The sequence below is a fragment of the Oncorhynchus mykiss genome, chromosome 22, assembly GCF_013265735.2.
Source record: "Oncorhynchus mykiss isolate Arlee chromosome 22, USDA_OmykA_1.1, whole genome shotgun sequence".
Taxonomy (NCBI): Eukaryota; Metazoa; Chordata; class Actinopteri; order Salmoniformes; family Salmonidae; genus Oncorhynchus; species Oncorhynchus mykiss.
Genome location: NC_048586.1, coordinates 30,822,813 through 30,944,708, shown reverse-complemented (window position 1 = coordinate 30,944,708; position 121,896 = coordinate 30,822,813). Strand labels below are relative to the sequence as shown.

The window sequence follows — 121,896 nt, the reverse complement described above, 5'->3', positions numbered from 1 at the left end:
TGTGGGGGCTGTGCTTTGGCAAAGTGGGTGGGGTTATAGCCTTCCTGTTTGGCCCTGTCCAGGGGTGTCCTCGGATGGGGCCACAGTGTCTCCTGACCCCTCCTGTCTCAGCCTCCAGTAGTCAGTTTGTTTGGACCTGAGCCCTAGGACCATGCCTCAGGACTACCTGACATGATGACTCCTTGCTGTCCCCAGTCCACCTGGCCGTGCTGCTGCTCCAGTTTCAACTGTTCTGCCTTATTATTATTGGACCATGCTGGTCATTTATGAACATTTGAACATCTTGGCCATGTTCTGTTATAATCTCCACCCGGCACAGCCAGAAGAGGACTGGCCACCCCACATAGCCTGGTTCCTCTCTAGGTTTCTTCCTAGGTTTTGGCCTTTCTAGGGAGTTTTTTCTAGCCACTGTGTTTCAACACCTGCATTGCTTGCTGTTTGGGGTTTTAGGCTGGGTTTCTGTACAGCACTTTGAGATATCAGCTGATGTACAAAGGGCTATATAAATACATTTGATCACTACAGACCCTGGTTCGACTCCAGGCTGTATCACAACCGGCCGTGATTGGGAGTCCCATAGGACGGCGCACAATTGGCTCAGCGTCGTCCGGGTTAGGGTTTGGCCAGGGTAGGCCGTCCTTGTAAATAAGAATTTGTGCTTAACTGACTTGCCTAGTTAAATAAATAATAATAAAAACTCCATGTATGACCAGCATCTATGTGTAGTCTGTCAGAGTAAAATGTGGCATTAAGGAACACACTGGCCACACTAAAATATCCGTATTACTGGTTTAAGATTTATTGTGGTGTTGGTCATATCTTTACAGAGGTTATATACAAATTAGTACGAGTGATAAAAAAAAAAAAAAAGTACATTTGGAGGAAGAAACATTCACTTAAAACAATTGTGAAAAAAAGATAGCGTGTATGTTTTACTTTGCTGTATAAGAATGAACGCATTCCTGATTAGAATTCTTTAGATAATTGTCTTGGTTTTGACTTATTCTTAAAGCTAGATGAAAGAAAAACATGTATCCACACTGTTATCTTATGTTTTACAGTTAAGAAATCATATTTGCAGTATATTAATAGTTACAGCAGACAATTAAAATATAAAACCTAGAAAACTCCTTGGAATAGTCCCTTCTAAAACCAGGTTCAGTGGTACAAAAGTATCAATTTGCCATGCCTTTGAACATTTTCATTTCTGTACTAAAAAATACAATTAGATTCTGTTTCATTAAGTCTATACCATACATGTTCTGCATCAATTCAACCCTTAATCACAGTTTTGGATTATTCAAGTAATCTAAACATTTGACAAGCTAGCAGTCCCGCCCTCGAAAAGATCCTCCCTAAAATAGAACCCTACGGTCTTTTGTTGAAGAATTGCATCCGTGCATAATAATAAAAATATACACGCAACTGTTACCCTTTTTTTTACATGTTTTAAGCAGAGACAAATTGCCCCATTTCACATTACAATTCTCACGCACACAAAACTACCTGAAGTAAAAGAACAAATGGAAACATTTAAAACAGAAAAAACTACAATTACAAATCTCCATCTGTGCTCGCAGTAAAATGAAGCAAGGTTGTATAGAGACGATGCACCACTTTCCCCACGGCCACAACGACATCACTAGGGCTCACAGATCAAGGTCTCCACCACAAACTTGTTCTCAAAGTGACGGATCTTGTGGCAGTTGAGAGCTTCGCGCTTCTGCATACCTGTAATGTGGGGGATAAAAACCCTTATGAGCCGCCACAATATGGTGGATGGTTGTTCATACAGGCTCATACAAGACTTGGGAAAACATCATTTTGGAATGGTATGAATCAGATATGTCGCAATGCCCATGTGGTAGTTTTGTAAGACGTGTGTGTGCGCTTGTGCGAATGCATGCACATTTGTGTGAGAGGTGTGTTAGGTATGTGAGGTCTAACTGTGTGCTTAGAGACCAGTCAGTCAATATCTCATGCAAAAGATGGCTGAATGTAGAAGCCATTTTCTTTTGGGCATGTTAGCATAATTCTTCACTTGTCCAAACAACTATGTAGCGCGTGTGTGCGTGATCTGTGATGTATATGCATGCGTGTTGTATATGTGCGTGTGTGTGTATTTATACGGGTCTGTGTGTACTGACCCAGAATCCTGTCCCTGCGCTCCAGCTTGTACGTGTCTTTGCCCTGGCAGAGGTTGTTAATGAAGTATCCCAGTTGTTCCACATCCTCCAGGCGCTCAGTCACCACCATCTCCTCATGGACCAGGTAGGACTGGGGCAGGTAGGTACCAGCCTGGGGGAGAAAGAGGGGTACAACATTGAATAACATATCCTACCAGTATGAGCTAAAGCTACTGGGTGGTTAATTTCAAAACATTTATTAAAACCACCGAAACGGTCTTATTTCATTGAAAAAAATTGTATAGTGGGTAAAAAAAAATAAAGTTTTCCAATCATTATTGTAACATAATACATAAAGCAGTTCCTGTTACCTTGATGTTGACCAACAGCTCCAGGAAGTCCTTGGGAGGCATGACGATGGAGGTGTTGAGGGGGATGACGTAGCATTTGTTCAGGAACAGGTCCAGGTAGGCAGTCAGTCTCTGTGGAAGGGATCCAACAGAACAAACTCAGTCAGACAACAACCTCATGGAACTCCACTGAATACAGAAAATCCATGATCTGTGGATGGTTATCTCCACAGAAACATCACAGGGGTTAGCAATAAACAGCAGGGTTGAAGTCGATTCAATTTTCTTACCCTTTGGAAGTCGTGGACGATGTCAGCAGGGTCACTGTCGTCGAACTCAGGCACAGGTACGTTGATGAGAGCCACCTCCTGGTCCTCCAGTACGCGGATGTTCTCCTGGATCATCTTGAATCTGGAGGGCATGTCCACCTCCACATCCTCCTCCTCCAGGATCATCATGTCTTCTTCACGGTACTTCACACCGCACACAAAGACCTGGCCCTCCTGGTAGACGGGAGAACACACAGCACTTGTTGGAAAACATTTATATTTATACATTTTACTGCATGGAGCTCTACCCTTCCAGCATCATGTATCTTGTCAATTACACATTTGAACTTTAATGTTGTATTCAAAAACAATAAGTTCTTAAAAGTGTCAATTAGATTAGAATCAAGCCAGCTACAGTGTATTCAGTAAGCCATAGATCACCACTGGGGTCTAAATAATCCAGTCTCACCTCCAGGATGTAGTACCTGTACAGGTAGGCCCCTCCCACCACCACGCCAGACAGCATGAGGGCCAGGCCCAGGCACATGCACCAGCACCAGGCCTTGGACTGCTGACGCACCGGTAGAGCCACCTCTGGATCCTGGAGAAACAGAGAGAAGAGGAAGGATGTGAGAAAGACATTGTTTTGAAATTTGACAAATAATGCATTTTAATTCTTCATTGTCAAGTGCACAGTTCACCAGATGTTCCCAAGTCTTTCAATCCTCATCTTTCTCTTTACTCCTCACCTCATTCACTTGAAACACTTCTCACCATCTCTACACTCCTTTCCCGGCTCTTTCTCTCCAATCACCATGCATTTCTCTAACTTTCCTTGTCCCTCTCACCCCCACTTGCTCCAGGCAGCGTAGGAGGGATGGGCACAGGCAGCCAAACTAGTTATGAGAGTTTTGGCAACACTCCGGTTTCAAAACAACAAAAAGAGGTAGGGCTCAACGTTGATTAAGGGAGCAGCACATTGGGAGATGGGGGGGGGCCTGAGTCCAAACAAAGGCTGTGTTTGAGTAAGGGATGAAGAGGGCTCCAGAATCCACCCGAGGCACAGAACAGGGTGAGTCATCATTATGCAAATCAGAGAAACAAATAAGCACCATGAGAGAGAGAGAGAGAGAGAGCAGAAGGAGAACATAGAAAGAAAAGAGGGTGGGGAGTAGACCATTTATCTTCCTAATAGCTTGACGTCATATGGTTAGTCAATTTGTAATATCACAGCCTGCTTGATCCTTGGACCTTGGAGTAATAAAGATGGTCTTATGATCCTTTTGAATTAATAAATTCAGTCTCAAGTTCATTCCTTTGATTGTTATTAGGGTCAAATATCTACAGGGCTCTACAGTGTAGTGTTGTCATGATACCAGAATTGTGACTTCGATACCAATACCAGGTTAAGTATCACGATACTCAATAGCAAAACAATACAACTACAAAAAAAGTCACAGAATGGCATATAATCCAGACAGAAACTCAGGTACTGCGCTGTTCAATAGTTGGGAATCAAATCACATTTATTTATATAGCCCTTCGTACATTAGCTGATATCTCAAAGTGCTGTACAGAAACCCAGCCTAAAACCCCAAACAGCAAGCAATGCAGGTGTTGAAGCACGTTGGCTAGGAAAAACTATTTTGGCTAGCACGTTGGCTAGGAATGTTTTGAGTTCAATATCACAACATTAGACATTTTTTACATCAACATTTTCCAGACATCCATGTATGCATTGATGAAAAAAAACAACACAATCAATTTGATATTTGTTTTTACCAATCTAACTACAGAACGGTAATCATTTATTCAAATGGTAAATCTATATTGACAAACCGGGTAAATAAAGAACTAGCCTAGGACTATTTACAATACAGTTCAATAGGAATGTGTGCACAGTGAGTTATTGATCATGTCTTTGGCTGATTTTACAGGTCTACAGATGTGAATCAGTTTCCATTCGGGACTTATTTTATTGTACTGATCAACAAAATTTGCATAGAAGTAGCTAATTTGATCAAAGCAATTTAAAAAAAAATGTATTTGTTTAATCATAATACAAAATGATCAACAAAACAGGTATAAACAAGAAAATACTAAAGACATACAACAAAAACACACCCACTCAGCAAAAAAAGAAACGTCCCTTTTTCAGGACACTGTCTTTCAAAGATAATTCATAAAAATCCAAATAACTTCACAGATCTTCATTGTAAAGGGTTTAAACACTGTTTCCCATGCTTGTTCAATGAACCATAAACAATTAATGAACATGCACCTGTGGAACAGACACTAACAGCTAACAGCAATTAAGGTCACAGTTATGAAAACTTAGGACACTAAAAGAGGCCTTTCTATTGACTCTGAAAAACACCAAAAGAAAGATGCCCAGGGTCCCTGCTCATCTGCGTGAACGTGCCTTAGGCATGCTGCAAGGAGGCATGAGAACTGCAGACGTGGCCAGGGCAATACATTTCAATGTCCGTATGTACGGACAGCTGATCGTCCTCGCAGTGGCAGACCACGTGTAACACCTGCACGGGACACGCACACAGGATGGCAACAACAACTGCCCGAGTTACACCAGGAACGCACAATCCTGCCATCAGTACTCAGACTGTCCGCAATAGGCTGCGAGAGACTGGACTGAGGGCTTGTAGGCCTGTTGTAAGGCAGGTCCTCACCAGACATCACCGGCAACAACGTCGCCTATGGGCCCACCGTTGCTGGACCAGACAGGACTGGCAAAACGTACTCTTCACTGACGAGTCACGGTTTTGTCTCACCAGCGGTGAGGGTCAGATTTGCATTTATCGTTGAAGGAATAAGCGTTACACCGAGGCCTGTACTCTGGAGCAGGATCGATGTGGAGGGTCCTTCATGGTCTGGGGCAGTGTGTCACAGCATCATCGGACTGAACTTGTTGTCATTGCAGGCAATCTCAACACTGTGCGTTACAGGGAAGACATCCTCCTCCCTCATGTGGTACCCTTCCTGCAGGCTCATCCTGGCATGACCCTCCAACATGACAATGCCACCAGCCATGCTGTTTGTTCTGTGCGTTATTTCCTGCAAGACAGGAATGTCAGTGTTCTGCCCTGGCCAGCAAAGAGCCCGGATCTCAATCCCATTGAGCACATCTGGGACCTGTTGGATCGGAGGGTGAGGGCTAGGGCCATTCCCCCCAGAAATGTCCGGGAACTTGCAGGTGCCTTGTTGGAAGAGTGGGTAGAATCTCACAGCAAGAACTGGCAAATCTGGTGCAGTCCATGAGGAAGAGATGCTCTGCAGTACTTAATGCAGCTGGTGGCCATACCAGATACTGACTGTTACTTTTGATTTTGACCCCCCCTTTATTCAGAGATATATTTAATAATATATGTTAATCACATGTCTGTGGAACTTGTTCAGTTTGTGTCTCAGTTGTTGAGTCTTATGTTCATACAAATATTTACACGTTAAGTTTGCTGAAAATAAACGTAGTTGACAGTGAGAGAGGACGTTTCTTTTTTTGCTGAGTTCACACCAAAAAGTTGGGGTCACTTAGAAATGTCCTTGTTTTTGAAAGAAAAAATTACATCAATTTGATCAGAAATACAGTGTAAACATTGTTAATTTTGTTAATGACAATGTAGCTGGAAACGGACGATTTTTAAAGGAATATCTACATAGGCCCATTATCAGCAACCATCCCTCCTGTGTTACAATGGCACATTGTGCTGATTTAAAGAAGCAATAAAAAAAGACTAGTTGAGTATCTGGAGCAACATCATGTGTGGGTTCGATTACAGGCTCAAAATGGCCAGAAACAAAGGACTTTCTTATGAAACTGAGAAATGAAGGCTATTCCATGCAAGAAATTGCCAAGAAACTGAAGATCTCATACAACACTGCGTACTACTCCATTCACAGAAGAGCGCAAACTGGCCCTAACCAGAATAGAACGAGTGGGAGGCCACGGTGCACAACTGAGCAAGAGGACAAGTGTTTAGTTTGAGAAACAGACGCCTCATAAGTTCTCAACTGGCAGCTTCATTAAATAGTACCCGCAAAACACCAGTCTCAACGTCAACAGTGAAGAGGCAACTCCGGGATGCTAGCCTTCTAGGCAGAGTTGCAAAGAAAAAGCAATATCTCAGACTGGCCAATGAAAAGAAAAGATTAAGATGGGCAAAAGAACACAGACACTGGACTGAGGAACTTTGCTAAGGCGGCCAGCGTCCCGGAGTTGCCTCTTCACTGTTGACGTTGATAATGTCTTAACAAGATTATTCAATTCAATCAAAAATAGTAATTTTGGTATAGAACTCTGGAATTTTTGTTTGTGTATAAATTATTTGGTAACAAGAATCATTGCAAAAATAACATATCCTTCACGTCAAAAACATTGGTAGTGTTCAAAAAAGGGAAATAAGTATTCTGAGAGGTTTTCCCAAAAATCTAGTGAGTCAGATCACCTTTTTTCGCAGAAAAATGCAGATATCATCAAGTCACAAATTTGGAGAACAAAGAATTACAGAATCTGTAGAATCTTAAAGTGCACTTCCTTAAATTTGTTTGGTATACAATATTCGTAAGGCATCAACCAAGCTTTTTTGCAGACAATGTCAGGTATAAGCATGTTCCAGAAAGATTTTCCTCTAGGCGTAAGTTGGATCCGTGAATGGAACATTTTTCTTATGCATTTATTACAACAAGATTTTTCAAGTAAGCCCATTCCTTCCAAACTGAGTTCTGGATAAGCTCTGTGATCATCACCAAAGCTAAGATGAGTTTTCATTAGTGTAGTTAGACCACTGGGAATGGATTTGATCACAGAAATAAACTCTGAAAGGTATTGGAAACTCATCAATGTTATAAATTGTTCATATGCACGAATATTACCCGCTGTCAAAAACATCAAGAACAAAGTCAATATTCCTCTCATGCCAGCTAGGGTAGAACAAGTACTTATTCCTTACAGTTAAGTCTGAAATATTCCACAATATTGCGTAGGAAACATACTTCCCAGGACATTAAAGCTTGTTGGTGAAACCTAGTCAATTTAGCAGGTAATCATTCAGGAATATAATTACATTTCAGTAAATATTGAAGACCTCCCAACTAAAACACCAAATTGATTCTGTATTGACCAAACATATTTTCAACCAATTGATCTTGAAAGTGATATTCATGTCAACAAAATCAACACTTCCAGACCTCCAGCTCTTATTTGAGAGGACTGACTTTTTTAGTTTCTGACTACATTTTGTTGACCTCTTTACAGATAGAGGAATTTACAAATAAAGATAATGGAGGGGTACACAAAGCGAGACAGTCCCTCTGCCTTGGGCAGAAGCACTCTCCCAAGTATAGAAAGATCCCTTTGTAGCCACTTATTAAATATATTCTTGTTTATTAATTTTAGGAAAGAAATTCATGTTGTCTGACTAAGTGTTTTTTTGACAATTTTTTTCCTAAATATTTAACACAGTCCTTTGCTTATTTGATCAAAGTGTGCGCCGTCTCTAACCAGTAATGATGTCATTCACGAGGCATGTGGGGAGGGGTCCAGCTTTTGACAAAACGTCAGATTTGACTTTTTGTAGCAGGTTAGAACTCACACAGCAGGTCAGGAGAATTAGGTTAAGGGTCAGCATTTTTTAATGCAAAAAATAAATAAAAAGTAGAATTTTTAAACGTTTTATGTTAATTTGACAAAAGCTGGATCCCTTCTGGCCATGACCGGGCCACCCGGAGTCAGATCGCTGAGACAATAGGTCTCTTTCATGTCTGTCCAAAAGATTAAGTAAATTAATAAAGTTTGTGGCAATCAGTATATTTTGCATTATGGTATCAAACAAAGTACCAAGGTTGAATTGATGATAGCCTAAGCTGTAAGCTAGCAACAAACGTTAGCCTACCAGTAACTTTTTGCCTTGTAAAAAGTGTTCTAGCATGTATGGACATTGTTCATTACTGTTCGCAAAACAGTTTCAAAATGACATGTCGCATTATTCAAGTGTGTTACCGTCGGTGCAGCATGAGTGGGGAGCTAACATGATGCAGCCCAGACTCCCAGTGCAGACTAAGTGGAGCAGGCAGAGGGGCGGCAGTGGTTAGAGCGTTGGACTAGTAACCGGAAGGTTGTGAGTTCAAACCCCCGAGCTGACAAGGTACAAATCTGTCGTTCTGCCCCTGAACAGGCAGTTAACCCACTGTTCCCAGGCCATCATTGAAAATAAGAATTTGTTCTTAACTGACTTGCCTGGTTAAATAAAGGTTAAATAAAAAGAGGGCTTTCATGCTATAAGGGGGACATGGGCAACACTTAGTTAATCTGTGAGACACATTTGACAGAAGCAGCAAAAAGTTTTTTTTTCAAAACTTGTATGGAAACGTTTTCATGTTCTAGTATTGAAAAAGTACTGAAGTTTCAGCATACCGTGCAACACTACTGTCGTCTGACCATTTTTCTCTCATATGTGCCTAAATATTTTGCTGTTTGACCTGGAATTTTTATTTTAGGAGCACCAGTTCGCCTTGATTTTTTTTTTAGGATTCTAGCTTTAAATACCAAAAATATTTTCACATGTGCTCCTTGTAAAAAAGGTCAGCGTAGAGCCCTTATCTAAAAAGGGAGGACTGGCACCCACCTAAAGGCACTGCTGGCTATAAAGAACAGCAGAGTGCTCGGATCCACAGCCATAAACGTTGAGCTGATTGAGGTTGACAGAGGGAGTGAGTCAGGTGGACACGCAAACACAGGTGTTTATCAACCAGCGAACATGGGAATACACAGACTTAATGGACTCTGACCAGCAATAAACATGCCATGGCATGTCCCCTCCACCAACTGCTTATCACCTTGTGAAGGGGTTTTCTAGGCATTGGGTTGACTCCTGATCTAGCTGACCAGGGTAATGGCATTGGCAGACAATCATTATCTACCACCAAAGTATTAACCTTCTTCAGTAACACCCTGACGTCCATTTCAACAAGAGGAAGTTCTAGAGTTGGCCTCCGAAGAAACAAGTTTGCTGACTGAGAACATTGCTGAGCTCATCATTACAGTTGTTGTAAAAGATATGACATGAGTCATGTTTCTAGGTCAAAAGGAGCTCATTGAAAGAAAGAGCCGTTTTTCACAACCAAACTTCAGCTGAAAAGCTACAGCGCAATGAGAAGAATCAAGCAACTCGCCACTTCCCAAGAATTAAGTCAGCCTGACCTCAATCAATTTAACAACGTCAACAACTCTGGGAGCAGCATAGTGGGGTTTCTAGGAAGATCAAAAGCTGGCAAGAGACTGGAGAAAGAGATTAACATTCATCCCATTATTCACTTTGTTTTAGTCTCCTTGGCTGCAAGTGATGTAGCCTACAAGAGATAGCAATAAGGGAATATTTCCTTGGGCTTTCTGGGTGCGTTTACACCTAATCTCTTGCCCATGAGATAAATGCCAGAGCTGTTTTGCCTTTCATGAGTGAATGCAGGGAGTTCCCAGGGATAGGCTTCGATTTACGGTAAGAGGAAATGGGGTAATACGCTGAACAGAAATATAAACTCAACATTAAATATTTCACTGAGTTACAATTCATAAGGAATATCAGTCAACTGAAATAAATTCATTAGGGCCTAATCTATGGATTTTACATGACTGGAAATACAGATATACATCTGTTGATCATAGATTATTTTTTAAAGGCAAGTAGGGGAGTAGATAAGAAAACCAGCAAGTATCCATTTGCCTCATGCAGTGTGATATCTCCTTCAGAGTTGATCAGGCTGTTGATTGTAGCCTGTGGAATGTTGTCCCACTCTTCTTCAATAGCTGTGTGAAGTGGCTGGAATGGATATTGAGGAAAACTGGAACAAACTGTTGTACAAGTCAGTCCTGAGCACCCCAAACATGCTCAATTGGTGACTGGGACATTTTCAGCTTCCAAGAGTTGTGTACAGATCATTGCGACATGGGACCATTAATTACCATGCTGAAACGAGGCGATGGCGGCAGATGAATGGCACGACAATGGGCCTCAGTATCTCTTCACGGTAAAATATGTTTGTTGTCCGTAGCGGATGCCTGTTCATACCATAACCCCACCAACGTTGTGAACAGAGTGCCCCATGACATCAACAAACCGCTCCCCCAGACGAACATCACACACATCTGCCCGATACAGTTGCAACCATGATTAATTTGTCAAGAGCCCACTTCTCCAGCGTGCCAGTGGCCAACGAAGGTTAGCGTTTGTCAACTGAAGTCGGTTACGACACCAAACATACTATCTGGTCAAGACCCTGGTGAGGACAATGAGCACGTAGATGAGCTTCTCTTAGACGGTTAAACAGTTTGTGCAGAAATTCTTCCATTGTGCAAACTAGAGGTCAACCGATTAATCAGAATGGCCGATTAATTAGGGCCGATTTCAAGTTTTCATAACAATTGGAAATCGGTATTTTTGGGCGCCGATTTGTCGAGATATATATATATATATATATTTTATACCTTTATTTAACTAGGCAAGTCAGTTAAGAACACATTCTTATTTTCAATGACGGCCTAGGAACGGTGGGTTAACTGCCTCGTTCAGGGGCAGAACAACAGATTTTCACCTTGTCAGCTCGGGGGATCCAATCTTGCAACCTTACAGTTAACTAGTCCAACGCAATATCGACCTGCCTCTCTCGTTGCACTCCACAAGGAGACTGCCTGTTACGCGAATGCAGTAAGCCAAGGTAAGTTGCTAGCTAGAATTAAACTTATCTTATGGTTGATGATATTACTAGATATTATCTAGTGTGTCCTGCATTGCATATAATCTGACTGAGCATACAAGTATCTGACTGAGCGGTGGTAGGCAGAAGCAGGCGCATAAACATTCATTCAAACAGCACTTTCGTGCATTTTGCCAGCAGCTCTTCGTTGTGCGTCAAGCATTGCGCTGTTTATGACTTCAAGCCTATCAACTCCCGAGATGAGGCTGGTGTAACCGAAGTGAAATGGCTAGCTAGTTAGCACGTGCTAACTAAAGAGACGGAAGCTATACTGTTACACTGGCAATACTAAAGTGCCTATAAGAACATCCATTGGTCAAAAAGTTCATGAAATACAAATGGTATAGAGGGAAATAGTCCTATAATTCCTACAATAACTACAACCTAAAACTGCTTACCTGGGAATATTGAAGACTCATGTTAAAAGGAACCACCAGCTTTCATATGTTCTGAGCAAGGAACTGAAACGTTAGCTTTCTTACTTGGCACATATTGCACTTTTACTTTCTTCTCCAACACTTTGTTTTTGCATTATTTACACCAAATTGAACAGGTTTCATTATTTATTTGAGGCTAAATTGATTTTATTGATGTATTATATTAAGTTAAAATAAGTGTTCATTCAGTATTGTTGTTATTGTCATTATTACAAATAAATCATAAAAAAAATAAAAATTGATCGATTAATCGTATCGGCTTTTTTGGTCCTCCAATAAATCGGTATCGGCATGGAAAATCATAATCGGTCGACCTCTAGTGCAAACCCACAGTTTCAGCGGGTGGCTCGTCTCAGACCAAGCCAGATGTGGGAGTCCTGGGCTGGCGTGGTTACACGTGGTCTGCGGTTGGGAGGCTGGTTGGACGTACTGCTAAATTCTCTAAAACGGCATTGGAGGTGGCTTATGGTAGAGACATTAACATTCAATTCTCTTAACAGCTCTGGTGGACATTCCTGCAGTCAGCATGCCAATTGCACGCTCCCTCAAAACTTGACATCTGTCGCATTCGGTTGTGTGACAAAACTGTTCATTAGAGTGTTCTTTGATTGTCCCCACCTGTGTAATGATCACGCAGTTTAATCAGCTTCTTAATATGCCACACCAGTCAGGTGGATGGATTATATTGACAAATTTGTGCACAAAATGAGAGAAATATGATTTGTGTGTATATGGAACATTCCTGGGATATTTTATTTCTTCCAATGACAACAACTGATTCAAATGATGTGGTGGGGCCTACATCTCACACCATCGCACCAAAACACACTCCGGGTGATCACATCTCTAGCTGGGGTAGATCACTGCTTACTTCCTGTACTTCTCAGAGATGGTTTTGTACCAGTCTGGTAGGGTAACTATGTGCCCAAAACCATGAACGTGACCCAACATGCCAACCGATGGGTTTCAGAATTTCTGAAACACCCCAGTGTCTTTGGTGTGGATACACTCGGTTTGGAGTAAGAGGCTTTACCAAAGTTTACTCTCATACCATAACCCACATACTTCCCCTCAGGTTTTTTATCTCATTGAACTCTGACCGCAAGGCTGCTGCGCTCAAATTAACTTGAGTTTTGTTTTCCCGGCCGGCTACAATTCACTTCCTCTTCTGTGTTCGTCTGTTCTGACGATGTTTATTTCCCCATTTCCGTGAGAGAAGGGTTAGAACATACACACATCCAGAGGCTTGAAGCTGGTACGGGATATCCAAGTAGATATTCATCAGGGGGACAGAAAAAAAATACCTAATGGTCTCGATAAAGACCAAGTGTCGATAGTTACAATTGAATTATTTTACACTCCAGCATTTGCTTGAAAATACTTGACGTGCTTTACTGTATGCAGCTTAATCTTTTCCTAATGCTTATACTTTGTTCATGTTTACTCTCCCCACTCTGCTCAGACAGAGATTGGCTTCCGCTCTACTGCTCTGCCAAGCCCCCTCAGGCCACAGGCTCTTCATCTGGGCTGCAGTCACATCAGTCACGCTAGGGTGATGATCAATGCTCTGTCTGTGTCCAAACCACCCATATCAAGGAAACCAATACACACTAACACTTGTGCTTCCTCTCAGATAAATGCCCCGTTCCTTATATGGTACGAGACACCACATGAGCCATGTGTTTGAGCTTCAAAGTATTGCTGGGTCTTCACCCCTTTGGAGGAAGCCACAACAGACAAAGATGTATGCTTTACCTTTGATGAGACATCATGATGGGGGTTTCACATGGTATAGAGGTAACCATATGCTACGTTTTATATGTTTTGGCCTCTCCTTTATCCCTATGGCATTGAGGATAAACTCAGCTGCTCACACGTCCTATTGTAAGAAAACTAAATGGGCTGCATTAGAGAGAGTCCTCCTATCCCTTGGTTGTTTTCGTCGTCTAGCCTCTCCCTCTGTTCCGACCAAGACCCATCAGTCCCTCAGGTGTGTTCCTGCAAGTTTACACTTGCTCCCCAACCTACTGCTGCCACGAATGACGATGATACAGCAGGTGTGGCCAAGTTCAGTATGCAAACTACCTGGCCTAGACTAGGCCTATATCTAATTCAGTGCTACTGACACACTGGTCTTCATGATCAAGCTGTACTGTATTACAGTGGCATTTACATTCTCATAAATGACAGTGACATGAGTATATTTCTATTGTTATAATATGAATTTCTATTGTTATAGTATGCCTCTTTCCCAGCAAGGAGAGAAAATATTTCCCTTTCTACTTTCACATTGACTGAACATCTTCATTTTAAAGTTCATAAATGTAACAATACCCTGAAAAGAGGTAGAGTTTCAGTAGCTTGGAGTGATGTAGTCTATCACTGTGCCCGAAGAAGAGCTACAGTTTCAGTAACTCAAGGATTCTCTGTGTAACCTCATCCTTCATTCTGAAAGAGATAATCAGCGTGGAGGTAGAGGCAACCATGTTGTTTAGTCTGTTGGGCACTGTGCAGACTGTCTGGGGTGGAGGTGAGCTTGTTCTGGGGTTTAGGGCCAGAGGTAGTGAGTTCGGGGGGGGGTAAATGGAGTGACAGAAGCGGTGTTCGAATACCCATACTAAAATACTGTGTACCACATACTAAAATTAAATAATAGTATACTGTAAACGAAAGGTATCCTTTGGTTGAGCGAACTAGCACATCGCCTGTCTACCGGAAGTTGATGTTGTTGCTAAGCAACCTCTTGCTAGCATATCAAATGACTAGCTCGACATTTTACGATTTTGGGTGTGTTTGTAAATTCAATCTGGAGCATTCAACGGCAGTCAAGCACCCAAGCTAATTGGCTAACGTTGGCTAGCTACTTCCTGACACAAATGAGATAACGCCTCACTGTGACCATTTTACTCGTCCTAGCAGAGCTGGTTAGGCTGTTTTCATGTCATCAAGAGCGCTGGTAACTGTGCTGCAACAATTGAATTACACTTTTTTTACAGGCCATATTCTACAGGTGTCGTAAATTCAGCAGTTATTCTGCGCTCTGGCACACTCAGCCGAGAGTGATCTGAAATCTGAGTAAATAGCCAGAATTAACAATGTCCATTGAAATGCACAACAACTATACCACTTAGCTAAGAATGATGTGAATAATCAAGTCAATAAACATTGCGTAGTTAGTTAATATACTGCCTGGCAAGTTTAATGTATTAGTATCCAACTAACGTTAGGTAACTAGCTAACATACAGGTACATACTGCTGTAATGCTATGCGGTTCGTATGGATAGCGCAGCATTTGAAAAGTCATGACATTATTACATTGCTTAACATTTTATTAACATTTGTCATAATTAGTTAAAGCAAAGAATTTGTATCCGTTTCGTCGGACTTCGGCTGCATATTTTCCGCCATTTTCTTATAATCTGAAACGTGAAGCCACGGCCATTTTCTGATGAATTGCATTGTGGGCCCTAAAAGCACAGAAATTGTGTACACTGCTTGTATACTTAGTATTTTGACGAATTTAGTACGACATCCAGGAACTTTTGGCTTAATAACTATATCCATACTATGACCAATAAGCAAACTATATACTAAATTCAAGTCACAAATAGTACAGTTTGTATGAGTATTTCAACACAGCCTGAGTGTCAGTCAGTGAGTGAAGTGAAAGCTGCAATATGTAACTTTTTGGGCAACCTGACCAAATTCACATTGAAAGATCTAACTATTTCTCTCTCATTGAAAGCAAGTCTAAGAAGTGGTAGATCTGTTCTATTCCCATTCTTAAATTTTGTTTTTGCGTCTCTTACTTTCGGTTTTGTACACCAGCTTCAAACAGCTGAAAACACAATATTTTGGTTATTGAAAAGATACTTCACAGCGGTTTAGATGGTACAATGGTTCTGTACAGTATACTAGCTTGTTGTCACAAACTGAAATTAGGAGAACTATTCGAATTTTAACAACCAGGAAATGGCAGAGTGATTTCTACATCGTGTACCTTGAATGGAGTGAATGTAATGAGAGGAGGGACGTTGTACTCTGCTTGCCTTTTCTCGAGGCTGGTTGGTTAATCTCTCCCAGTTTTAGTGGTCGACGCCCTGTGGGAGGCACTAGGCTAAAGCTCCCTGGCTGAGTCCGTCAGAGCGATTAGGGTGTAATCCCCCCAGGGATCCACATGCCTCACACGCTCGTAGAACACAGGCGCATAGAAACACACAGGCGCATAGAAACACACAGGCGCATAGAAACACACAGGCGCATAGAAACACACAGGCGCATAGAAACACACAGGCTCAGCTAGCAACATAAGCAGCATGAGCATGCAGTGCCAGTGTGAGAGTACTGTGTACCAGACTACCCCTCTGCTCTCCCTCCCATCTACTTAAATTTGCACCCCTCTCCCCATCTGACTCTTCTACAAGGCCCCAACTGTCTGCTGATAGATCAAATGGTTGTTTTTGGCCTGGGTTCTAGACCAGACAATTCAGAACCATATCACACTTGATTCTGCTGAGGAGCTATGGCTCCATATGTCCACATGCGAGAAGGACATCTGTGGGGTGCAACAACCCAATTTAAGCCGTTGACGATAAGCCTTCACCATGGTCATAACATCATATTTCCACTCGAATTAACCAAAATCACAATACAATAAATTGACACACACCCACAACAACTAGGTAACACAGTAGGTAGCCTAGTGGTTAGAGCATTGGACTAGTAACCGAAAGGTTGCAAGATTGAATCCCTGAGCTGACAAGGTTCAAATCTGTCGTTCTGCCCCTGACCAAGGCAGTTAACCCACTGTTCCTAGGGGCCGATAAATATAGGTAAAAAAAAAAAAAAAACAACGACCAGTACACAGACAAGCAAGCACATGTAAATAAACATGCACAGGCAACTAAATCATTGTCTCCTCCCATCTCCACCCCAACATGCCCAGAATATCTCCTCAGTAATGCACAGTGAACTCATTGCCAGTAGGTCTTATTTAAGATAGGCTCAAACAGCAAAGTGGTTAGCATGGCTAATGAAGAAAAGAGTTCAGAGCCAAGCCAGCTCTACTGTCCGATATGCCTTTACTCTAAAAGCATCCCATGCATGAGCCAGAACACAAGGCCTAGTCTGTGCACTAGAGGTCGACCGATTAATCGAAATGGCCGATTAATTAGGGCCGATTTCAAGTTTTCATAACAATCGGAAATCGGTATTTTTGGACACCGAATTTTTTGTATATTTTTTTTACACCTTTATTTAACTAGGCAAGTCAGTCAAGAACAGATTCTTATTTTCAATGATGGCCTAGGAAAGGTGGGTTAACTGCCTTGTTCAGGGGCAGAATGACAGATTTTTACCTTGTCAGCTCGGGGATTCAATCTTGCAACCTTACAGTTAACTAGTCCAACGCTCATACCACCTGATTACATTGCACTCCACGAGGAGACTGCCTGTTACACGAATGCAGCAAGAAGCCAAGGTAAGTTGCTAGCTAGCATTAAACTTATCTTATAAAAAACAATCAATCATAATCACTAATTAACTGCACATGGTTGATGATATTACTAGTTCATCTAGCGTGTCCTGCGTTGCATATAATCAATGCGGTGCGTATTCGGAAAAAGGACTGTCGTTGCTCCAACATGTACCTAACCATAAACATCAATGCCTTTCTTAAAATCAATACACAAGTATATATTTTTAAACCTGCATATTTAGTTAATATTGCCTGCTAACATGACTCGTTGCGAAATGTGAAGACTATTTTTTCCTAACAAAGACAGCCAACTTCGCCAAACGGGGGATGATTTACAAAAAGCGCATTTGCGAAAAAAAGCACAATCGTTGCACGACTGTACCTAACCATAAGCATCAATGCATTTCTTAAAATCAATAAAACAGAAGAAGTGTATATTTAAACCTGCATATTTAGCTAAAATAAATCCAGGTTAGCAGGCAAAATTAACCAGGTGAAATTGTGTCACTTCTCTTGCGTTCATTGCACAGTCAGTGTATATGCAACAGTTTGGGCTGCCTAATTTGACAGAATTTTACGTAATTATGACATAACATTGAAGGTTGTGCAATGTAACAGGAATATTTAGACTTAGGGATGCCACCCGTTAGATAAAATACGGAACGGTTCCGTATTTCACTGAAAGAATAAACGTCTTGTTTTCGAGATGATAGTTTCCGGATTCGACCATATTAATGACCTAAGGCTCGTGTTTCTGTGTGTTATTATGTTATAATTAAGTCTATGATTTGATAGAGCAGTCTGACTGAGCGGTGGTAGGCAGCAGCAGGCTCGTAAGCATTCATTCAAACAGCACTTTCCTGCATTTGCCAGCAGCTCTTCAAGCATTGCGCTGTTTATAACTTCAAGCCTACCAACTCCGGAGATTAGGCTGGCAAAACTATAGTACCTATTGGAACATCCAATAGTCAAAGGTATATCAAATACAAATGGTATAGAGAGAAATAGTCCTATAATAACTACAACCTAAAACTTCTTACCTGGGAATATTGAAGACTCATGTTAAAAGGAACCACCAGCTTTCATATGTTCTCATGTTCTGAGCAAGGAACTTAAACGTTAGCTTTCTTACATGGCACATATTGCACTTTTACTTTCTCCAACACTTTGTTTTTGCATTATTTAAAACAAATTGAACATGTTTCATTATTTATTTGAGGCTAAATTGATTTTATTGATGTATTATATTAAGTTAAAATAAGTGTTCATTCAGTATTGTTGTAATTGTCATTATTACAAATATTTATTTATTTATTTATTTAATCATCCGATTAATCGACAGGCATTGATACAGCCCAAAACTTCCATTAACATAGCCTACTGTACATTTGCATGCCCCATCCTTTATTTCCATGCTACAGTTCACATTGATGTACCGACACGCTGCCACAGCAGTCTAATAACAACTAGCTTAGTAGCTGATACAGCATTTCTCCTAGGGTTTTTTAAGCAGCAGTGGAAAGGGTAGCTGTCCCCATAGACTTCCAGACATTGCGCTAACAGTAGTTACAAACTTCCTTCAACTGTATGCAGTTCATTGGACTATGGGTAAGTAGAAAAAGGGCTTAATTGCCAACGTCTTGCACTATCCCTTTAAAAAGCGCATCTCGGCAGAAATAGAAAATATATATTTTTTAAATGCTATCATATTTTTTTGGAGCCATGGCAACAATTTGGGCCACCACTGCTAAGTGAATATAGAGGAAACACTGGCTGACACGTTCAGCTGACAGGAAAAGACTGAGGTGTTAACTCAACATCAGATCGGCTTCTGTGTTCAAACAAGCCGACCAGATAGACATCCCCTTGAAAGTTGCCTAGTAGAGGTCATGCATACACCATGGGGATCTGCCATCAACTCTGTCTCCTTCTAGACCTGCTGATGTGCGCTCGCTGGGCCGCCTGTTTGTTTAGAACGTGGCTAGTACAGGGCCCTATAAAAATCGTTTTGACTTTTTTCACAAATTCTGTTTTCTCCATTTACTTTTTAAAGTTTTCTGTTTACGGTTATTGCTCTACAAATCACATTTAATAGAATATCGAATTTGGTTGTTTTTCTAAGACCACAGCAATGCCAGAAACAGCAGGAGACCACTTTTGAGGTCTGGGAAACATTTTGAATTTTTACTCAACTGGGCACCAATCAGAGACCTTTATTTGGTTAGCGGGGTTTCTGTAGCACTCATGTGATTGCAGTGTTTGCAAAACAAATGGCCACTGAATTTATGCAAATAATCATGAGATCATTCTGCCAGGCTACTTTGTAGTTAATATTTAATTGAAAAGGTTTTTGGGAAAGCCTTTCCATTTACCAGAAGGCGGTTGTTATTACATTAGCATCATCACTAACAGCTACACAAAGTGGTAGACAAATGTGCACACAGACAGGGGCATCATTGATGTATTTTGTTCATGTCATATGATAATCTCAGGAAAATTAAGGAATTTTCTACTAAATTCAATGGAGTTAGTTGATGTCATAAATGTAATAAATTTTTTATATTGTTGAATTCCGTTTCAATGTCTTGATTCCGTGTCCGTCTGCAACTCAGATTTTATAGGGCCCTATAATATTACCATATTCTAGGGTGCCTCTGTGTTGTTAGGGAGTGTCTGTATAATTATGAAGTTGGGCAATATTTACATTATATTAGTGAACTGTTAAGTGGTTGCAGAGGAGCACTCTGGCTTGCTCTTGGCAGAACCCCTAATACACAACAAGGCATGTGCAGCTGCCCTGTCTCCTGCCCGCTGCCAATCACTCTGCGCCCGTTAATCAGGCAGAGTGTGAACAAGAGCCGACCCTCCCACTGTCCATCTCTCACGCCATCTGATGAGCTACTGCCACTGACCTTCACATTCCCTGAGACTGCTTTCCCAGCCAGGGAAGCATCATCTTGCCTACTGGGAAGTGGTTGGTTATTTAGAAACAAAACCACAACTATGGGGCAAAACAGACAGGGTTGGATTAGACCAGGAGTCTCCAACCCTGTTCCTGGAGATCTACCCTCCTGAAGGTTTCCGCTCCCCAGTTGTAACTAACCTGATTCGGCTTATCAACTAGCTAATTATTAGAATCAGGTGTGCTAGACTTGGGTTGGAGTGAAAACCTACAGGATGGTAGCTCTCCAGGAACAGGGTTGGAGAGCCCTGGCTTAGACTGTGAACATGTAAAATATATTTTTGCCATATTCGCATAGACATGACATCATTCAAAACAAGACATGGTATCAATAAGATACAAAGAGCAGAAACAAGCCACCTATGATTCCTCACATGGCAGCTTCTTGTCATTGTTACTAGCTATCTGACCATTCAGAATCATAATGCACACGCCTTCCCGGCCACCGATGCTTGCACATCCTTTTCGTGCCATTGTCAGCCAGCCCATCTACGAAGCCCAAGAAATGTTGGCTATTTGGAATGGAGCCTATGCCTAAATGCCTCAAGGAACAATCCTGAATGAATGTTGATTATTGGGTCCAAGAGAAGGCTACTCTGGTCCTCGCTACTCTGGTCCTTGCTTTGCCACGAAACTCAAAACTTATTGATGTAAACATTTGGCCAGCATGAAAACGCTGACTTACCAAAGAAAACAAGATAACAGTTAACAAATTAATTACCCCAAAAGGTTCAAAGGAGCAAGCATACTGTAATGATAGGTCTTTTTCATCTTGTTACTCAAGTGAATAAAGTCTGAAGATGTTAATATAAACTAATTATAGCATGTGGAACCAATAGGCAAAGCTACAGAAATCCCCCTGCAGAGGTGCATTTGTTAAAGGCCACTTCAAACCAGGGAGGAAGAACATAACTGTGATTATACAGACAGACAGAAGGACTATAAGGTCAGAGGCTAAGAATGTGTGGGAAGGTGAAAATCAAAAGCCTATCTCTGTACAGTTTGTGGTCAAGATAAAGAGGTCCAATTACACATTTCTAGTGGAAAACCACAGAAACTCACTGAGGTTGGTGGAATATCCCACCTATATGAGGAAGTTAGGGTGGTAGGTCAAATAGTAGCTGATGAGGTCATCATCAATTCAGTTAACACCCTTTAATACCTACAGTGGCAAGTGAGTTGACCACTTTCTCTCCAGTTTGAACGTTGTAAACTATTAAATGGATTTTAATATTCATGTTTACAAAGAGACTGATTCCAAGGACATTGAATTTATGAATCTTTTGAGCTCCATGGACTTTATCCAACATGTTACTGGGCCCACCCATAACCGCAGCCATAATCTGGATGTGGTTATTACCAAGGGGCTTTCTACTGACATATCCTCTATTGTTGATGTTGCTTTATCTGATCACCACTGTGTTTTTTTTACTAGCTTGTAGCCCATAGCACAGGGTATTACTGAACACATGATTAAGAAACGCTATCTTACCTCTGAAGGTACTACAGATTTTATTCCAATCTGTTTTTTTTTGTGCCCACCACAGCACAGAGACAGCCTTATCGGTAAATGATCTTAGAGCCAACACAGATGCCAAACAGCTCTCAGTCCTTGTACTCTTGGATTTAGTGGTGCATTTGACACTGTTGACCATGATGTCCTTCTGGACAGACCGGAGAGGAGGGTCGGCCTCTACGGTCAAGATCTAAATTACAAGGCTAATCTGAAAACAAGGCTCCCTAAATTCTATCAGCATATAGATTGCGCGACCCGGGCTGGCAAAACCCTAGATCATTGTTATTCTAACTTCCGCGACGCATATAAGACCCTCCCCCACCCTCCTTTCGTTAAAGCTGACCACGACTCCATTTTGTTGCTCTCAGCCTATAGACAGAAACTAAAACAGGAAGCACCCGAGCTCAGGAATGTTCAACGCTGGTCTGACCAATCGGATTCCACACTTCAAGATTGCTTCGATCACGTGGACTGGGATATGTTCCGCATAGCGTCGAACAACAACATTGATGAAAACGCTGAGCCGGTGAGCGAGTTTATTAGCAAGAGCGTCGGTGAGGTTGTACCCACAGCGTCTATTAAAACATTTGCCAACCAGAAACCGCAGCATTCGCGCAAAACTTAAAGCGTGAACCACTGCCTTTAATCAGGGCATGGTGACCGGAAACATGACCAAATACAAACAGTGTAGCTATTCCCTCTGAAAGGCAATCAAACAAAATAAGCATCAGTATAGAGACAAAGTAGAGTCGCAATTCAACGGCTCAGACACGAGAGGTATGTGGCAGGGTCTCCAGTCAATCACGGAGTACAAAAGAAAAAACAGCCCCATCGCAGACCATGATGTCTTGCTCAGACAAACTAAACAACTTCTTTGCTTGCTTGAGGACAATACAGTGCCACTGACACAGCCCGCTACCAAAACCTGCGGGCTCTCCTTCACTGCAGCCAACATGAGTAAAACATTTAAACGTGTTAACCCTCGCAAGGCCGCAGGCCCAGACGGCATCCCCAGCCGTGTCTTCAAGAGCATGCGCAGACCAGCTGGCTGGTGTGTTTACGGACATATTCAATCAATCCTTATCCCAGTCTGCTGTTCCCACATGCTTCAAGCGGGCCACCATTGTTCCTGTTCCCAAAAAAGCTAAGGTAACTGAGCTAAATGACTACCGCCCCGTAGCACTCACTTCTATCATCATGAAGTGCTTTGAGAGACTAGTCAAGGACCATATCACCTCCACCCTACCTGACACCCTAAACCCACTCCAATTTGCTTACCGCCCCAATAGGTCCACAGATGACGCAATCGCAATCACACTGCACTAACCCATCTGGACAAGAGGAATACCTATGTAAGAATGCTGTTCATTGACTACAGCTCAGCATTTAACACCATAGTACCCTACAAACTCGTCAATAAGCTTAAGACCCTGGGTCTCGACCCCGCTCTGTGCAACTGGGTGCTGGACTTCCTGACGGGCCACCACCAGGTGGTGAGGGTAGGTAACAACATCTCCACCCCGCTGACCCTCAACACTGGGGCCCCACAGGGGTGCGTTCTGAGCCCTCTCCTGTACACCCTGTTCACCCACGACTGCGTGGCCATGCACACCTCCAACTCAATCATAGAGTTTGCAGACGACACTACAGTGGTAGGCTTGATTACCAACAACAAAGAGACGGCCTACAGGGAGGAGGGGAGGGCCCTCGGAGTGTGGTGTCAGGAAAATAACCTCACACTCAACGTCAACAAAACAAAGGAGATGATCGTGGACTTCAGGAAACAGCAGAGGGAGCACCCCCCTATCCACATCGACGGGACAGATGTGGTTAGGGTGGAAAGTTAAGTTCCTCGGCGTACACATTACGGACAAACTGGAATGGTGGACCCACACAGACAGCATGGTGAAGAAGGCGCAGCAGCGCCTCTTCAACCTCAGGAGGCTGAAGAAATTTGGCTTGTCACCAAACACACTCAAACTTTTACAGATGCACTATCGAGAGCATCCTGTCGGGCTGTATCACCGCCTGGTACAGCATCTGCTCCGCCCACAACCGTAAGGCTCTCCAGAGGGTAGTGAGGTCTGCACAACGCATCACCGGGGGCAAACTACCTGCCCTCCAGGACACCTACACCACCCGATGTCACAGGAAGGCCAAAAAGATCATCAAGGACAACAACCACCCGAGCCAATGCCTGTTGACCCTGCTATCATCCAAAAGGCGAGGTGAGTACAGGTGCATCAAAGCTAGGACCGAGAGACTGAAAAACAGCTTCTATCTCAAGGCCATCAGACTGTTAAACAGCCATCACTAACATTGAGTGGCTGCTGCCAACATACTGACTCAACTCTAACCACTTTAAGATGGAAAAATAGATGTAATAAATGCATCACAAGCCACTTTAAACAATGCATCACAAGCCACTTTAAACAATGCCACTTTATATGTTTACATACCCTACATTACTCATCTCGTATGTATATACTGTACTCTATACCATCTACTGCATCTTGCCTATGCCGTTCGGCCATCACTCATTCACATATTCTTATGTACATATTCTTATTCATTCCTTTACACTTGTGTGTATATATAAGGTAGTTGTTGTGAAATTGTTAGGTTAGATTACTTGTTAGATATTACTGCATGGTCGGAACTAGAGAAGCACAAGCATTTCGCTACACTCGCATTAACATCTGCTAACCATGTGTATGAGACATACAAAATTTGATTAGAAAAAGGTTTAGGAGCTATTTAACCGGTCAAGTGTTTGTCACCCCTGGTGAACATAACTCAAGAGAAAATACATATCACATGTGGCGTTCCATGAGGTTCGGTTGATGGGTCCGGAACAGCTCAGTTACACACACACACACACACACACACACACACACACACACACACACTTGAAGTCAGAAGTTTACATACACTTAGTTGAAGTCATTAAAACTCGCTTTTCAACCACTCCACAAATTTCATGTTAACAAAGTATATTTTTGGCAAGTCGGTTAGGACATCTACTTTGTGCATGACACTAGAGGTTGACCGATTAATCGGAATGGCCGATATCAAGTTATCACAATCGGTAAATCGGCATTTTTGGATACCGATTATGGCCGATTACATTGCCCTCCATGAGGAGGCTGCATGGCAGGCTGACTACCTGTTATGTGAGCGCAGCAAGGAGCCAAGGTAAGGTGCTAGGTAGCATTAAACTTATCTTATAAAAAACAATCAATCTTAACATAATCACTAGTTAACTACACATGGTTGATGATATTACTAGTTTATCTAGCTTGTCCTGCGTTGCATATGATCGATGCGGTGCCTGTTCATTTATCATTGAATCACAGCCTACTTCGCCAAATGAGTGATTTAACAAGCGCATTCCTGAAAAAAAGCACTGTCATTCCATCAATGTGTACCTAACCATAAACATCAATGCCTTTCTTAAAATCAATACACAAGTATATATTTTTAAACCTGCATATTTAGTTAATATTGCCTGCAAACGTGAATTTATTTTAACTAGGGAAATTGTGTCACTTCTCTTGCGTTCTGTGCAAGCAGAGTCAGGGTATATGCATCAGTTTGGGCCGCATGGCTCGTTGCGAACTGTGTGAAGACCATTTCTTCCGAACAAAGACAGTCATTAATTTGCCAGAATTGTACATAATGACGACATAACATTGAAGGTTGTGCAATGTAACAGCAATATTTAGACTTAGGGATGTCACCTGTTAGATAAAATACGGAGCGGTTCCGTATTTCACTGAAAGAATAAACGTTTTGTTTTCGAAATGATAGTTTACGGATTTGACCATATTAATGACCTATGGCTTTTGTTTCTGTGTGTAATTATATTATAATTAAGTCTATGATTTGATAGAGCAGTCTGACTGAGCGGTGGTAGGCAGCAGCAGGCTCGTAAGCATTCATTCAAACAGCACTTTCCTGCATTTGCCAGCAGCTCTTCGCTGTGCTTCAAGCATTGCGCTGTTTATAACTTCAAGCCTACCAACTCCGGAGATGAGGCTGGCAAAACTATAGTACCTATTGGAACATCCAATAGTCAAAGGTATTTGAAATACAAATGGTATAGAAAAATAGTCCTATAATAACTACAACCTAAAACTTTTTACCTGGGAATATTGAAGACTCATGTTAAAAGGAACCACCAGCTTTCATATGTTCTGAGCAAGGAACTTAAACGTTGGATTTTTACATGACACATAATTGCACTTTTACTTTCTCCAACACTTTGTTTTTGCATTATTTAAACCAAAATGAACATGTTTCATTATCTATTTGAGGCTAAATTGATTTTATTGATGTATTAATGCTAAGTTAAAATAAGTGTTCATTCAGTAGTTGTAATTGTCATTATTATACATGCGTGTGTGTGTATATACACACACACACAGTGGGGCAAAAAAGTATTTAGTCAGCCACCAATTGTGCAAGTTCTCCCACTTAAAAAGACGAGAGAGGCCTGTACCTATCATCATAGGTACACTTCAACTATGACAGACAAAATGAAAAAAAATAAAAATAGAAAATCACATTGTAGGATTTTTTATTAATTTATTTGCAAATTATGGTGGAAAAAAAGTATTTGGTCAATAACAAAAGTTTCTCAATACTTTGTTATATACCCTTTGTTGGCAATGACAGAGGTCAAACGTTTTTTGTAAGTCTTCACAAGGTTTAAAAAAAAAAATCATAAAATTGGTCGACCTCTACATGGACACAAGTCATTTTTTCAAAAATTGTTTACAGACAGATTATTTCACTGCATCACAATTCCAGTGAGTCAGAAGTATACATACACCAAGTTGAATGCGCCTTTAAAAAGCTTGGAAAATTCAAGAAAATTATGTCATGGCTTTAGAAGCTTCTGATAGGCTAATTGACATCATTTGAGTCAATTGGAGGTGTACCTGTGGATGTATTTCAAGGCCTACCTTCAAACTCAGTGCGTCTTTGCTTGACATCATGGGAAAATCAAAAGAAATCAGCCAAGACCTCCCAAAAAAAATTGTGGACCTCCACAAATATGATTCATCCTTGGGAGCAATTTCCAAACACCTGAAGGTACCGCGTTCATCTGTACAAACAATAGTACACAAGTATAAACACCATGGGACCACGCAGCCTTCATACCTCTCAGGAATAAGACGCGTTCTGTCTCCTAAAGATGAATGTACTTTGGAGCAAAAAGTGCAAATAAATCCCAGAACAACAGCAAAGGACCTTGTGAAGATGCTGGAGGAAACAGGTACAAAAGTATCTATATCCACAGTAAAAACGAGTCCTATATTGACATAACCTGAAATGTGGCTCAGCAAGGAAGAAGCCACTGCTCCAAAACCACCATAAATAAAAGCCAGACTACGGTTTGCAACTGCACATGGGGACAAAGATCGTACTTTTTGGAGAAATGTCCTCTGGCCTGATGAAACAAAAATAGAACTGCTTGGCCATAATGACCATGGTAATGTTTGGAGGAAAAGGGGGAGGCTTGCCAGCCGAAGAACACCATCCCAACTGTGAAGTGTGGGGGCGGCAGCATCATATTGTGGGGGTGCTTTTGCTGCAGGAGGGACTGGTGCACTTCACAAAATAGATGGCATCATGAGGAAGTAAAATTGTGGATATATTGAAGCAACATCAAGACATCAGTCATGAAGTTAAAGCTTGGTCACAAATGGTTCTTCCAAATGGACAATGACCCCAAGCATACTTCCAAAGTTGTGGCAAAATGTCTTAAGGACAACAAAGTCAAGGTATTGGAGTGGCCATCACAAAGCCCTGACCTCAATCCCATATAAAATTTGTGGGCAGAACTGAAAAAGCGTGTGCGAGCAAGGAAACCTACAAACCTGACTCAGTTACACCGGCTCGGTCAGGAGGAATGGGCCAAAATTCACCTAACTTATTTTGGGGAGCTTGTGGAAGGCTACCCGAAACAGTCAAATCAAATCTTATTGGTCACATACACATGGTTAGCAATGTTAATGCGAGTGTAGCGAAATGCTTCTGTTTCTAGTTCCGACCACACAGTAGTATCTAACAAGTAATCTAACAATTTCACAACAACTACCTTATACACACCAGTGTAAAGGAATGCATATGAATATGTACATATAAATATATGGATGAGCGATGGCTGAACGGCATAGCCAAGATGCAGTAGATGGTATAGAGTACAGTATATACAGTATATACATATGAGATGAGAAGTGACATCGGGTGGTGGTGTCATGGAGGGCGGGTAGTTTGCCCCCGGTGATGCGTTGTGCAGGCCTAACTACCCTCTGGAGAGCCTTGCGGTTGTGGGTGGAGCAGTTGCCGTACCAGGCGGTGATACAGCCCGACAGGATGTTCTCGATTGTGCATCTGTAAAAGTTTGTGAGTGGTTTTTGGTGACAAGCCAAATTTCTTCAGCCTCCTGAGGTTGAAGAGGCGCCGTTGCGCCTTCTTCACCACGCTGTCTGTGTGGGTGGACCATTTCAATTTGTCCGTGATGTGTACGCCAAGGAACTTAAAACTTTCCACCTTCTCCACTACTGTCCCGTCAATGTGGATAGGTGGGTGCTCCCTCTGCTGTTTCCTGAAGTCCACGATCATCTCCTTTGTTTTGTTGACATTGAACGTGAGGTTATTTTCCTGACACCACACTCTGTTTGATCCAAGTTAAACAATTTAAAGGCAATCCTACCAAATACTAATTGAGTGTATGTAAACTTCTGACCCACAGGGAATGTGATGAAAGAAATTAAAAGCTTAAATAAATAATTCTCTACTATTATTCTGACATTTTACATTCCTAAAATAAAGTGGTGTTACTAACTGACCTAAGACAGGGCATTTGTACTAGGATTAAATGTCAGGAATTGTGAAAAACTGAGTTTAAATGTATTTAGCTAAGGTGTATGTAAACTTCCGACTTCAACCTTGTGAGATATATATATATATATATAACCCATTGACAGCATTATCAGAAAGCACAGCAAGATACACAACTTTACATTTGTGCCACCAGAGGATTTTAGCTCCACAAATCAATTATTAGACTACATAAGTGATTAAAATACTTTGATGACTCACAACTTCCTCCAGCTAAATCAAGACAAGACCGAGGTACTTATTGTCAGAGCTAAAGCACATAGAGAATCTAGCCGCACATTTAAATTCACAGGCAATAAAGATAAAACATCAGGTAAAAAACCTGATTTAGATTCTGAACTAAATTTTCGTCAACTGCAAAACATACAGAATGCTGCAGCACACGTAATGACCAAGATGGAGAGCACACATTACACCAGTTTTAAGGTCTGCACGGGCTGCCTGTGAGATTTAGAATACATTTTAAGATTCTTCTATTGGTTTTTAAAATCAACCCACAATTGTGCACCAAAATACATGCCAGACATGCTTTAATGGTATCTACCTAGTAGGTCCCTCAGTGATTATGCCCCCAGCCTCTGGAATAGCCTGCCGGAGAACCTGAAGATGCTTTCCTGTAAAGCATATTGTCTGAAATGTGCTGTATAAATAAAGCTTGATTTGACCAATGCATGGTAGTTCCATTATCCATATTGACTGTATGTAACCCTGTATTGTTTTGTGTTGTGATAAATGTAATACAACGCTGGGCTTGTTGGGAGACCAAAGACAAATTTCCTCAAGGGGAAACAGTCTAGGCTGTGAGAATCTTAATGGGTGGAAGGATAGAAGACAGAACTGTGTACTGAAAAATGTTTGAATGGTATGTTTGAATGGTATGAGTCAGCGAGCGGAGACAGATGGAGTTATTTGCAATGCAGACTCGCCTGCCACTTCACATCATCTTCTCAGAGGCAACCTGCCCAATTGGCATGGATTTGATGATAAGTGAGCAGACATCATATGAGTGCTGTCTCACGCTCCTACTCTTCTTATCAGTTGTGAGCATATGCATTGTGTCATGTAGGCAGGCGTCTGTACTGCATATTTCACATACCATATTTATTCATGTATTTCTTGAGATGTTGTTAATGTGCAATAGAAATTTCCCCCCTGGGGACAAAGTTTCTTATTTTAGATTATTTCTAAATACCTGGCATCATACCGTTCTTAGAAATGAATGTTGTGTCTGTCCATTTCTTGGTCCAACCAACACTGACAAACAACAGAATGATGACAATTCAGTGTTGATAACCCTTATCAAAACGCTACTGCTGTTCTTGGAATGAACAGTTGATGGTATATCAATGTAAGCAGCGGGGACTGAACAAGTGCTGGCTTCAAGTGACAAACAAGTTCCAGCTGATCTCTAAAACTCAAAACATTAAATTGACATTCAGCCTGCCATTTGCAAAGAAGGGGAAAGAAAGCAGTAACTGGCAGCCCCTGTAGGCTATAATTTCACGTTAGATAATGGTGGTCAGTGAATTGTTGAGAGCTGATTAAGCAAGTCTCAGACCTAATGTTAAATTTAGACACATTTGGCCAAATATTACTTTCGCTTAGTTCAAATGTATCTAATTTCGGTAATTAGCTAGCTATATATAATGTATTGGCTAATCTCTGATCTGGCTAAAGGAGCTAACTAGGGGATTGACGTCTTAATTTTGCCATCTGTGTCTGTTCAACTGTGACAATGTTTTCTAACGTTAGATAACCAACGTTAACGTACTTATTATTATTTATTTTTTCACCTTTATGTATTTAACCAGGTAGGCCAGTTGAGAACAACTTCTCATTTACAACTGTGACCTGGCCAAGATAAAGCAAAGCAGTGCGACAAAAACACAGTTACACATAAACAAACGTACAGTCAATAACACAATCCTTGATGGCTATTCGCAGTTGTAATTACTCACCTTGTCCTCGGGAATTAGGGTTTCGCTGTCCTTTTTCATGTCTTTCTGCCCGAGGGCCGAATTAAAGGATACCTTCACCATCGTGAAATTTGCACTGGTTGATTTCAAAATTACAGAGCGAGTGTGTTTAGCACGTCGAAGTTGTTTGGAATCTTGCTGCTGTAGCTAGCTCCTACGACCGCGCAGATAAACACACACAGCTCGTGCTGCCCGACTCAACCAAATATTCTCCTCAACTCAACAGCTGAGCGCCGAGGACCTAACTTCCAGAGAATACTGTTTTCTTCTGTATAGATGTGGCTCCGCCTCTTTCTATTTTTGCCTCAGTGACTTCGCCAACAGAATGCATTTTCACTCCTTTCCGACAGACGTCGCTAGCACGCTTTATTTCCACACAACAAAACATCAGCTCTATTTCCTGTTCTGCGCAGTGGCGTGGAAACAATAATGGCGGTGACTGATAAATCTACGAAAGAGCGATTATTATCGGTACTGGACGATTTAGAAGTGTTATCCAGGTACCAATGTATTATTTTCTCACCGGAATAATTGTTTACTGAACAGCCATTCAAATGATCTAGTTTGTAGTTTATTCAACAATGCCTACGTTTCGTGTTCTGAGTGTAATGTTACTGCTAGGCCAGTGGTTCCCAACCAGGGGTACTGGGACCCCTGGGGGTAATTGAGAAGACTCATGAGATCATAGGGTTACTGGTTAAATGCACATGAGGGGGTACATTAGGTGTACTCCAAGGCAGAGCAAAATTCAGTTGGTGGTACAGTAACCGAAAAATGTTGTGAACTACTGTTGTATAGGCTATAACGTCAGCCATGGATTGTGTATATACACTGCTCAAAAAAATAAAGGGATCACTAAAATAACACATCCTAGATCTGAATGTGTTGAATGTGCTGACAACAAAATCACACAAATGATCAATGGAAATCAAATGTATCAACCCATGGAGGTCTGGATTTGGCGCCACACTCAAAATTAAACTGGAAAACCACACTACAGGCTGATCAAACTTTGATGTAATGTCCTTAAAACAAGTCAAAATGAGCCTCAGTAGTGTGTGTGGCCTCCGCGTGCCTGTATGACCTCCCTACAACGCCTGGGCATGCTCCTGATGAGGTGGCGGATGGTCTCCTGAGGGATCTCCTCCCAGACCTGGACGTTGGTGGATGGAGCGAGACATGATGTCCCAGATGTCCTCAAGTGGATTCAGGTTTGGGGAACGGGCGGGCCATTCCATAGCATCAATGCCTTCCTCTTGCAGGAACTGCTGACACACTCCAGCCACATGAGGTCTAGCATTGTCTTGCATTAGGAGGAACCCAGGGCCAACCGCACCAGCATATGGTCTCACAAGGGGTCTGAGGATCTCATCTCGGTACCTAATGGCAGTCAGGCTATCTCTGGCGAGCACATGGAGGGCTGCGCGGCCCTCCAAAGAAATGCTACCCCACACCATGACTGACCCACCGCCAAACCGGTCATGCTGGGGGATGTTGCAGGCAGCAGAACGTTCTCCATGGTGTCTCCAGACTCTGTCACGTCTGTCACATGTGCTCAGTGTGAACCTGCTTTCATCTATGAAGAGCACAGGGCGCCAGTGGTGAATTTGCCAATCTTGGTGTTCTCTGGCAAATGCCAAACGTCCTGCACGGTGTTGGGCTGTAAAGCACAACCCCCACCTGTGGGCATCGGGCCCTCATACCACCCTCATGGAGTCTGTTTCTGACCGTTTGAGCAGACACATGCACATTTGTGGCCTGCTGGAGGTCATTTTGCAGGGCTCTGGCAGTGTTCCTCCTGCTCCTCCTTGCACAAAGGCGGAGGTAGCGGTCCTGCTGCTGGGTTGTTGCCCTCCCACGGCCTCCTCCACGTCTCCTGATGTACTGGCCTGTCTCCTGGTAGCGCCTCCATGCTTTGGACACTACGCTGACAGACACAGCAAACCTTCTTGCCACAGCTCGCATTGATGTGCCATCCTGGATGAGCTGCACTACCTGAGCCACTTGTGTGGGTTGTAGACTCCGTCTCATGCTACCACTAGAGTGAACGCACCACCAGCATTCAAAAGTGACCAAAACATCCGCCAGGAAGCATAGGAACTGAGAAGTGGTCTGTGGTCACCACCTGCAGAACCACTCCTTTATTGGGGGTGTCTTGCTAATTGCCTATAATTTCCACCTGTTGTCTATTCCATTTGCACAACAGCATGTGAAATGTATTGTCAATCAGTGTTGCTTCCTCAGTGGACAGTTTGATTTAACAGAAGTGTGACTTGGCGTTACATTGTGTTGTTTAAGTGTTCCCTTTATTTTTTTGAGCAGTGTATAAAACCCAATGTTACTTGTATTTCAGGGAATTGATAGAGATGCTTGCACTGTCAAGGAGCCAAAAACTCCCCCAAGGAGGCGAGGACACCCAGGTAACAGGCACCTGATTCAACCTAAAACTATATTTCAATGTAGCAACAATATCTGCAATCCAAGCTATTCAAAGAATTATAAGATGTGCACCATAACTGAACATACCACTCAGATTTAGTTTGCATTTTGTGAAATAGGTTTGAGTGCTTTTCTCCACACAACTTTGTGTCAATAGACTACTATCTTACAATGTGCAGTCGGTCAGAAGTCTGAATGCACGTGTTTTGCTGTGGGTAGATCCTGGAGCTGCTGGTGCAGCGAGACAGAGAGTTCCAGGAGCTGATGAGGGTGGCACAGGAGCAGGGCAAGGTGCACCAAGAGATGCAGGTCCTGGAGAAGGAGGTGGAGAAGAGAGACTGCGACATCCAGCAGCTCCAGAAACAGCTGAAGGAGGCTGAACATATACTGGTGAGAATAGTGGCGCTGGAGAATGATAAGAAATCCTAAAGAGTCTATACAATGTGTTTCCTTTATTAAATTGGAACCCAACAGCACATTGTTTATGGCTTTGATTCAACCTAACCTTTTTTGCCCAAACTTCTCTCTTCTAGGCGACTGCTGTATACCAAGCAAAGGAGAAGCTAAAATCTATTGATAAGGCCAGAAAAGGTGAGCCTGATTTTCACAGCATTCGTCTGAGTACCTGGAGAGCTTTCTGATACATAAATACCACCAGAGATTATAGATGTGAAACTAAAATAACTGTTGTCTTTCAGGGAGCATCTCCTCAGAAGAGATCATCAAATATGCCCACAGGATTAGTGCCAGCAATGCAGTGTGTGCCCCTCTCAACTGGGTACCAGGTTTGTCTTCTTTCTGACCTTTTTTTATTTTGTTTTGAAGTCTTAGATCCCCCAGATCCTCCTTCCCTTGCATGTTCCTTCTCTCCAGACTGGAATTTCCTCTCGGTAGTGATAGTGGCTGAGGTTCAAATACTCCCTATCACAGCAGTGACTAGCATTCACAATACTACAGTAATGACTCTTCAATTGACTTGATGACATTCCTTATAACAGGTGATCCACGTAGACCTTACCCGACTGACCTGGAGATGCGCAGTGGAATGTTGGGTCACATGAGCAATCTGCCAACTAATGGCGTGAACGGACACCTCCCTGGAGATGCACTGGCTGCTGGGAGATTGCCGGGTATGCTTTTGTTTTATGTGTGGTTCCTTTCTTCTACAAATTGAGTCAACTGTTTTTTTCTTCTATGGTCTGTGTGTTTGATATGATTCTGTGGACTATACTGTATAATACTAACCCTATCGCACAGCTCAAATACTCTTTCCTTCCTTCCCTCCTCAGATGTGCTTACACCCCAGTACCCCTGGCAATCGTCCGACGTCTCAGTGGGTATGCTCCCCCCGCACCATGGCAACGACTTTGGGCTGGAGCCCCCCGGCCACAACAAAGAGAACGAGGATGACGTGGAAGCTATGTCTACAGACTCATCCAGCAGCAGCAGCGACTCGGACTGACTGGCTGAGTGTGTGTGTCTGTCTGTCCATCCGTCAATCAGCCCGCCCACCTGTGTGTATATATCTGAATCATCAGCTGACTGTGTGTTGGGAATTGGACACTCCCAGTACCTCGTAGAGCCAGCTATCCATCACACTCATAACCTATACGAAAAGCTAGAGTTTGAGCACTCTGACCCTCTCTTTTCCCAGCTTGTTGATGAAACATTTGTACTAAATTATGTCATCCCCAATGTAATACACTATATATACTTTTGAATGTGGACACCCCTTCAAATTAGTGGATTTGGTTATTTCAGCCACACCCTTTGCTGACAGGTGTATACAATCGAGCACACAGCTATGCAATCTCCATTGATGAACTTTGTCAGTAGAAGGGCCTTACTAAAGAGCTTAGTGACGTTCAACGTGGCAACATAGGATGCCACCTTTCCAACAAGTCAATTCGTCAAATTTCTACCCTGCTAGAGCTGCCCCTGTCAACAGTGCTGTTCTCTGGAGTGATGTGTCATGCTGTGCCATCTGGCAGGCCGACGGACGGATCTGGATTTGGCGGATGCCAGGAGAACGCTACCTGCCCGACTGAATAGTGCCAACTGTACAGTTTGGTGGAGGAGGAATAATGGTCTGAGGCTGTTTTTCATGGTTCGGGCTAGGCCCCTTAGTTCCAGTGAAGGGAAATCTTAACTCTACAAGATACAATGACATTCTAGACGATTCTGTGCTTCCAACCTTGTGGCAACAGTTTGAGGAAGGCCCTTTCTTGTTTCAGCATGACAATGCCCCCATGTACAAAGCGAGGTCCATAAAGAAATGGTCTGTCGAGATCGGTGTGGAAGAACTTGACTGATCTGCACAGAGCCCTAATCTCAACCTCATCGAACACATTTGGATACGCTGATTCAGTTCAGGGAAATGTCTGATACTACGTAACTCTGATGGTGATAACAATGGCGTATTCCTTTCATTGTCTATCTGGCTCCCCATCATTTGTTTATTTAGTTTTTTTTAGAGACTGACAATGGGGAATAGTGTTGAAAAGTACATGTACCCTTGAAGGGAATATAAATGTATTTGTTTTGAAAGAATGTGTTGCAGATTTAAACCCAAGTGCTCCTTAACGTCTCTGCTATTGGTTAAAACATCTCTCCAGGAGTAGACTTTTAATTTCTTCTGCTTGCCTAGTCCACACTTGCCGGCCAAGGTTCATCAAGCACACCATATATTCTTTATATAGAAAGTCATTTTTGTTTTGTTTGACTGATGAGTGTTTGCTCCATGTGTAAATAGGTCTGTATATACAGTAGGTTTTTCCAAACCGTATAAATAAATACCACTTTTGAGTAAATACGTTTGTGTTGCTCATATCTTAGAGAATACAATTTGAAAGGCCACCATGACCTCGTTTTAAGTATGCATTATATAATGTCCAGTTGACCGTATGTATTTATAGCCTTGTCTTCAAATTGTGAAGACCATTGAATGTGAGCCAAGCCTATGCATGGGGCGCATGTTTTTTTTTTATGTCACTACGCATGCACCCAATTCGTTAGCTTGAGAAGGGAACATGGCGGCGTCCCTGATTTGCGGCCGATTGTCGGCTAGCCTGAGAAATTCTGGGGCAAGATCGACGCGTAACACTGCATCCAAAGTAAGTTCTACCTTGACAAAAATTTTATGAAATCCCGCTGCCTGTACCTGTGATTATTTTTCTGCTGCACCATCTTCGAAGTCCCCGAGAAATGGGGTGAAATTTGACATTCGCTTATCTCCTTTGAGGTAGCTAGGAAACTGGCTCTTTTGGCTAACTAGCTACATAGCTAGCGAGCTAAACATTAGCAAACGTCGTTGCTTGTTTAGCAATGGAAAGACGAATGTATCAATCAGTACATGTATTTAAACAAGCTTATGGGGGTTCGGGGATTTGTTCGCAATAGCTTTTCGCTCACATACAGTACCAGTTAAGACAGTGACCTCCAACACAGCTGTCATAGACTAGAGACGATAGGACGGGGAGGTGCCAGGAGCGTCATGCCCATCGGGGGTACAGGGGTAAGTGCCCCCTCTGATTTGTCCTGTATAATAGCACTTAACAACTTTTTGCTTATATATATGATTATGACTAGATTGCAGGTAATAGTTGGTTCACGTGTTTGGAAAAAAAAGTTGTTCTAAGTTCTCCAGCCACCAAAGCATCCTCACATACTTTCTGCCTCCTTGGATTTTTGGGGTGCATGATGCCTCTGGGGGGTGAAGAGAGAGTATGCACCATCCAGGCTGTTTGTTCATGCTCACTTGCACTGACCAAGCTGACATTTTTAGAACCGAGTTCCATGTTTGAAAAAAACGAGTTTGATGTTGACATAATGATTGATTTGATGCCCAAATGACGTTTAATGTGTACCTCTTTCATATCTGCAAACTTACAGTATTGCACACATCTACTCCACATTTTTTGTTGTGTGTATGTGCCCTTTTTTGTATTTTTTGTGTGGCTATTCTTATTCAGTGTCCTTTCACAGAGCGCTATGTACTCTCCCTGACATATGAGTAGGTACTGTCATGTTACTGCATCATGTACCCCCCTACAACTTTTTCTCTCCTCTATCCCCCTCTGCCCCCCCTCTCTCCAGGTGCTGGGTGGTTCCTCCGGCCTTCTTGGGGCTCAGCAGCAGCCCTCCCACCTTCAGCAGCAGCAGAGAAACCTCTCCCTGCATGAGTACATGAGCATCGGCCTGCTCAAAGAGGCTGGCGTCTGTGTGCCCGAGGGCAAGGTTGCCAGCTCACCCGATGAAGCCTACTCTGTTGCCAAGGAGATTGGTAAGCCATGCCTTAATAGGATGTGGTCAAATTAATTTGAGTAGGCTAACTTGGGGGTGCGTGCATAGTCCCCTCCTGTACTCCCTATTCACCCACGTCTGCGTGGCCAAACCCGACTCCAACACCATCAAGTTTGCTGACGACACAACGGTGGTAGGCCTGATCACCGACAACGATGAGACAGCCTATAGGGAAGAGGTCAGAGACTGCCAGGACACCATCCTCTTCCTCAACGTGACCAAGACAAAAGAGATGATGTGGACTGCAGGAAAATCGGGTGCAAAAGCACCCATTTACATTGACGGCTGTAGAGTGGGTCGAGAGTTTCATGTTCCTTGATGTCCACATCACCAACAAACTATTATGATCCAAACTAGAGGTCGACCGATTAATCGGAGTGGCCGATTTAATTAGGGCCGATTTCAAATTTTCATAACAATCGGAAAATTGTATTTTTGGGCGCCGATTTTTATTTTTATACCTTTATTTAACTAGGCAAGCCAGTTAAGAACACATTCTTATTTTCAGTGACGGCCTAGGAACGGTGGGTTAACTGCCTTGATCAGGGGCAGAACGACAGATTTTCACCTTGTCAGCTCGGGGATCCAATCTTGCAACCTTACAGTTAACTAGTCCAACGCAATATCGACCTGCCTCTCTTGTTGCACTCCACAAGGAGTAAGCAGTAAGCGAATGCAGTAAGCCAAGGTAAGTTGCTAGCTAGCATTAAACTTATCTTATAAAACACCATCAATCATAATCACTAGTTAACTACACATGGTTGATGATATTACTAGATATTATCTAGCGTGTCCTGCGTTGCATATAATCTGACTGAGCATACAAGTATCTGACTGAGCGGTGGTAGGCAGAAGCAGGCGCGCGTAAACATTCATTCAGACAGCACTTTTGTGCATTTTGCCAGCAGCTCTTCGTTGTGCGTCAAGCATTGCACTGTTTATGACTTCAAGCCTATCAACTCCCGAGATGAGGCTGGTGTAACCGAAGTGAAATGGCTAGCTAGTTAGCGCGCGCTAACTAGAGGAACGGAAGCTATACTGTTACACTGGCAATACTAAAGTGCCTATAAGAATTAGTCAATAGTCAAAGGTTAATGAAATACAAATGGTATAGAGGGAAATAGTCCTATAATTCCTATAATGACTACAACCTAAAACTTCTTACCTGGGAATATTGAAGACTCATGTTAAAAGGAACCACCAGCTTTCATATGTTCTCATGTTCTGAGCAAGGAACTGAAACGTTAGCTTTCTTACATAGCACATATTGCACTTTTACTTTCTTCTCCAACACTTTGTTTTTGCATTATTTAAACCAAATTGAACATGTTTCATTATTTACTTAAATTGATTTTATTGATGTATTATATTAAGTTAAAATAAGTGTTCATTCAGTATTGTTGTTATTTCAAATGTTTTTTAAAAATCGGCATCGGCTTTTTGGTCCTCCAATAATCGGTATCGGCGTTGAAAAATCATTGATCGACCTCTAGTCCAAACACACCAAGACAGTTGTGAAGAGGGCACGACAATGTCTTTTCCCCCCCAGGAGACTGAAAAGATATGGCATGGGTACCCAGATCCTCAAAGTTTTACATCTGCACCATCGAGAGCATCCTGACCGGTTGCATCACTGCTTGGTGTGGCAACTGCTTGGCATCCAAGCGTAAGGTGCATACAGCCCAGTAGATCACTGGACCGCAGTCACCCAGGTCATAGACTGCTCTCTTCTACCGCACGGCAAGTGGTACCGGAGTGCCAACTCTAGGTCCAAAAGGCTCCTTAACAGCTTCTATCCTCAAGTCATAAGACTGCTGAACAATTAATCAAATGGTCACATGGACTATTTGCATTTCTTGTTTTTACACTGCTGCTACTACGGGTTTGTTATCTATGCATAGTCACTTTAACAATACCTACATGTACAAATTCCTTGACTAACCTGTACCCCCGCACATTGACTCGGTACCTGAACCCCCTGTATATAGCATAATTCATTGGATGCCTACTCGTCTGGTCTGTGTTTCTTTCACGCCTGCTATGTTAGGTTATTGTGGGGCAGAAAGAGAGTGAGATGGGATGGAAGAAGGCGCGATAGAAAACAGTTTATTTTCGTGAGATGCGGTATCTCTACCTGAAAATACACAATCTAAGTGATTGGTAGTTGGTATTCAGCAGTCATAAAAGTTTTCCTTATTTACTTTTAAGAATTACTAAAATAGAGATTTTGTCAGACATCATAGGCAGCCGCTCTATAGAGATGAGATGATGACTTGGAATTAAATGATAAAGTCATCAAATAAAACAAATGTAATAGACAACAATTAAAATAATTGTATTTTTTGTAATGTTAATAAGTGATAAGCAGTATTGGGCAGTCAGTACTCAGTACCATCATCTGATTTTATTGTTTTATTCTGTGTTACAGCATTCAACCCACGTCATGCATAGTGCATTTCATGTTTAAAAAAATATATATATATATAATATATAAAAAATCATAATCCAAACCGACCTCAAAGGCACTAATCAGTCAGCACTACTGAGTAAGATATGTTGTCAGAGTGGGCTGTAGGCCTATACTGTAATCTAGGGATTTCTCTGTATCATCGTAGTGCCATAGTAAGAGGTCAGAGAGAACGTCTGGAAGTTTATAATATCTTATAAGAATTCAAAAGGCACAAAGACGGCCCTAAAACGGCACTTAGTAGCTTTAATTACTAACGAAAACCAGCATCTGTTGACTGTACCTGATCCAAAACTTCGATACTTCTCATACTAATAGCCTGTTCTCCATATTATATCTTCTTTGTAAATGGTGAGCCAACATGTTTTCAACATTTATCAAGTTTGAAGTTTTATTAGGCGTATGTACAGGATACGGATGGTATACATTGTCCAACAAATAGTTTATTATTATAATATATATGCACTGCTCCAAAAAATAAAGGGAACACTAAAATAACACATCCTAGATTTGAATGAATTAAATATTCTTATTAAATACTTTTTTCTTTACATAGTTGAATGTGCTGACAACAAAATCACACAAATTATCAATGGAAATTAAATGTATCAACCCATGGAGGTCTGGATTTGGAGTCACACTCAAAATTAAAGTGGAAAACCACACTACAGGCTGATGCAACTTTGATCTAATGTCCTTAAAACAAGTAAAAATGAGGCTCAGTAGTGTGTGTGGCCTCCACGTGCCTGTATGACCTCCCTACAACGCCTGGGCATGCTCCTTATGAGGTGGCGGATGGTCTCCTGATGGATCTCCTCCCAGACCTGGACTAAAGCATGGACTAAAGGATGGAGCGAGACATGATGTGCTCAATTGGATTCAGGTCAGGGGAACGGGCGGGCCAGTCCATTAGCATCAATGCCTTCCTCTTGCAGGAACTGCTGACACACTCCAGCCACATGAGGTCTAGCATTGTCTTGCATTAGGAGGAACCCAGGGCCAACCGCACCAGCATTTGGTCTCACAAGGGGTCTGAGGATCTCATCTCGGTACCTAATGGCAGTCAGGCTACCTCTGGCGAGCACAAAGAAATGCCACCCCACACCATGACTGACCCACCGCCAAACCGCCAAACCGGTCATGCTGGAGGATGTTACAGTTAGCAGAACGTTCTCCACGGCGTCTCCAGACTGTCATGTCTGTCACATGTGCTCAGTGTGAACCTGCTTTCATCTGTGAAGAGCACAGGGCGCCAGTGGCGAATTTGTCAATCTTGGTGTTCTCTGGCAAATGAAAAACGTCCTGCACGGTGTTGGGCTGTAAGCCCAACCCCCACCTATGGACGTCGGGCCCTCATACCACCCTCATGGAGTCTGTTTCTGACCATTTGAGCAGACACATACACATTTGTGGCCTGCTGGAGGTCATTTTGCAGGGCTCTGGCAGTGCTCCTCCTGCTCCTCCTTGCACAAAGGCGGAGGTAGCGGTCCTGCTGCTGGGTTGTTGCCCTCCTACGGCCTCCTCCACGTCTCCTGATGTACTAGCCTGTCTCCTGGTAGCGCCTCCATGCTCTGGACACTACGCTGACAGACACAGCAAACCTTCTTGCCACAGCTCGCATTGATGTGCCATCCTGGATGAGCTGCACTACATGAGCCACTTGTGTGGGTTGTAGACTACGTCTCATGCTACCACTAGAGTGAAAGCACCGCCAGCATTCAAAAGTGACCAAAACATCAGCCAGGAAGCATAGGAACTGAGAAGTGGTCTGTGGTCCACACCTGCAGAACCACTCCTTTATTGGGGGTATCTTGCTAATTGCCTATAATTTCTACCTGTTGTCTATTCCATTTGCACAACAGCATGTGAAATTTATTGTCAATCAGTGTTGCTTCCTAAGTGGACAGTTTGATTTCACAGAAGTGTGATTGACTTGGAGTTACATTGTGTTGTTTAAGTGTTCCCTTTATTTTTTGGAGCAGTGTATATATATCTATTTTTAAATACCTTTTAATTTAACTAGGCAAGTCAGTTAAGAACAAATTCTTATTTACAATGATTGCCTACATTGGCCAAACACGGATAACGCTGGGCCAATTCTGCTCCGCCCTATGGCACTCCCAATCACGGCTGGTTGTGATCCAGCCTGGAAGCAAACCAGAGTGTCTGTAGTGATGTCTCAGGCACTGAGATGCAGTGCCTTAGACTGCTGCACCACTCGGGAGCCCCAAATGCTAACTTGCAAGTTCCTTCTTGACAATGCAACAACAATGAGAAATAATAAAAGTTAAGTATACGAACATAGTCTCATGTTATGTTAAAATACTTACCTGTCCCTTTAGGGGCTTGGGGGGGGTGTACCATTGTTATGGGGCATTCTGGTGTGTGTGACTGCTCATCTGCATTTGCGAATCAGCAAAAGTGATTTGAATCAAATCGGAGTTAACAAATCGAAATCGAATCTATTCAAATCTTTGGAGTCAGCCCTAGTGTACTTTCTTGTTACTTTGAAAATGGCATGTATACACATTCACCCAAATATCTCTGGACTAATCTGAGAGTGCTGCACACAGAACCTGTAGCCTACATCTGACATGGTGTGACCCTTGGCCTTGTTTAGGGTGTTTTTAATAGCCTCTGAGGCGGCAGTAGAGACTACAGTCTAAACATAACACTGAACCCAAGGCTATCAGTTAACACTTCTGCAGCCTGCTGTGCTCAGCTGGACACACAGTAACCTGTTTACACCTATCAGTGCTTCCTTTTCCTCAGGGGCCAGTGTCATGGAATTACTCTACTCTTGGACTAGCCTTTTTGATAAATGGCATTGCTCTGGACTAGGGATATTATTTTAATTTGATTCAAACTAGTGTTTATTATATGTTAATGAAATCAAAATGTCCTCCCAGGCTTTACATAGATGTTTTAGGCATGTCATTTTTATGTAGCCTACTCTGTAACTAACTGTAATGGTGTGTTGTCTAACTTTGTTAATATGTTACTATACTAGATCAATAAAGTTAAATCATCTCTGACCTACTGAATTCCTCTGTGGTAATGAGTAGGGCTAAACATGATGTAGAACAATGTATCCATTCACTGTGTAACTTACTCGATGCTAACACAGTTTTCTGGTTGTGGATACAGATTAACTTGACAATGTCCAGAAGTAGCCTAGTCATTTAGGGCCATGAGTGCATGCCTTTGCTAGAAAGGTTGTGTTAGGCAGTGTATGCACTGACAATGTTTTTTGTAGTTTGTACATCTGCATTATTATCGGTCTGTGTGTGTAATTGGCAGTGGAGTGTTGGGCTTAGTCTGTAACTGCTACGGTCTCTTTCTCCCTCGTGTGTGTGTGTGTGTGTGGGTGGGTGTCTCAGGCACCAAGGATCTAGTGGTGAAGGCTCAAGTGTTGGCTGGAGGCCGAGGCAAAGGCACCTTCGAGGGAGGTCTGAAGGGAGGAGTGAAGATTGTCTACTCGTGAGTGTCCGAGAGAACTCCTCTCAAACTGCACCCATTTCTACTCTGTGTCAATTCTTCTGTCTCTCTTCCCCTCTCCTACAGTCCAGAGGAGGCCCGGGACATCTCCTCTCAGATGATTGGTCGTAAGCTGTACACCAAGCAGACAGGCGAGCAGGGCCGTATCTGTAACCAGGTGTTCATCTGTGAGCGCAGGTACCCCCGCAGGGAGTACTACTTCGCCATCACCATGGAGAGATCCTTCCAGGTGAGGCCATTCCCGCCCCTTCACGCCTCTCAGGTGACAACAGCTGATAAATCACCCTCAGCCATTCTGGGTCAGGCTGTCAGATTTGACATATTGGGCAGCTGTTATTCTTGATTTTGAATGTTGATTGTGTTGGATGGTCCCACTAGATGGCGTAGTGGTAAAGGACATGGCCGTGGACATGTTGTAATACTTGTGCTCCGTGGGACTTGCTTGGCCAGCTGCTGTTATAGCTCTGTTCTCTAAATAGGATAATGAGACACCCGTTGTCATTGAGAATTTGAAGACCAATGGATCAATTCGATCGTTTGTTACATTTATTTATGATAGCCCAGGTACTATTAGGTTAACTATTTAATATCTATATTGACCCTTTTTGCACAACTCTTTTTACTCATCACATATGCTGCTGCTTTTTATTATCTATCCAGTCACTTTAGCCCTACCTTTATGTATCTACCTCAATTACATTGTACCCCTGCAGTACCACTGTAATGGTATATATAGCCAAGTTATTGTTACTCATTGTGTAATTCCTTGTGTTATTATTTTTTTATTTTTCTCTCTACATTGTTGGGAAGGGCCCGTAAGTAAGCATTTCACTGTTAGTCTACACCTGTTGTTTACGAAGCATGTGACAAATACAATTTGATTTGCTGTGAGACCTATGTTCCATTAATTTGCTTTTTTTTAGTTTGATTGCCACTCAATGAATGTGGAAAATGATTGGTACTCATAATCTCTCGGCCCCTCCCTCTGAACAGGGCCCCGTGTTGATTGGCAGCTCTCAGGGGGGCGTGAACATCGAGGATGTGGCAGCGGAGAATCCCGACGCCATTGTGAAGGAGCCAATCGACATCATGGAGGGAATCAAGATGGAACAAGCTGTTTCGGTACAGTTGAGATCGGGTTGTAAAAATACCTCTTGATTTGTCTTTCAGTGTCTTAGATCCCAGGAAACATTACCTATCCTGGTAAATAAACAATACTCCACCTGATTTTAAAACTAGCTATTTTGGTCCATGTTTAAACAAACAACTTGCAGTAACATTTATTTTCAAATTAGGTCTGTTTTGAGTTTCTCTCTAAAGACAAGGGCCTCAGAACCTTATTAGTTAGGCATGTCCCCTAGTTAGGCAGTGTAATATCTTTAAACATCAGGTTTTGACTTTGATATGCTCAGTCAACATTGCATCTCACACACTACATGTGTCTTAGAGTGCCTGCAATGTTACCATGACCTGCCAATGTCTCTCACATTCACTATAAATCTAATTATTTATATAGCCCTTCTATATAGCCCCCCTTATATCAGCTGATATCTCAAAGTGCTGTACAGAAACCCAGCCTAAAACCCCAAACAGCAAGCAAAGCAGGTGTAGATGTACGGTGCCTAGGAAAAACTCCCTAGAAAGGCCGAAACCTAGAGAGGAACCAGGCTATGAGGGGTGGCCAGTCCTCTTCTGGCTGTGCCGGGTGGAGATTATAACAGAACATGGCCAAGATGTTCAAATGTTCATAAATGACCAACATGGTCAAATAATAATAATCACAGTAGTTGTTGTGGGTGCAACAATTCAGCACCTCAGGAGTAAATGTCAGTTGGCTTTTCATAGCCAATCATTGAGAGTATCTCTACCGCTCCTGCTGTTTCTAGAGAGTTGAAAACAGCAGGTCTGGGACAGGTAGCACGACCGGTGAACAGGTCAGGGTTCCATAGCCGCAAGTAGAACAGTTGAAACTGGAGCAGCAGCACGGCCAGGTGGACTGGGAATAGCAAGGAGTCATCACGCCAGGTAGTCCTGAAGAATGGTCCTAGGGCTCAGGTCTCCGAAAGAGAGAATTAGAGAGAGCATACTTAAATTCACACAGGACATCGGATAAGACAGAAGAAATACTCCACATATAAGACTGACCCTAGCCCCCCGACACAAACTACTGCAGCATAAATACTGGAGGCTGGGTCAGGAGACACTGTGGCCCCATCTGATGATACCCCCGGACAGGGCCAAACACCTGCCCCACCCACTTTGCCAAAGCACAGCCCCCACACAACTAGAGGGATATCTTCAACCACCAACTTACCATCCTGAGACAAGGCCGAGTATAGCCCACAAAGATCTCCGCCACGGCACAACCCAAGGGGGGCGCCAACCCAGACTATACCCCTCATTATCATTTGTTCCTGCTCTTCTTCAACTCCTCTCACCTTCAATTGAATTCAAGTGTTTTACAAGCTGGTAATAGATTTCTAAATGTTGCTAAAGTAGAAATAAATGACAAACAATGTAGATTTGAAGAACTGATATTGATACATTTCTTTCTTTTGCTCCCTCGCTCTTTTCTCTGTCTTCTCTGTCTTCGCTCTCTCTCCAGATTGCCACAAAGATGGGCTTCCCTGCTGCTCTGATTGACGACGCAGCTGCTAACATAATCAAGCTCTACAACGTCTTCATGAAGTTTGACGCCTCCATGCTGGAGATCAACCCCATGGTGGAGGACGCCTCTGGCCAGGGTACACATACACTTGCTTTTCGTTCCTAGTGATGTTGTTAGTCACGCCAGTGTGAAGAGCTGGGTGAGAGTGTGTTGCTTGGTTGGAGGCTTCTCCCATTGATCTATGACTCAGTCAATCATTCTCATTAACACACTCCCAGTGAAAAACCCTAGTGTGAATCACTGCACTTTTAACTGATGGGCCAATTAGGCAGCTAAACCCCATGGTACTGAAGGAATGATGGCGTTATTGCACAACCAACTGTCTTCAACATCATAGCCATACATGGTAGAGTATGGTGACTGGGTCAAATAAGAGGCCTTATGTTAGCTTTGAAATGTAAAAGGCATTCCAGTGCTCATATGTACTTCGAATGACCTTGTGGTTATGGGCTGACTTGACCAACCCCAAACATACCAGGAGAGTTGATTGACAGTAGGAATGGCCAGTGCTGACCCTTTGACCCTACTACATTAGCAACATCTGTCAATAACCCAGATCTGTCCTTGACATGTACAGTACAGCCAACCATGGTTACACAGTAAAGCTATGTCACAGAACTATACTCAACAAAAATAAACGCAACATGTAAAGTGTTGATTTCATGAGCGGTAATAAAAGATCCCAGACATTTTTCATACACGTAAAAATATTATTTCTTTCAAAATTTGTGCACACATTTGTTTACAACCCTGTTAGTAAGAATGTATCCTTTGCCAAGATTGTCCATCCACCTGACAGGTGTGGCATATCAAGAAGCTGATTAAACAGCATGATCATTACAATGGCTATCACCGACTAAAAAAAATCTTGGTTGACCAAGAATTTTTTTCACCAATCGATTGGTTGAAATGTTAAACGGTGTATTTTTCCATATATAGACAAATCCTATGTGTTTTAATCAAATCAACTATTTGCACTGAGCTTGTCTGATGCTTTAAGCACACTGTTTTGATTAAGAGACAAATGTCTCGAGGGAGTCCGACCACAATTGATTTGATTGTGCCGGGCCTGGTTCAGACTTGCTGTGTTAAAAAAAAAGCAAGTGACTGTGTGACTAGCACCCGGTGTCTGTCTCTCCTTGCTGCAGTGACCACTACAGAATATCAGCAGTGTATCGCGCTGTCTGTGTTGTTGAAGCTGCAAAATAATTTTAGCTATTTCTGACTGAAAAGTTGTTACTGTAATCCCTAATTTGTTAAGGAAAAACATTTTCCTATTCCCTCAACCATTGCTCTCTTTACGTGAAACATGACCAATAGGGCGTGACCTATAGCATATCATAATCACATCAATAAATAGGTTATAACAAACTCTGAACACCATAACACGTGACAGAAAAATGGATGCAGAGGATGTGACAAATAAACAAAATGGGGTATGTGGTTTCTCAGTGGGTAAAGGGGAAGTCAGATATGTGGAATGAATGTGATCGTTGTAGAAAATACTGTAGATCAGGAAAAAGGAAGTAAGGAGCAAACGATGCGTGCATATTATGTGTGCCAAACAAGTGCTGTTAGATTAGAATATAATTTTTCTGACAGTTTGGAACAATGTAAACTATTAGACACTGGACAGAGGAACTCTGCCTAGAAGGCCAGTATCCAGGAGTCGCCTCTTCACTGTTGAGGCTCGTGTTTTGCGGGTACTATATAATGAAGATGCCAGTTGAGGACTTGTGAGGCGTCTGTTTCTCAGACTAGACACTAATGTGTCTAGTGTCTAGACTGACGAGTTTCAGAAGAAAGTTCTTTCTTTCTGGCCATTTTGAGCCTGTAATCGAATCCACAAATGCTGATGCTCCAGATACTCAACTAGTCTAAACAAGGCCCGTTCGTTTTATTGCTTCTTTAATCAGAACCGTTTTCAGCTGTGCTTACATAATTGCAAAAGGGTTTTCTTATGATCAATTAGCCTTTTAAAATGATACATTTGGATTATCTAACACAACATGCCATTGGAACACAGGAATGATGGTTGCTGATAATGGGCCTATGTAGATATTCCGTAACAAATCAGCTGTTTCCAGCTACAATAATCATTTACAACATTAACAATGTCTACACTGTATTTCTGATAAATTTGATGTTATTTTAATGAATGCAAAATTAGCTTTTCTTTCAAAAACAAGGACATTTCTAAGTGACCCCAAACTTTTGAACAGTACTGTTTATGGGTGATTTTGAAGCCAGACGGGTGTCTAGTACACCATGATTTGCATTTATTTATTTTGCTACTGCGTGACTAAAGAAATGTCAGTCGACAAACAGCCCATCGACCAAACAATTGTCCAGTCTACTAAATGGGGTCAACCCTAATCATTACACAGGTCCACCTTGTGCTGGGGACAATAAAAGGCCACTCTAAAATGTGTTGTTTTGTCACATAGCACAATGCCACAGATGTCTCATGTTTTGAGGGAGCATGTAATTGGCATGCTGACTGCAGGAATGTCCAACAGAGCTGTTGCCAGATCATTTTATGTTAATTTCTCTACCATAAGCCGCTTCCGATGTCGTTTTATAGAATTTGTCAGTTGTGTGGATGAGCAGTTTGCTGATGTCAACGTTGTGAACAGAATGCCCCGTGGTGGTGGGATTATGGTATGGGCAGGCATAAACTACTGACAAACTCAATTGCATTTTTATCGATGGCAATTTGAATGCACAGTGATACCGTGACGAGCTCCTGAGGCTAATTGTCGTGCCATTTATCTGCAGCCATCACCTCCATGTTTCAGCATGATAATGCATGGCCCATGTTGCAAGGATCTGTACACAATTCCTGGAAATGGAAAATGCCCCTGTTCTTCCATGGCCTGAATACTCACCAGACATGTTACCCATCGAGCATGTTTGGTTTGCTCTGGATCGCCGTGTACAGCAGCGTGTTCCAGTTCTCGCCAATATCAAGCCACTTTGCACAGCCATTGAATAGGAGTGGGACTACATTCCACAGGTCACAATCAACAGCCTAATCAACTATCTGCGAAGGAGATGCATGAGGCAAATGGATACTTACTGGTTTTCTGATCCACACCCCTACTTTTCTTTTTAAGGTATCTGTGACAACATTTGTATTCCCAGTCATGTGAAATCCATAGATTGGGGCGTAATGATTTTTTTTTTTTTCAATTGACTGATTTCCTTATATGAACTGTAACTCAGTAAAATCTTTGAAATTGTTGAATGTTGCGTTTTTATATTTTTGTTCAGTATAGATAATCTGTTGCACCTTGGACCAGGCATTGGAAAATGTTCCCTCCAAGTACAAACGGACATCTGCCTCTGGCTTTGTTGTAATGAAGTTACAGGGTCATTAGGTTTTTGTCACCAAATGATGATGTCAGCCATCTTGGGCTCAGCCTCTGTCTCCTGTGTGTCTCTCTGACAGTGATGTGCATGGACGCCAAGATCAACTTTGACTCGAACGCAGCATATCGCCAGAAGAAGGTGTTTGACATGCAGGACTGGACCCAGGAGGATGCCAGGGACCGACAGGCAGCCAAGGCTGACCTCAACTACATTGGCCTGGACGGATCCATCGGGTGTCTGGGTGAGTGCCACAACACACCCAACACTGCTTCACAGCACCACACACCTAGCTTTATAGTAGCAGTAGTGATAAAAATAAAATAAAAATGTATATTCACTCTATATTCTCTGTGTTTGTGTAGTGAACGGGGCTGGTCTTGCCATGGCCACCATGGACATCATCAAGCTGCATGGTGGCACGCCCGCCAACTTCCTGGACGTGGGGGGCGGAGCTACAGCCCACCAGGTGATGGAGGCCTTTAAACTCATCACATCTGACAGGAAGGTAAGGACTGGGAATGGGGGACACTTACCACTGTAACACCTAGCATCTCTGGTTGTCATTGAAGAAGCATTAATCTGCAGTAGGCACTCACTTCTCACTGTGGCACCAATAAGCACAGACATGTCAAGTGTTCCACAGTCCTTCACCCTGACCTCTATTCCCAACTGGAACGGGATAGCTGGGTATCTAGAGCAGTAGTAGCCTGCAGTTGATACTATTGATGTTTTGATAGAGTTAGGGGGTAGGGATTCATTAGGAATTCCTGATGTTTGGACCTTCAGGTAGGTTACGGTTGTATAAAGTAACTTTTCAGTACACACATCCCCTAGTTAGTAGGTGTATCTTTTGACAGACATTAGTCTGGAGTTACCTGAAGATATCAGTAGGATAGCTCACTCGGAGGGTGTGGTTTACTACTGGTGGAACCTATTGGGTGACATTTAACTGTGGGATTTTGAATGGGGGAGGACTTTAGAGGGAGTACAGGGAGGGTTCTAACCTGCTGTGTGACATACAGTTAGTCATTCATTCATTCATTGATGGGTGAGTAGGTTTTTGATAGATGGTTATAAGCTCTCATGGGAGATTTGTGGTCCCATTGCTGTGTTGACACCTGCTTAGTGTGGTCCTAGTGGTGTCTGTGGTTTATTATGGAGCCTCAGTAATGGTGTGGTATTTATACGTGTTAATTTAAACCACTACAGTTTTATAATACACATTACATTTACAGTGTGATCTTGATTTTGTTGAAGTTATATATTTTTTTTTTTTAAGGTTTGGTTATTGTTCCTGTATGAATTTGTGATTGCTTGGTTTTTGGTCTTCTATGGTCAATATCTTCGTTTATGCTTTCATGGTCAACTTCTTTGGTTTGTGGTCCTCAGGTGCAGGCCATCCTTGTGAACATCTTTGGTGGCATCATGAGGTGTGACATCATCGCTCAGGGCATCATCATGGCTGTTACAGACCTGGACCTGAAGATCCCCATTGTGGTGCGGTTACAAGGTGAGACTGACCTCCCTTATACCGTCAAGCACGAGGTAGCCAGCACAATAGCAGCTTGGCATGACCACCCTGTGGCAATTACAGTGAAAACTATTTTAGCTTTGTTATATAGGCTACTACACTGCCATTTTGGCGCACATACTGGGCTGGGAGAGAGGTAGGGGGCGACAGTGGAGCGTGGCATTTTAAAGGTCAACGAGCAAGCAGCCTGTCAGGATTAGGCTCTTCTAGTACTTCCCCACACACACTAGTGATGTGAGGGTAAAAAATTGATACAGTTGCATATCGGGATGTTATTTTTTACGATTTACTATCGCAATATTATTTTTCCTTCATAGCTTGTTCTCTATCTTTTTTTAAATAAGGTACCAATTTGTTTTCAGCATTTATTTCAAATGTGTTTTCTCATGGCTCACTTTCTGCAGCAGACATGGTGAGCAATATGTTTAGAACATCGAATCGCAATACATATAGAATTGTGAGAATTGCAATGCATATTGTATTGGACCTAAGTATCACATAATACCGGCACTATGGGACCCTGTAGCTCCCAGCCTCTCCCTTCTGGACATGTTTGAAACACACAAGGACAAATAGAATGTGCGAAGTTATACAGAACTCAATCACTCATAAACTAAATGTAATTGTACTAAAATTATTTCCTTCACAAACGGTTTAGTAATGTATAATGAACTTTCACAAATTAGACTTCTAATTTATTTAGTCTGCTATTTTAAATGCTTTTGTAATCATGATGCAGGGTTATTATTCCAATTGTCTAGACCTGGTATTCCCAGGGCTACTCGCAATGCCGTCGGGGGTACGCCAAATAAAAAAATGTGATTCACATTTTTAAAAATGTATAATTTTTTTTTTTAACGTTAAAATTTTTTTCTTCACATTTTCAAACAGATAATTTATATTTTCAAACTGGGCTATACATTTGGGTGAGGTTTTTTCTTGCCTGAATAGCCTCGTTTCACTGCCTAAAATGAAACCATCTAGTGTTCAGGGAAACAACAACACAATGTCAAATACAGGTAGTCTAGTCAAATAATTAACATCAATCACATTAACCGTTACTTTCTCGCTGGTATTCCACTAACGGTTTGTCTGTAGCCAAACTTAGCTGCTGCTCATGTTGGTGTCTGTACTGATGGCACAAACGCCATAACAGGGAGACATAGTGGAGTGGTAACGTACGCGCAAGCAATTGCTCCCAACGCCACTTGGGTACACTGCAGCATCCACGGGAGGCTCTTGCTGCCAAGGGAATGCCTGACAGCTTGAAATACGTTTTGGACACTACAGTGAAAATGGTTAGCTTTGTTAAAGCAAGGCCCCTAAACTGTGTATTATTTGTACTATGCAATGATATGGGCAGCGACCATAATGCTTTTACAACATACAGAAGAAGTGCGCTGGTTATGAAGGGGTAAAGTATTGACACGTTTTTTAAAATTGAGAGACAAGTTTAATTTTCACTTGTCTGACCGCTTGCATGATGATGAAGTTTCTCACACAACTGGCCTATCTGGGTGATGATTTTTCTCACCTGAATGATCTGAATCTTGGATTACAGGGACTCTGTGCAACTATATTCAATGTGTAGGACAAAATTGAGTCTATTATTAAGAAGTTGCAGCTGTTCTCTGACTGCATTAACAAGGACAACACACAGGTCTTTCCATCATTGTATGATTTTTTTGTGTGCAACTGAACTCAAGCTTTACGGACAATGTCAAATGTGATATAGCGAAGCACCCGAGTGAGTTGGGTGCACAATTATAAATTACGGATGACACAAATAACTGGATTTGTTATCCCTTTCATGCCCTGCCTCCCTCCAGTCCACTTACTGATATCTGAGCTATATAAAAGAGAACCAAAGAGCTTTCTAAAAGATCAGGATTCCTTCAGCCTCATTCTGTTATGTTTCAGGATCCAGAGTGGATGATGCCAAAGCTTTGATTGCCGCTAGCCCACTGAAGCTCCTGGCCTGTGATGATCTGGACGAGGCCGCTAGAATGGTACACACACCTCTCTACCTCTACCCCTCTAAGCACCCGGTCTGGTTTATGTAGGGTGGTGTGTGTGTGTGGTACAGTAGGTCTATGTGAAGTGTGTGAATGTGAAAAGGAATGTCAGGAACTGTTTGAGGTGTGTGTGAGGGCAGTGTGTAAAAATGTGTGTGAGACGAGGGTCACCAGCAGGGTTGAATGTGTGTGTGTGTGCGCGTGGGGTGTGTGTCAATTGACACCGTCAGGGTATAGTGACAGTTTTTAAACCCAGTTCTTCGCCATCTTGACTGGTTGAAGTGACACTGCCTGAGTTTTATGGCTTTGATTTCTGGCAGAGCTAGCAGCAGTGACATTGAGTCAGAGCAGAGGCCCCCTTTCTCTCATCTCACCCCTCCATCTATCTTTCCCTCTACCACTAGTCTGGCTTTGCTCTCACTGACTCCCACTATCTCTCCTCTCCACTCGCTCTCCTTTGTTTTTGGAGTGTTTTACACCCAAAAGAGACAAGCATCAGTTAGCCAGCACAATGGCAGCTTGGCATGACCACCCTGTGGCAGTTACAGCCCCCCGCAATTAAAACTATTCACTTTTAGTGTTTTTGTCTGTTTTATAATGATATCACTCATATAGTTCCCTTCTGCTGTGCTTCTGTTTAAAGTATTCTCTCTCTGTTTCCTCTTTGCAGGTTGTAAAGCTTTCTGAAATTGTGTCGCTGGCTCAGGAGGCTCATGTGGACATCTCTTTCCAGCTGCCACTCTAAGCCATGTCCCTTGACTCTATGACCCCATCTGAACCCTGACACCCCACCCCTTGAACAACAAGAAGAGCCTCTCATTACTGAGCGAATACTCCAATACAACACAGCCCACCAACTTCTGTTAGTTCTGTTTCTCTCTCTCTCTCTCTCTCTGTGGCAAGGCTCCAAAATACACACACACATACAGGTAACTGCCAAATTAAAGGAAACTAAGTAAATGAGGGATACAAAGTTGCCTGGCAACCCAGACTCTTTGCTCGTGCCAAACGCTATGCCACGCCCACGAACGTTAGTTTCTTCACTGCAAAGAGTCTGGATCTGAGTACCTTCCCGACCCTTCATCAAATGCGAACACATTCAGGGTCGTCTGATTGGTCCAGAAACCGATGATATGAGCCAGAACACACGTGTGTAAAGCTGCAGTTTGAAAATGTCATTGACTTTAGCTAATCTCTACTTTCCTCACTCGGTTTTGTTGTGTGAAGGGGCTTCCTACTGTGGCTTGTCGGTTTGTTTAAGCGCACTTATCAGATTAGACACTGGGGGCGCTCCTCCAGATTAGTCCAGTATTATTCGCTCTGTTGTGTTGCTTTTTCCCCCGTGAGGAGAGAATGGTTTTGGTTACTTCCTCATCAACCCTCTGGCCACCTCTCTCCCTCAGCTCCCACAATGCATAGCACTACTTATAACGCACAAACCCCCAACCTTTCTCTTTCCTGGGAGAAAGTGGTGTTTCTATCTATTTACTGTAACTTGGGCTCTGAAGGTACAGCTAATTCCCCTTTGAAAATAGTTTATAGTCTTAAGTAGGAGGCAACGCAATGGGTATGTCTACAAGAATATGCTATACAATTAGCCATCAATTAAACACTTAGTTTAGAGGTAAAAACAAAGTACACAGTGTACAACAATAAAGAACGTCTTCCTAATTTTGAGTTGCACGCACATACAATCCATGTATCAAGGCTTAAAAATCCTTCTTTAACCTGTCTCCTCCCCTTCATCTACACTGATTGAAGTGGATTTAACAAGTGACATCATTAAGGGATCATAGCTTTCAGCTGGATTCACCTGGTCAGTCTGTCATAGAAAGAGCAGGCATTCTTAATATTTTGTCCTCAGTGTATATGTTACATTTACAACAATGCTCAAGAGACTTTTCACACCACATTCTTGCAATACTTAGTCAATAAACGCACATCTTAGGTTCCATGCTGGTATGGTTGAAAGAGGACTAATTACTGCAGGTGGGGGCATTTAAAGGGGTAACCCCGCCTCTCAGGTGGATGTGATCTGGTTGATTACTTTGACTGAGGTGTGTGACCAATAAGGAGCAGGCTCCCCTCCAGGAGGTAGGGGTTTTGTACACGGTTCATTCTCCTGGATCAGTGGGTTAGAGAGGGTTACTGCTGGATGCAATGTCACAGTCAGTCATAGCCCCCCCCCCCCCCCCCCCCCCCCCCCCCCCCCCTTAAGTCACCTGTCTGCCCCTGTAGGAGTGCCTTATATTGAGTGGTCTGAGAATGGGAGATGGGGTAAGAATTAGGGGGGGGGGTTATAGGGGAGGTGCCCATTGTAATGACAGCTGCTAGGTTGTGACACTGGACTAATACTTGGCAAACACTTCAGCTAAGAAAATAGTTTATGGAATGTAAATCACTCTTAGGAGTACCTCTTATGTCAATCATTTCATCTCCATGCAATTTCAAATGCATAGCTGAATAGTGGATTGTTCTGATTCTGGCGAGAGAAACTGACTCATACCTGGATAAAAGCATCGGAGGACTCCTTTACTCCTGAACTAGTAAGAGTTATTTGTGAGTGTTTAGTGTGTGTGATATCTAAACTACTGCTTATCTGGTTGACTGCATGTTTGTGTATTTGTCTCTTCCATCCCTTCTATCGGAGGGTCTCCTATATAATAGTCTGCCACCATGTCACAGGAACAACCTTTCTCACTCTGTTCAGGTACATATGATGACAAAAATGGGGGTGGGCTGTGTCCACTCAACTGTTAAAAGATTGTACTGTAGTTAAGGAGAAATAGAGAGAAGACTTATCTCCCTCCATTCCTCTGTATCTGTTACTCCCCAGCCCTCAGAACACAGAAACACACTTATTGTGAGTTGTAAGACATTTATTATATCTTGTAAATAACGAGACCGCTGTTCTCTTCTATAAAATATTTATGCTTCTCTTGGGGAGTAAAAAAATGAATAAATGGAGAACACAGACTTTGCTTCTTGTTTTAGTTTTTTGCAGCACTTCTACTTGCAGTGTGAAAGTTGTGTTTTACGTCTCCTTGTGGTTAGTTAGGTTGTGTTTGGCATTAGCCATGTCAACAAAAACAACAGAGGAATTGCGAAAGTGCAAATGTATATAATGACCAGGCTCATGTGACTCCAAATTAGCTTATATACTGTTGATATTAGCATAGTAGTGTTAGAATCTTTCAACATTTTCTACATGCCAGACTCTATGTATTGCAGTTGCATAACATATGTATAAACATTTCAGCCTCTATTCAAATTTCTGTTCTAACCAATAGAATCCAACTTTATTTTCTATCTCTAGAGCCACTGCGTGGATGCATACTGAGTTAAAACTGAATTGTGCACTGACAGAGCAGGGCTTACCTCCTGTTGCAAGCAGCAAGCAGTGTCTCTGGAGACGCACTTCAAGGAGAAATTAGACTTGAAGATTCTTGAAACTAGGGACCACCACATCATACCATAATGTGGAGTTAATAATACTGCCTTAATATTAGAGGTTCGCTTGAGTGGCTCTGCTTCTCTTTCTTTCTTTCAAACATTTTATTTCCCATACAGACAAAACCAACCATTTTAAAATAATAATAAAGCAATTTCCATGTCTTCAAGAATAGAACGAGATTGAATAGGCAAGAAAAAGTCACTGCATTCTACAGTACATATCTTTTTGAAAATTGTTTTTCCATGATAAATAGTGGCAAGAAAAAGAATGTGAACAATCTGGAATTATCTGGATTTCTGCATAAATTTTACATAAAATTTGATCTGATCTTCATCTAAGTCACAACAATAGACAAACACAGTGTGCTTAAACTAGTAACACACAAATTATTGTATTTTTCTTGTCTTTATTGAATACATAATTTAAACATTCACAGTGTAGGTTGGAAAAAAGTATGTGAACCCCAAGGCTAATGACTTCCCCAAAAGCTAATTAGAGTCAGGAGTCAACTAACCTGGAGTCAAATCAATGAGATTGGATATTTTGTTTAGAGTTGCCCTGCCCCATTAAAATGTGAGTTGCTATTCACAAGAAGCATTGCCTGATGTGAACCATGCCTCGGAACGAAAGAGATTTCAGAAGACCTAAGCTTAAGAGTTGTTGCCTTGCTTAAAGCTGGAAAGGGTTTCAAAAGTATCTCAAAGTCAGTCCACAGTAAGACAAATTGTCGATAAATGGAGAAATTTCTGCACTTTTGCTACTCCCTAGGAGTGGCCGTCCTGCATAGATGACTGCAAGAGCACAGCAAGAATGCTCAATGAGGTTAAGAAGAATCCTAGAGTCTCAGCTAAAGACTTACAGAAATCTCTGGAAGATGCTAACATCTCTGTTGACGAGTCTACAATACGTAAAACACTAAACAAGAATGGTGTTCAAGGGAGAACACCATGGAAGAAGCAACTACTGTCCAGAAAAAACGTTGATGCGCCTCTGAAGTTCGCAAAAGAGCACCTGGATGTTCCACAGCACTACTGGCAAAATATTCTGTGTGGAGAAAAAAAGGCACAGCACAACAGATTTTATAACCAATTTATGCAGAAATACAGGTAATTCTAAAGGGTTCACATACTTTTTCTTCCCACTGTACGTATATCCCCGTCCCACCCCTCTCTCTCTTCCCCTTTCCGCCCAAACAAATTATTGTAATGAATGAATTCCAAATGGTACAAAGAGCAAAAGCCAGATGCTTGGTGTGTTATGGGCTGGCAATCACCTACAGTATATTCGCACACTCATCTATGAACCGAAATACAGGGCTCCAGATATGCAAAAACACATCAAGTTTACCAAGCTGGATGAAATAAGTCAGTCTTTCCAGAGGAAACAACCACAACAGGTTTCTGAGCAACCAGGGATGTTTGGGTTCTTCAACCATGATTGAAGAATTGTTCATCTAGATTTTTGCATGACATTTCAGTGCAGGGTTAGCCGAGTATCGATCCAGAGTGCATTGGAGAGGCTGTAACTCAACTGGAGAGCCCAAAATATTTTAGATGTTCCCTTCCACGCCTATTCCAGAAATCTTTAACAATGGGACAGTACCAGATAAGATGTACTGTACATCATTACCTTTGTGTTGCTTACATTTGGGACAATCCCCAGAACATGCAGGGTCATATTTACAGGTGTAGTTTGTAATTTATGTATAACTTTTAACTGTAGCTTGTGAGTTTATAGAACTGAGTAAACATGCTCTTATCTCATTGGAGCCGAAACAATTTGCCTGATACATCTTTAACGCACGCAACAGAGTTGTGATTAAGGCAACAACAAATCAGATTAGCTAAGAGACAGATTTATTATCATGCTTTATATAGTTGTGTCTATTAATGAATAGCTCTTTTCCTGCTCTTTGAGAGCAGTTTGTAAAGAGCTGTCGTTGTCACCACCAATTTCTCCCAGCTGTCCTTGGACGGGTGCTGTTTATGTTCCTGTTCTTAATTAGAAAGTTATATTTCCTGATTTCTTTGTGTGTATGTATACAGTGCCTTGCGAAAGGATTCGGCCCCCTTGAACTTTGCAACCTTTTGCCACATTTCAGGCTTCAAACATAAAGATATAAAACTGTATTTTTTGTGAAGAATCAACAACAAGTGGGACACAATCATGAAGTGGAACGACATTTATTGGATATTTCAAACTTTTTTAACAAATCAAAAACTGAAAAATTGGGCGTGCAAAATTATTCAGCCCCTTTACTTTCAGTGCAGCAAACTCTCTGACTGCACAGCTCCTGACCAGACCAACAAGGTTACCTGGAATGAGAAGTCTAACCTCAAATATGAACAATGAAGGTTAGAGAAGAATGTGTAGTCTTTGGTTGAGGGATGTGTTCAATGCCAAATATCAACCAGCCCAATTTCATTAGTAATTTTGCCTAATAATTTAGCTCTTGGTGACTTATCAAGATCCTTATCAAGAACACAGTTCCCATCTCCTCCAATGATTGTTATTGATTGCCAGCAGCATACCACCCTGCATACCACTGCTGGCTTGCTTCTGAAGCTAAGCAGGGTTGGTCCTGGTCAGTTCCTGGATGGGAGACCAGATGCTAATGTCTCTATTATATTATGACAGACCAGCTAGATCTACTGTCTTTATTATATTACAACAGACCATCTGTATCTACTGTCTCCATTTCACTTTGGCCATTGTTGTGGGCCTGCCCTCCGCTCAACAGACTCAAATAGGCTATTTCATGTGGGGGTGGGTTGGGGCGGCAGACACACGCATCTCACATTTCATTACATTACATTTTTATATATTGCTACTAAAATAAAATAAAATCACATATTTTATATTATTAATTTCAAACAACGGCATTAGCATGAGAAGAACTTGAGAAGAACCAGTCCAAAACGATGTCCTCTCCGTTAAAAAAATATTCCTCCATTTGGGAATCGCTAAATTAATCGTCCTCCAACAATCTCTGTCTCACTTTCCCGATCAATTTCTTCAAAAATTGTGTGTACAGCTGTATATCTAGACTTAGATTTAGCTTTCCCTGACTTAGTCGCCATACTGATTGATATATAAACAGCTGAAGAAGCGCTTTACCAAAACAACGCTGTTCCGGTATGACCCTCTTTACGCCGGAGTTTACTACATGGGTTGGTCTTCCAACACATAAACATTACATATTGCCGTTGACCTCAGCTCATTGGCTATCTACCCAGCTAGATTTCAAGATGATCAGTGGTCATTGGGTTAAAATACAGTCAATCAACGAAACAGCGGTCATATCATTGGCGCACAATGATGTCATTACTTGTTACAAATCGGTTTCTTTCAGTCAATATGTCCCGCAAAATGACCCATCAAGTTTGGTTGTGTTACAAACAAACCAGTTGATTGCAATGAAACCAAACATGACTGGAAAAGTCACGTTTAGTGTGTGTATTTACATCGAATGTGTCGTCGATTGGGATTGCAAACAGAGGAAGATCGTCAAAGGTAAACAATTTATTTTATTGCAGTTTGTGACTTTGTTACGCCTGTGCTGGTTGAAATAGTTGTTTTTTATGGGGCTCTATCCTCAGATAATCGCATTGTATTCTTTCGCAGTAAATCCTTTTTTAAATCTGACAACGCAGTTAGATTAGCAAGATTCTAGGCTTTCGAAACATGTTAGATACTTATATTTTCATGAATGTTTAATATGACTATTTATGTAGGGATCACCGTATGTTGTCAAATTTCATCCCGCTAACAGGTTCGGTGCGCAGAGGTTAATGAGTATAGCCACACCTCTACTTTCAGTTGAATACGAAGAAGAGTACACTTGACCGATCCAATCTTTCTTCAACTTTTCAGGTTTCATGCTTATGCTTCTCTGATCTGAAAGAAAAAAAAAACAAATCAAACAGATGTCCACACTCTTTACTGATTCATTTATATATATATACAGTGCCTTGCGAAAGTATTCGGCCCCCTTGAACTTTGCGACCTTTTGCCACATTTCAGGCTTCAAACATAAAGATAGAAAACTGTATTTTTTGTGAAGAATCAACAACAAGTGGGACACAATCATGAAGTGGAACGACATTTATTGGATATTTCAAACTTTTTTAACAAATCAAAAACTAAAAAATTGGGCGTGCAAAATTATTCAGCCCCCTAACCTGTTAGAGCTCTAGGGGCGCTATTTCATTTTTGGATAAAAAACGTTCCCGTTTTAAGCGCGATATTTTGTCACGAAAAGATGCTCGACTATGCATATTCTTGACAGTTTTGGAAAGAAAACACTCTGAAGTTTCAGAATCTGCAAAGATTTTGTCTGTAAGTGCCCCAGAACTCATTCTACAGGCGAAACCAAGATGATGCATCACCCAGGAATTAGCAGAATTTCTGAAGCTCTGTTTTCCATTCTCTCCTTATATGGCTGTGATTGCGCAACGAATGAGCCTACACTTTCTGTCGTTCGCCCAAGGTCTTAGCAGCATTGTGACGTATTTGTAGGCATATCATTGGAAGATTGACCATAAGAGACTACATTTTCCAAGTGTCCGCCTGGTGTCCTGCGTCGAATTCGGTGCGCAATTGCCAGCTGCTTCTACTTTACCATTTGATTCAGGGGAGAAAGCATGTGTCCAAGAACGATGTATCAATGAAGAGATATGTGAAAAACACCTTGATGATTGATTCTAAACAACGTTTGCCATGTTTTCAGTCGATATTATGGAGTTAATTTGGAAAAAAGTTTGCGTTTTGAGGACTGAATTTATGGATTTTTTTTGGTAGCCAAATGTGATGTATAAAACGGAGCTATTTCTAATACACAAGGAATCTTTTTGGAAAAACTGAGCATCTGCTATCTAACTGAGAGTATCCTCATTGAAAACATCAGAAGTTCTTCAAAGGTAAATGATTTTATTTGAAGGCTTTTATGTTTTTGTTAATGTTGCGTGCTGGATGCTAACGCTAATGCTAACGCTAAATGCTAACGCGAAATGCTAACTCTAGCTAGCTACTTTTACACAAATTATTGTTTTCCTATGGTTGAGAAGCATATTTTGAAAATCTGAGATGACAGTGTTGTTTACAAAAGGCTAAGCTTGAGAGATGGCATATTTATTTCATTTCATTTGCGATTTTCATAAATAGTTAACGTTGTGTTATGCTAATGAGCTTGCTGATAGATTTACACAATCCTGGATACAGGGTTTTTTTCATAGCTAAACGTGACGCAGAAAACGGAGCGATTTGTCCTAAACAAATAATCTTTCAGGAAAAACTGAACATTTGCTATCTGAGAGTCTCCTCATTGAAAACATCTGAAGTTCTTCAAAGGTAAATGATTTTTTTGAATGCTTTTCTGTTTTTTTGTGTAAATGTTGCCAGCTGAATGCTAATGCTAAATGCTACGTTAGCCATCAATACTGTTACACAAATGCTTGTTTTGCAATGGTTGAGAAGCATATTTTGAAAATCTGAGATGACAGTGTTGTTAACAAAAGGCTAAGCTTGAGAGCTAGCATATTTATTTCATTTCATTTGCGATTTTCATGAATAGTTAACGTTGCGTTATGGTAATGAGCTTGAGTCTGTATTCACGAACCCGGATCCGGGATGGGGAGATCAGAAAGGTTAAGTTAATACTTTGTAGCGCCACCTTTTGCTGCGATTACAGCTGTAAGTCGCTTGGGGTATGTCTCTATCAGTTTTGCACATCGAGAGACTGAAATTCTTTCCCATTCCTCCTTGCAAAACAGCTCAAGCTCAGTGAGGTTGGATGGAGAGCATTTGTGAACAGCAGTTTTCAGTTCTTTCCACAGATTCTCGATTGGATTCAGGTCTGGACTTTGACTTGGCCATTCTAACACCTGGATATGTTTATTTTTGAACCATTCCATTGTAGATTTTGCTTTGGATCATTGTCTTGTTGGAAGACAAATCTCCGTCCCAGTCTCAGGTCTTTTGCAGACTCCATCAGGTTTTCTTCCAGAATGGTCCTGTATTTGGCTCCATCCATCTTCTCATCAATTTTAACCATCTTCCCTGTCCCTGCTGAAGAAAAGCAGGCCCAAACCATGATGCTGCCACCACCGTGTTTGACAGTGGGGATGGTGTGTTCAGCTGTGTTGCTTTTACGCCAAACATAACGTTTTGCATTGTTGCCAAAAAGTTCAATTTTGGTTTCATCTGACCAGAGCACCTTCTTCCACATGTTTGGTGTGTCTCCTAGGTGGCTTGTGGCAAACTTTAAATGACACTTTTTATGGATATCTTTAAGAAATGGCTTTCTTCTTGCCACTCTTCCATAAAGGCCAGATTTGTGCAATATACGACTGATTGTTGTCCTATGGACAGAGTCTCCCACCTCAGCTGTAGATCTCTGCAGTTCATCCAGAGTGATCATGGGCCTCTTGGCTGCATCTCTGATCAGTCTTCTCCTTGTATGAGCTGAAAGTTTAGAGGGACGGCCAGGTCTTGGTAGATTTGCAGTGGTCTGATACTCCTTCCATGTCAATATTATCTTAGCTTGCACAGTGCTCCTTGGGATGTTTAAAGCTTGGGAAATATTTTTGTATCCAAATCCGGCTTTAAACTTCTTCACAACAGTATCTCGGACCTGCCTGGTGTGTTCCTTGTTCTTCATGATGCTCTCTGCGCTTTTAACGGGCCTCTGAGACTATCACAGTGCAGGTGCATTTATACGGAGACTTGATTACACACAGGTGGATTGTATTTATCATCATTAGTCATTTAGGTCAACATTGGATCATTCAGAGATCCTCACTGAACTTCTGGAGAGAGTTTGCTGCACTGAAAGTAAAGGGGCTGAATAATTTTGCACGCCCAATTTTTCAGTTTTTGATTTGTTAAAAAAGTTTGAAATATCCAATAAATGTCGTTCCACTTCATGATTGTGTCCCACTTGTTGTTGATTCTTCACAAAAAAATACAGTTTTATATCTTTGTTTGAAGCCTGAAATGTGGCAAAAGGTTGTAAAGTTCAAGGGGGCCGAATACTTTCGCAAGGCACTGTATTTACCCCATTTTTCTCCCCAATTTCTTGGTATCCTATTGTTAGTCGTTACTGTCTTGTCTCATTGCTACGACTCCCACACGGACTCGAAACACAACCCAATCAAGCCGCACTGCTTCTTAACACAGCGTGCATCCAACCCGGAAGCCAGCCGCACCAATGTGTCGGAGAAAACACCGTACACCTAGCGACCTGGTCAGCGTGCACTGCGCACGGCTCGCCACAGGAGTCGCTAGTGCGCGATTAGACAAGGATATCCCTGCCGGCCAAACCCTCCCTAACCCGGACGACACTAGGCCAATTGTGCGCCGCCACATGGACCTCCCGGTTGCGGCCGGCTGCAACAGAGCCTGGGCTCAAACCCAGAGTCTCTGGTGGCACAGCTAGCACTGCGATGCAGTGCTTTAGACCACTGCGCCACCCAGGAGGCCCTGATTCACTTATATTTTCCTTTTGGAGCTCGAATTGATTTGATGTTTTCAGCTGAATCACGGCAACGTTATCCCAAATAACGTTGTGGAGACGGCACTGATTGTACCCGCGTAGAGAGGGGGTGTCTGATTTGATTGATGTGCGTCTGGAACCTACAAAGGGCAGGAGCTAATGGCTGTGGCCCAGTGGGATATCACTGTGTGGGTAGAATCAGTTATACTGTACTGTAATAAGGTCTTGTTGGCCACAAGGTAATGGGGGTTTGATTGCTGGAGAGGGTATTTTGTATCACTTTAAAGGTTGAGGAGGAAGATGAGGGCTTAAAGAGCTGTGTAGGGTTGGTTTGATATTCTTTACTGACTGCTTCAAAAACACACTGTGATCAATTCTAGCAGTTGAGTTGATTACAGTGATCGTTATGAAGACTGGACTCTGCCTGGACCCTGATATATATATATATATATATATATATATATATATATATATATATATATATATATATATATCTGTCCTTTATAAACCTGTTCAAATTCCGAATATTTGAAGAAAGAAGGCAAGAACAAGGCAAGAATTCTGGTGATGTTCCCATATTTTGAAGGTAGGGCATGTCTCTCATGGCTTCGTACATTTGGGATGCCAGTATAAACAGACATGGATGTAAAATAAATGAGTTGTCTAATTTCCATGTGAAGGTGATTGAACACAACGCACATGAATGTAAACAAATGCATTGGGTCCCATTTTATCATGTAAAATGTCTATAGCATACGGGATTGAATTAGATATTGTAAAGCAGTTATAGAACACGACCATATCTTTATTTATATCTATCTGCCTTACCTTATCCAGTTAGCTGACTTCACCCTCCTAACAAACTTTAATACATTGAACTTCCTGTGTCTGGTGGTGTACCAAGACTATGTACACATTTAATGCAGACAAATATCTCCCAGACACGTTTATTAAACTGACTGAACCAGCGACTCAGCAAAGAAAAGCACCATTAGGTTGATAATGAAGGGTATTATCCCTGCTTGTCTGCTGGTGCCTTCAACTAAACTAAATAAACCCAGACACCTTGGAACATTAGGTCCTAAGCTGGTTGTTCTTATCTGAGGGAGTGGAGAAGCAGTGTTACGACTGTCTTTTCTTCCATTAGGATAAACACCTGCCGGCTACGCCATTACCAGTTGGGTTGAGGTAGAGGAGCTCTTTCCCTGTCTCCTGGTGTCCGCGGCTAATCCTAATCATGCTTGGTCACCAGCCTTCTGTTCTGTTCCTTGGCACACCATGCTCTGTAAGGAGGATTATGGAGATGTGCCCTAGTTAGCAGGTTGAGCTCGATGTGAGATGGCATTTAGACTGCTTTCCCAGAGGGCCTTTGGTATGCCAGGGTGCGAAGAGCGGTCAAATCCTTCATGTGGGTTACTCATACCCGTCAGTCAAACCTCATTCAATGTACGCACATGGTGTACTAACTGTGCAGCTCAGTGGCTGGGAGGGAGAGAGGATGTCCCCTGTCTTGTTCTAGTTCTTTGCTCTTCTCCTCTCACACATCACTCTCTTTTTCACTTTCCCATTCAATCTCTCCCTCCTCCATTATCTGTCCCTCTGTGTGTCTGTCTCCCCTCTCCAGTGCTATATGACAGGAGTGTATACATCTCTATGGGTAAACTCAGCTGGAGATGAGTGATTGGGCAGAGCATTTCCTCCTGTTTGCCTATTCATGCATGATAAAGGGCATCAATCTGACCCGTTCTGTCAAGAATGGGTGGGCGGAGGCCTCCCGGGTGGGCAGCAGAGGTGGCTAGTAGGAGTACTGATAGGAGGACGGGCTCATTGTCATGGTTGGAATGACTTGTGATGGTATAGTAAAAGTTAATGCGCAGAAAAGCGTACTGCATAAGGGAAATACCAAAACACCTTGATAGGGGAGGCAGCAGATGATCAATTTGTCCAGATACTCTAGTGGCCGCTCTAAACAATGAAAATACATGTCTTAAAAAATGGAAGGCAGTCGTAGGAGGCAAGATCAGGTGGGACTATTCTAGCAAATGAGAGGGCTATACACATGTGAAAAACAGGCACAACTCCAATATTTTACTTGTCCTACTTACAGTGCCTTCAGAAAGTATTCACACCCCTTGACTTTTTCCAAATGTTGTGTTACAACCTGAGTTAAAATGAATAAAATGTAGATTTTATGTCACTGGCCTATACACAATAAGCACAATGTCCTGTTTTTTTACGCTGAAATGTACTCAACCCCTTTGTTATGGCAAGCCTAAATAAGTTCAGGAGTAAAGGTTTGCTTAACAAGTCACATAATAAGTTGCATGGACTAACTCTGTGTGCAATAATAGTGTTTAACATGATTTTTAAATGACTACCTCATCTCTGTACCCCACACATACAATTATCTGTAAGGTCCCTCAGTTGAGCAGTGAGTGAATTTAAAACACAGATTCAACCACAAGACCAGGGAGGTTTTCCAATGCCTCACAAAGAAGGGCACCTATTGGTAGATGTGTACAAAAAAACAGATATTGAATATCCCTTGGAACATGGTGAAGTTATTAATTACACTTTGGATGGTGTATCAATACACCCAGTAACTACAAAGATACTGGCATCCTTGCTAACTCAGTTGCTGGATAGGTTGGAAACTGCTCAGGGATTTCACCATGAGCCCAGGGGTGACTTAAAAACAGTTACAGAGTGATAGGAGAAAACTGAGGATGGATCAACAATATTGTAGTTACTCCACAATACTAAAGAAGAAAAAAGAAGGAATCCTGTACAGAATAAATGTTTTCCAAAATATGCATCCTGTTAGCAGTAAAGCACTAAACTTAAACTACAATGTCACAAATGTGACAGAGAAATTAACTTTATGTCCTGAATACAAAGCATTTTGTTTGGGACAAATCCAACACAACACACCACTGAGTACCACCCTTCATATTTTCAAGCATGGTGGTGGCTTCATAATGTTATGGGTATGCTTGTCATTGGCAATGACTAGGGAGTTCAGAGCTATGCACATGCAAAAACCTGTTTCAGTGTCACGCCCTGATCTGTTTCACCTGTCCTTGTGCTTGTCTCCACACCCTCCAGGTGTCGCCCATTTTCCCCACTTATCCTCTGGGTATTTATACCGGTGTTTTCTGTCTGTCTGTGCCAGTTTGTCTTGTTTGTCAAGCTTACCAGTGTTTATCCTGTCAGCGCCTGTCTTTTACCAGCCTCTCTTTTTCTTATCCTCCTGGCTTTTGACCCTTGCCTTACCCCTCTGCCTGAGCCTGCCTGCCATCCTGTATCTTTGCTCCTACTCTGGATTATCGACCCTTGCCTGCCTTGACCTGTTGTTTGCCTGCCCGTTGTTACAATAAACATTGTTACTTCAAACAGTCTGCACTTGCGTCTTACCTTGATACCTGATAGTTCAGTCTGCTTTCCAACAGACACTGGGAGACAAATAACCTAAAACGCAAGGCCAGTGGGACAATAACCTAAAACTCAAGGCCAAACATACACTGGAGTTGCTTACCAAGATGACATTGAATGTTCCTGAGTGGCCTAGCTACAGTTTACTTAAAATGGCTTTCAAATTTGTTGTAAGACTTGGAAATCGATGTCCTAGCAATGATCGATAACCAATTTGACAGAGCTTAAAGAATTTCTTAAAGAAAAATGTACAAATATTGTACAATCCAGATGTGCAAAGCTCTTAGAGACTTACCCAGATAGACTCACAGCTGTAAATGCTGTCAAAGGTGATTCTAATATGCACTGCTCAAAAAAAATAAAGGGAACACTAAAATAACACATCCTAGATCTGAATGAATGAAATATTCGTATTAAATACTTTTTTCTTTACATAGTTGAATGTGCTGACAACAAAATCACACAAAAATTATCAATGGAAATCAAATTTATCAACCCATGGAGGTCTGGATTTGGAGTGACACTCAAAATTAAAGTGGAAAACCACACTACAGGCTGATCCAACTTTGATGTAATGTCCTTAAAACAAGTCAAAATGAGGCTCAGTAGTGTGTGTGGCCTCCACGTGCCTGTATGACCTCCCTATAACGCCTGGGCATGCTCCTGATGAGGTGGCGGATGGTCTCCTGAGGGATCTCCTCCCAGACCTGGACTAAAGCATCTGCCAACTCCTGGACAGTCTGTGGTGCAACTGTTGGTGGTTGGAGCGAGACATGATGTCCCAGGAAGGTTGGCTATAAGATCACACAGGTAATAGATCTGTTGTTGTATTACTTGTGAGGCACAACTGAGTGAGGACACATTTTAAATAATTAGCTTTTTATTTGTATTTGACTGATGGTCAGTCTCAAAGGAGGAAAGAGCAGCAGACTGAGGTTCCGCCTCTCAACTTCTCTCCACTCTACCTTTCCTCCACTGACACTGACCAGCTGATGGCAAAACTCGAGTCGCACCGCATTTTCTACCAGATACATGAAATGGTGAAAAAGGGCAACAGTTGAATCGGGCAGTTGAATCGGGTGAGCCTACACCAACAGCCCAAGACGAATTCAAAAATAGGAACACAAGGATTTATTGTTGGGGTTTTTACAGAAATGTTTGGCGATCGACTAGGAATGGTGACCACTGCTCTTAAAAGTCAAATGAAGTTCAATCTTGTGCTTCTCTCTATAGCCTAATATTTCTGCAGCAGTCCCAGGGGGCTGTGTGGCAGTCTCGGAGCTACTATACGCCCACGCAGGCTCGCAGTTTAGAGGGAACATTTGACTCAGTGTATGTGTACTCTGTAAACAATTCTCTTCTCTTGTGAAAATGACTGTTGTTTTTTCTTTTCTATATATCCTTGTCTTTGAACAGGAGGAAGAGAGCCATTCTCTGGAGAAAGTATATGAGATGATGGCTCACTCTGGAAAGAGTTTATGAGATGATTACTCACTCTGGAAAGAGTTTATGAGATGATGACTCACTCTGGAAAGAGTTTATGAGATGATGACTCACTGGAGAGAGTCTATGAGATGATGACTCACTCTGGAAAGAGTTTATGAGATGATGACTCACTGGAGAGAGTCTATGAGATGATGACTCACTCTGGAAAGAGTTTATGAGATGATGACTCACTCTGGAGAGAGTAATTTTTCTCTCCTCCAAAATGAAACAGCAGTAAATGGAGCTTCTTGCTCTCTGGGTTTATAAATAGGGATATGTGAAATTGCCAGTAGATAGAGCCGTCACACTACCACGTCACACACGCATGCACGCACACACTCCACCAGTGGAGGCCCACCCATGGTTCTTCCCCTCTTGTTCCAAGCTAAAACATCAGCATTTTCAAGGACTGGCGGAGGTCATTTTGGAGCACACACACACCAACTTATGATGCCTGGCGAGGCTCTTCCTTTATGATGCATTTGTTCTTCTCCCCATGTTGTAATTTGTGTGAGCTATCTTGTTACCTTGGTGCTCCTGGGGAGAGGATTACTTGAATCACATAACAGCAGGATATTTCTGTGAATGTGTTTTTGTCCACAGGTGGGTTGTGTCTCTCTTTCTCTCTCTTTCTCTTTCTTGAACCCCTGCAGTATGTAGACATGCATGTAGAAGTGAAGCCACACACACACACACACACACACACACACACACACACACACACACACACACACACACACACACACACACACACACACACAAGAAACAATGTGAGAGACCATTTCTGGAGTAAATGTCAAACAGTCTATTCTCAGCTTGTGAAAAGGTTGCAGTCCTGACTATAGTGATGCAGAAGTCAGGTTGTGTAAAAGAGATGGCTTCTAAAATGGAAGATGCTAGTAGCTAACGGTTTCTGTCTGATAACTGGGTGATCAATTTTCTGAAGCTTTTTAAAGTAAGTGTTGGGAATATACAGATAACTGCTAAACCCCGCCCTGTGCAATTGGGTCCTGGACTTTCTGACAGGCCGCCCCCAGGTGGTGAATGTAGGAAACAACATCTCCACGTCGCTGATCCTCAACACTGGGGTGCGTGCTCAGCCCCCTCCTGTACTCCCTGTTCACCTTCGTGCACGCCTCCAACTCAATCATCAAGTTTGCAGACGAAACAACAGTAGTGGGCTTGATTACTAACAGCGACGAGACAGCCTACAGGGAGGAGGTGAGGGCACTCGGAGTGTGGTGTCAGGAAAACAACCTCTCACTCAACGTCAACAAAACAAAGGAGATGATTGTGGACTTCAGGAAACAGCAGAGGGAGCACCCCCCTATCCACATCGAAGGGAAAGCATTGTAAATGAAGGTGGAAAGTTTTAAGTTCCTCGGCGTTCACATCACAGACAAACTGAAATGGTCCACTAACACAGACAGTTTGACTGAAGAAATATGGTTTGTTACCCAAAACCCTGACAAACTTTTACAGATGCACAATTGAGAGCATCCTGTCGGGCTGTATCACAGCCTGGTAAGGCAACTGCACCGCCCTCAACCGCAAGGCTCTCCAGAGGGTAGTGCGGTCTGCACAACGCGTCAAACTACCTGCCCTTCATGACACCTATGGCACCCGATGTCACAGGAAGGTCAAAAAGATCATCAATGACATCAACCACCCTAGCCACAGCCTGTTCACACCTCTACCATCTAGAAGGTGAGGTCAATACAGGTGCATCAAAGCTGGGACCGAGAGACTGAAAAACAGCTTCCATCTCAAGGCCATCAGACTGTTAAACAGCAATCACTAACTCAGAGAGGCTGCTGCCTACATTGAGACCCAATCACTGGCCACTTTAATAAATGGATCACTTGTCAGTATATACAATGCACTCTAAATAATGCCACTTTAAGAATGTTTCATATCTTACATTACTCATATCACATGTATAATGTATACTGTATTGTATACCATCTATTGCACCTTGCCCAAGCTGCTCGGCCCTCAATCATCCATATATTTACATGTACAGTTGGAGTCTGAAGTTTACATACACCTTAGCCAAATACATTTAAACTCAGTTTTTCACAATGCCGGACATTTAATCCTAGTAAAAATTCCCTGTCTTAGGTCAGTTAGAACCCACTTTATTTTAAGAATGCGAAATGTCAGAATGATAGTAGAGAGAATGATTTATTTCAGATTTTGATTTCTTTCATCACATTCCCAGTGGGTCAGAAGTTTACATACACTCAATTAGTATTTGGTAGCATTGCTTTAAATTGTTTAACTTGGGTCAAACATTTAGGGTAGCCTTCCACAAGCTTCCCACAATAAGTTGGGTGAATTTTGGCCCATTCCTACTAAAGGAGCTGGTGTAACTGAGTCAGGTTTTTTAGGCCTCCTTGCTCGCACACACTTTTTCAGTTCTGCCCACAAATGTTCTATGGGATTGAGGTCAGGGCTTTGTGATGGCCACTCCAATACCTTATCTTTGTTGTCCTTAAGCTATTTTGCCACAACTTTGGGAGTATGCTTGGGATCATTGTCGATTTGGAAAACCCATTTGCGACCAAGCTTTAACTTCCTGACTGATGTCTTGAGATGTTGCTTCAATATATCCACATACTTTCCCACCCTCATGATGCTATCTGTTTTGTGAAGGGCACCAGTCCCTCCTGCAGCAAAGCACCCCCACAACATGATGCTGCCACCCCCGTGCCACACGGCTGGGATTGTGTTCTTCGGCTTGCAAGCCTCCCCCTTTCTACTCCAAACACAATAATGATCATTATGGCCAAACAGTTCTATTTTTGTTTCATCAGACCAGAGGACATTTCTCCAAAAAGTATGATCTTTGTCTCCATGTGCAGTTGCAAACCGTAGTCTGTCTTTTTAATGGCAGTTTTGGAGCAGTGGCTTCTTCCTTGCTGAGCGGCCTTTCATGTTATGTCTATATGGGACTTGTTTTACTGTGGATATTGATAATTTTGTACCTGCTTCCTGCAGCATCTTCACAAGGTCCTTTGCTGTTGTTCTGGGATTGATTTGCATTTTTCGCACCAAAGTATGTTAATCTCTAGGAGACAGAACCCGTCTCCTTCCTGAGCGGTATAACGGCGTCACGTTCTGACCTTAGTTCCTTTTGATGTCTGTGTTTTAGTATGGTCAGGGCGTGACTTGGGTGGGCAGTCTACGTTCTTTTTTCTATGATTTGGTATTTCTGTGTTTGGCCTGGTATGGTTCTCAATCAGAGGCAGCTGTCAATCATTGTCCCTGATTGAGAACCATACTTAGGCAGTCTGTTTTCACCCTTGAGTTGTGGGTGATTATACTTTCTGTTTGTACCTGACGGAGCGGTTTTGTTTCTTTGTTAGATGTTCAGTTTAAATAAATAACAGGAACAAGTACCACACTGCGCTTTGGTCCTCACCATCTTCCACCGACGACCGTTACAGACGGCTGCGTGGTCCCTTGGTGTTTATACTTGCGTACTATTGTTTGTACAGATTAATGTGTTACCTTCAGGCATTTGGAAATTGCTCCCAAGAATGAACCAGACTTGTGGAGGTCTGATTTCTTTAGATTTTCCCATGATGTGAAGCAAAAAGGCACTGAGTTTGAAGGTAGACATTGAAAATCATCCACAGGTACACCTCCAATTGACTCAAATGATGTCAATTAGCCTATCAGAAGCTTCTAAAGCCATGACACCATTTTCTGGAATTTTCAAAGCTGTTTAAAGGGACAGTCAACTTAGTGTATGTAAACTTTTGACCCACTGGAATTGTAAAACAGTGAATTATAAGTGAAATCATCTGTCTGTAAACAACGGTTGGAAAAATTACTTGTCATGCACGAAGTAGTCCTAACCGACTTGCCAAAACTATAGTTTGTTAACAAGAAATTTGTGGAGTGGTTGAAAAATGAGTTTTAACGACTCCAACCTAAGTGTAAATAATCTTCCGACTTCAACGGTACAGATATTCATTCACCCCTTTAGATTTGTGTGTATTAGGTAGTTGTTGGGGAATTGTTAGATTACATGTTAGATATTACTGCACTGTTGGAACTAGAAGTACAAGCATTTTGCTACACTCGCGTTAACATCTGCTAACAATGTGTATGTGACAAATACAAATTGATTTGATTTGAAATAAAGGAAACACTTGAGTAAATGAGTGCTACAAAGTCAATTGAAAGCAGGTGCTTCCACACATGTATGGATCCTGAGTTAATTAAGCAATTAACATCCCATCATGCTTAGGGTCATGACCAGTTGCCAATTATTTTGGCTTCCTTGGCAAGAATAGATCTCAGTGACTGAAAGAGGGGTCTCAAAGGAGCTTAAACTGTGTGTGTGTGTGTGTGTGTGTGTGTGTGTGTGTGTGTGTGTGTGTGTGTGTGTGTGTGTGTGTGTGTGTGTGTGTGTCTCTTTCTCCCTCTCACTAAAGCTCAACCCAATTGAACACTTTTGGGAGATTCTCGAGTGGAGCCTGAGAGCTTTTTCCACCACCATCAACAAATCACCAAATTATGGAATTTCTTGTAGAAGAATGGTGTCGCATCCCTCCAATAGAGTTCCAGGTGTGTTGAAGCTGTTCTAGTGGTTCGTGGTGGCCCAATGCCCTATTAAAACAGTGTTTCCTTTATTTTGGCAGTTACCTGTAGGTTAGAAATTATTGGTGTGAAATTGTTTGAAGAGCAACCATCAAAAGCTCTCGGTGCAAGAATGCCACTACTGTATCAAGAGAGAACACTGACAACATTTGAGAGAACAAAGATAAAACATAGGTAGCAAATTCTGTATGATTATGGTTTCATAATAAATGTTCTTGTCTTTTTTCCTCATTAAGTCATTAGGCAATGGCATCAACTTTGTTCCAGCCTTGTCTCTGGCCAGCTCCACTACAGGTAAGCAGTGGTTATTTCTTTGTACTTAAAATCCCTCCATTTTAGGAACTCTAAATACACTGCCTTCAAAAATGTCAGACTGCTTGGATTTTTTCACATGGTACAAAGTGGGATTCAAATGCATTTAATTGTCTTTTTCTGTCAACGATTTACACAAAATACTCTAATGTGAAAATGGAAGAAACATTTGATTGATATAATTTATTTATAAATCCCTTTTTACATCAGCCGATGTCACAAAGTGCTGTACAGAAACTCAGCCTAAAACCCCAAGCAATGCAGATGTAGAAGCACGGTGTCTGGGAATAACTTCCTAGAAAGGCCAGAACCAAGGAAGAAGCCTAGAGGGTGCAACAGGTCAGTGTACCTCAGGAATAAATGTCAGTTGGCTTTTCATAGCCGAGCATTCAGAGTTAGAGACAGCAGGTGCGGTAGAGAAAGAGAGTCGAAAAAAGCAGGCCGGGACAAGGTAGTACGTCCGGTGAATGTCGTGGAAAATCGGTTCAAATATGACACACTTTTTGCAGTTGAACGCCGCACAATCAGGCCAGCGTTCTTCCTGCGTTCTAAATATTCATCCGTTCAGTCCCCCTTTTTGGAGTGGTATCCATGAATATTTATTTACCAAATATTCATCCGTTCAGTCCCCCTTTAGGAGCAGTATCCATGAATATTTATTTACCAAATATTCATCCGTTCAGTCCCCCTTTTTGGAGCGGTATCCATGAATATTTATTTACCAAATATTCATCCGTTCAGTCCCCCTTTTTGGAGCGGTATCCATTAATATTTATTTACCAAATATTCATCCGTTCAGTCCCCCTTTAGGAGCAGTATCCATGAATATTTATTTACCAAATATTCATCCGTTCAGTCCCCCTTTAGGAGCGGTATCCATGAATATTTATTTACCAAATATTCATCTGTTCAGTCCCCCTTTAGGAGCGGTATCCATGAATATTTATTTACCAAATATTCATCCGTTCAGTCCCCCTTTAGGAGCGGTATCCATGAATATTTATTTACCAAATATTAATCCGTTCAGTCCCCCTTCAGGAGCGGTATCCATGAATATTTATTTACCAAATATTCATCCGTTCAGTCCCCCTTTTTGGAGCGGTATCCATGAATATTTATTTACCAAATATTCATCCGTTCAGTCCCCCTTTTTGGAGCGGTATCCATGAATATTTATTTACCAAATATTCATCCGTTCAGTCCCCCTTTTTGGAGCGGTATCCATTAATATTTATTTACCAAATATTCATCCGTTCAGTCCCCCTTTAGGAGCGGTATCCATGAATATTTATTTATCTACTTATCTATGTTATAACCGTATAAGCAGGCAGCTGTAGCCCTGCGCCCGAGCCCCGCCGCTCAGCCAGAGGGTACGAACAGTCGCACTAGCCAGCCCACACAAAGTCCCCAACATAAATGGCCCAACGAGAGGGGCAGTCCGAATCACACACCCGACACGGGTCGCTCGCTCAGGTTGATTGAGGTGTGTTTACGCACATCTCAAAACAGATCCTGAAACGGTCGAACCCGGCCAAGCAGAATCAGACGGAACAACTCCCCCAATCAAACCAGACACGTGGGTCCGTTCAAGCAGTCCGACCAGAGCAAATGCCCGCCCAAACACCCGACACAAGCGAAGTTCACAGTCCCTGCTCACTCAGTCACTAGACATGCGTGTACATCTATATTTGCTATACAATCCCCATGCTTACACATACATGCATATGTATTGAATTTCAAAAGTTATTTTGTTTCTATTGTTTTTAGGTAATTTGAGAGAGAGACCTATTTGACGTCCCTCTTGCGGAGACAGGATCTCTGAAGCAATCCATACAAACATTTCAACTATTTGTAAGAACTGGCTTACCTTGTTATAGTTGGGCGGCCACCCTTGTTTGCCAGATTGCCCAAAGAACCCGCCGTCAGCCAAGAACGCCTCAGTCCCTGTCACTCCTGGCAAAGCTCGCCAAGTTCTGTCGTGGAAAATCGGTTCAAATATGACACTTGCAAGAACTCGTGAAATCAAATAGGCTTTTAATACAACGTAAAGCAAGCCGGAGTGGTCCGCGGAACACACACCTTCCCAGAGCCCCGGCTCCTGTATTTATCCACATATGGGTCCAACCCATATGCAAATAAGCATACTTCCCCTAATTCTTTTGCCTACCGTTATCTTTTTAGTTCAGGCTTCCTGTTTGTTCATGCCCAATAACGCCCCTATCTGCTTTTCGTCAGATTATAATGGTGGCAAGACCCTTGCTTTGTCCTAAAAATACTATACATTCCTCTATTCTACAGGCCTATGCTTTGGCCCTGCACTTAGCTTAATGCGTTCTTTTGTGTGTGTTTTATCTAGGATCAGTAGACTGTGTCTCGTCTATCTTGTGTGTCCAGTTGTCCTATACACTCATGGCCTTACTCTGGCCTCCTGTCCTATACAATAGACAATGCATTTTACCAGAATGGCAAATACACTTAGAGTGCATCTTTCTCTTGTGTTATAGTATTATGTTCCTCCCTATATGTACATCTTTCTCCCACATGAACAGGTCAGGGTTCCATAGCCGCAGGCAGAACAGTTGAAACGAACAAGTAGTTGTAGTTTTCCCAAGGTGTCTCATTAGAATAGTAGTCTTGTTGCGCGTGTGAATGAGGTGTGCGCTCTTCGTTATTTATCTTCCCTATTGAACATACTATTCTCTGTCTTAAATTTGATAGTTTATTTAGATATTAGAGTACCTGAGGATGAATTAGAAACATTGTTTGACTTGTTTGGATGAACTTTACCGGTAAATTTTGGGATTTGTTTGTATGCATGTTGGACAAGTGGATTGCTATTTGGGATTTTGTGACGCCTGTGCTGGTTTGAAAAAGTATTTTGACGTGTGGCGCTGTCCTCAGATAATTGCATGGTATGCTTTCGCCGTAAAGCCTTTTTGAAATCTGACAACGCGGTTGGATTAACAATACGCTAAGATTTTAAATGATATAAGACACTTGTATGTTCATGAATGTTTAATATTACGGTTATGTAATTTGAATTTGGTGCACTCCAGCTTCACCGGATGTCAATTTTGATCCCGATAGCGGGATCAGTGCGCTAAGTTAAGAAGCCTTTTGGAAGTAGACTTTGCGCTCTGTGTGGTAGCAGAGTTAGCAGTCTTTGACTAGGGTAGCTGGAGTCTTTGGTAATTTTTAGGGCCTTCCTCTGACACCCCTGGTATAGAGGTCCAGGATGGCAGGAAGTTTGACTGTCGCGCCTTGCGGTCGAGTGCCAAGCAGTTGCCATACCAGGTGGTGATACAACCAGTATGCTCTCGATGGTGCAGCTGTTAAAACATTTTAGTATCTGAGGACCCATGCCAATATTTTCAGTCTCCTGAGGGGGGATAGGTGTTGTCGTGCCCTCCTCACACCTGTCTTGGTTTGTTGGGGATGTGGACACCAAGGAACTTGACGCTCTCAACCTGCTCCACTACAACCCCATCGATGAGAATGGTGGCGTGCTCGGCCTTGATCACGTTGAGGGAGAGGTTGTTGTCCTGGCACCACACTGCCAGGTCTGTGACCTACTCCCCTATAGGCTGTCTCATTGCAGTCAGTGATCAGGCCTACCACCTTTTGTGTCATTGGCATACTTAATGATGGTGTTGGAGTTGTGCTAGACAACGCAGTCATGGGAGTATAGGAGGGGACTAGGCATGCACCCTGAGGGGCCCCCGTGTTGAGGATCAGCATGGCAGATGTGTTGTTGCTTACCCTTACCAGGATGTCCAGGATCCAGTTGCAGAGGGAGGTGTTTAGTCCCAAGGTCCTTAGTGCCCTCAAAGCGTATCACAAAGCTATGGTGTTGAACGCTGAGCTGTAGTCAATGAACAGCATTCTCACGTAGGTGTTCCTTTTGTCCAGGTGGAAAAGGGAAGTGTGGCGTCCAATAGATATTGAGTCATCTGTGGATCTATTGGGGTGGTGTATGAATTGGAATGGGTCTAGGGTTTCTGGGACGATGGTGTTGATGTGAGCCATGACTAGCCTTTCAAAGCACTACAGATGTGAGTGCTACCGGTCGGTAGTCATTTAGACAGGTTACCTTTGTTCTTGGACACAGGACTAGGGTGGTCTGCTTGAGACATGTTGGTTTTACAAACTCTGTCAGGGACAGGATAAAAATGTCAGTGAAGGCACTTACCAGTTGGTCAGCGCATGCACTGAGCATACGTCCTGGTGATTAATCTTGCCCTGCTGCCTTGTGAATGTTGACCTGTTTAAAGCTCTTACATTGGCTATGGAGAGAGTGACCACACATTCGTTCGGAACAGCTGGTGCTCTCATGCATGCCTCAGTGTTGCTTACATCGAAGCGGACATAGAAGTAATTTAGTGCATCTGGTAGGCTTGTGTCACTGCATAGCTCGCGGCTGGGCTTCCCTTTGTTGTCCGTAATAGTTTGCAAGGCCTTGCCACATCCAATGAGCATCGGAGCTGGTGTAGTAGGATTCAATCTTCGTCCTGTATTGAGGCTTTGCCTGTTTGATGGTTCATTGGATGGCAGGCAGAATTTCTTATAAGCGTCCGGGTTAGCGTTCCGCTCCTTGAAACGGCAGCTCTACCCTTTAGCTCAGCGCGGATGTTGCCTTTAATCCATGGCTTCTGGTTGGGGTATGTATGTACGGTCACTGTGGGGACAACGTCATCGGTGCACTTATTGATGAAGCCGGTGACTGATGTGGTATACTTTTCAATGCCATCGGATGAGTCCTGGAACATGTTCCAGTCTGTGCTAGCAAAACAGTCCTGTAGCTTAGCATCTGCGTCATCTGACCACTTCCGTATTGAGCCAGTCACTGGTATTTCCTACTTTAGTTTTTGCTTGTAAGCAGGAATCAGGAGGATATAATCAGGGTCAGATATGCCAAATGGAGGCTGAGGGAGAGCTTTGTACGCGTCTCTGTGTTTGGAGTAAAGGTGGTCTAGATTTTTTTTTTTTTTTTTTTCCCCCTCTGGTTGCACATGTGACATGCTGGTAGAAGTTAGCTGAAATGGATTTAAGTATCCCTGCATTAAAGTCCCTGGCCACTAGGAGCCCTGCCTCTGGATGAGCATCTTCTTGTTTGCTTATGGCCTTATACAGCTTGTTGAGTGCGTTCTTTGTGCCAGCATCAGTTTGTGGTGATAATTAGACAGCTACTAATTATATAGATGACTCTCTTGGCAGATAGTACGGTCTACAGCTTATCATGAGATACTCTACCTCAGGTGAGCAAAACCTAGAGACATCCTTAATATTAGATTTTGCGCACCAGCTGTTATTGACAAATAGACACACACCACCACCCCTTGGCAGCTGTTCTGTCTTGCCGATGCACAAAAAACCCAGCTGACTATCTATGTCTTCGTTCAGCTACGACTTGGTGAAACAGTTTTTAATGTCCGTTGGTAGGATAGTCTTGAACTGAGCTCATCCAGATAATTCTCCAATGATTGCAGGTTGGCCAATAGGACGGATGGTAGTGGCAGGTTACCCACTCACCAACAAATTCTCACGAGGCACCCAGACCTGCGTCCCCTGTATCTGCGTCGCTCTTTCATGCTAATGACTGGGATTTGGACCTGGTCTGGTATCAGCAGTAAATCATTTGCGTCCAACTAGTTAAAGAAAAGGTCTTTGTCCAGTTCAAGGTGAGTAATCGCTGTTCTGCTATCCAGAAGCTATTTCCAGTCATAAGAGATGGTGGCAGAAACATTATGTACACACAAGTTACAAACAATAAGAAAAAACACACAAAATAGCACAATTGGTTAGAAGCCCGTAAAACGGCAGCCATTTCCTCTGGCGCTGATGACGTCGATTTAAGGCAGCCCCCTGCACCTCTCTGATTCAGAGGGGTTGGGTTAAATGCAGAAGACACATTTCGGTTGAATGCATTTAGTTGTGCAATTGACTTTAAATTCCTCTCCCAGTGTCTGGTGTTAAGGAGACTGAAGCAGGTTTTCCTGTAGGATTTTGCCTGTGCTTAGCTCCATCCCGTTTTTTGTGCTGAAACTTCCCACTATTTTCCGATGTCACGCATACCCGTACCATGATGCAGCCACCACTATGGTGAAAAGGAGGCTGTTGGTCTCCCGGGTGGCGCAGTGGTCTTAGACCACTGCCCTTAGACCAGTGGTCTTGTGCCACCAGAGACTGGGTTCACGCCCAGGCTCTGTTCCAGCTGGCCGCGACCGGGAGGTCCGTGGGGCGACGCACAATTGGCCTAGCGTCGCCCGGGTTAGGGAGGGTTTGGCCGGTAGGGATATCCTTGTCTCATCGCGCACTAGCGACTCCTGTGGCGGGCCGGGCGCAGTGCACGCTAACCAGGTCATCAGGTGCACGGTGTTTCCTCCTACACATTGGTGTGGATGGCTTCCGGGTTGGATGCGCGCTGTGTTAATAAGAAGCAGTGCGGCTTGGTTTGGGTTGTGTTTCGGAGGACGCATGGCTTTCGACCTTCGTCTCTCCTGAGCCCGTACGGGAGTTGTAGCGATGAGACAAGATAGTAACTACTAACAATTGGATACCTCGAAATTGGGGAGAAAAGGGGGTAAAATTTAAAAAAAAGAAAATGAGGCTGTTACTCAGTGATGTGTTGTGTTGGATTTTACCCAAGCATAAGTTTTGCATTTCGGCCAAAATGTGTATTCCTTTGTGTTTTTTTGCTATATTACTTTAGTGCCTTGTTGCATACAAGATGCATGTTTTGGAAAATATTTTGTATTCTCTATATGTTTTCTTCTTTTCACATTATTGTGGAGTCACTACAGTGTTGTTGATCCATCCTCAGTTTTCTCCCCTCACAGCCATTGAACTCTGTGGCTGTTTTAAAATCACCAATGGCCTCATAACATCCCTGAGCAGTTTCCTTCCTGTCCTGCAGTTCAGTTCAGAAGGATGACTGTATCTTTGATGTCTGTGTACTTTAATACATAATCCACAAAATGATTAACTTGACCATTCTTAAAGACATATTCTATGTCTGATTTGTTATTGTTACCCATCTACCAATCACTGCCCTTCTTTATGAGGATTTGAAAAGCTCCCCTGTCTTTCTAATTGAGTCTGTGCTTGAAATTCAATACCTGACTGAGGGACCTTACAGATAAGGGCACAGGGTGAGTGAGACCCAGATGCAGACACGGGAAGCAGATCGTTCGAGTCTGATATTTATTATAATCCAAGGGGCAAGCAAGAGAATGGTCGTGGACAGGCAGAAGATCATAAATAAGGTCAAAGTCCAGGAAGTACTTTGTGGCAGGCAGGCTTGAGGTCAGAACAGGCAGTATGGTCAGGCAGGCAAGTTCAGAGTCAGTGTAGGCAGGGGTCAAAACCAGGAGGACTAGCAAAAGAGATGAAAAAACAGGATCACGGAAAAACACACTGGTCGACTTGACAAGAACTGGCAACAGGGAACACCGGAATAAATATCCAAGGACTAATTGGGAAAATGGGTGACACCTGGAGGTGGGTGGAGACAATCACAAAGACAGGTGAAACAGATCAGGGCGTGACAGATGTTGCATGTATGGGGGACAGAGGAAGGGCAAGTCATCAAAAAATCATGTCAACCCCTATTATTTCACACAAGTGAGTCCATGTAACTAAATGTGATTTTCTACGCCAAAATTACTCCCGAACAAATTTAAGCCTAAAAGGAGCTGAAGACTTACAACAACTATTTTAGTTATGATTATTTTTTTTATCTTAAAAAAACTATATTTCTTCCACTTTGACATTAGAGTATTTTGTGTACAGTCATGGACAAAAGTTGAGAATGACACATTAATTTTCACAAAGTCTGCTGCCTCAGTTTGTATGATGGCAATTTGCATATACTCCAGAATGTTATGAAGAGTGATCAGATGAATTGCAGTTACTTGCAAAGTCCATCTTTGCCATGCAAATTAACTGAATCCCCCAAAAACATTTACACTGCATTTCAGCCCTGCCACAAAAGGACCAGCTGACATCATGTCAGTGATTATCTCATTAACACAGGTGTGAATGTTGACAAGGCTGGAGATCAAGGACAAGGATATTGCTGCCAGTAAGATTGCACCTAAAATCAACCATTTATCGGATCATCAAGAACTTCAAGGAGAGCGGTTTAAAGAAGCCACTTCTCTCCAGGAAAAACATCAGGGACAGACTGATATTCTGCAAAAGTTACAGGGATTGGACTGCTGAGGACTGGGGTAAAGTCATGTTCTCTGATGAATCCCCTTTCCGATTGTTTGGGGCATCTGGAAAAAAGCAGGAGAAGACAAGGTGAGCTTTACCAATCTCCCAACACATTCATTATTATGGGACACAGTGGAGATCGAATTTACATTTTTTTAAAGTATGAAAATGTATGCACTTAATACTTGTAAGTCGCTCTGAAGAAGAGCCCCTGCTAAATTACAAAAATATTACAACAATGTTGCAAATGTCTGAGATAATGTAGAGATGCTTTTTACAGTGAAGATCAAGTTAAGTTGCGTCGCTGGGCAGATGAGCCCTTGGAGCTGTTAAACTAGTAGTGCGTTTCTAGGTAACAATGTAAAGATGGAACTTTTTATGAATGCGACCATGTGTTTTCTAGTATATCATAGGCAGGATAGGCTCTAACAATGGGAATTCCAAACCACCCATTGTATAAAATGTAATAAGTGCTCAAATGTAAGTCTCACCTCATTGAGTTTGAGGTTACATCTTTGACTGAATCTATATGTGAAAAGCACAGTAAACATCGAGAACAGTTTTTTTTTTTTTACCTTGTATTTCTTAACTTTCATACCAAAAGGGGGAAATACTCCTCTTTACAGCCCAATGTAAAGGTCAAAAATACATTTTTATTTTCCCTCTCCTCTTTCCAAGGTTGATTTTGCTGGGATTAATAGGAAACTAAAATGTCACACATTCTCCCCATATTCTCAAATGGTCAATTTTCTCAATTCTATTGAATTAGGGAGCTCCTCAGGCACAACCCATCCATGCGCCCTGAAACCTCCAGAGCTCTTGTTAATCTCACTTTAAGTTCAGTTTCTCTGCTCATCCTCTTTTCTGCTGACCTTTTCTTACAGCTTTCCTCATAGAGAACTATAGCGGACTCATATATCATTGTCACTGAGCTGTAGCCTAATCTGGCTACTGTGCTACACTCTTAGGAAAAAAAGAGTTCCACAAGGAATCTTTGGCTGTCCCCATTGGAGAACCATGTATGGTTCTAGGTACAACTCTTTTTGGTCCTATGGGGACAGCTGAATAATCCTTTTAGGTTCTAGATAGCACTTTGACTGTTTTTTTTTTGTACTTTGATGAACTATACTTCGACAGTAGCTTCTCTTCCTCTCTCTTATTCCTGGGCCAATTCTTCATAAAAAATGGTATCTCTTTCTAGGAAGCTAGTTTATATCAATATGAGACAGTCGCAGTATGAGGGATGAAAAGTACCAGATGAAGTAAACGAGGACTAAGGAAGTTTTCAGTTTGAATAGCACACACAACACAATTGTTGCCTCTCTGCAATACGAGTACATTCATGTCCACCCACCTCAGCTCAAGATGCGTTACTACGGCTATGCCCCAGCCAAGTCCTTCAAGAATACACAGACTTAAAGGACTATTTAAGGCCAGTTGTCAAGGGCCTGCAGGTTTCCACCCTTGTCTTATAAACAACCGGGAAGCACAGGTGTGAGTGTGAGTGGCTCTTAGGCCAGTCATTGTTATATGTAGATCAGTTAAGTCGACCTGAAGAGAGGGAGAGCGGCTCTCCAAGACTGGAGGTGGATATTCCTACAGATAGTCCAATACACTACATTATATAAAACATTAGTACTTCTGGACAGTACAGTATACCATCGTTCAATAGGTTAAACAGCAGGACACAACATTACATAGGTCTGCATGAACCAAAAAAGCATATCCAACACTTTACTTCATCACACTTGAATAACCATTCTTTTACCATGACATACTAATATTTTAAGTGACAGAAAGCGAGTCTGGGGACCCATCACACCAGCCCACATTGCCACACCACAAGTCCTCACAGCCATGTGTGCCCGATGTTCTGGACATGCTCCATGGGATCTGTCAGTACGACTGAGGCCCCCCTCCACGTGCTGATGTAATCTGTGACAGGTAGGGTCACCGCTCCAGTCCCAAGGTAGCCAATGGCCTTTGAGAACGGCAGCCCCAAGTCTCACCTGCAAGGCTATTTCCAGTTTCAGGGATTTAATGGAGGTATGTGTCTGTTCCATTAGCTGGTGGTCGGCGAGGTGTGACTTTACTCCCAGTGGACTCTGTCGGAGTTAGGTACACAGCAGCACTTTGAGTGCATCTGTGGACCTGTGGGTCACCTGTGGGTCATTACCTGGGTTGGGAATCCATTTAAATTTGATCAATTCTGGGGATGCAGTTCAATTGTCATTGTGTTTCTATGTGAACTTTTCTCTCTTATATCCCAGGGGTGGGCAAACTTTTTGGCTGAAGGGCCACATCAGGATAAAAAATTTAACAGCGAACTGCATTTTATAGATGGTTTGTCAAAACAAAAAAGTAGTTCTCTCTCACGCTCTCTCTCGCTCCTCAATTCGTCAGGGCACGTCTCAAGGCTTCAATCTTTCTTTAACCTGCCTCTTCATCGACACTGATTGAAGTGGACATCCGATAAGGGATCAAAGCTTTCACTTGGATTCACCTGGTCAGTCTGTCATGGAAAGAGTTAATGTTTCGTACACTATTTGTATATTCACTTCCATTCAAAAGTTTGGGGTCACAAATGTCCTTGTTTTTGGAAGAAAAGCTTATTTTGGGTCATTAAAATAACATCAAATTGATCAGAAATACAGTAGAGACATTGTTAATGTCGTAAATGACTGGAAACGGCTGATTTGTTATGGAATATCTACATAGGCGTACAGAGGCCCATTACCAGCAACCATCACTCCTGTGTTCCAAAGGCACTTTGTTTAGCTAATCTAAGTTTATCATTTTTAAAAGGCTAATTAATCATTAGAAAACCCTTTTGCAATTATGCTAGCACAGCTGAAAACTGTTCTGATTTAAAGAAGCAATTAAACTGTCCTTCTTTAGACTAGTTGAGTAGCTGGAGCATCATTTGTGGGTTCGATTACAGGCTCAAAATGGCCAGAAACAAAGAGCTTTCTTCTGAAACTCAGTCTATTCTTGTTATGAGAAATGAAGGCTATTCCATGTGAGATATTGCCAAGAAACTGAAGATCTCATACAACGCTGTGTACTACTCCCTTCACTGAAAGCGCAAACTGGATCTAACCAAAATAGAAAGAGGAGTGGGAGGCCCCGGTGCACAACTGAGCAAAAGAACAAGTACATTAGTGTCTAGTTTGAGAAACAGACACCTCACAAGTCCTCAACTGGCAGCTTCATTTAATAGTACCCTAAACACACAGCCAAGACAATGCAGGAGTGGGTTCGGGACAAGTCTGAATGACCTTGAGTGGCCCAGCCAGAGCCCGGACTTGAACCTGATCGAATCTCTCTGGAGAGACCTGAGAATAGCTGTGCTCCCCACCCAACCTTACAGAGCTTGATAGGATATGCAGAGAAGAATGTGAGAAACTCCCCAAATACAGATGTGCCAAGTTTGTAGCGTCACCCAAGAAGACGCAAGGCTGTAATCGCTGTATCAAAGTACTGAGTAAATACTTATGTAAATGTTATTTCAGTTTATTTTTTACATTTTGCAACAAAAGTTTAAGCTGTTTTTGCTTTGTTATTATGGGGTATGCTGTGTATATTGATTAGGGGGGGAAAACAATTTAGTCAATTTTAGAACAAGGTTGTAATGTAATAAAATGTGGAAAAAATTAAAGGGGTCTGAATACTTTCCAAATGCACTGTATATATATTGTCATGGAAATTCTACACAGGACACTCAAAGCCAATCTTAAATGAATCATTGTTTATTATCAGCATGCTAGAGAGGCTCCAACCAAGTTAATGCACCAAGTACACATGTCGATCAGGAGCTCTACTCGGGGCAGTCCCGTTAGTTCTCTTTTATAAAGAAAGCTGTATTTGCATGATAAAGCTTATTAACAATTAATTCAACATTAACATTATCTTAATTCTTGTGACCGACCAATACTGGGTCATGCATGTGACAGAACAATACCTCACGAGGCTTCTCTAAGCTGAGACCTTAACTGAGATATCCCTTTATCAAAACAAGGTTCTGGGCATACTGCCAAATTGCAGATACTGATAGTGAGGATTCATATAAATCAGTCACTTGCATAAACACAGAAATTGGTTATTAGAAAAGCACAAACAACATTTTCCATTACATTCCATCCTCTTCACTTGTGTGATAATCATTACATTTTAATCCAAGCAATTCGTTTTTAGCTTCTATATCAAAATACATCATAATAAATCAAAATCAAGGTTATACTTCTATTAATGGGAGTGTATCAAATTTCATTCATATTCATCATAATGAAACAAATCTACAATCACAGTAGTTAATATTAATTTAACAAAATCAACACTTAAAACACAGACTTTCAAAAAGTATTTCAAAACCCTCATTCTAGGTTGCACAGTCCACTTAGAATGGTAATACTATCATAATAAAGGTTATACTTCTATGGGAGTGAATTTAGCAAAAATACACACCATGTTAAATAACACAATTAGGCAAACTTAGAAAGAAAAAAACACGCTGCAGCCCATTTGGCAACCTGGGATCCCCAACTTCCAAACAGGGATTCCGACCAAGTTGCAGGCACACAATTTGGTTGTGTGGAATTATTCTTAGCAACAGTGGCAATGTATTTGGTGAGATCAGTCAAATTAGAAGAGTGATCTGGGACAAAAGTACAACATTCATTGCCAATGATTGCACAAGTGTCCCCTTGACCTGCCAAAAGATAGTCAAGAGCCGCTCTGTTTTGCAGAGCCAATTTACCCAATTATTTTTGCCTTAAGAATTCTCTCTACGTCTATAGGGATCTCCCGAATTTGGTCTAGGGCACATGCATATTGACTTTCACAGGAAAGAGAGAGAACACATTGTAACAGTTTCACACCAACCTTGATAAGAATGAGATTGGGGCAAGGTTAGCTCAAGCTACAATTTAGGGGCATAGCTCTGTCTCTAGAAGCCTCTGCAAATCTTTTAGAAGTATTAATAAATTATCCAACCCAAAATTTAAATTGACAGTCCTTAGTGATTCACATTAGATGCATCACTTTAATTTAAGACCCTGAACACACCGATACTACATTTACATTGACATACAGTATATTAAACTTAATTCTCTAGAATGAACTATTCTCATCACAGCCCCCATTCGTGGTAATGACAGATTGGTATCTCAATGCATTCTTAGTCTAAATTACTATACATTTTGCAGTGTGCAGACCTCCACAATCAAACTGATACCCCAAATAAACAATTTTGGATAGGCCTAAAACAATTATGGGCACGGTTAACCTCACCCCTCCCACACGGCACTCATCCTTCTGGCGTTTCTTCGTGTTCTTCTTCAGATAATGTTTCAGTTCGTCCTCGCAATGGTACATGCTCAAAGTGGATAGCCCTTGATAATGTCTCTCACCTGAGCTGCCACGTCCTTTACAGTCCATTATGTCTTGTCCCACAAACAACAGGTGGGAAAAAGCTGCCTAAGTATGATCCCCAATCAGAGACAACGATAGACAGCTGCCTCTGATTGGGAACCATACCCGGCCAACAAAGAAATACAAAACATAGATTGCCCACCCTAGTCACACCCTGACCTAACCAAAATAGAGAATAAAAGGGCTCTCCAAGGTCAGGGCGTGACAGGGTGTAACGGTACCATGGAAAGCTCCGCTGACAGCTGTCTTTAGGCATTCATAAAAAATGTCTACTTGGTCTGCAGCCAATACAAATAACACAAGGTATTTTTGAATACGGGGTCTTATTATATGTATAGCAAGATACATGTGGTGCATAGCAAGTAACAACAAGAATCGTTTAAGATGCACATGGAGTAATGAGAGAGATTACCGAGTGTGTTTGGGAATAGTAGTCAGTGAATGTGGATGTGAAAGTTGTGTGATTGTGAGATATTGCATATTAAGCTGATTGAAATTTGGATAACAACATTGAAATATGGATAGAAAGCTAATTGAAAATTGAATAATAAGATTGAAATGTAGCTATAAATTACTGAGTGAATGAGAGTTGTCAGGGGCCTAGCTCCGGTGTGAAATAGGATTACATGGTGTGTGGAATAATAGATACCCCAGCCAGTTCTGTGAGCTGAGTTTTTAGATCTATGACGTTATCTAGGGGTTCTGTCCAACACCGCCCATCGATATACAGGCAGTGAGCAGGAGAAGCCATTGAAAACTTTAAGAGGGTAACAGCTGAGATTGGTAAGGGCTAAACAATGAAGTTCATTGATGCCCCCGGCCACTGAGATTTCCTCGAGAGAGAGGGTAACATGGAGATATGAAAGAAGAGAGAATTATTCCAGAATATGCTGTTAAATAGAACACTAGAATGACAACTGTCCCCAGACAACAGTAGCTGCCAGACATGAAGTAGGGAGGATGGTCTCAGAGTAAGGTGGTGTTGCATCAGAGCTATACAGGCGAGAGACAGTGTCCGGCTTCACATTCTTGGACCCTGGGAGGTAGGAAATGGTGAAGTTGAACCTGGTGAATAACAGGGCCCAATGGTCCTGCCTAGAATTTAAGAGTTGAAGAATGTCAAAAAGGGCTCCAACCAAGGATAGAACCAGTGGTCCAGTCAATAATGGGGTTGTGCCTCTGGAGCCATGAAAATCCCCCCAAAATATTGGGAGATTCAATGAGAAGAAGCTGAGAAATGAATACCTTCCTCACCTCCGCCATGAAATCATCCAAACGAAAGCAAATGGCGGACTGTTGCTCCCAAACCGCCGTAGCCCATGAGAGTGCCCTAGCAGACATGAGTGTTATAAGATACACTATTCTTGAACGGTCCAAAGGGAAAGAAGACCAGGGAAAGAAACGTCCGACAGGTTCCAGGGTCCCCAACATAGCGCTCAGGAGGAGGAAAGCAGGGTTACGGGAAGTCGGGGTAGGCTGTACAAAATCATCACTGGCAGGGGAATTACTCAGCGTCCGGGAGGTCTCCGTTGTGGCAGGCTGCCTGATAGATAGTCCACAGAATTGCTCTAGTAACGTTTTGAAACCCTGGTCTTGGCGTCCCGACAGCATATGGAGACCTTCCATAAGGCGCTAAAGTAGCTCCTCATGTTTTTCAATGGTGGCTCCCTGCAAGGAGACAGCGTTGTGGAGCCAGTCCGAGTCTGCTGCGTCTGTCATGGCCAGTTCGTACTATAATGACACAGGGCGAGACCCAGATGCAGACACAGGAGGCAGATGGTTAGAGTCTCTAATATTTATTGAAATACAAGGAGCAGGTCGGGGAAAGGCAGAAGTTCATAAACCAGGTAAGAGTCCGAAAGGTACAGTGGGGGCAGGCAGGCTCGGGGTCAAGGCAGGCTGAATGATCAGGCAGGCGGGCTCAGGGTGAGGGCAGGCAGAACGGGTCAGAACCGGGAGGGCTAGGAAAACAGAGACTTGGAAAACAGGAGCACGGAAAAACACGCTGATAAGCTTGACAAGACAAGATGAACTGGCAACAGACAAACAGAGAACACAGATATAAATACACTGGAGATAATGAGGGAGATGAGTGACACCTGGAAGGGGTGGAGATAAGCACAAAGACAGGTGAAACAGATCAGGGTGTGACAGAACCAATGATTTTCTGTATTCACCTACTCAACCTTTTAACTTGCTAATTAGAAACGTATGATGGACAGAGCACCATGCCATCTACAGGGGTGTGAAAGACAGTGCCAACCCAGTGAAAACATATTGATCCCTTCAAAGCATTAAAAGCATCAAAGCATCTGTCAAAGCATGTCATCTTAAAATAATAGACATTTAATAAGTGGAAGCATAAAGTCAATATCCAATATAAATTTGAAATAAATATATAACATTGTTGGGGTAGACTGAAATGAAAACAATTCCTTACAATATGGAGAAAGTTAACGGAAACAGATGAAAGTAACAAAATGCATGGTAATTGTCTTTCAGATAGCACTCCAATAATGCAATATTTTAGTAATTTGAAGAAGTAAGACTGAGGGATTGAGCATTGGGACTGATATTAAACTAGAGGCCACTCACTCTTCAAGGCCTGGTCCACTGCTCTCGTGTTTAAGTCATCTGTTGTTTGGGTTAGAGATAAGCTTTCAGAATGTCTTCCAGAGTTGGAAAGACTGAAATATGAGACTACCAAAAGCATCTAAAATGGAACAACCATTTCAGATACTGGTGCAATAAATCCAAGTAACATAATGGAATAGTTTACAAAATGTATGTAATTTATACTTCAAATCAAATGTTATTTGTCACATACACATGGTTAGCAGATGTTAATGCGAGTGTAGCGAAATGCTTGTGCTTCTAGTTCCGACAATGCATTAATAACCAACAAGTAATCTAACCTAACAATTTCACAACAGCTACCTTATACACACACAAGTGTAAAGGGATGAAGAATATGTACATAAAAATACATGAATGAGTGATGGTACATAACGGCATAGGCAAGATGCAGTAGATGGTATAGAGAACAGTATATACATATGAGATGAGTAATGTAGGATATGTAAACATTATATTAAGTGGCATTGTTTAAAGTGGCTAGTGATAAAAAAATGTACATCAATTTTTCCATTATTGAAGTGGCTGGAGTTGAGTCAGTATGTTGGCACCAGCCACTCAATGTCTGTTTAACAGTCTGATGGCCTTGAGATAGAAGCTCTTTTTCAGTGTCTCGGTCCCTGCTTTGATGCACCTGTACTGACTTTGCCTTCTGGATGATGGCGGGGTGAACAGGCAGTGGCTCGGGTGGTTGTTGTCCTTGATGATCTTTATGGCCTTCCTGTGACATCGGGTGGTGTAGGTGTCCTGGAGGGCAGGTAGTTTGCCCCCGGTGATGCGTTGTGCAGACCTCACTACCCTCTGGAGATCCTTACGGTTGTGGGCGGAGCAGTTGCCGTACAAGGCGGTGATACAGCCCGACAGGATGCTCTCAATTGTGCATCTGTAAATGTTTGTGAGTGCTTTTGGTGAGTGCTTTTGGTGTGCCTTCTTCACCACGCTGTCTGTGTGGGTGGACCAATTCAGTTTGTCCGTGATGTGTACGCCGAGGAACTTAAACATTTCTACCCTCTCCACTACTGTCCCATCGATGTGGATAGGGGGGATGCTCCCTCTGCTGTTTTCTGAAGTCCACGATCATCTCCTTTGTTTTGTTGACGTTGAGTGTGAGCTTATTTTCCTGACACCACACTCCGAGGGCCCTCACCTCCTCCCTATAGGCCGTCTCGTCGTTGTTGGTAATCAATTCTACCACAGTAGTGTCGTCTGCAAACTCTATGATTGATTTGGAGATGTGCATGGCCACACAGTCGTGGGTGAACAGGGTGTACAGGAGAGGGCTCAGAACGCACCCCTGTGGGGCCCCAGTGTTGAGGATCAGCGGGGTGGAGATGTTGTTACCTACCCTCACCACCTGGGGCAGCCCGTCAGGAAGTCCAGTACCCAGTTGCACAGGAAGGGGTCGGGACCCAGGGTCTCGAGCTTGATGATGAGTTTGGAGGGTACTATGGTGTTAAATGCTGAGCTGTAGTCGATGAACAGCATTCTTACATAGGTATTCCTCTTGTCCAGATGGGTTAGGGTAGTGTGCAGTGGGGTTGCGATTGCGCCGTCTGTGGACCTATTGGGGCGATAAGCAAATTGGAGTGGGTCTAGGGTGTCAGGTAGGGTGGAGGTGATATTGTCCTTGACTAGTCTCTCAAAGCACGCCATGATGGCGGAAGTGAGTGCTACGGGGCGGTAGTCGTTTAGCTCAGTTACCTTAGCTTTCTTGGGAACAGGAACAATGGTGGCCCTCTTGAAGCATGTGGGAACAGCAGACTGGGATAAGGATTGATTGAATATGTCCGTAAACACACCAGCCAGCTGGTCTGCGCATGCTCTGAGGATGCGGCTGGGGATGCCGTCTGGGCCTGCAGCCTTGCGAGGGTTAACACATTTAAATGTTTTACTCACGTCGGCTGCAATGAAGGAGAGTCCGCAGGTTTTGGTAGCGGGCCGTGTCAGTGGCACTGTATTGTCCTCAAAGCGAGCAAAGAAGTTGTTTAGTCTGTCTGGGAGCAAGACATCCTTGTCCCTGACGGGGCTGGTTTTCTTTTTGTAATCCGTGAGTGACTGTAGACCCTGCCACATACCTCTTGTGTCTGAGCCGTTGAATTGAGACTCTACTTTGTCTCTATACTGACGCTTAGCTTGTTTGATAGCCTTGCGGAGGGAATAGCTACACTGTTTTTATTCGGTCATACTAACAATAAGCATAAGAATAATTACTCAATCAATACACAATCAAAAACATAGATATTGAAACAAACTCTTCTTAAAATCAACCTGCAATAGAGCATGCTGGGAAATATGATAATGATGGGTGTGGTTTTGGTTCAACTCTAGTTATTTACACCAATATGTGCTCATTTAAAACTTACAGAGTTAGGTGTTTTGTTTAATGTCCATAGGACTGAAAATGGATGAATGCAAAAACCATGTCTCTGTCACAAACAAATACATTCATGGGTGTTAACTTTACAATTGACTCGAAAGGAAAGGCACTCTGGGAAATATGGCTTTACAGGAAGCAGTGTATTAATGTAACACTGTTCCAGTGTCTATACTGTCCACACTTTCAGTGTTAAATTAACACTCTGTGTTGATTTAACATTGGAGAATTTTCTGTGCAGTGGGATAGTATCATGTTACATCTCTCTGTTACTGATGTACTATCGAGAGAGAGCAGAGAACAACTTTTTGTTTTCTGGAAAGTTGCTGTTACAACTTTTGCTACTTGATAATACTGTATATGTTCTATCTCATTAATGGCAAGTTTGAACTTGAGTCATGACAAGGTGAAAATATTAGAGCCAACCTTCATTTCCTGTTTTGACAGCAGAGGGTAGAGGAGACAAAACACAGAAAGATAGAGTTTGCCTGGAGTATGTGCACCTTTAAGACGATAAGTGCCCACAATGTGTATGAACTATGTCATACTGTATGAATTTGGAATACTAGCAAAACAATGATTGACTTAACACACTTTGGATTGCCTGCCTAAAATTTGGTAAACTGAGTTAATGCCATACGGGCAAGGACAATGGGCCTAGCATCACACCACAGAGAGGTATTCTGACATTTTCAGAATGAGATGTCACATTATCTTAGCTTTCAATCTTGTTACTTTAAGAAATCATGTATACTGTATAACCAGCACAATCTTTTACAAATGTGTAAAGTGAAAAACTGTCCAGAAATTAGTATATTTTGGGTGCAACATATTGGTGGGAAAAGTAACCAAATTAAATGGACTGTCAGTGTGTTATTAATGTGATTTGACTCAAGGAGTGTAGAGCAAGTTAAGTATACATAAACAATTAAGCTAATAGTAACATTCAGACTTGTATAAACAATGGTCTTGTGATGAGTTTGACCAAAACATAACAGCACACCAAACAGTATTACCCAATAAGAAACTGCTGTGACAACACCGTTATGTTACACAATAGTAATGTCCCCCATTACACAATAGGAATGCCCTTTTTCCTAAATCCCCATGCCAAGAACAAATCAAATCACATTTTAATTAGTCACGTGCCGAAAACAACAGTGAAATGCTTACCAGCCCCTAACCAACAATGGATAAGAATAAGAAATAAAAGTAACCTGTAATTAAACATCAGCAGTAAAATAACAATAGCGGGACTATATATAGGGGGGGTACAGGTAAAGAGTCAATGTGCAGGGGAACCGGTTAGTTGAGGTAATATGTACATGTAGGTAGAGTTATTAAAGTGAATATGCATAAATGATAACAACAGAGAGTTGTAGCTGTGTAAAAGAGGGGCAATGCAAATAGTCTGTGTAGATTAGATGTTCAGGAGTCTTATGGCTTGGGGGTAGAAGATATTTAGAAGCCTTTTGGACCTAGACTTGGCACGCCGGTACCGCTTTCCGTTTGGTAGCAGAGAAAACAGTCTATGACTAGCGTGGCTGGAGTCTTTGGCAATTTTTAGGGCCTTCCTCTGACACCGCCTGGTATAGAGGTCCTGGATGGCAGGAAAGCCATCCATCTACCCACTATAGTGCCTTGCGGTCGGAGGACGAGCAGTTGCCATACCAGGCAGTGATGAAACCAGTCAGGATGCTCTCGATGCTCTCGATGGTGCAGCTGTAGAACCTTTTGAGGACCCATGCCAAATATTTTCAGTCTCCTGAGGGGGAATAGATTTTGTCATGCCCTCTTCATGGTTGTCTTGGTGTGCTTTGGACCATAAATCACAGATTGTCACAAGAAAAGCAGCCTCACATCATCACACCTCCTCCATGCTTCACAGTGGGAACTACATATGGGGAGATCATCTGTTCACCTACTCTGTGTCTCACAAAGACACAGCAGTTGGAACCAAACATCTCAAATTTGGACTCATCAGACAAAAGGACAGATTTCCACCAGTCTAATGTCCATTGCTGTGTTTCTTTGCCCAAGCAAGTCTCTTCTTTTTATTGGTGCTGTCACGTCCTGACCTTAGAGAGACGTTTTATTTCTCTATTTGGTTAGGTCAGGGTGTGATGTGGGGTGGGCATTCTATGTTTGCTTTTATTTGTACCCATCTACCAATAGGTGCCCTGCTTTGTGAGGCAATGTTTGAATCTGTGTTTAAAATTCCCTGCTCAACTGAGGGACCTTACAGATAATTGTGTGGGGTACAGATGAGGGTGACATTCAAAAATGATGTTAAACAGTCCATCCAACTTATGTTACTTGTTAAGCAAAATTATATCTCTGAACTGATTTAGACTTACCATAACAAAGGGTTTGAATACTTATTGACTCAAGACATTTCAGCTTTTAATTTTTAATAAATTTGTAAAAATTTAGAAAAGCATAATATATCTACATTTAATTCATTTTTAATTCAGGCTGTAACAAAATCAAATGTGGAGACAGTCAAGGGGTGTAAATACTTTCTGTAGGCACTGTATATATTACATTGGTGTAAAAAACTCTGTTTAAAATGCTGGATGTTTGGTCTCATACAGAAGTGGTGTCTGATATTTTTTGTGTAAAATTCTATTGTCTAGCCTGCTGAGTGGTGCAGCTGTCTAAGGCACTGCATTGCAGTGCTTGAGGCGTCACTACAGCCCGGGTTAGATCCCAGGCTGTGTCACAGCCGGCCGTGACCAGGAGACCCATGAGGCGGTGCACAATTGTCCGAGTTCGGGGAGGGTTTGGCCAGGGTTTGTTCCATCTCGCTCTAGCAACTCCTTGTAGCGGGCTGGGCGTTTGCAAGCTAACTTTGATCGCCAGCTGGGCGGTGTTTCCTCTGACACATTGGTGCGGCTGGCTTCCGGGTTAAGCGAGCAGTGTGTCAAGAAGCAGTGAGGGTTGGCAGAGTAGTATTTCGGAGGACGCATGACTCTCGGCCTCTCCCGAGTCCGTAGGGGAGTTGCAGCATTGGGACAAGACTGTAACTACCATTTGGGGAGAAAAAGGGGTAAAAAAGACTATTGTCTGTTTTGCATCAACAGAAATGTTATCATTGTAACTCAACAGAGTCTCCGGGGAAAGAAAATGGCACACAGCCTCTAAAATGAGTCTCCCTGAGGAGAGAGAGAGGAGGGGGCCACTGCCTCTCAAATGTGTCTCTATGGGGAGAGAGAGAGGAGAGGGCCACTGCCTCTCAAATGTGTCTCTATGGGGAGAGAGAGAGGAAGGGGCCACTGCCTCTCAAATGTGTCTCTATGGGGAGAGAGAGAGGAAGGGGCCACTGCCTCTCAAATGTGTCTCTATGGGGAGAGAGAGAGGAGGGGGCCACTGCCTCTCAAATGTGTCTCTATGGGGAGAGAGAGAGGAGGGGGCCACTGCCTCTCAAATGTGTCTCTATGGGGAGAGAGAGAGGAGAGGGCCACTGCCTCTCAAATGTGTCTCTATGGGGAGAGAGAGAGGAAGGGGCCACTGCCTCTCAAATGTGTCTCTATGGGGAGAGAGAGAGGAGGGGGCCACTGCCTCTCAAATGTGTCTCTATGGGGAGAGAGAGAGGAGGGGGCCACTGCTTCTCAAATGTGTCTCTATGGGGAGAGAGAGAGGAAGGGGCCACTGCCTCTCAAATGTGTCTCTATGGGGAGAGAGAGAGGAGGGGGCCACTGCCTCTCAAATGTGTCTCTATGGGGAGAGAGAGAGGAGGGGGCCACTGCCTCTCAAATGTGTCTCTCTCAATGACCCATGCGTTGCAGTGTGTATATTCCCAGGTGAAAGCCGCACATGAGGAGCAGGAGATGGAGATTGAGTGTACATCAAGATACACCAGGCGGGGGTGTTGGGACAGCATTGGTCTGGTCCACACCTGCAGCGGTAAAGAGCATCATGTCACTCCTCGGTGGGTTCACACTTCTCACTTGAAGTGAGGTCCAGCTGCATAACGGGTGAGCTTGAAGACACCATGACAGAGGAAGTGGAGCTAAAGAAAGAGAGAGAGAGAGAGAGAAGATTCCCCTATAGACATGCATATGGGTTAGGTCTGGGAGAGAGAGGAAGGGGCCACTGCCTCTCAAATGTGTCTCTATGGGGAGAGAGAGAGAGGAAGGGGCCACTGCCTCTCAAATGTGTCTCTCTGGGGTGAGAGATGAGGGGGCCACTGCCTGAAAAATGTGCCCAGCCCGTCATATGTTTGATGTGTCGGGTTGGGTTCGGTACTGTGACAGTGAAAATAAAAATCTCTGTGCAAATAGATAATACAGATCTATTCTGTCCAGTCTAAACTATAGCTGGCAAAAGCTCATTCTGGCATGTGATGCCTAAAATGTTGATGGTATGATTTGTCGACAGGTGGGGTCTCTAATGTCATCACGGTGCCTCTGTTTGATTGATGTGTTTCACCTCCTACTGAGTTGCAGGTAACATGTCCTCAGGACCAAATAATTTTCATTTTATTAAACATTATCAAATGCGACTCTCCTAACAAAGCATATCCCCTGTCAAATTCATACCCCATCTCATAATGGAACTTTGCCTGTGAGTCTAGATGAAAGAATATTCTCTTCATTTGAGTAGCTCAAACAACAAAGGAAACATCAAAAGTGACTAGGCTGTAACTGTGTTTCAATGTGCAAGTGGATTTAACAAAATGTATATTATTCTAGAATTGTTCATTATTTATTCAATTATAATAAAGCAATTATTATAGACAAAAAGTGTTATTGGTGCTCTAAAACAACCAAAGAACAAACTCAAGCTGCAGTTCAAATCTGAAGTCATTTTCAGACCAAATGAGGCCCATGCCAGGAGGAAAATATTTGATTTGATAATGTGTAACAGGTTGATACTGTAACCAGCGAGATAAGGGAGTTTGAGATGACTTTTTCATAAACCAGCAAAGTGTATTTTTGGCAGCGGGTCTGTACCTTCCTGACTGTTTTTTTGTTTGGGGAACACACTTCACCCCAGAAGCAGGCAAACTGGCTCCCTGAGAGGCAGAGAGAGAGGGGAGGAAATCAATGAGCAGGCAACGTTTAGCAGCTGAAGACTTCAGGCTCTCCAAGCTGCCTCCTCAAATCATCAAAGTGGAGTACTAGTTCTGAGAAAGAACAAGTGAGAGGGGGAAATCAATGAGCTTATTTTTAAAGACCAGAGGGAGTGTAGAAACGTGGCAGAAGCACTGATAGACAGAGGAGTTGGAGAGGAAACTGGTGCAGGAGCCACAGCCATACATGGTTGGTCAAATCAGAAGACCCACATTTTCTGTAAACAACTGCATGATACGGTTGAAACAACATGAACTCACTGCTGGGTTTAAAGTGGTTAAATGATAGCATTTGATATCCACAGATTATTAATAATTGTGGTTTGGGTTGAACTTTGGAAAAGTGACAGCTGCACTGCAGCAAAGAAAGAATGCAGAGCCTGCTAGCCTCGCTCAGAGCCAGGATGCTTAGCTTTCATAAAGCCTTTCACAGGAATTGGTATTTTCACCTCATCATCTCACACTCTCAGGTTATTTTCATCTCATATTCTCTTTGAACCTGAGGTACCATCTGGGCCTATTAATCCTAAACGTTCTTAGTTCATCATTGAATGAATTAACTTGTGCTGATTTGGTCTCTGGGCACCTGATAGAATCTGAAAGACTTGGTTGGTTGGTTGGTTGGAGAATCCCAGATTTATAAACCAAGGTTATGGCTTTGTGCTGTAACAGCCTGTCGGTCCATCAATCTTTATGACAGGTGAAACTCAGTGGTAACAAAAAAACAATGGTTCTTGAGGTCAATAGTCAGAGAGAGGCCTGTATATACTGATGACTTGGTGCTAATATGTCAAGAGTCAGTACATGTCCACTGTATGTGCGTGAACATATGGTTTTGAATATGAAACATTTAAAGACCCAACTGCTTTTTTACCAGTTAAAAATGAACTGGCTTCTATCTCATATGTATACTGTAAGTATGTTTAGTCCTAACTGTATCACACTTCATAGTGCTGGGAGATGAGATACCAGCAGTGGAATTGACATTCAATCTATGAAATAAGGACTGGGTTTTGATTGAGGTTATTTTGGCATTAATACCTGTCACATATCAGTTTGCAAACAATATAAAAAGGTATCATATTTGAATTAATAAAGCTGCATACAAACATGGTTTTTTTTGTTGCTTTTTTGAGTAAGGCAGCTCCAAAATGTAGGTGTTTCAGCCAAGTTCAGTGCTTTTTGTGGTGGTGGGGCAGCCAGCGGAAAATACAGAGCGTAGGAGTTGGTAATGTTCTCTAGTTGTGCCGTGATTGGCTCAGAGTTCTGTCACTTATGGGGACACTACATCACCGCAAAATCTACGGGGAGAGCTAGAAAATTGGGTGCTGCCATAGAGTTACATTAGAAATGCCCATCCAAAAAGGCTCAAGGTCATTGGCCACAGATAAAATGATGTCAAATCATGTTATATGTACAGTAGCTTTGATTGGACTGATCATGTCAACATCATACTTTAAAAATCTTAGCTAGCAAGCTAACAGTCATCATCATGAATCAAGTCAACAATCTACTGGCAAATAATTTTCAACCTTTGTCATATGAAGAGTAATTATGAAGAGAAATTATAGATAGTGGCAAACTGCAAGCACTGCAAAGCAATCACTAGCCAGTTATTCAGTAGAGTGTCACAACTTCCACCGAATGTGGCTCCTCTCCCTGTTCGGGTGGTGCTCGGCGGTCATAGTCGCCGTCCTACTAGCTGCTACCGATCCATTTTTCCTTTTCGTTTGTGTCTGTCTGTATTGTTTACACCTGTGTCCTATTAGTTGATTTCGGTGGGTTTATTTACCCTCGCTGCCTGTTAGTCTTTGTGCGGGATTGTTTTGCTGTGGTTACTGTGTTAGGGGTGCATGTCTGCACCACAGGATTTTTCTTTCACACAGCAGTAGTACCGGTTTGGTATGTGTGTAGGAGTAGAGGTTTCTCCCCCGTGTGTATCGTTTATTTCCCTGTGTGTGGCGACCTCGTTTGGGCGTATTCCCCCCCATGTTGTTGTTGAGTTGGGACTTTCGGAATAAACTATTGTGCCACTGGGACTTGCTTGCTCTCCTGCTCCTGATTCCTGCACCTCCCTCCTTCAAGGAGGCACTTAACATAGAATGGGTTTGTGGTCCAAGTCTGGGTATAAGGGTCTCTTTTCCAAGCTTAAACATTTAACATTGGCCATTCTGTCAGCATGACTTCTGCTGTATTTGAAACAACTGGAAACTCGGGACTGGGAAATCTCAGACTTCAGTGAGTTCAAGACAACTGTGAACTAGGAAAAAAAACTATCTCCGACTGGGAAAATAGGTTTTGAACGGTCATCCAACTCGGAATTCTAAGTCGGGAAAACGGGCCTCTTTCCCAACCTGAAGATCACTGACATCATGATTCGACCTTGTTTTTTCCGAGTTCCCAGTTGTCTTGAAATCACCATAAATCCAGAGAATGCCAGACTTTAATGACAGAATTTGCCACAAAGGACCGTCGCACCACCTTCCTGTTCAAGTGAGTCCAAAAATATATGCTGCTGCATAAATGATGTAATATGCCAGGGAGATATGTAGACTGTAGATAAGAAAGCAATACTAAGTGTATGTTGTGTAGTAAGCTGTTAGTAGCCTATGTGCCTCACACTAATAATTTTCTCCCTTTTCCCTAACAATTTAGCCTATTGTTCTGACTTGGTAGTGCACATTTAGCCTAAAGCCTATTTTAGAGAAATGTGGAATATTGTAAGAGCTTTCATTGTCTGCCCCCTTTATTTAACCTATGGTTCTGACTTGGTGTACAGTTAGAACACTGTAAAAACAGCCCATGTTCTGAATTCTGTCACTGTACATTTCAAAAGTGCTGTTTAAATAGTTATATTGACTACGTCCGTCCTCGCCCGCTCATTAACGTCTTAATTGAAATGACAAATTGCCTCTTGTCCGCTCGTCGTCCCCTTATGCCATAGTTTGTACATCTCAATTGTCAGTAGAAACCACATTTGTTTGTGTAGTGGCTTTGCTGGCATGCATAAAAACAATTTTGGGGTAGTTTGCCTCACCAAGATTTACATCCTAAAATCTTCCCTTCTCCCATCACAGGAGATCTAACAGGGCAGGAGGCCTAAAACACCACACTCATTTGCAGTTCATTATTTTGGACTTACTGGTTAAATAATTTGCTCTGTTGGTTTAATATGAATATGAAAACTATTACAGTTATTGGAGGCGTTTGTCTTTCCATCACCAAACCATTTCATGTTGTTTCAACCTCCCACTGAGCACAGATGTCAATTCAATGTCTATTCCACCATGGTTCAATGTAATTTCATTGGATTTAAGTGGAAACAACTTTGATTCAACCAGTTTGTACCCAGTGGGCTCCTTGCGGCTCCTGGACGATGATATGCATGGAAAATGTCCTCTCATGCCGTGGTTATTTTAATCTGTGTTAAAGTCTGGAAGCTAGAGACTGGGTCTGGTAATGTAGCGTTGTCTTCATATTTCAGGCACAGCAATGTGGAAAAACATGCTTAGAGAAAAGGTGTGTGAACAGCCAACCTACTCCTGAAACTGCCAGGTATGCTAATACCACACTATACTAAACTATTCTACAGAGAGTTTCAGTTTAAGGCAGTAATTAATCATGATGAGGAGTAATCGGAGTAATGCAATGTGTGATTCATCAATATGATATATAGACTGTAAATATTTCCTAATAACCACTGTGCACAACAGGATACTTTTTAAATGGTGAATTAATCCCTCCACCTTTTTGTAAAACATAAGCCCTGGGATTCCACCTCTAACATAGACTTCAACACAACCTTATTCTTATTCTGTCTAATTAGAGTTCTCAAGCTACTCTTTACTAATAGTTGTGAGGTTGTGACTGGGCTGCTAGGGTGTTATATTTGAGATCACCAAGACTTACAGTGTTTCGGAGGATACACAAACAGTAGACATACAGAGTAATCATACAGAGGCGGCTCCCAGGAGCATTATGGATTTAAACGTTGCCAATTAGTCTTAGGAGGTGGTGAACAATCATCATGAAATATAGATTACAGAGAGGATGCTATCATAGCTCTGTTTTACATTAACATGTGCATACTGTCTCTGCTCTCTCCATCCAAAGATTGTAATTTAAATACAGTTTCAGTTTATAACAAGTTGTCATTCCAGTTTACGATTTTCAGCTTCCCAACCTGGTAATATAAAAGTTAAAAACAATTAATGAACTTATGTCCCCTATAGCTGTTTTTATGAGGAGAGGTACAGTACGTGTCATAATGTTTCCATGAGTAATGCAGAGCTTGTTCCAGTGACCTCAACCTTAGTCAGCAGCCAGGGGAGGGGTCACCTCCAGCATGTGTTTGTATGTATGTATGTGTTCGTGTGTGTTTGTGCATGTGTGTGTACGTGTGTGTGTGTACGTGTGTGCGTGTGTGCGCGTGTGTTAGTCAGCAGCCAGGGGTCACCTCCAGCATGTGTTTGTATGTATGTGTTCGTGTGTGTTTGTGCATGTGTGTGTGTGTGTGTGTGTGTGTGTGTGTGTGTGTGTGTGTGTGTGTGTGTGTGTGTGTGTGTGTGTGTTTGTGTGTGTGTGTGTGTACATGTGTACGTGTGTGCGCGTGTGTTAGTCTGCAGCCAGGGGTCACCAGCAACACATGTGGAGGAGCACTCAGTGGAAACAGTACAGAGAGAGAGAGAGCCCAGGAGGGGTGAGTTCACAGACAGACACATGGGAAGACAGGCAGCAGGGTTGACTGGAAGGACGTGAGGGGGAGATGAGGGAACTCTGGAAAAACTGACAGGGAACGACATGGTGTGTTGTTGTGTTGACAACCATGCTGTACAGTAGCTATGTGGTCAGAGGAAGGACTACAGTATGAGAGATAGCTACATAGCACAGGAGGTTGGTGGTACTTTAATTGTGGAGAATGGGCTCGTGTTAATAACTGGAGCAGAGTTAGTGGAATGGTATCAAATACATCAAACACATGGTTTCCATGTGTATGATGCTTTTCCATTTGCACCATTCCAGACCATTCCAGACTTCCAGATTATTACCAGGGGCCTACTGTGCTACACAGGTGGGTCTGTCTGCACCGCAGAGCTTGTTAAATAGCCGTTTGGGATACATTGGTTCATATGGAAGTTTTTGATACCACAATATACTGCACCCCATCCCATTTCATCACTTTACTTATAATGGTTTGGGACACCTGAGATCATCACGCAAAGTCCTGATATGGTCTTCAGTGATCCTGGTCCTGGTAGCTTACAGGGAACTAGACAAAGTCCCCCAGAGAATGTTTTCTTATGATCATCACTCTTATGTCCTGATGACTGATAAATGTCCTGAGAACTTACTAAAAATTTCCTGACATTGTCCTCAGTGACAGGGAACTAGAGTCCTGTCAAAAGTCTCATAGAGGAACATAAAGTGCTATCCTGACAACTGTTAAAACAAATGTTCTTTACCGCAGAGCTCTTTAAATAGACATGTTGGAAAAACTGAATCATGTTGATATGAAGTGGTTCGGGTCAGTTTATTTAAAATATTTCAATTCATAAGACCAATTTTATATTCTGTGTGACTGTACTTCAGACATTTTGTTGGAAAGACAGAGAACAACACACATGTTAACACTTCATTCACCTGTCAAAATACAGCTACTGTGTGATGACAGTGGGGTAGCTCACTTGTGTCCAGCCACCTGTGATTCAGTCTGTAGCATGCATCTCCATGATCCCATAATAGGGTCGAGGTGAGTGTTATGGATGTAGACAGACTGTTCACAAGCACCTCTTTGAGTGTACATTTAACTTAAACTCAAATGTCAGTAAACTCTGTTCACATGCAGCTCTACCTGTCATAGGGAAGGTTCCCTACAGCAAGAATGGAGGGTTAGGTGTGTGTGTGTGTGTTTGTGTCTTCATGCGTACACACGTGTGAGTGTGTGTGTGATTGTCTGTTCTTTGTGTACATATCTATGGTGTGTGTGTCTGAAGGTGTGTCCGTCCCACTGGGCACACGCTGGTTGAATCAACATTGTTTCCATGTCATTTCAATTAAATTACATTGAACCAACGTGAAATAGACGTTGAATTGACGTATACACCCAGTGGGGTGTGTTGTTGTTCTCTGTTGTTCTCTGTTTAATCTCTGTGTTCTGCAGTTCTGTCAAATGTTGCCAGAGGGGGAATCACTAGAAACACCTAAATCCTGACATTACTGTCAGATCAGGTAGGGGGGGTACAGCTTGAGAGAGCACACAGAGAGCCAGAAAGACTAACACTCTGTACTAAGACTCCCTGAAAACAGGACAAAGCCATTGCTGGGCCTATACAGTACATGTTAATGTATGTATTATTATATGCTTTCTGAAGTACTTCTTCAAAGCAGAACTTTCAAAACACTGTCTGCCATTTCGGCTTGTCTGAAGAAAATGTGAATGTGTTGAATGGTTCATTCATGTTTAATACTTATGTAAATGTGATATTTCAGTTTTTTATTTGCAATAAATTTGCAACAATTGGAGCGGTCATATCAGTGAGCAGCTGCTCTTGCATCATTGTCATGAAGCCACACCCGCCCCACTTGTGTTAGATGTTCAGAAGGAGAAATAATTACACAAAGTTTTTCTACAACATTCAACAAAAATGTTAGGATTTCTATCATCCTAATGGAGGTGTAGATTACATATCATGTTCCAATGTTCCTAATGGCGGTTTAACTTTAACTTTAGCCCTACTAGCCTGCTAACGCTACATTAACCCCACGTGAGTCAGCCAGTTGCTTTCAACACCTAGCTTACAGCTACATTAAAGTAAACCAACATTTTGGAAATACATTACGACACATAACCAGTTATCAAATAATGTTACCGTTATATGCAGGTATCTTAGGTATCAAGCAAGCCAGCCAGCTAAAGTTAGTTACATTAGCCTGCTAGCTAGCCTAGCCAGCTAACTAGCCTAGCTAACCAACCACCATGGTCGACATAGCTATGTAGTAAACCAGAGAACAACTAGTCTAGCACAGGCAGAAACCCACAGAACACAAAAAGTCATCAGATATAAAATAGAGAGAGCAGAGACTTACTGGGTGATGGTTGAGTTAACTACCAAAGTCAAAGAAGAACCAAGGAGAGACCTTCAGAGGGAGTCAGCTAGTTAACCCAATGGTGATATAGTGAGGTAATCCCATGAAACCCTCCCCTAACCCAGTCGAGGCTGGGCCAATTGTGTGCCACCTCATGGGTCTCCTGTCGCAAATGGCTGTGACACAGCCCGGAATAAAATCCAGGTTTGTAGTGACACCTCAAGCACTGCGATGGAGTGCCTTAGACCACTGTGCCACTCAGGAGGCCGGTATGTTGTATAGCTTCAATATATACTGTACCTACAGTATATTCAGATCCTGTACCTGTACTCTCTGTTCAATATCACTTACCCTTCCATTTCTTGACCAGTTGTCTGGGACAGGGATGTTGTTTTGATGTGCCAGTTCTCTGCATTTGAGGCTACTAAAGCCCATGAAACTAGTCTGAGAAATTCTTGATCCAGTGCCTATAAAAAGTTGAACTTTTTTCAAATTTTATTGCATTACAAAGTGGGTTTGAAATAGATATAATTGCAATTTTTTTGTCCTTGATTAACACAAAATATGCCATAATGTCAAAGTGAAAAGAAAATTCTACAAATGTTTTCAAATGTTTACAAACGAAATAACTAAAATATAGTTGTTGCATGAGTATTCACCCCCTTTGTTTAGGCAAACCTAAATTAGTTTCTAGGTTAAATTTGGCTTGACAAATCACAAAATAAGTTAGATGGACTCACTCTGTGTGAAATAATTGGGGTTGACATGATTTTTGAATGACTACCCCTTCCTCTGTTCCCCATAAATGCAACATCTGTAAGGTCCCTCAGTCAAGTACTGAATTTCAAGCACAGATTCAACTACAAAGACCAGGGAGCGTTTCGAAAGTCTTATAAAGAAGGGCAATGATTGGTGGATGTGTAACAATAACAAATCGGACATTGAAAATATCTTTAACCTTTTCTGTGGTGGCTAAATCAGGGTCATACAGAGTGTTTCTTGGTAGTCTTAAACATTCACCTCACACATACAAAAAACAACACCTGTACCATGTCCGATATAGAGTTGAAATGTATTACATTTTCAGTTTGCGTCACAATATTACACTTTATATACATCATAGAAGACTGAAATATAACAGACATGTTTCACATAGAAACACAGGATTTTTGGCTTTTGTTTCATCACTCCATTTTTGCCTTTTGGTTTTTGGAAATCAAATTAAATCAAATTTTATTGGTCACATACACATGGTTAGCTTATGCTTCTAGATCCGACAGTGCAGCAGTATCTAACAAGTAATATCTAACAATTCCACAACAAAACCTAATATCTAACAAATTCCACAACAAAACCTAAAATACAGCTACTGTATCTAGTAAAGGAATGGGATGAGAATATATAAGTATAAAATATATGGAGGAGCCGTGACAGAGCGGCTAAGATGCAATAGATCGTAAAGAATAGATAGTGAAGGATACAGTACATTATATACATATGAGATGAGTAAAGCGAGATACGTAAACATTCTTAAAGTGTCATTATTAAAGTGACTAGTGTAGGATTTATTAAAGTGGTCAATAATATTCCTGTCTAGCCATGATCCCCAACACCTTGACAGAGCATGAAGAACTTTAAAAAGAATAATGGGAAAATATTGCACAATACAGATCTTATGTGACTTACCCAAGAAGACTCACAGCTGTAATCGCTGCCAAAGGTGTTTCTAACAGGTATTGAATACTTATCTAATCAAGGTATATTAGTGTTTTATTTTTCATTCATCTTTAAAAAAGGTTTAAGATTTTCTTCAACTTTGACATTACAGAGTCTTTTGTGTAGATTGTTGACAAAAAAAGAAAATTAAATCCATTTTAATCCCACTTTGTAACACAATGAAATGTGAAGGCTTTCTACAGGCACTGCATGTTTAGCAATATCAGACTCCGTGTTGTCAGATAAGACCTATCATAGCCTCTTTTTGGCACAGGCACATGTTCATTTTCTTTTATGTCAATATAGAGTGTCATTCTGTCTTTTTTTTTATCCTTTGCTGCTGCTCGAATGGACTGCTTCCCTTCTCTCACTTTCTTGGCTGCTCTCTCAAGAACATCAAGGGGGGGGGCTAGACCCCTGCTTGGTGATGTCTGTAACTATAAAAATGTACTATCTTAAGTTCATATGCATGACACACTGCAAAAATACTATGCATAATGTAATCATCATGTGTATGGGGTATGGTGGCCATTGGCTTAACTTACCCTATGGCCATAGAGTACCACAGTATGAGTCATAATACCCATAAGACCTACCGGTCAAAAAGGGAAATCGTCGTTTTTCGACCATACATTTTTTCCATCATATTTTTTTTAGCACTTAAAATAAGGGCTGTGTTCCGTGTAGTCTTACCCTGGCGTGACGTTTTGAAAAACATTTAAATTTCTCTAGGACAAGATGACTTTTATCAATATATTCGACTGTATTTTCCCACCAAAATAGAAATGCTATTTATCTGCTAATGTGGCTATTAGAAAGAACTTCAAAACCATGATGATCTGGATGAGACTGCCTAATCGAGGCAAAGGTAAGAATTTCTGGATTAACTATCTAATGTTAGCTAAATGTAGTAATTCATAAATTAGCTACATTTCTTAAAATGGAAAATTCTGTGAACTGTCTTGGGCAAGTTTTAAATTGACACAATACCTGTTAGCAAAGGTGTCAGCTAGAGATAACATGTAGGAGCTTGCAGGGATTGTCCACTTTGATGTGAATTAGCATTTTTGAATCAGAGAGTAAATAGAGCATAATATATTGATAAAAGTCACCTTGTCCGAGAGAGATTTACGTGGTTATCAAAACGTCACACCAGGGTAAGCCTACACAAAACACATTTTAAGTGTTTCTAAAATCTCTTATGGGTTGGAACCATTTCCCTGTTTGACTGCTAGGTTTTATGAGTATTATGACACCGCCACTGTGGGGCGCTATTTGCTCAACTTACCCCATAGCAAACATTTTGTGTTAATTTTGGCACCCTTTTTTAGATTTAGTCATTGTAACTAAAATATTATTAAGTCTTAGTCATATTTTTGTCATTTAAATAATGATTTAGTGTAGTTATTGTCAAAATTACAGTAACAGTGGGACATTTTCTGTCAACTAAATGCCCTTTCATTTTAGTCACATTTTAGTCACATCACATTTGTATTGCCTCATTAACCTATGGTAAACATAAATCACTGACTTCCATGTGCACACACATACATAGCCTTGTCCTACCAACATATTCTTTTGAATAACATCATATTCTCTTCCCAACAGCAGAAATATTACAAACATATAAGAATATATAACAATTATCTGTTCATGAGAATTCCAAATTCAGCCTACATAGATATTGCACATTACAAAGAGACAGAGAGAGTAGCATAATCACCAGATGGTGCAGTAAAGTATTGGCGAGGTGGTAGTATGGGTTGCACCTCCATCACTCGTCCCGTCATTGACATCGTTATCAACGTTCAACCGATGACATTGATGCCTAAAAGGAGAATGTACTCACTTTGAACGGGAGCTAATGACTGTTACGCCCAGTGATATAGGCGAGTCACTAAATCTCAAGTCCGAATCGGGTTCCAAGTCTCCTGTGCTTAAGACTGAATCCAAGTCCGAGTCACCAATGGTCGAGTCAGGAGTCAAGTCACGAGTCCCTATGGTTGAAGTTCGAGTCCCAGTGCTCGTGTCCTGGTCCAAGTGCTCAAGTCTGAGCCATTGGGTCCACAGTAATTCAAAATTAAGTTATTTACCCAGTCAGATATAGTGTAGTGGCAAGAGGTATTTTGTCAATAAATTGTTTGCCATCCATTTTTCTTTCTGTATGTTTCACCAAATGTTTGCATATAGGCTACTGGTAATGTTACCAGGGCCATGTTCAGTTGCAAAACGTTCTCAAACGTTGCAGATAGAAATTCCATGAAAAGAACCAACGTTATTCCTTATTCAACATGTCAGAGGCATGCTTGTTCTACATAGCATATTTCTAGCTGAACTTTCCAAAACATTGCATCCTGCTGAACGCGCCCCAGGTTGTTCGCTATAGCTAGCTAATAAGGTAACTTAACTGAACAAGGGGTAGCCCAAACCAATGGTTAACGGTCTGGTCCGCAAGTAGCGACGTTTTAAAACAGCTTGAGATATGCTTTATGAATATAAGACCGCCAAATGGATGATAGAAAGAAAAAAACATTGCGGCTGTATTACAGGTAATATCATTTGAAGAGTAATGCCTACAATCAAGCTGTTTTCTCTGAGGAAAAGAAGGATACTTGGCAAGTACGTTGGCTACAGAACCTGGCTATGAAATGCAGTTGGAAAAGTGCAGGGGTTGAGGCAGACTATGAATTCAAAAACCTTTCTAAACTCAAGGGAGAGAAAAACATAGCTAGACACTTGTTTTACCATTAAACTTAATGCTGCTATAGTTTTAAATGTCTTAAAGCAGTTTGGGTTTCTTAACCAGGCAAAGGGTATCTAACTAGAAGGCTGGTGGTGACTGTTTAGCTACGGGGAAGCAAGAGAGTCACCTGCGCCGTGTGTATAATCAAAGGCGGAGCTAGAGCGGAGCCTGTCTGCCCACACTCATCACTTGGTCCCCCGCAGCTCACCAGCTGATGTAGGCTAGGCTGTGTGTGCCAGGTGCTGCGTGTCCTTCCCACTGCTGAACAGATCTGCGCTGCGCATCTGTGATGCTAATATTAGTATGCTTATTATTGAAAAACTCTCAATCTCTCCAAAACACTCTTGTCCAGTCCATTTGTTAGTCAGATTTTAGTCACAGAGATCATTTTAGTTAACTGAAATGAAAAATATTTTTTGTTTAGGTATAGATTTTTCTGGGTCTACTTAGTAATTTATAGTCTTGCCGATTGCTACTTAAAAATAGGTGATTGACGAATATTTGAGTCACTATTTTTGTTGACGAATTTAACACCGCTATGCTAGCCCACACAGCTTCAACAATGCACTTTCACGCTAGGTTTATTACTTCACATTGTAGCTTATAGAGACAACAAATTCTGAATAAAACTATCTTATAACTATCTTCTTTACAAGCATCATGCAACCTATAACACAATAAATTAACTTGACTTTGTGAAAATGCGTTTATTTTTTCCTAACTGGCTTCAAATCAAATTTTATTGGTCACATACACATATTTAGCAGATGTTATTGCGGGTGTAACGAAATGCTTGTGTTCCTAGCTCCAACAGTGCAGTAGTATCTAACAATTCACAACAATACACACAAATCTAAAGTAAAAGAATGGAATTAAGAAATAGATAAATATTAGATTGAGCAATGTCAGAGTGGCATTGACTAAAACACAGTAGAATAGAATACAGTATATACATATGAGATGAGTGAAGCAGTAGAGTTGAAGTCGGAAGTTTACATACACCTTAGCCAAATACATTTAAACTCAGTTTTTCACAATTCCTGACATTTAATCCTAGTAAAAATGTTAGGATCACCACTTTATTATAAGAATGTGAAATGTCAGAATAATAATAGAGAGAATAATTTATTTCGGCTTTTATTTCTTTCATCACATTCCCAGTGGTCAGAAGTTTACATACACTATATTAGTATTTGGTAGCATTGCCTTAAATTGTTTAACTTCGGTCAAACGTTTCGGGTAGCCTTCCACAAGCTTCCCACAATTAGTTGGGTGAATTTTGTCCCATTCCTCCTGACAGAGCTGGTGTAACTGAGTCAGGTTTGTAGACCTCCTTGCTCACACAAGCTCTTTCAGTTCTGCCCACAAAATTTCTATAGGATTGAGGTCAGGGCTTTGTGATGGCCACTCCAATACCTTGACTTTGTGGTCCTTAAGCTAAGTCATTGTCCATTTGGAAGACCCATTTGCGACCAAGCTTTAACTTCCTGACTGTTGTCTTGAGATGTTGCATTAATATATCCACATCATTTTCCTTTCTCATGATGCCATATATTTTGTGAAGTGCAACAGTCCCTCTTGCAGCAAAGCATCGCCACAACATGATGCTGCCACCCCCGTGCTTCACAGGTTGGGATGGTGTTCTTTGGCTTGCAAGCCTCCCCCTTTTTCCTCCAAACATAATGATGGTCATTATGGCCAAACAGTTCTATTTTTGTTTCATCAGACCAGAGGACATTTCTCCAAAAAGTATGATCTTTGTCCCCATGTGCAGTTGCAAACCGTAGTCTGATGTTTTTATGGCGGTTTTGGAGCAGTGGCTTCTTCCTTGCTGAGTGGCCTTTCTGAAGTCTTGGCTGATTTATTTTGATTTTCCCATGATGTCAAGCAAAGAGGCACTGAGTTTGAAGGTAGGACCTTGAAATAAATCCACAGGTACCTCTTCAGTTGACTCAAATTATGTCAATTAATCTATCAGAAGCTTCTAAAGCCATGACATGATTTTCTGGAATTGTCCAAGCTGTTAAAAACTTATTTGGGATAAGGGGCAACATTTTCACTTTTGGATGAATAGTGTGCCCAGAGTGAACTGCCTCCTTCTCAGTCTCAGATGCTAATATATGCTTATATATGCATATTATTATTAGTATTTGATAGACAACACTCTGAAGTTTCTAAAACTGTTTGAATGATGTCTGAGAGTATAACAGATCTCATATGGCAGGCAAAAACCAGAGAAAAAATCCAAACAGGAAGTGGGAAATCTGAGGTTTGTTGTTTTTGAACTCACCCTATGTCACACCCTGACCATAGTTTACTTTGTATATTTCTATGTTTTGGTTGGTCAGGGTGTGAGCTGAGTGGGCATTCTATGTTTCATTGTCTAGTTTGTCTATTTCTATGTCTGGCCTGATATGGTTCTCAATCAGAGGCAGAGGATATGGTTCTCAATCAGAGGCAGGTGCATTGTCTCTGATTGGGAACCATATTTAGGTAGCCTGGGTTTCACTGTGTGTTTGTGGGTGATTGTTCCTGTCTCTGTGTTCTCACCAGATAGGGCTGTTTCGGTTTTTGTTACGTTCTTTGTTTTGTAGTGTTTGTATCGATTCGTGTTTTACGTTTGTTTATTAAACATGGATCGCAATCTACACGCCGCATTTTGGTCCGACTCTCCTTCACATACAGAAAACCGTGACACCCTATCGAATACACAGTGGGATATGGGTTATTTTGCACTTCCAGTAGATGTCAACTGTCTTTAGAACGTTGTTTCAGGCTTCTCATGTGAAGGGGTCCTGAATGGGAGCTGTTTGACTAAGGGGTCTGCCAGCAGCCTCGTTCTCAGTCATGCGCATTTCACATGAGAGATATCTCTCGTTCCATTGCTTTTCTACAGACAATGGAATTCTCCGGTTGGAACATTATTGAACATTTATGATAAAAACATCCTAAAGATTGATTCTATACTTAGTTTGACAAGTTTCTACGACCTGTAATATAAGTTTTTGAACTTTTCGTCCGACTGGACCAGAACGAGCTTTTGGATTTGTTTACCAAACGCCCTAACAAAAGAAGCTATTTGGACATAAATGGACATAAATGATGGACATTATCGAACAAAACAAGCATTTATTGTGGAACTGCGATTCCTGGGAGTGCATTCTGATGAAGATCATCAAAAGTAAGTGAATATTTATAATGCTATTTATGACTAATGTTGACAACCCAACATGGCAAATATTTCTCTGGCTGATTTGGGCTCTGAGCGCTGTTCTCAGATTATGCTTTTTCTGTAAAGTTTTTTTGAAATCTTACACAGCAGTTGCATTAAGGAGAAGTGTATCTAAAGTTCAATGCATAACACTTGAATTTTCTGTGAATTCATGTGGCTCTCTGCAATATCACTGCATGTTTTGGAACTACTGAACATAACACTCCAATGTAAAATAAGATTTTTGGATATAATATGAACTTTACCAAACAACACATACATGTATTGTGTAACATGAAGTCCTATGAGTGTCATCTTATGAAGATCATCAAAGGTTAGTGATTCATTTTATCTCTATTTGTGCTTTTTGTAACTCCTCTCTTTGGCTGGAAAAATGGCAGGGTTTTTCTGTGAGTTGGTGGTGACCTAACATAATCGTTTGTGGAGCTTTCGCTGTAAAGCATTTTTGAAATCAGACACTGTGGCTGGACTAACGAGAATTTTATCTTTAAAATGGTGCCTAATACTTGTATGTTTGAGAAATTTGATTTATGAGATTTCTGTTGATTTGTATTTGGCGCCCTGCAATTTCATTGGCTGTTGGCGGAACCCCAGTCCTAGACAGGTTAAAGGCACAGTCAACTTAGTGTATGTAAACTTCTGACCCACTGGAATTGTGATACAGTGAATAATAAGTGAAATAATCTGTTTGTTAACAATTGTTCGAAAAATTACTTGTGTCATGCACAAAGTAGTAGTCCTAACCGACTTGCCAAAACTATAGTTTGTTAACAAGAAATTTGTGGAGTGGTTGAAAAATGTGTTAATGACTCCAACCTAAGTGTATGTAAACTTTCGACCTCAACTGTATATAAACATTATATAAACATTATTAAAGTGACTAGTGTTCCATTATTAAAGTGGCCAGTGATTGTAAGTGATGGCTATTTAACAGTCTGATGGCCTCTCTCGGTCCCAGCTTTGATGCACTGACCTCGCCTTCTGGATGATAGCGGGGTGAACAGGCCGTGGCTTGGGTAGTTGTTGTCCTTGATGATCTTTTTGGCCTTCTTGTGACATCAGGTGTTGTAGGTGTCCTGGAGAGCAGATAGTTTGCCCCCGGTGATGCGTTGGGCAGACCGCACCACCCTCTGGAAAGCCCTGCGGTTGCGGGCGTTGCAGTTGCATTACCAGGCGGTGATACAGCCCGACTGGACGCTCTCAACTGTGCATCTGTACAGGTTTATGAGGTTTTAAGGGGCCAAGACAAATTTCTTCATCATCCTGAGATTGAAGAGGCGCTGTTGCGCCTTCTTCACCACACTGTCTGTGTGGGTGGACCATTTCAAATAGTCAGTGATGTGTACGCTGAGGAACTTTAAGCTTTCCACCTTCTTCACTGTTGTCCCGTAGATGGTGATAGGGGCATGTTCTACATACTGAAATAAAGAGAGAAGGGAATAAACAGAGAAAAGAGGAGTGGAGTTGAGTGAAGAGAGAAAGAGAGATACTGGAGAGAAGAGGCTTACTTCTTCTTCCATGTGTTTTTTTCCTTCACAGACTCCATGAAATAATGTCCTCTTCCTAAATATTTGCTCACATAATTAATTATCTGTATGGTTTCCTAGAAGCAAGGGGTGGCTCAGCTAACTCTTTGGCTCAATTTACCCCTAATTTACACTATCTCATTTCTTTATCTCTCAGTCCATGCACTGGACTCCTCTCTCCGGTATCTCTCTGTTAGAGGAATTCTAAATTCCTCTGTATTATTTCCCAATCAGAATTCATTACTCTGTCAATGCATTCTAAAGGGATTATAAGACCCAAAAATTTTATAAGAATGGACAGAGCCCCGGTCTTAAATGTCAGGTAACAGCGTTTAATTCAAGAGAGTACTGGTACATACACATTTTACCACAGGTTATAAACTGAACATGACGTCAGCGTTTTCCAAATGTTCTATCTCTTCATGACACTAGTAGAGAGGCCCTATAGTTTTCGAGCCTTCCCTCCTCGCCTGAAGCCAAGGTCAGATTGTAAATCAGCATTCTAGACAGTCTGGAGATAGTCCGTCCCTGCCATCTGGAGATAGTTCATTCATTTGTACAAAGGAACAGACTGTCATTGTTACTAAACTCCTGACTATATTATATACAATTGGGAATGGGAGCAAGAGAGAAAATTCACATATGTACAGTACATAATAGCATTTGGACTAGTCAGTCCTGATTGAAATGTATACACAATTAGGCATCATTGATAACAATTCCCTTAACACTCTTTCTCTCTTCACTCAACTCCACTCCACTCCTCTTTTCTCTGTTTATTCCCCTCTCTCTTCATTTCAGTATGTAGATCTACAGTATGTCCGCCACATTCTCAGTAATGGGAAATCAAGTTTGAACTGCATGAGCTGGATGTTTCTCATGGGGAGGATGTTGGTCTGGTAGGACATGTCCAGTTTTGCGACTGATCATAAACATTTATAGGTGCCCTTGAGGTGCTGGTGGAAAAGTAATATCTTTGCCACAGAGTGTCCAGCAGGCTGTTGTAGGCCTAGCATTGATAAGGGAGTTGAGATGTGCCTCAGTAATCTCACAGCTTTACGATTTTCCTCATATTATGTGCTGTTTTAGATAATTATTTTGCATACAGGGCTTGGATGGAAAGTTAGATTCCCTTTCAGTAACTTCTGCCCAAGTTGAAATGAATGTATGGTGGAAACAGCGGGAAATCACAGTAGGAAATATGTTTATACCACACTGAAATGAAGTTATTGTAATGTAAATCTACAACCTGGACCCAGGGGTAATTCAAGTAAATCCAGAACGCTCCAATTAATATGATATGTTACGTTTCGTGTGGTATGTATTAATATGTGGATGTTCATCATCCAGTTCGTATATGTTACGAATAACAATTCTTATGATATGATACAAATTGCAATTCTTACAGTATGTTACAAATTTGTAAAATGTATGATATGTGTCCAATGTGTCGTGGCTAACATTGTCTAGGTGGCTAACATTAGCTAGACTAGGGGTTAGCTGTTAAGGTTAGGGTTAGGAGTTAGGTTAAAGGGTTTAGGTTAGGGTTAGGGGAAGGGGAAGCTAACATGCTAAGTAGTTGCAAAGCATCTAAAAATCTAAAGTTGTTCATGATGAGATAAGAACAAGCAACCTTTAGGTTTCTAGACGTTCGCTTTATACACCTACTCATCCACCCTGACCAACAACCCAACTTTCATTTTTGCCAAAAGTAACCTCCTGTCTTATCTAACCATACCAAATGTAACATATCATACTACTTTGGGTGTCCCTGATTTAGGTTTACTATGTTATGTCTAGTCTATGAGACCAGGCTGAAATCTATGATCATTCAAATAACTATTTTGCCTTATTCCTACCACAATCAATTGATGGTAGTCCAGTGGACTGCATCAGTTGGAATGCTTTATCATTTGCTAGTCATGACTTCTGTTGCTTTTCATTTGAATGTTATTAAGAATCATAAGCTTGTGTGCTATTGCTGTTTTCACCTGTTGGTGCCTAGAGAGGAAAGCCACTAAGCACACTTTTGATCGATCACTGTCCAACAGCAGCCTCCAGGGAGATGCCTAAACAGATGTTCACACAGACCTTTAGAAACAAACCTACAGTATGCTACACCTGGTCTACTGTGAATCATGCCACTACAAATATAAGTTTCTATACTAACACACATTTCTAAGCTGGATGTTATTTTTGCCCATGCCTCTATATTTCATTATCTTAGAAAGCCCTGGAAATGTACCTACAATGTCATATAATAACACACTTGATGGATTTTCTTCTATAGTGTCATCTTCCATAATGTCATTGAATTGCAGTATGTGATTGTTCCTAAATGTACAGTGCCTTCAGAAAGTATTCATACTCATTGACTTATTCCATATTTTATTGTATTACAGCCTGAATTCAAAATGGAGTCAATATTTTTTCCCCTCACCATCGACACACAATACCCAATAATGACAAAGTGAAAACATGTTAAAAAAAGTGCAAATTTATTGAAAGGGAAATACAGAAAAATCTCATTTACATAAGTATTCACACCCCTGAGTCAATACTTTTGGCACATTTGGCGGCGATTACAGCTTTAAGTTGTCTTAGGTACAGTATGTCTATCAACTTTGCATCTGGATTTGGGGATTGTGGAGGCATTTTTCTGTATTACCAAATGAGGAGAGAGAGACAAACTTCACACCAGTCAGAGTTATACTTAAGCTACATCTTTAATAATGTTTAAGCTTTGCAATAGCATTTGACTTTCAACAATTCACTATCTCTAATAGACCGTTGAGAGTGCCACCATAAAAGTACAAATATCTTTTATAGCCAAGATACACCCCTCTCAACTTACATGACGAACCACAGATCTTAGGAACAGTTCACGAAGGTTAAGATTTGTATGAAAGATATCTATAAAGCATTGCAGACAGTTACTGCTGTGTCAACAGTTCTTATTGTGAAGACCAGTGTCTGGCCCCCTCCTACTCCAAACTGGAACCCGTCTCACCCTGGTACGGTATAGCACGAAAACATTACCTTTACTATCTGGAATGCTCTTTAGGCTTTATTACCTAAAGACATCGTAAATCTCCTCTGTCAGTGCTCTCATAGAGGCCCATCCTCAGTGGAACACAGACACAATACTCTATTCTGTCGAATGTAACAACTATTATAATGTAATACAAGCGTTTAAACAATCGTGCAAGCATTAAAACAATCTTGCAATTTTCCACGACAGGATTTTCTCCCATTTTATTCTTGCAGATTTTCTCAAGCTCAGGTAAGTTAGATGTTGAGCGGTGGTGAATAGCAATCTTCAATTATTTCCAAAGATTTTCAATGGGATTCAAGTCTAGGCTTTGGCAGGGCCACTAATGGACTTAAACATTCTTGTTCTGAAGCCATTCCAGCATTGCTTTGGCTGTATGCTTGGGGTCAATGTCCTGTTAGACTGGGGTGAAGATTTACATTCCAAGATTGTTTGCACTCTGAAGCAGGTTCGCTTCAAGGATTTGCCTTTATTTGGCTCCATTCATTGTACCCTCTATCCTTACCAGTCTCCCAGTCCATGTGGCTCAAAAGCATCCCCATAGCCTGATGCTGCCACCATGCTTCATGGTAGGGATGGTGTTAGATGGGTGCCTGGCTTTCTCCAGACATAGTGCTTTACATTTAGGCCAAAGTGTTAAATGTTTGTCTCATGAGACCACAGAATCTTTTGCCTTATGATCGCAGAGCCTTTCACTTGCCTTTTGCAAACTAAGCAGGCTGTCATTTGTGTTTTTCTCAGGAGTGGCTTCCGTCCGGCCACTCTCCCATAAAGCCCAGATTGGTGAAGTGTTGTAGAGACTGTTGACATTCTGGCAGGTTCTCACATCTCCGCCAAGGAATTCTGTAGTTCTATCAGAGTGGTCATTGGGTTTTAGGTCACCTCTCTGACCAAGGTTCTTCAGGCCCGGTTGCTCAGTTTGGTCAGACAGCCAGCTCTTGGCAGTGTCTGGGTAGTTCCATATTTTAAAAATGTCCCAATGATGAAGACCACTGTGCTCTTGGAAACGTTCAACACTCTAGATTAGGTTTTATACCTTTCTCCAGATACTATGTACTGTATGACTCATCACAATTCTATATCGGCACTCTATGGACAGTTCCTTGGACTTCATTGTATAGTTTATTCTCTGACTTATATAGGCAGGTTTGTTTCTTTCTAAATAATGTCCAAACAATTGAATTGGCCACAGGTGGACTCCAATCAAGTTGTTTTGACATCTCAAGGATGATCAAAGGAAATTGGATGCACCTGAGCTCCATTTGGAGTGTCATAGCAAAGGAGTGTGAATACTTACTTAAATTAGAACTTTCTGTTTAATTTTCAATACATTTGCTAAAAGAAATGTAAGAACATCTATTTAATCCATTTTTAATCCAGGCAGTAACACAACAAAATATGGAATAAGTCAAGGGGTATGAATGCTTTCTGAAGGCACTGTGAGAGACATTCTGTCACAATTACATTTGATTGAATTCTGATAGTCATCTGTTAAGGAGAATAATATAAAATGTATTGAAATTATGCAATTTAAAACATTCAATTCCATTTGTCATTGTACACATTAGGTCTTCTTGTGAATGTCATTCCTACATTCTCTTGCTCTTTTTTCCTCGCTTTATTTTTTCAAATATTATTAAGAAGTTCCAATATCTTCCCTGACCTCTCTGCTATCCTCTTCATCCTACTCCTGTCAATTCCCCTCCTCTCTCTTTACCTGTACCCCCCTCCGCCCTTTCCAACTCTCTCTCCCTCCTTCGTTCTCCCTCCTGTTCTCGCTCTTGCTGTCACTTAAAAACCTGAATGCTTGTGATTTATGGTCCTCCACCCTCCCTCTTGGTCTAGAGCAGCCAATGTCTGTTGAATGTCTCTCTGCTGAAAGAGAAGGAATGGAGTAGAGTATGGCCGTCCAGTCATCAATTCATAGAGTTTGGAACATTAATCACAAAGAAAAATAACTGAAATGTCTTCCAGAAAACAAAGTAATTTTGAGTTTGAGAAGTTTTTAAATTGAAATGGAAATACTCTGGATACATTCAGTAACATAATAAGAATCTTCATGAAAATGTTGGGGTAGATGCAACATAAAAAAAAACAAGGAGGCTTTGAGTGAGAGGTACACTGCTGTTTCCAAGTGGCCACACACCTCTCTAAAGTGTGCACAGTTCCTAAGATATTTCAAAACACTTTTATGACTAAAGAGCCTTCAACTATTTATTAGATGTTTTTATTTTGCTCTCCTAGCTGTGCCACTGAGAAACTAAAGCAAGCAAACAGTTCGTTTTTTGTTTGGAAGACAGCCCTGCCTCCCCACCATTACACAACATGTCGTTGTTTACTCAATCCAACTACGGTCCATTACAAATCATAATCTGGGTTAGGTGGGCATGTTTTCATAGTTTATTCTATTGCCAACACCACTAGCTAAATTATAAAATATGATCTTACAGTGTTAGGCTTTCACAGGGCACTGCAGAGAAACAATCTTTTTGGTGCATTTTTCAGGGCACATTTTTTCCTCAATGCAGCGAACATAGATGCATTATGTTTAATATCATCCTTGTAACTGTACATCAAACAAACTTTGATGCTGTAAATTAGATTATTATTATATTGAGAAGTGGAGACCCAGGGCTCTGGCGTAATGTATAGAATGTTGCTGTACAGCCGCTGCATTCCAATATAGGCACTTTCTAGTGACCAAATATGTCAATTTCATACTGTCTACGGGCTGCAAGTGTAAAGGGCTACGATGAATTTGGCAAAAAGCGCACACAAAAGGCGCATACAAACCTGCATTCAAATTCACACAAGCTTTGAGTTTTGTCTCTCCTTGCTTTTCAGAATGAACTGAATGAACTCTTGTCGCACACTTTTATTAAAGGTCCTGAACAGTCATTCTGAAAAGTACTTTTTCATGGCTAACTACCAGGAAGGTTGAAAAGACAGGCTGAGTGTTCAGGGAGCTTATATTCATGAGCTCGCCTTGACTGACAGGTCTTTGAAATGTCAAGGAAATTGGATCCAGTGTGCAATGTGTCAGTACGTTTATCTCAAGCAAATTTGGGGATAAACAAATCAACTCAAACAACATTGACATTGTGCCAATGATATACATTTTTTCATTACATCTCCCGTATGGCATGTCTCTTGTGATGCGGTTCACAGCAGCACTGACGAATGTGTGGACAACTGCGTCAGAGTTTTTAACGACCCTTCCCTTTTGTCCTATGCTGGCTGAAGACCTAGCTAACTAGTAACTAGCTACTGTAACACCAGACACAGATGAAAGGGGAAGCATATAAGTATATTGGCCATAGATGAATAGGGTAAACTTTTAATTATATTTGCTGACAACCTACAGTCCAGCGATATAAACCACGCCCCTCTGCAAACACACCTTCTGTGATGTTGATTAAAAGGTGGTACTTCTTTAAATTAGGTAAGAGAATAACATGTTATCATTGGCATACTCAAATGAGACTTAAGGCGATGTCATCTTGTTCCCTTAATAATGAATCCAAGTGTTTGACATGGGGTGGAGACCAGTAACTTTATAATCAAACATTATCAATCTAGAATCAATTGTCATTTTTCATACTTTGATCTGGTTTCCTATAAATATCATCCAATTTGATGAAAAACATGATTTTGACTGTCCTTTACCATTAAAGAGCCACACACTAGTCCCAAGATAACTCACACATACAGTGGGGCAAAAAAGTATTTAGTCAGCCACCAATTGTGAAAGTTCTCCCACTTAAAAAGACGAGAGAAGCCTGTAATTTTCATCATAGGTACACTTCAACTGTGACAGATAAAATGAGGAAAAAAAATCCAGAAAATCACATTGTAGGATTTTTAATAAATGTATTTGCAAATTATGGTGGAAAATAAGTATTTGGTCAATAACAAAAGTTTATCCCAATACTTTGTTATATACCCTTTGTTGGCAATGACAGAGGTCAAATGTTTTCTGTAAGTCTTCACGAGGTTTTCACACTGTTGCTGGTATTTTGGCCCATTCCTCCATGCAGATCTCCTCTAGAGCAGTGATGTTTTGGGGCTGTTGCTGGGCAACACGGACTTTCAACTCCCTCCAAAGATTTTCTATGGGGTTGATCTGGAGACTGGCTAGGCCACTCCAGGGCCTTGAAATGCTTCTTACGAAGCCACTTCTTCGTTGCCCGGGCGGTGTGTTTGGGATAATTGTCATGCTGAAAGACCCAGCCACATTTCATCTTCAATGCCCTTGCTGATGGAAGGTTTTCACTCAAAATCTCACGATACATGGCCCCATTCATTCTTTCCTTTACACGGATCAGTCGTCCTGGTCCCTTTGCAGAAAAACAGCCCCAAAGCATGATGTTTCCACCCCCATGCTTCACAGTAGGTATGGTGTTCTTTGGATGCAACTCAGCATTCTTTGTCCTCCAAACACGACGAGTTGAGTTTTTACCAAAAAGTTATATTTTGGTTTCATCTGACCATATGACATTCTCCCAATCTTCTTCTGGATCATTCAAATGCTCTCTAGCAAACTTCAGATGGGCCTGGACATGTACTGGCTTAAGCAGGGGGACACGTCTGGCACTGCAGGATTTGAGTCCCTGGCAGCGTAGTGTGTTACTGATGGTAGGCTTTGTTACTTTGGTCCCAGCTCTCTGCAGGTCATTCACTAGGTCCCCCTGTGTGGTTCTGGGATTTTTGCTCACCGTTCTTGTGATCATTTTGACCCCACGGGGTGAGATCTTACGTGGAGCCCCAGATCGAGGGAGATTATCAGTGGTCTTGTATGTCTTCCATTTCCTAATAATTGCTCCCACAGTTGACGGGCCTGGACATGTACTGGCTTAAGCAGGGGGACACGTCTGGCACTGCAGGATTTGAGTCCCTGGCAGCGTAGTGTGTTACTGATGGTAGGCTTTGTTACTTTGGTCCCAGCTCTC

General features: G+C 41.9%; 3 protein-coding genes across 4 annotated transcripts; 2 read left to right on the top strand and 1 right to left on the bottom strand.

The window, feature by feature from the left end:
- Positions 1–777: 777 nt before the first annotated feature.
- Positions 778–31,078, bottom strand: LOC110501739 (integral membrane protein 2B). Its single transcript, XM_021579492.2, has 6 exons — positions 30,771–31,078; positions 3,215–3,346; positions 2,767–2,979; positions 2,498–2,608; positions 2,148–2,298; positions 778–1,731 (listed from the first exon to the last, which is right to left on the bottom strand). Exons 1-6 carry the CDS (start codon positions 30,849–30,851, stop codon positions 1,643–1,645), a joined length of 777 nt encoding a protein of 258 aa, XP_021435167.1. The 5' UTR covers positions 30,852–31,078; the 3' UTR covers positions 778–1,642.
- A 54-nt stretch (positions 31,079–31,132) lies between these two features.
- LOC110501740 (mediator of RNA polymerase II transcription subunit 4) lies at positions 31,133–36,037 on the top strand. The gene is made up of 7 exons (XM_021579493.2): positions 31,133–31,288; positions 33,142–33,208; positions 33,447–33,617; positions 33,761–33,818; positions 33,926–34,012; positions 34,226–34,357; positions 34,517–36,037. Exons 1-7 carry the CDS (start codon positions 31,218–31,220, stop codon positions 34,687–34,689), a joined length of 759 nt encoding a protein of 252 aa, XP_021435168.1. The 5' UTR covers positions 31,133–31,217; the 3' UTR covers positions 34,690–36,037.
- A 150-nt stretch (positions 36,038–36,187) lies between these two features.
- On the top strand, positions 36,188–56,056 carry LOC110501738 (succinate--CoA ligase [ADP-forming] subunit beta, mitochondrial). Of its 2 annotated transcripts, none has more exons than XM_021579490.2 (11): positions 36,188–36,340; positions 37,323–37,509; positions 43,377–43,476; positions 43,561–43,723; positions 44,488–44,616; positions 46,100–46,238; positions 49,614–49,775; positions 49,897–50,039; positions 50,924–51,044; positions 52,986–53,074; positions 53,751–56,056. In XM_021579490.2, the coding sequence occupies exons 1-11, from the start codon at positions 36,257–36,259 to the stop codon at positions 53,823–53,825; spliced, it is 1,392 nt and encodes a 463-aa protein (XP_021435165.1). In that variant the 5' UTR covers positions 36,188–36,256; the 3' UTR covers positions 53,826–56,056. The 2 variants fall into 2 exon arrangements, with proteins under 2 accessions (XP_021435165.1, XP_021435166.1); XM_021579491.2 differs by lacking the exon at positions 36,188–36,340 and adding an exon at positions 36,393–36,741.
- The last annotated feature ends 65,840 nt before the right edge of the window (positions 56,057–121,896 follow it).

Excerpts from the sequence above, each read along its gene's own strand:
- LOC110501740 (XM_021579493.2), top strand. The coding sequence starts at position 31,218 with ATGGCGGTGACTGATAAATCTACGAAAGAGCGATTATTATCGGTACTG. Across the intron at positions 33,618-33,760 it reads AGGAGGCTGAACATATACTG|GCGACTGCTGTATACCAAGC; the intron begins GTGAGAATAGTG and ends TCTCTCTTCTAG. Across the intron at positions 34,013-34,225 it reads CCCTCTCAACTGGGTACCAG|GTGATCCACGTAGACCTTAC; the intron begins GTTTGTCTTCTT and ends TCCTTATAACAG.
- LOC110501738 (XM_021579490.2), top strand. The coding sequence starts at position 36,257 with ATGGCGGCGTCCCTGATTTGCGGCCGATTGTCGGCTAGCCTGAGAAAT. Across the intron at positions 37,510-43,376 it reads CTCTGTTGCCAAGGAGATTG|GCACCAAGGATCTAGTGGTG; the intron begins GTAAGCCATGCC and ends TGGGTGTCTCAG. Across the intron at positions 46,239-49,613 it reads GGAGGACGCCTCTGGCCAGG|TGATGTGCATGGACGCCAAG; the intron begins GTACACATACAC and ends TCTCTCTGACAG.
- LOC110501739 (XM_021579492.2), bottom strand. The coding sequence starts at position 30,851 with ATGGTGAAGGTATCCTTTAATTCGGCCCTCGGGCAGAAAGACATGAAA. Across the intron at positions 2,980-3,214 it reads ACAGGTACTACATCCTGGAG|GAGGGCCAGGTCTTTGTGTG; the intron begins GTGAGACTGGAT and ends CCCGTCTACCAG. Across the intron at positions 2,609-2,766 it reads TCGTCCACGACTTCCAAAGG|AGACTGACTGCCTACCTGGA; the intron begins GTAAGAAAATTG and ends TCCCTTCCACAG.